This window comes from Perca fluviatilis, chromosome 7, assembly GCF_010015445.1.
Source record: "Perca fluviatilis chromosome 7, GENO_Pfluv_1.0, whole genome shotgun sequence".
Lineage (NCBI taxonomy): Eukaryota > Metazoa > Chordata > Actinopteri > Perciformes > Percidae > Perca > Perca fluviatilis.
The window spans coordinates 26,778,351-26,922,529 of record NC_053118.1 but is presented as its reverse complement, the minus strand read 5'-3'; the positions used below and the strand labels follow the sequence as shown (position 1 = coordinate 26,922,529).

Genomic DNA, 144,179 nt, shown 5'->3' with positions numbered 1-144,179 from the left:
CATGAACTTTTATACAGATATTCAGGATCCCTAAAAGATCAATCCTAACGACTTTGGTGATCCACTGACTTTTCATTTAGCTGCACCAGCAAGGCAAGGTTTGCAATTCCAGCGAAATATTTTGATTTCTACAAGATGGGCACCAAATGTTGTACAGACATTCATGATTCCCAGTAATCCTCTGACTTTGGGAATCCCCCTAAACATTTTCTCTGTGCCACCATTGACATTTTTGGTTTTGAAGCTTGAGTGCGTACATCTTTTAAATGAATGATGATCCATTTCATTGAAGCCAAATGAGTTGATACAAAGCTAATTAAGACTTTATATCAGCTCCACACAACTCTCTCTGTATTTCTCAGCATGACTGTGTTTAGAAAATGGTGTAGTCTGGCGACTTTCACGCGCAAAAACTTGAGTGATGAGAATGACCTTTTCTCATGAGTCCATCATGTTTTGTTTAATTCTGTGTCCTCTTTGGTTACAAGCAACTGCATGGAGGACAGGGGTGGGGGTGGTGCGTGATCACGGAAGGCTTGTATCATGTGGATGCAACTACAGTGTTGTTATCATTACTTAGAATTCCTCATGGGGGAGACAAAAACTACGCACTATAGCTTTAAGTGAAATATCTCAACAACTATTGCCATGTAAGAAATTACATTACCTTCAGCCTCAGCTGTACTTGGTGTTTAGTGCCTATTTTCAAATGTTATCATGCTAACATGCTAAACTAAGTTTGTGATAATGGTAAATAGTATACCTGCTAAACATCTAATCTTATACATATTTTATTTTGATATATATACTATGTATGTAGGTTGTCAATTTTATTCTACACTTGTATCCACATGTGCATTCTTTTCATTCCTCTAAGTATTTTTTTCAGTAGGTGTTCTTGTATTTTGATCTTTTGTTATCTGATTTTATCTAATTTTTAAATTCTTCTTATTTAACTTATTTATTATTTCTAGTATATTTCTTGTATTTTCTGTATGTGTTTGAGTGAGTGTGTATGCCCTTGTAACTGCTGCAGTTTGGGATTAATAAAGTCTATCTATCTATCTATCTATCTATCTATCTATCTATCTATCTATCTATCTATCTATCTATCTATATATCTATCTATCTATCTATCTATCTATCTATTATTCAACATATGCTGTGATGTTAGCATTTAGCTTAAAGCACCCATGTGTCTAAATACAGCCTCAGAGCTGTTAGCGTGGCTGTAGACTCATAGGCCAATTCACGGTTGCCACAAGGTTCCGAAGTCGGTATGCACGCCGTGCACACAAGCTGTGCATGCACTATAAAGGCAAAATGGACGCCTGTTTTATGTACTGTATATATGTACTTTATTCTCCATTCCTTGGTCCTATTTGTGTTAAGCGGTCGCACATACCTTTTTTCTTTTTACGAATTTTTCTTGTTCAGCCGAATACCAAAAACAAAGGAGCCCTTCTTTTTGCTCTCGTGAGCTTGCCATCTCGATCTCTTGTGCACATGTTTGGAACGTGTACACAGACCCCCAATAGCGCGTCCATGTCTGCTGTCCACATGCAAGTCTGTAGCTGTCAGCTTCCAAATTGAAAGTTTGGTTAAAGCTTTGGTCTTTTTTCAGTATGACTTACAGACATGGCACCCAACTACACCCTTATTTCCTCACATAGAAAATATCAATTTAATAATTTTTCATGACAAAGCATCTACATGAAAAAAAAATGCAACCTTTATAATGTCCTTGTACTGTATGTCCAGCCTCTAGATCCTATGAAAAAGGTTTTGGGCAGAAGGAAAAAGTATAATATTTCTTCATTTCTGAACTCAGCTGTTAATCATAGGAAACACTTCCCATATTCACGCTTTGTTGGTAATGTAGTGATAAGGAATGAATAACAGTGATGTGGAAACGGCCCTGTTAATGGAGCAAAGCTCTTTGCACTTGAGGGATGCTGTGATTCTTTTCTCAGATACGGGTTATAAACCTAAATGTGGGTAAAATGGCTCTTCTATTGTGGGGTAATGTCTATTCCTTTGTTTTCTGTGCCCACTGATCATCACTGATATCATGCTGATATGTTTAAACATGGAAAATAAATAGCATGTGCCATTCCAGCATAGTTCAGTTTCAGATTTTTTTGAGTGGGTTTAAAATCAGTAGCATTTTGGAGTCCTGTTTTGTTGAGCCAAACTTCAAAAAATGTTTCTCAAAATTACACAGTTAAATGTGTTTATTCCAAATAGTACAACTGTCTGTTAAAGCAGAACAGCACTCTTTATACACCATGGAATTATTACAAATATAACCCCCCTCCCCCACTCTATGCATTTTGTATGAACATAATGCAGTAAGTATACTGTCACTCTGTGTTAAAATATTTTCTTCCTGTGGTGAGACTACACATTTTAGGACCTCCAATATGCAATAAAATGTCTTTTAAAGTACTTTTATTTTATCTCAGTTTGCAATCAGAGTGAAAATGTGTTTATTATTCTATGCCTGAGATGGCGATCACATCTTTGAACATGTCTGAAGGACTATGCAATTTACCTGCCGGTTGCATATACTTGACAACTTGTTAGGATTGGAAAGGCCATTAAAAACACACTCCAAAATAAACACATTTTTGTAAGTTAAGTCCTTTTTCTTGGTTGAGCCAGGAACAGATGTCCAATCTGGCTGATGAATCGGAACCATCTGAAACAACTCTTTTAGCCTTAGTTCAATAAATATACCTTTCAACACATTCACAGGAGAAACATGTGGAGTCACAATACAGGCTTTGCTTTTGTGGTAGCCTGTACCTGCAACCTGCAGAGTTATTATGGAGTACATTTTCCAGTTAGTAAAAATTGTGTATATTGTCTTTTTCAAATGTTTACCAAGCTCTAAAGAAACTGTTTATCTGTTCATAATAGTGAAAAAACATTTATGAAGATCTCAAATGACACCATTACAGAAAACATGCTTGTAATAGCCCGTTTACAGGGTTTTCTCGCCAACTGTTAAACAAGAACAGATTTCCAAGAGTGGTAGTAGTGTCTCCTCCGGCAATGGAAGGAGAAGAGTGTTCTTTTTCTGTTTTTTATTTGACATGGCTCTCCCTCTTTGCTGTTGACTCGTGCCTTTGCTTTGTTGGACAGGTGTCAGACAAGTCAAACAGACATTTGTGTTCACAGTGTATATTCTGCATCTGTAAAGACAGTGTTTTGAGAGCCAGTGCCATCAGACCAGACACTTAACATCTACAGCTTCTCTGTACATTCAAAGAAGAATAACTGCATGTTTAGAGCTTGACTAATGACTGAGTAAGGTCATTTCATTTTTTAATACCAGTATACTGTATAAGAAGCAGATGGGTCCAGTGCTTCAGGTGGCAGCATGATTTGTTTTATTTTAAAAGCAACTATTACTAGTTGTACATTTCAAAGTGTTAGTGTGTGGCTGCGTGCATGCATGTGTGTTTTGGGAAAACAAAATCATCCATATGCTGCAGAGTCATTCTTTGAACATGCATGTGTGTCTCCCACTCAAAAGATGTTTGGTAGCAGAAGACAGTAATGGGACTTGTTTCCCATCTGTACAAGTAAAACATAAGAGGAGCTGCGTGCTGGACATCTGAATGTGCTAGTGATTTAGTATGTCATCCTGCAGTAAACACCATGATTCAAAACCCCATATGACCCCCTACTGCTAAGAAATCAGGACTGATCACACATCTACTGCCGACATATGCACCCCCAATGGCCCAAATAAACACGCCACATTTGTCCTAACAACTCCTAATTGACCTGCAAAGAATGACTTTGATTTGATTTGTATGTGAGTTTGTAAGTACGAGGAAGGAAAAGAAAAGAGGCAAACCTCGGACAGGATTCGGTTTCCCCCAAAGGGCTTGAGAGTCAGTTAAACTGTCTATAAATTGCTCACAGCCCAATAATTGAGCTCAAGTGTTGCAGTAGGAGATAGACCCTATGGAGGATCAAATAACTGATTACTTAGGAAAAGAAAGTGTGGGTGCCAGTGAAGATTTGTTGAGGAACCAAAAGATCAGTTGTATAACAAAAGATATGGCACAGACTGGAAATTCCTTCAATCAAATCTTGTGTGTTTGAGATGAAAGTTTGGGAGAGGTACGCAGAAAGGATGCCATCGCTGTGGCTGCAAATTCAGTTGCACAACTTCTGTAGAATGCTTTAGAGTACAGATCGGTTTTTGCTTCCTTAGACAAATACCTTATTGTCAGCTTTCGCTCAAACTTCTGACAACCTCAGTAAGTGGTTAACATCAGAATAGTGTCCACAGATTGAACATGATGTACAGATTATATGTAGTGGTTACAGAATGCAATGATTTTATATCAAATAATGACTAAAAGTATTTCTGAAAAAGCAGCAAGCACAGATTTATTTTGGCGAGAAGTAAGTAGTAAGAATTACGAAATAAGAAGTAAGAATTCTCAATAGGGCACTTTTTGTTTTGCAGCTATGACTGAACTGATACAATCAATACAGATACTGAGCAAAACACAAAGAGACTGGGACATCAATGGAACCCCAGATTTGCACACAAAAAAACAACAAAAAATAGGATCTCGGTTTCTTCAAAATTCATCCCAGCTGTCTCAAATGAAACCCCTATTTTATTGCTAAAGACAACATTCAATATCCTGTATCGTGGGCTTGATAGACTGCAAAAGCATCTTATATGTCACGTATGCAGACGTTTGACCCTGTGCTTCCTTTAGCATACATGTGGACTGATGTTATCTGTTGGGTGGTCAGCATTATGGACTTTACTACTTTATACTTTGGTCACTAAAGTCTCCTTTTTGAAGAAAAAAAAACAGTATTGGAAAGCTGTTATGTACTTTTTAAATAGTTGGGTATTTATGAAAAAAAATAAACTTGAAATGGCTGTGCTTGGTTGGGGAATTAAGGAATGAGGTGGAATGGACATTCTCTTTTTTGCTTCTTTACCTCAAATCTAATCTTTGTCATAATCAGGATCCTTAAATAAATACAGAGAAACACTAAAGGATAGTAGATGTGTGATTTTGACATTACTCAGCTTGCCATATTTACATTTTCCATCGTATGACTCTATAATATAATATAATACAAAATTCAGTGTAAAGAAAAAAAAACCATATTTCCCCTGATATAATCAAAGGATTTCTTTGAAGAATTGCAAAGAAAGTGCCATTGTTTTTATATGTTGCTGCTATATGTTGCGCTAGTTAGCTTAAGACACAGATAAACCTAAAGCTTTTAAATAATGGGTGGCACTGGCATGTTCATCCCAAAAATCTGTGTTTATATTTTATTGGATAGGATTTCAACATAAACTTGACGCTTCACACATGGAAAGAAGGGAAGCTGTGGTAAAAGGTATTTTTGATTTTATGGCCCTTTTAAAAAAGATGTAACATCGTAACTGCGTATTAGAACAAAACCATAAAGGAGCACGAGGAGTGGAGAGAGAGGAAACAAGGGATGCATGTTCCACAGATCCTCCAGTTTCACATTCCTGCAGTGCAAGGAGGTGTAGTTCACACATCCTATCTGCTCGCTCAATTTAAATATTTTGCTCTGTTTTAAGTGCTTCTTAATTTTTCACGGTCTCCAGCCCTTCCAGCTGATCCCTTCCAGATGTGGTTAAAGTGGGAAGGGGAGTGAGGAAGCAGGGGCAAAGACACTCCTCCCTATACACACATATAAGCACGCGCACACACACACACACACACACACACACACACACGCTCATATAAAACAGCTTCACCCCTTTATTAATCTCTCCATTTTAGGTCAGCAAAGATATATTAAACACACACAAGAACACACACGCAAAGGCCAGGGTATGGGAGGGGAGTCATGCCCAATGTTTTCCTCAAATTCTGTGAGAATCACAGATAAACTTTAAAAATAAATCACAAAAATGGGGGGAAAATGATCCCTGCAGCAATCCACTAACCACTAACTCTGCCGCATTGGCCAGTCACTGTCATGATGAATGCAGACATGCCATATCTTGATCAATTACAGAAAACATCCAGGCTTATTCACTGCAGGGTTAAAAAACATTCTGTTTCAAAAGGTCTGGGAACAAATGAATGGTAGGATGATCAACTCCAAAATGTTGCAGAGGATCTATTGGTCACAAACATGAGAGAATGTCCTCGCTCACAAGAAAATGTTTTTCCTGCCATTTAGTTTGAATTGACAATCATAACCATTTTCTTCTGATATTAGTAAGGTTTAATATATTTTTGAGTTCTACTACAAGAGAAAAATGTGATTAGCTGTCATACTTTGATAAATTCACACAATTTTTTGATACATTTTTTTATTAAGAAAGGCACAATATTAACAACATTACACATCACAGATTTAGCCCTTTCTTTCTTTTCTTTTGTTCCCTGCCCCCCCCCATCCCTTAACACACATACAATGTAAAACATTCCAAAACTAAAACCAAACAGTGTATACCTCCCCCAAAAAATTAAGTGACAAATCATAATGTTCTCTGTGATTTATTACCAATATCAAGTTTATTTTCACATTGTACTGACTGTACTGAATTAAAACCAGAGCCTGAAAGAAAGATCTTTTGGCTTTTTAGAATTAGGTGTTCGTCATTTGTTAGAATGGGCTTAAATAAACCAACACTATGGTCATTTAAATCCCCTTAGGTGTTGTAATCATAATTCTAAAACCCCACAGTTTGCGCATAAAAACAATTTAACCAGTAATCAACTGTATAATGTTACATCATGACGTCTGACTTTGAGTTTTAGTATTTCCTTATGTCAAATGATGGTACAATTTTTGGGCAATCTGTATATCCTAAATTGCATGAGAAAGCCTGACGTATAGTTTGGCGGCTTCAGTGTTTGACACAGCACATCAGAAATTAGTTAGTACAAATTTGTTAATGTATTGTTTTAACATTTTAGGTTTTAAAGCCTCTTTTAAGCTTGTAAAGCTGGTGTACTACTATGGGTAGAGTATGGAATATGTGTATGACTGAAAGGCCTTACTTTTCCTAAAAACGGCATCATCTTTGTCCTGGTATTCCCCCTGTCTCGCTCTGCCAGACCCTCCTCCAAAGCACCCTGAAGGAGGGTCTGGCTACTCCACACAGCATTCGGGGATGGGAGGAAAATGTGCTCTGGTTTAATGGCATTTCTTTAAACCAATCAGAATCACCAACCAATCATGGGCGGTGCTAAACTCTGCACAGAGCCGCTGCAAAATAGTCGTGCAAGAGAAAACTCAGATTGAACAGATAGTCTAGCTAGCTGTCTCAATTTACCATGGCGAGATCTGAGGAGCAGTCAACAATATTCCTCATAAATACACCGGATTTAAAATTCCAACACAAAGAAAGTGGAAGGCAACGGAATACATGCATCCGACGGAATTTCCTGCAGCACCAGAGTAATCCCGGAAGTGGAACGCGAAGGATATAGACCAAGGGGGTAAGCGAGCATCCAGAAAGCGTACCTCCAATGGGGAGATTCTAAGGGGCCATCCACACGGAAACGTTTTTTTGTGCAAACGCACATGTTTTGCATCGTTTGGGCCGACCGTCCAGACGAATCCTGCAAACGCACTGCCTGAAAACGCACTTTTTTGAAACCTGGTCTCAGGGCGAAAAAATCCGAAAACGGCTCTCGTTTGGCTTCGTATGGATGGTGAATACGGATCCGTATCGATGATGTCATCGCCACACCCCTCTTTTACACCCTCTACCCCGGCCGCTGACGCACACAACTGCGTTGAAGCTAAGCGAGCACATCCCATCTCCATGGTCAAACCAGCTCGCTTCATCTAAATACTGTGTCTCTGTTCCCTGACCCTTCCCTCTGGATTCTACACAAGATATATTGCTAACGTTATGTAGCCAACGTTAAACATCGCTAAAGTAGCTGACCGCTCCAGCAGCGAAGTAACGTTAACGTTAGCTGCTATGGCTATCTGTTTATAAAGTGGAAGTAGACAATTTATCAACTAGCTAGCTAATCTGTCTGCTTATAAACTCCTTGAACGGATTATAGTAACTTTTACCACGGCTTATCGTAGAAAGGCTACTGCAAGAAAAACGTATAGATTATTAAAAAGACATCATTCATGGATCATTGATGTTTGTTTGACTGCCAATGTTAGAGCTAGCTAACGTTAGCGCGCTAACGTTAGCTCGCTACTAGCGCGCTGCAATCATGCAAAATAAAAAGCAATCCAACAGCATATTATACAATGTAAACAAAGACACGTTTTCTTGCGGCAGCCTTTATAAAATGAGCAGTGGTGAAAGGTATTATAGTCCACGGATGTATTAAGAGAACGTTATAATCTAGTCATGTTATGATGGGAAGTGGAAGTGACTATGCTCTTCTTCTCCGTTTTTGGTGAATTTCTGTAGTAGAAACAGCGCCGCCTATAGGCCTGGAATATGAAGTAGCGTGTTGAGTCATTTACAAGTGGATTCGTTTGGACGCAACTTTTCTTGAAACGAATCCAGGGAAGACGGGTAAAAAAAAGATCGTTTTGGTACGTGTGGACGGGGCCTAAGGCTAACAAGCCATCACCTGCCGTTAGCATTCCATTGACTCCCATTCATTTTGGTGTCACTTTGATAGTGAATAACTTTACATCTGAAGTATTTAAAGACTCTATTTGTCCATTGTTTATTTCTAAAGAAACACAACAATGTATAAAAGGCTCCATTACCTTGTATCTCACGTTATGGCCCCGTAGCAGCTGTTTTTGTAAAAATAGGCTAACGATTGTGTCATATCCACACGACTTTCTGTCACACAGTAAACAAATTACCGTATAGTCAGGAGAAGCTCGCAGGCAATGGGGGGGGGGGATGTAGAGGCAGGGAGAAGCCCATAGAGAGTCCATGAAAGCATCGGAACCAAATATTTCAGCAACATTTTGATGGATTGGAAATACTTCGGTATGTGGCAAGTGAATTCAGCCTAGCCTACATAACCTAATGTGAAATAAAGAAAAACGTTCTGTTCAAGTGTCTCCGTCGAAGTGTATGGCGTCGCTGGGTCCATTTCTTTCACTTTCTATGATATAGACTAGTATTCCCCCAACATGTACTATAAACGCAGTAGATGGACACCTATATTGACCAGATACTAGTCTTTAAACGTTTTTTATTTACTTATTTATCTTAAGTTTTTTGTTGATCTTATGTTCTGTACATATTGTATGACCACATGAAGAAATGCAGTCACAAACGTGTCAAAATTGCATCCAAGATTCGGAGACTGGAAAGAGTGATCTAAGGAATCTTACATCCGTCTACACCAAACTTAATGGTGCACAAATGATGGAATGTTTTTAAAAGTAGGTGAGGCATGAAAATGGCCCATAAATAGGCTACCAGGCCCAGGATTTGGGAGAGGTTCAATGCAACATTACCCCAGTGCAAAACAACACAGGAGCGAGCTGAGTGTCTTCATCTCTCCTCATCCTCCAGACAGACAGAGTGAGGGGAAAGGCAGATCGACCTCAGTAAAACCAAAACTTAACGCAAAATTTATGGGACCCTGCACAGCGAGATAGTCACTGTAATGCCAAAGCCGCCGTTTTTGCCTGCCCAGTTAGAAAATACCATTAGACTCTTCAGTCAATTCATCAAAAAACAGGGGATTTGGGGGAGCTTGTCTAATTTACAGGTCCTCAGGCCCACCGTGGAGAGAGTGTTGTGGTTGGCTGGGGATCCCTCAGCGCCAAAACTGCAGCCAATGGCAAATTGTTCCTTTCTCTTTAGGTTCAGGAAGGGCAATGCAGTAAAAGAACTTAGGTCAAAAGTGTTCTTGAGAAATATGGCACTAACAAGCATCTGCAGGCCAACGTCATGGAAACAGGTTTTTTATTTTTTTTATTTTACATCCTACCGACACATCAAACCAACACTACACAAGCTGACTCATGTAGTTAGTGGACATGAATCTTTTAAGAGCAGAACCTAATTTTCTCAGCTCAGTGGACCCAGGGAGTAGAGTCAGACACAAAGACGAGTGCTGAGAGGGAAAAGGGGGGGTTAGAGGGCATAAGGACTACATGGGAACTAATAATCCCCTCACAATAGTCTGCACGTCTGGGTTCTGATCTGCACCACAGAAACTCTCTATGGTCTGGAACATTCCTTCAGACTCAGGTTTAGTTCCTCCTGGAGACAGACGCAGGTTGGCTCTTTATTCTAACTCTCCTGTCGAAGCCAATATTTCAAATCTCATATAGCTCATGGCAGGGGGCCGGCAGTCTAATTGCTTATCATTTGCAGAACAATTTTAGACCACTGTTATAAGGAGTTCAATAAGGTGACTAAATCAGTTCATTCAAATTCAACTGAAGTTTTTTCGCCATATGTAAGGCAATAATTAAGCTTTCCCCCCTCCCTTAGGACCTTCTCTTAAAATACTGTCTTGCTAATCTGTCTGGGTGCCAAATATTCTTTCTGGCCTCAGGTATGGAGGCCTTGGCTGCATAAATCATTGTTTTTGCATATTTGTGGACAATACTCTGAGTTCCAGCCAAGCATGCCAAGAAAGTGTTTATGATGTTTGAGATTGCATGTCATTCCTGGCTTATTCTGTGAAATTCTGGTCTCTGAAGTCTGGATTGAAAAATATACTCAAGCAAGCCCTGCAGCCCTAGTGCCACTTAACACTCATACATTCAGATTCCACTGCAGCAAAGTGTACATTTTTATTTACAACAATGAATCTTTTGACTGCATTCAGTCCTGGTCGACTTTCAGAAAGCAGTGCACTCAGTTATCTCTCTACTCAGAAAGCCTAGTCAGCATGTCCTTACCCAGCATGCAATGCCATGAATTGTTGATTTTTCCAAAAGGCAAACTCATTTGTCTTTTTCTTTGGAACAACTTCACTGTATGCATAGAAGACACTGCTTATTTACAGGCCTCATGGTGTTTTTTATCTTTTAGATTTTTTATTCAGTCTTAATTTGGTCTTCTATTTGTAATCCAACCTCCCATAAAGTGGTACGTGCTCAGCAGACATCTAGCCAAGCAGACCAAGAGGAGGTCAAATAGTACTGAGTACTTCTTGGGTGCTGGAAGAGAAATAAATCACTCTCTTCCTAATTAATCTTTATTTATTTAATCAGCCAAAAGAAGAGCCACTAGAGAGAGGGTCACCTCTGTAAGATCACAAAAAACAAGAATAGGCACTTCTCACAAACATGGTGCAGGTTGAGTGGATTAGCCTTTGTTTGTTATGATCACCTTTGAAGCCATAACAACGGCATCATGGTTAGCAGGACCAAGACAGCTCTTTGGTAAACATGTCTGAGAGCTATGCAAAAGAGGGCCAATAATGATGCTCATTCTAAGTTGATGTGTCCTTTAAAGGTAACATTTGAACCATAGTGACACTGTCTTGTTTGCCAAGGATAAATGGTTGGGAAATTATCACATCTAGTATTAACGTGGGGACACAGATAAAACCTTAGCTGGTGGAAACAAACACCCCTCTGTTTCCATTCGTAACTCGTGAGGATATTAAGCATTTACTTCCGCTGGTGTTCAATAACACAAACTGTCTACCATAGAATCATGGATGAACGCAATGGAAACAGAAAAAAAAGAAAACCATTAGGTCTGATAAATCTCACTTTTAGAGTTTGTGTAGACAAGTGTGTAACATTTATAGATTTTTGAACTCGCCACTACTCTTTTAGTGTCTTTGCTCAGAAAATGCTGCGCACAATTGTACTGCATGGTATGCATAGCAACAGACCAAGATAGCATCAAACCACGTTATTCAATCAATGTATTGTTTAACAGTTTGGTATGGCCTTAATAAAGCACACACAATGGATATATCACTGCCATATGTACAAAATATTGCCTGTATGCGTGCAGAATCAATTTGCTTGTAGACATATTTTCAGACCACGAGGAACACTTTGTGTATCCCATTCCTTTTTATTCCAATGTGCAACATGTATGTACAGAGTTCTCAGCCATTCGCACAGTTCCAACGCTGCGATTCAGCACTAAATGTATCCTGTCTTTTCTCTTGCATTGAGTACACATTTGGGTATGTTTGTCATAGAGTAGAAAGAGGGGTAATGTGTTCGCCAAACCACATTACTGGCCCATAGATAGGAATTTAGGGGCTAAATGGTCCAATATTTTACTTACTCTTGTTACTTCCCTCTGTGACTATTTTTCCACATTTCTTCACTTAAACAGCTTTTAATGCACTTAGATGAAATTACTTTTACTGTTGAGTGCATAGATATTGAAAATTACAATATTATTCTTTCTGAAATACGACTAAATTGTATGTAAATTTGTAATATTGTTATATGTGCAAGGATTATGTACTAAAATGTGTTGCTTAATGTGGGAAATTTTAAAAAGAAATGAAATATGAGTATAAAGCGTGAAATATAATTTGTAATATTATAATTATTAGATTAGACATTTGTGAGCTTTGCAACATTGTTTTGATATGTGGTTGCAGTTTCTCTGTCTTTCTTGTGCCATTTCTGTGCCTGGTCCTAACTCATTTATCCAGCTTTCATGGGGGTCCAGGAAGACCTACCAGGATGTTAAGGCCACAGAGACCAATTGTTTAACTATGGCGACCCACCACCTTTTAGTCCTACTCTACTTAGACTGTACCAAAGTAAAGCCAAGGATATATTACATTTGAACGTGACACTAAATGCTAAGGAAAAAATCACATTGGAAGCAAAGGAGGTTCCTCAGTCAAAGAGCCTGTGTTCTCACGAAGATCAGGATGGGAATGAGAGGCACAGAGCTTCTGCGCCTTTTCCCATAGCCTCTCATCCCTCTACAGACCAAGTCTACTGCCAAGAGACGTTCCAGGTGGTCTCCAGGCTGCCTTTGATCCTCACCAACCAGGGTCCCTTGGACAGATCAGTCAGTGTAATCACTTGTGTTTTAGAGTGCTCAGGGGAAACAGTACTGCTCCATTTTCCTTTCATGGCATGACCTCAGCAGTGGCAACCATAGCCTTGAGGTGACACAGACCTCTGTCCAAATAGGCTTCTCTGTTGTCCCTATCTAATTGAAAGGGCAGCAGATAAACGTTAGAGACAAGCTGCCTTGGTGGGGCACAGAAAAACAAGCAGAGAGAGGAGACAGGGGTGGTGGTGGTGCCCACCTCCGGTGAACACTATTTCGATTCAAGTTGAGAAGATTGTTGGCGAGAAGCACTATGGCACACAGCCCACCTGAAACTTGCCATGCAACACTTATTTTTAGCTGACCCTTCAAGTTTACATCATAGCCAAACAGGGCTGGACTGGGACAAAAAATTGGCCCTGGCATTTTTTGACCCAGGCGGCCCACACCCACCGTGATTGGTCAGACACAGCCCCTGCAGACAGTCCTCTCAAAATATCCGTGCATTCTATGATATGAGTTGCCTAGTGTTCAGCGTTCATGTGATCGTTTTGGATCCTTCAAGAGGGGTCTCAAGACTTATCTGTTGATCTTATACTTAAATTTATTCATTCTTAGAGTTATGATTTGTATATTTATGGTATTTTTATTTTTTATTATTGATATTTGATGTATTGCCATTATTATTATTATTATTATTTTGCAAAATATTGGTTTAGCAACTTTAAAAACAGTTTACTGTTAATTTCAACTATTGTAAGATTCATATTTTGTCACTTTCGACACAAGTGTCTGCTAAATACAATAACCATAACTATAATCCTTCCCAAAAGCTACAATAAAGCTGAGAGTAGTACAGTATATGCCCTGCAAAAGAGCACCAATACAAGAGAAGCTAATTAAGCCATTCAAGGAACACAGATTGTATAGATCACACAGACTTTTCAGCTACCCAACAGGCTAACCGCTAGCATTTTCAATGTAAGCTTAAACAGATATGTTACCTGACAGCCACTAACTTTAATTTTACAGCCAAACTGCTTCTTGTTGTTATGACGTGACAAACGCACACGCACACATGCGTACACACACACACACACACACACACACACACACACACACACACACACACACACACACACACACACACACACACACACACACACACACACACACACACACACACACACTCTCTCTCCATTCCTTCCTTCCTGAGAGTCCCTGTTAATTTGCCTACTCCTTACCACGTCATCATCTACTCCCTCTTCCATCTTTTCCTCACTCGCTCCCATGGCCCTGTTGTGGTCACTCCCCTCCTCGTCGGCTTCTTCCCTGTCATGACGTACCTCTCCTCCTTCCTCTACTTCAGGTAATGCTGATGTTGAAGCAGCTACTACAGCCCCAAAGATGTCAGAAATGTTGGCACATTTTGAGGAATCGGCCTGTTGATTCTTAAACTTTTTCTCCTATAATTTCTCTGCACCTCCCATGCACTTTGGTGGTCGTTTGTCCATTTTAACATGAATGCTAAACTTCCAGCAAACTATTACAGCTCGTGTCTCAGGGCCGGGAGGCGTGGCCATAGTGGGATTTGTACATTTTCGGCACTGAGTGTTGAAGGGGGTTCCTGGATTTGATTGGTTCAAGCCAGTGCCAATAAAGAAAATTAACCAATGGGCCGCTGTAAGTTCTAAAAAAAAAAAGAAGGCCTGTTTATATCGGCGATTCGGCCCAAAAGTGCGTCGGCCCACCGGGAAAATGCCCGGTATGCCAGATGGCCAGTCCAGCCCTGTAGCCAAACCACGGTCTAGTTACTGACACTTAAAGTGTAGTAGAGGTCCAAACCGTGTTTGCACGAACACCCTGCGTTGGAAAGGTGAAGCTGGTGCTGCGGACCAGATGCACAGTGGGGCCTGAGCAAGTGCTCAAGCAGCAACCAAACGGGTTTGGTATACATTAAGATTGCGGGCAGGGGAGCATTCTTGCATTTCACTTAAGATTAGTATTATGTTTTTGAGAAATGCTTGACACACATATTTCTTATCAGAGGATAATTGTTTGATTGTTCCATCAAACACAATGGGATAACTTGTATTCTTGCCTTTCTTAGTGCATTTTATTTGACATTTCAGGCCACAAGATTGTTTTAACTTCACTGGTCTCTGTCTTTAAACATGTGGGAGAACTCTTCGTTGATGCTCTGTTGCTATGGAAACTGTAAGACACAAGCCTGTCTCTGGTAAGTCAGTCGTGTGTTTACTGTTATAGAGGCCCTTAACGTTGTTCCATTAAAATCCCTTCAAATCGTGGTTATTTATACCTTTCAGGCCTATTTCCCTGTAATAGGTCCCACATGTTTCTCAAGAGATATCAATCTTATCAGACAAAATACTAACCAAAAGTGAAAAAAATGTTTCAGATAACCAAACAACTTCTTGTAAAACCCCATATTTCCATAAACCACATTATGTTATTACCTTCACCTGGAGGCCTGGCAGTTTGTTTTTTCACTAACATCAGAGGTGGCTCACAGTTGCGTGTCAATGATTATGAAGTCATTATGCATGGATTTCCACCATGTGAAAAATGTCCATGTTGTAAAAATGTAAATGTTTTCTGACTTTTTTCTATGTTGAGTTTCTAAGTGACAGTAAATATTTTCGCTTCACATTGATATTGCAACTCTAAACTCTGAATCTCTGAACTGAAGGTCACTGATTATACAAGTGGAAACTGACCTGTGAGCCAAGTTCAGTGAGTGTGCAGCCTGCACCGAACACACTTTAAAATAAATTTTCACATTATTGTGGCTTATCTCAACCCAAAATGGTGGTTTACATGCCACAGATTAGCACTCATAAACACCATTCATTAGAGGGCTCGGAGAACGCCTCCCAAAGGTCCTTGCCAACAGATTATACAGTGATTTATGTGGTGTGAAATTTGTGGCCAGGACAAGCCGTGAAATAAATAAGTGGAAGATTAAGGTTTGGTGAAAATAAACACGGTGGATATTGTGCATTAGTGAAACATATTCTGTTGAAAAACAACATATTCCATCATTTCATCTCCAGCTGGGTTTTTCCAGGAATGGTTTTCATTTGTTTCATGATTCGTGGTTCTCACTTCTCATCATTCCTTTTTTTGCCTCTATGTAATTTTAAATATGTCTAATCCCCTCTTGAAACAGGAAATAGTATCTCTATTATACAAACTATAAATGAGGTGTGGGTGCTATCTGAAGACAGGAGCTCCTGACAAGAGTGTGTTGCTCTGTTCAGTGCTTTGAGATGGGAGAATGTGGCATTACACATAGCCTAAACAAGATCCAATATTTGTTATATTTGTTATATATGTTATAATGAATTTAGTATTTCCAAAAGTCTTCAGAGCTTAAATTTAGAGACTTGCACGTTTAGTCTGGGATACCTTGACTATTACAAGATGCTGTTTGCCATGATTTCAGTTTTAGCCTCTAAAAGTCAGTCCACCACTTTGGTCCAGATTGAAATATCTAAACAACTTTTCAATGGCTTGCCCTGAAAAAAATCATGGTCTCTGGAAGAATCCTGACTTTGATGATTCCCTGACTTTTCTTGTAGTGCCACATTGAGGTAGACATTTTTGGGTTAGGCCTCTAGCGAGATGTCTTGATGACCACTGGATGGACTGCCATGACATTTTGTACAGACATCCCCCCTCAGGAAGAGTTGTGTATTTACAGCACAAGGTTTACAAGTTAATTCATATATTTGAGTTAAATTACTGAAAATATATAGCCTATTTACACAGTTATTATTTACATATCTACATGTTTAATTATTTACGTCAGCAGTTGTGATTACTCCAGAAACTACTTCTGTGGATTTTTTTCTCACATTTACGACAGTCTTAAGTTCTGCTAACGTCTGATTGGTAACTTCAGCTAGTGAGTGAGAAACCAGGAAGTGTTGTTGTTATGGCCATAGACAGTAGGTTATGGCGCTGACAAAGTGTTGAAAACAGTAAAGTGCTGCTAAAGAAAGCATCCGGCTGTTTCTTCTCATTAAGAGTGATCCAACCACCACATATCGAACCCTCTCGTTACAATTGTAATCACTTTGGTGATCCCTTACATCTTTCATCTAGCACCATCATCAGATCAAAATGTTTCGGTTTATGACTATGTTAGCATGCTAACACGCAACACTGAAATGGTGAACATTGTAAATATTATACTTGCTTAACAGCTGCGTGTTAGCACTGTCGTATTGAGCATGTTAACCTGCGGCTGTTAGCATTTAGCTCACATCACTGCTGTGCCTAATGACTGAGCCGCTAGCATGGCTGTAGTCTTCTTTCCGCCTAAAATAGAGCTCTAATGTGTTTCTGCATTGTCAAACCTTTGTTGCAGCAGTGACCCCTGTCTAAGTACAGGAGAACTTGTTGAAATAGCTCATGACACAAAAGTGATTATCAGCCTTCAGCACTTCAGTAGCCCATCAGTTAAGCCATGAGGTACTCTCAGCAGAAATGTAAGCTTTATATTGCAAACCCTCTCCACATTGGGGCACAAGGAAGAGGAACCTTCAGGCCTTTGTCAAATTTTCTCTTTTTGTTTAGTCAGGCCGGCTGCAGGCTGCGCTCTGTCATCTAGCTTGTGTTCCAGTTTTGATTCAAAGCAGAGACTCTGCAAATGAGCCAGGCTGAAATATTATGCTCACACACACAAATGTGCAAATTCACAAGTTAGGGGGAGCTTCAACACACTGCCACTGACTTGTGAAGCTGCATCCGTCAATATAACTCTATTTTACTTATTCCCATTTCACTGTGTATTGTAGATTTTAAAAAGAAATAGGTAAAAAACATGTGTACCTTTACCCACTGAAATCCTTTGCATCTGGTATTTCTCAGCAAGTGAATGGGGGACGTGGGGGTGGGCAAACGTTTTTTAAAGCAAATGTTTATAATTTCTGCCAAAGATTATTATAGCCTCGCTAAGCAACAGTGGGGAAGTAGCTTAATTGTATTGTTTATGATGAAACAGTGTACTTTTTCTGTGCTGTGGTTTTACAACACACAATAAATGTGTTACTGTTGTAAGCTTGTTAGATTGTCACTGTTTTCCATTCAAGAAATCCCTTTTTAACACAGTTTATTGTTTTTTTTCCCACATTCTTATGGAACTTTTTGCAAGATTTGTATTAGAGTAATTTAAAGTAATAGATATTCCTAGTATAAACGATCATTCAGTAAATCTAAAGAGTTCATTCCCTATTTTAAAGTCAAAACATATCCTCTCCTTTTGCTGCTTTTTATAGTATTAATCACTTTGAAAGAATGTCAGTCAGTTTTTCAAACAGTGGACACGTCATCAGTTATTTTATTTTTGGAAGAACCTCTTTAGCTAAATATGTAAAATCTGTAAGACACATGCTAGGACTAAAGTATCAATTATGCCAACTTCTATAATAACCTTATCAAACCCAGGTGTTCTAGTGCTAACTGTTGATGCCCCACTCCCTTCAACGCCCGAGCTGTCAGTCCCTCACAAATGGTGGAGATTGATTAGCTGAATAAATATTTGCCTGAAAGATGAATTTTGTGACTTCAAAGGTTGGCTCTTCGTACAGTTAGACAGAAACGAACAAGCTCTACCTGCCATGCTTCAGGGCTAGACCAAAGAGCAAAGGCAATGGTGGACAATTTCATCTGTCAAGTGTTCTCACTCCATCACTCTGATGGGATGCTAAAGAACATGGAGCTCCTCTGTTTTCAACCTTTTCTCTATTATATTGGATATTAATCTATAACAGAATTGTGTGTTGTGATACTAAACTTTTCCTTAAATATGCTATTTATTGTAATGGTTTAATTTAGAGCTGCTTACTACTTTTTACCTGTTTAAACTCAGCAGCCAGATTATTAACTAAGACTTGGAGGTTATGTCATCTCACTCCAATCTTAGCATCACTGCACTAGTTTCCCATGAAGTTTAGAATAAATAGAATAAAATTTAGAATAAAATGTTATTAATTACATAACAGGCCACCCATGGTCTGGCTCCAGATTACATGAAAGCGCTTTTAACCCCTTATAGCCCACCCGGCCTCTATGATCAGGTAATCAAAATTTTTTAGCTATTCCAGCAACCAGACTGAAAACTAAGGGTGACCTTGCGTTTTCGGTTATGGCCCCTCGGCTTTGGAACAGCCTTTCTCTCAGTGTGAGATGGGCTGACTCCACTGCAACCTTAGAGCTTATTTTTACAAGATGGCCTACACTTAACTGTGTCGTCTCTTCCATTCTCACAACACTGCATATTTCCTCTTTTTGCTACTTTTTATGGTTTATTTGAATTTTACTGTCATTATGTATTTAAATTATGCATGATTTAGTTGCATGTATCTGTTATAAGACATCCTATCTTGCACTTTCACTGTTTTATGAAGTGCTGCTTGTTCAAATGTTTGTGTGTCATGGGGGGTAGGGGGTTTTACAAGGGTTTCTGATTCCGAATTTATATCCTGTAAATCTTTTAATTAGAAAAGCACTTTGTGCTTAATGCTTGAAAAGTGTTACATAAATAAAATTATTTTTATTATTATGTATTTTTATGTCTCTGTGAGAAAGGAACAAAGACGATAACTGTTGATGCACTATAAATAAACCTGCTGGAGTGGTACAAAAGTAATATTTATCACATTGTTCAATGTTGTTTTCTACTTCCTGGCAAGCAAATTGGTCTTTTTATTTGAGCAACACATGTACCCTGTCATAAATTGCATTGGTTTAAAATTGCTTAAGGCTGGTGTTTTGGCTACAGCTGAAGGCATAAATCATAAATGGTGGTCACTCTGTCTTAGATGGTAGATGAATGGTCCATCCTTGCCTTGCTGCATTCCTGCATGCAAATTCTGATTAATGCTTGTCCAATTAATTTGTTTTCTTGGTGGTGGTAGCGCGTTGTGTAACTACACACTTTCATGCACATCAAGGTCACATTAAGTTCAGTCAACCTGTTGGTTCAGAAGCTGTAAAATGCACAATGGCTGAATACAGACGTGAGGTCAGACAAAATATATAAAAATAAATATATAGTACATTACATTCATTCTGATGACAGAATGACTGAGACTACATTCTGTAAACTGTCTTTATAGTGCTTCTTCTAATTGAAGAGGTAAACTGGCGCTGGCTTTTTATGAGGGGAAACTAAATTTCCTTAGGGTAACGAAAAAAAACTAATTTCAGTCTTTTTGTCCAAATAATTCAACCAGTGCTGAGGATTTCAAACAAGCTCTCATAACGATGTGTTGGATTTGAAAGCACTATGTGTAAGGATGTGGAAGAATTTATTGATTGCTAAATGCATTCAACGGGGTGCATCAGGTGCAATAAGACACAGAAATGCATACAAGCAGACATGGCTGTACATTTTAATACAACACTCCTCAAGGCACAGCAAGGGATCCTGCCACTTAAGTGCTGTGAATGGTTTTACCGAAACAGAAAGTTGTGTTTAGGCACAAGATTAAGAATGGTTACATTTCTTTAAGTTTGGCTGTTGAGAAACATACATATGTAGTTAAGAAGAAAGCTTCTGCAACATCTGTGACATGTTTTTTTGGGAATTTGTTAAAAGTGGTGATATTAGGCATTAGAAATGTGAAGTTACAGTGAAAATGACTAATCTATTGTGTGCTGTACTCTGTTCAATGTTTGTTATTCATATTTTATTTTATTTTATTTATGTATTTGTTTTATTTATTTATTTACTTAATTTTATTTTCATTGTAAATCTATGTATTTTTTTATTTTATGTTTAGCTATTTATTCATTTTCAAGTTATATGTATATTTTATTATTATAATTATTATTATTATACTGCCATATGTTCAATTTGGGGAAAGGTTCAGTTAGGTAGGTTATAATCTGTTAATTGTATAAAATCAATAAATATATGTTAAAAAAGATTACATTCAAAAGGTAAAGATGGGAAGGATTTGGAAGGGTCCACAACATATAGATATAAAACACAAGAAATTACATTTTATATCTATGGTTCACAATCTCTGTCCACAACTACAACCGTTACGTTCCGGTTTAAATGAAGTTGGCTTGAAATAAAAGGGACTTGGCAGTAGCCTATTTCTCCCTCTCTCTCTTTGTTTGATGGACTTTTCTATTGTAAATGTAGATTTTAAAATGGAATAAATGTTTAGATTGAATTTGTTTTGCTTTGCTTCAGCTTAAAGAGGGTTAAAAAAAATACTTTCTGATTTAAAAAATCATTTACTGCAGTGGATTGCTGATGCAGTCAGTTCCAATTTCATCTATGAAAATGAACAGAGAACATTCCTTGGTCTCCCTGCTGTATAAACTGAATACTGGATGGCGCCTCTCCAGACCAGAGTCTTTACGAACTTGCCTACCTTGGCTCGGAGCCACACTTGTGTAACATACCGTACACACTGTGAAGGCAGCAGCATCAAAAGCAGAAAAAAGTTGGCCTTTCGTACATTCTGGTGTCAAATAGGCCTGCATCACTTCTATGTTAATTAAAAATGGTAGTGTCCTGGGAGTCTTTTCTTTTGCAAATCACCTCCCAGCCAGGGTAAATATTTCAGTTCCTTTCAAATTAATATGGAGCAACAACATTAAACCATCTGTATCTGTTATATTAAATATTGGCAATGTGTATTTGTATCTTTGATTTGCATATTTTTGCATTTCATAAGCAGGGTCGTAGCCTTCATTGGACACTGAGTGGTTGTCATTGGTACTTTTAGGATAGCAAACGATAAAAGATTTAGTATTTTCCCATCAGAATGTTATTCCTAAGTGAGAGGAAGGCTTTGAATCGTAGGCCTACATCTTCATGTTAAGAAGAAATACATAAAACATATATACAGCTAATTAAACAAATACAGTATGATTTTGGTGGACAGGGGAAACTTGGACTCACATGACCTCAGTATATCTAAAATCCCTGCTACAGCCCTGATCATGAATTCTTTTTTCTTGCCTTATTTTAGCCAAACACATTTATTTAACCACCAGACCTCTTTAATGCAAAACACATTTTCCTTTCAAGTCTTATGCCTCATATGACCTTTATTATTTATATCAAATTGCAGACCGAGGCCACTCAGGTAGAGTCAGCACGGCAGACCATAGATATTCAGCAGGGCATGTTGGCATATAACAATACCCGAATATAGACTATATTGCACCCTCTTCTGGAATAAAAATAGTATAGCAATGCAACATTTAGATGACAAGAATAGCAGTAACTACGCTCTAGATTCTGTTGCGTTATTCTATTTCCCTCCAAGAGAGACAACATGACAGCTGGTCTATTTAATACATTTTCTATTAAACTAATTTTACACATCTAACTGTTTTATCAAAATAAACTATAGATAGTTATTTATATACATCCTAATATTTAGATGAAGCCATTTCACATACATTACTGTTAAGAATTTTACACAGGTATTTTATACAGAAAGCTATGTCTACAATAAAAAAAACATTCATTAATTTTTTACCCCAGCGTTTATTTAAAAAAGAAAATTTAAATGTACTCAACATAATGAAACAGAAATCTGGCTTTAAATAAATAATTAAAAATGAATAGATACAAAACTTTAAATGGGGATAAATAAACTGTTTATACGTTTATTTCTTCTTTAAGTACACATAAAAAGCAGTGAAATTATGGGGTAACTTTTGATATTTTGCATTTATGTAAGTAAAATTGACCAAATATTTACCAATAAGTTTGAATTCAATATGTTATATTTCTCAAAATAAAAATGTATATTTTTACACTCAATTCATGTCATTCGAATCCAAAAAGCAATTGAACGTATGCAATGATAAAATAAATGTGTTACAGATGTTGGTTCATCATTGCAAAACAAATACATCTGTTTCTAAGAATTTGGAGAAATAGGAACCTGGGAATGGATGACAGCCTGCTGAAAGCCATGAAAGCATGCATGAAAGCGGATTTGTCCTGTCGCTCCTTCGATGACGTCCTTCCGGCTTCCCCGTAACAACACGTGTACGGTGTACACTTTCGAGCTGAAGGGAATAACATCAACTAATCCTCAGCTTTCAGACACCTTCGTGTGTTCTCTTCCTTGTTTTCTCCGGTGAAGGCTCTGCCGACTAAGCGGTCAAAATGGTGAAGCCTCTGTTCAAGGGGAAAAGCTCGATAAACACCTCCTCGTCCAGCAGCAACCCTGGTGAGCTAAAATGTCTATGGTTTGTTTACAGCTAATGCTAATTGTTGCTAGCATGTTGATATTATGCTCTGCTAAATACATTTATAGGTTATTAACCTTTGTTAAATTAAACTAGTCAGTGACATTAAGTGTGCAATGTGTCAAAATAAAACTATTAAGTCGGAAAGACTTAACTAAAACATCAGCTAACGCTACTGCTAGTAACGTTAGGCCTTTTACATTTGACACTGAAGTAATGTTATTCAACTTTGAGGGAAGGGTTTGTGTCAAGTGGAAGTGTTTAGACTAATTGTTCTTAAAGTCTGGAAACGGTTGCTATTATTAATTGGGCGTAGGATGTCTACTGAAGTAACTGATGTTCCTTGAAAAGCAACGTGTGTTGAGCAAATTAATTGTTAAATGAACTGTATTTCACAGATCGAGCCAAGGGTGCTGGTGGGAACAACATGAGGGACCGAGCCACTATCAAGCGTCTGAATATGTACAGACAAAAGAAGAGATGGTAATTAATTATACAGATTTGCATTATCCTAATGAGATGCTGTTTGGCAGAGCAAAAGAACAATAGGTGCTATGTTCACACTGGCACTGATCTTCTGTTTCCAGTAATAACCGTGGTCAAGTCATCAGACCTCTACAGTTCCAGTCCACGGTGGCTCCAGGGACTGTAGCCAGAGTGGAACCAAACATCAAATGGTTTGGTAAGTGCTCTTCCTTACCTTTTGTATATGTTGGGTTTGGTATGTAACCGCAGTGATCGGCTGTAGGATGGATGAAATTCATCGCTGCCATCTGCGGCTATTAAGCAAGATGATACAATAGGTAATGGGCTATTCAAGTATAAAACAATACTATCATTACTATATCACCACTAGCAAGAGTTCTTTAGATTTATCAGCTTTGATGGTGGAACGAATGCAGAACAATCACTGCAGAATGCAGAACATCACTTGTTGAAAAGCACGTAATTCAAATACAATGCAGTCACATTTTACAAAGTCAGCAAACACCCTCAACTTAATCGATGATTTTTCCATCTGTGGCATCAAATCCAAAAATGCATACTACGTTACTTCTCAGATGGTTATTCAGCACTACTCACTAGTTGTCTCCATTTTGTGTTAGCAGCAACAATAGCTTAGTGTTCTGTTACGGCACTATAACATACACTGGGTTAGACAAACAGCATTTTAGGAACGTATACGGCGGAAATATATAGGTGCACTGTACATTTTTAATTCAAACAGGTCATGTGATATAAAAACCTGATAGTCTGGTTTAAAAATCAACTAGTTAACCTGTTGACATTCACTTGTTTGCATTAGTCGTCCATTGCCGTGATGGCAGATTTGGAAAGCTGTTGAATGTGGACTTTTAATTAACATGTTTTAATACCCCTTATATAACTGATCAGTAAGGGCGTTTTCACACATACCTCGTTTGGTCCGGACTTTCGGACTTTTTAGTTTGATCCGAACCAAAATTACAGGTGTGAAACCTCCCCCGGACCATGGTCCGGATCAAAAGACCAAATTTTGGTCCGACAAAAAGAGGTGGTCTCGGTCCGGACCAAACTGAACCATGATCCGGTTCGTTTATAGTGTGAAAGCATTTTTGGGATGGTTCGGACTTTCGGACCAAATACAGGAATCTCTGGCAGGCTCTCCTCGTGTTACAAGAACGGGGAAGCTCCTTTAAGGAATAGCTCGGTGCTTAGTGAGAGAGAGAGAGACTGTAAATGCGCTCAGAGCAGACAGCTGTCAGCTATCAGAGCAGATAATACATCAGCAGTTTATTTGTTAAGTGGTAGTAAATGTAGGCTACAGTGTATGTTTCCGTTTGTCTCTGAATAAATGCTCCAGAAAGAAAGTCCCGTGTCTTGCTTCTCTACATCACAACAAAACAAAAAGAGCCGCGGCAGTAGGGGAGAGCAGCGGTCAGTTGAATAGCCTAAACTCTGACCCAGAGAGAGGATCATACGAGAGGACGGGGAAGCCGTCAACAAACCAATCAGTTCTAAGTATCTGGAGACGCAGCTCACGGCAGGACATAGTTTTGTCACGTAGAGATCTTTAGTGCGCTTGCAAAACTGCAGTGTGAAACCAAAACTTACCGGATCAAATGTGTACAATGTAACAAAAACATGAACCTTGGTCCGGACCTTGGTTCGGACTTTCATGTGTGAAAACGCCCTAAGTGTGAGAAAATATTGGGTAACAAATAAGACAAGGGGTAGTAAATCTGATCGGAAATGTGAACTAAATAGGTCGTACTTTGCAATTTCATATTCTGTATTTCAGCAAATACCCGTGTGATTAAGCAGTCGTCCCTGCAGAAGTTCCAAGAAGAGATGGGAGCAATACAGAAAGATCCATATCGTGTGGTGATGAAACAAAGCAAACTCCCCATGTCTCTCTTGCATGATCGAGTCAAAGCCCATGTGAGTATAAAGGGCAGAAAGCTATTTTTTTTAATGTAAATTAAATACATTTTTCAGGGTTTTTTTGGCCAATATCGGCCAACAGATATATATCGGTCTAGCTCTACTAATTATTGATTGACAAGTTGCCATAAAACCACCAGTTATATTGCAATCACCGCATTATCATTCATTACATGCAAATTTTTTCTTTTTTCCCCATTAACATTCTAAATATATGTAGCAGCGTCTCAGAACAGTGTAGCGTTCATGCTCATGCAGAGCATTATTTTCCCTCTCTAAGTGAAGATACCAACGGGCTTATAGCAAATTCATGACCAGATTTTTTAGAAAATCTGGTCATTTTAGTTCAATTTTAGTAAAAACAAAAACAATGCTCTGTGATCTGGATGTTGGATTGTCCCAAAAGTCAGATAATCCAGAGTTTGTGGTTCGGTAGGGGAAATGCTTATTCAAAGAAACGGAGAGTCCTGTAGAAGATCTTGGCAGATCGTCAGGCAACCTGAAGCCTTAAGCATAATTGTTTCTGACAAACCCTGTAAACGGTTTGTCCCCCACCCCTCAGGGCAGTGTTGCAATAGAGGTATGACTTGTGATTAAAATCATTGGAACACTTAATCAGTCCTGGCACAGGCTTGGCGGTTTTATTGGCTTAGTTGTTGCATATTTTGGTGTTCTGTTTACTGTATGCATTTATTTTATGATTCTGTCTGAAACCCCTAGAAGGAGCGTACCACTTGGACTGTAAAAAGAATTGATTGTAACACCGACAAAAACCTTTACTCCTGTCTCAGTACAACGTTACTGTATTGTGTGTCATCAGTTAACGGAATAAAACTATTTGGACTGGTGTTCTCTCGTGGCTTGCTGTTAATGTAACAAAAACAGTCCAACCTGCAAGTCTAATCTTTTTGTTCTGTTTCTACACATGCAGAACTCCAAGGTGCACATTCTAGACACAGAGGGGTTTGAGACCACGTTTGGGCCCAAGGCTCAGAGGAAGAGGCCCAGTCTCATGGTGGGGGATATGAAGGACCTCGTGGAAAAGGCAGAGGCCTCAGTCCTGACCTACAGCGCAGACAAGGACAAAGACCTAGTGACCGAGGACACAGGGGTCCGGTAAGACCCTCAGAAGATATTATAATCAATCCACTCTACTGGCTACTCTTAACTGACCAGAAGCATAGTTGCTGAATTTTCCCTTATTTTTCTTAATTCTCATTTTGCAACAGGGAGGAAGTACGGGATGAAATCTTCAAAAAGGGTCAGTCCAAGAGGATCTGGGGAGAACTTTACAAGGTATTCTTTCCATCCACCTGTCAGCACTGTGCATTGTGTTAATGTAGAGGTGGTACGCTTAAGTGTTACGGGGCTACGTTCTACGTTCCTACGTGTTTTTTGTTTTTTTGTAATAGGTGATCGACTCATCTGACGTCGTCATCCAAGTGCTGGATGCCCGTGATCCCATGGGAACGCGCTCCAATAGCATTGAGGCATATATGAAGAAGGAGAAATCCTGGAAACATCTGATCTTTGTTCTAAACAAGTGTGACCTCGTCCCCACCTGGGTCACAGTAAGACATTTTACATTTGTAACCGGTTTATCTTTGGTTCCCATTTGGTTCCTCATTTATCTGTTTTTTCATAATATTAAATTGTGTGGGTGTCTCTTTGTCTCAACTCAATTTTGAACCAGAAACGGTGGGTCGCTGTTTTATCCCAAGAGTACCCTACTCTGGCTTTCCATGCCAGCCTCACCAACTCATTTGGTAAGGGTTCCCTCATCCAGCTGCTCAGGCAGTTTGGCAAGGTAAGCGCATTCCTCAAATTCAAAGTATCAAAGTATCTTTGATTTGTCATGAGCAGAAAATTATGTACTTATATTACTGCTGGTGTAATTTTATCTTCAACAGAAGAATTTATTTGCTGATAAATATAGTACCTTGGATATTCAACTAAGAGCAATACCTTTGATTTATGAGCACACTATAAATTTATAGATATACTTGTGAAAACAAGAACTACTAGCTATACTACTACTACTATATAGGATGTTAGTGCTTGGGCTTTAGTTCTCAATAGTCCTCAATATTTAGCCCATTCCAAAAGTATGCCATATAGTGTATAGATGGAAATGGTTTATACAGTATTATTCATTATTTAGATTTCACTATAATCACAATTCATTAATGCTCAATACCCTGTGAAAATTGCAAGATGAGGGAAATCACAGCTCCTCAGTAAAGGGCATGTTTATATCGAAGCTGCTTTTTTTTCTCTTTATGTATAAACATAAACAAGGATAGGGTTTGAGAATTATGTCATTATGTGAGATGATGGATATTTTTTTTACCTTAACATTAGAATTGCAATCATCATTAGGATAAATGCATCAATGTGATGGATGTATCTTGCTTTGTCACATGTTCAATGGAATGGTCAAAAGACATTCCTTTTTTAGATATTTTTTTCTAAAATGGTTAATTAATCAAATTTCCAAAACCATTGATGCATTATAATGTATATGGCTATCCTGACATAAGATTACTTTTACCATGATGAAAAGCTTTGTCTGTATCAGCTACACCCTAGACCTGAACATGCAATGTGACGTAGTGGCTGTGGAACGGAATGTGTTTGTGTAAACTTAAAAGATCCAAAAAATCAAAAAGGGGTTCTGTTCTTGGTGGATTTAATAATGGGCCTTAAAGAGGTTATTATGAGAAAGACTTTTTTTCGTGTTAAAGTTTATTTTATTTTTTTGTTCGACCATGTTCACTAAACTTTGGGATAAAAGGTGAAAAATCAGTTTCAAAACAGCCTTCATAGTTTACCACTAAAAATAAAAAGATAGCTATGTCTCCTATTTTAAAAGGTTTCGTGATTGTTTTGTTTACATAAAGTCTTTTTAAGAAATCCTTTGGTATGTGTTTTGAACAAACAACTTTGTAGTTCTGGAGCATTGACAAGTTCACTTGGTTTATTGCTAAAGAGCAACAGAGCCCCATCTAAAATTACCTCCGAGAACTGAAGACAGGCTCAGGTTGTTGTTTCGTGAAACACAACATTCTGACTTTATTTTCTGCTTCCCACAGCTCCACACAGACAAGAAACAGATAAGTGTGGGTTTCATTGGCTACCCTAATGTGGGAAAAAGCTCAGTCATCAACACACTGCGCTCTAAGAAGGTCTGCAATGTGGCACCCCTTGCCGGAGAAACAAAGGTAGGATTTGAGTGTCATCTCAACCATGCAAACTAAATTTAAATCTGTAATATGCAACAGAGCAAAGTGAACAGTGGACAATCTGTCTAGTAAGCACTGCCGTGGACGGTCCTATAAAAAGCACTACAGGAAAAACCATTTTGACAAGAAAATTATGAATCTAAAATCTGATGGTTTACACTGAAAATAATGTAAAGGCTTACAATATAAAAAATGAAAAGACCAATATGGACGAGTAGTACATAAACACTACTAATAAAAAAAAAAAAAATATTTAAAAAAAGGATAGGAGAAGGGAATGGTATTTTTGTGTATAGAGTGAAAAGTAGAGAAGCTTTGATTCCGTGGGGAGGTGAAAAGATGCATGTTCCTCTTAACTTGGTAATTGTTGTTAGCTGCAACAACAGAAGTAGTTGGCTCTGAGTTCTTACCTATATAACTGAAAATCTAAGTGGAGTCAGGGTCAAGAGAAAGAACAACAACCTTTTCTATCCTTAATTTCCTCTCTCTGGGGCTGCTTATCCTACTTGGAAACGAACAAGGGTCTGAAAACCCCAATGTCCACAGCAGGGTCAAGGGGAAAGAAAGGGAAAATATCTTTATTTCTACATGCTTGGCAAAGCTGTGAACTTGGACCACAAGAATAATTTTTTTTGCACATCCAGCCAATGAATCTGATGGGCCTGTGGCCAACACTCCTCTATTTCTCACCTCGTCTTTGATTCTCACCACATACTCTATGGGATGGGTGTTTATGTTTATATGAAAAGTTACTTTACAATTCCTTAGATGAAGCAGTTGTTGTACAATTCTTTGTTGCAGTAAGAGAAGAGAAAGATTTACCATCTCATGTGTAACTGAAACGATTTGATCATGCAGACAGCATTAATCTCCTCTCCTTTTTACATTTTTTTTTTATAGGTGTGGCAGTACATCACTTTGATGAGGCGCATCTTCCTCATTGACTGTCCTGGTGTTGTCTATCCTTCAGAAGACAGTGAATCTGATATTGTCTTGAAAGGAGTGGTAAGTCTCTCTTTCATTTTTTTTTCTTCTTTTGTCTAAGGCTTTGTGATATCTGCCTCGCATTCCTCTGCTACCACCCTGATACAATCAAGGTGAATTTCAGTTTTGCTTCTCGTAGCACCAAAAAAACAGTAGCATCTGAAAAACGGACACGCAATGTCCCAGTAACTGATAATGTGGCATATTTGAAAGCTTGAGTACCTGAAGTGTGATGAATAAAAATTGGAAGTGAATTCCTATTGCTAATGCCCAGCTGTTTTTATAAAAAAAAAAGCCTTAATCAGTTCAGATTCTAATCTGCCAGATCCTAGGTTTAACATCTAGGCCATCCAGTCCCCGTAACTGAAAGGTTGCAGGTTCATGTCTTAAATTGCACATATTTTTCTCTCTCGTCCTCACAAAGGTTCAAGTGGAGAAGATCAGGAACCCAGAGGAGCACATTGCGGCAGTACTGGAGCGGGCCAAGCCAGAATACATTCAGAAGACCTACCGCATCCCCACTTGGAGCTCTGCTGAAGACTTCCTTGAGAAGATGGCATTTCGCACTGGGAAACTTCTGAAGGTTCCGCTTTCATTTTCTTGCTTGCAGGACCTTAACAGGCTGTACAGATGGATACAGATAGCTTTATTTATCCCCAAAGGGCAGTTCAGTTTCTACATTCCACCGAGACACACATTCATACTGCCGGTCATCCTTGACAGAGGGAGCACAATAAAAAGGCAGTTGGGAAAGTGCAAGGTCCATTAATATGCAAACAATAAAATCTGCTTTTTTTCTGTTTTTGTTCTATTTATTTATTTCATACAATGTAACAGAGAATTTGGTTACCAAACAAAACCTTATCAGTTTGAAATAATTTCAGTTAAAACATTTGTGGGTATTCTACAAATGCTTTATATGCAATATGTAAAGCATTTTAATTGTCCATTTTAGTGCAACAGCAAATCCTTACATAATATCTGGTCTATTTTTAGTTAAGTAGCAAAGTGTATGTGAACCACTAGTTTTCAATCCTAAGCTTGTGCAATTTGTTCTTGGCATTGTGCAGGGCGGTGAGCCAGATCTCTCCACAGTCTCCAAAATGGTGTTGAATGATTGGCAGAGAGGACGTATCCCCTTCTTTGTGAAACCCCCTGGACCTGAGAGGGATCAAGATGTAAGGGTTTACAGATTTTTCCACCTGTAGCTTTTTCAGTGAATTACTTTTTCTCCCACAACAACCTGTGTTCTGTGTTGTCAACCTGCGTTTTGTTTCTGCAATTCTTCAAGGACAAGCTATTGCCAGTCGAAGGGCCCTCAGAGGAAGTGAATGTGCAGGAGGAGCCAGACAATCCGGATGCCATCTCGGAGGAACATGAGGAACAGCAGCAGCGGCTGCAGAGAAAGAAGGAGCAGGTCCAGAAGATTCTGTCTAATGTGCGACAGAACTTTGGCAAGATCAATGTGGCACCTGAGTTCACCGAGGAAGACTTGGTTCCTGTGGAGATGCCTGACCTGGAACTCTCGGACTTCTCTGGCTCTGATGGCGAGGAAGACAGTGAAGAAGAGGAGGGTGGAGAGGAAGACGGGACCAACGTTGAATCAGCCAATGGAGAGCCTGAGACCTCCGAGCCCTCAACGCGGCTCAGACTGGCAAAGCCGCCAGCAACAAGAGTTCACGCGAGGTGATTCGAGAGCTGGATGAGAAGATCTCGAAGTACAAGCATTTCCTGGACCGGGCCAAATCCAAACGCTTCTCTGCAATCCGGTCCGTCTTCTCTTACCCAAACCATACGTATTACTTTGTTTTGTGAAGTGCCCTAATTTCTTTTATTCAGTAAAGTCAACGTGAGGTTGTCAGGCAGAGAGATGCCATGCATCTGTGCTAACCAGCTTTTAAGCCCCTGGGGACTAGCAGTCTTCAGTTTTACTCTCTACTCTTTTGCATGTGATTGTGTTCTTTAATCTTCTGCCCACACACTGAAGACAAGTCAAATACCAGTTGTATAGATAATGTGAGCCTAATTTAATCACTGCTTATTTCAACTGATCCCAACCGGAGTAAACCGTTTGATTTACTTTTCTTCTTCTTTTGTTGGACAGGATACCTAAGGCACTTTCTGACAAAGCGTTCACAGACATCAAGACTAAACAAGCGGCGGCGGCAGCAGCAAAGCAAGCACAGCAGAAAGGTAGTCAGTCAACATGTTTGTCATGACTTTGTATGGTGCGGAATGTAGATATATTTTGGAAGGTGTATCAGATTTGGTTAGGGTCCAAAAGAGCTTTCACATTTCCTGAGAACAAAATAAAAGGCACACAAGCATGCCATCTTACTGGTATAATGATGTATTTTCCCATGTTTGACACAAAAATGCATAAATACTGGTTTGTACAGTATTTGCCTGTAGTCATACAAATTGGGTAGGTAACATTGAGATCCAGCCAGGCACTGACATCCGATTTGTCAATCTCAGATGCAAACCAGAGGAGCAATAAGAGGAAAGCTGAGGACGAGGAGTCCACCCAATCCGACAGACTGACGTCTAAACAGGTATGCAGTGTTTGTTCTCTCTGACATCAAACAGATCTCTCTGGGTAGACGCGTTAAGTGAATGTCCATTCCTCATACTGACGTAACAGGAATGGAGATGAAAAGCTCATTTTTTTTCTTTGTTCTCTTTATCCATCTGTACAGAGAAGAGCGATGGACCGTGCCAAAAAGGTGAAGAAAGTTGGCGTGCGCTATTACGAAACACACAATGTCAAGAACAAGAACAAGAACAGAAAGGCCCCAGCATCAGCCACAGAAGGCCGAAAGGCCAAAAGATCAAAGCACTAAACTGGAGTCGTGATAAAGTTTGTAATAAATCTTTATTTAAACTAGCCAAAAAGGACAGATTTTTATCGAAAATGCAGAGTTGAGAGGGTGGAATGCTAACTAAGTGTTAAATGGTCTTTTATCATGTGGCCACTTGATGCCTTATTTTGGCCCTGACTGTCCCTCAACCCAGAACTGGTTTTGAATGACATTTCATTCATCATTTAAAGGTGTAATGCTCTCTTGATGTTAAAGAGAAATGTACAGTTGTATGAACTGTACTTGTCATGCTGTAATAAAAATATGTGCTTATTACACTGTTAAGTTTACATTAATTAATATAATTTAGAAAGAGAAAAGACAAATTTAGTAACATTCTGTACTGGGAAATGGCAACTCAGATCTTGTTTGGCGAAGTTACTTCTTTGGTGTAATGATCCCTTCCAGTTGGGTCTAAATAGAAAGACAAATATTACGATATTAAGACATGCAACACAGATACTATTGGTGCTTAATCTAAAAAAAATAAAAATAAAATAAAATTCTTTGCTATGTAATCATGAAACCCCACCTTGAGCTGCTGGTTGGTTCTCTTCAAGAACTGAATCTCTTCAGTGTGCTTCTTTTCCTCCACCTGTCGCCTTTCATTTTCTCTCTTTTCAATGGCATCACATTTAGCTTTCTGTTCGTTCAGTTGCTTCATCAGGTCTTGTTTCTCATCCTCCTGATCAGAGATCTAGGTATGTAATAAGACAAAACTTGTAAGTTTGTTCCAGATGTGGGATCAATTATGTAAAGAGCACTACCACCATATTTTGTATTTTACAATAACTGAAGTGAAATACTGCTCTCTGCTGGATACCTTACTGAACAACAGCCTATAACTATTCCTATGGCTTTAGATAAGTGGAAAATTCAGCAATTCCATGAAATGTTGTAAAAATTTCAGATTTTGGGGTCTTTGTGCCCAGGATGTCATTGGTTGTTGTAAGTCAACATAAAACTAAATGTCCTTACTCTTTTCTCCATGTCAGTCTTGCCCTGCTCAGCCTGCAGTGCTTTCCTCATTCCAAAAGCCACGCTGCTTTCGTACAGTGTCTGGTAGGCAGCGATAGTCATTTGTATCTCATCTCTGACCCTCAACAGCAGCAGACCCCTCTCAGCACAGTTGATGGTCACCTGTCTGATCAGCTCGTCTTAAAGAAATAGAAAATTAAAGTAATAACAGTTGAGTTAATGTTGATGTGGGTGGAAATATGCCTTCATTGGAATATAGGAACATGGTCATCAGAAAAAAAAGCCAAATAAAGATAGAACTCCAGTTATTGATCACAAAACTAGCTATAATCCATGTCTTTTAGCTCGTCTGTGTATAAGGCAGTGTGTTAAGTCATCTTCGTAACCATAGTGACTTCAGTGATCACCAGCGTGTCAGCCTCCTTACCAAAGCACTGGGAATAGAGCTCCCTGCGGACCGGGCAGATCCCGGTTTCTCTGGCCTGCCTTTGCTGCAGCTTTATGTCCAGCTGTTCCTCTAGGTGAATAACATCCGTTCTTGTACAAGGTGCGCTGGACACTTGCTGCACCCACAGTTGGTTTCCCTCCATCCATTCCCTGCAATAGCAGAAGTTGAGATAAATGAGAGTGTGGTTTGAATTTGTTGAACAATATATTGTTGAAAGGAAGAGCTATACCGGGGTGGAAGGATGGAGTTCAAGATCTCCTCATTTTCCTGCTTGGTGGCATCAGTAGTGGCTGATTTGGGTTTAGGAGGTGGTGGAACAGGGTTAGAGTTAGCAGGCTGCTGAGGGCTCACCTTTAAAGGACGTCCCTGTAGTGACACATATTTTGTTACATTATATATTGAATGAACTTAACATGAACAATTTTGATTAAATCATGTTTTTTTTAAATGGCTATACTCTTTAATATACTGCCTTGTAACTCACTCATACATTAACAGACCTATTCCACACCCAAGCTGTGTCAAATAAGAAAGAACAGTATAAGTAATAACTGTAGTCCAGTCTTGCAGGTGTTGTCATGCTGACTTTGGTACACAGAGACAATGCAAGTAGCTACTACAATTTCAATGTTTGCATTTCCATCTGCAGGCAATAAGGGCCACCGTGTAAGTTTTGTTCTCCCTTATTTTATTTTTTTTGTATAGCTGCCATCATTGTCTTTTAAGTATTTGCATTGTTTTTGTGTAAGTATTTTTAAATGTATCACCTGATAAAACAATCAAATATAAACACAATTAAGCATGTTGCTGTAAAACGACGTTACATATTAGCCTTTAAAGGCTGACATGTATTTAATTTAATAAACCTCAATGACTGAGGTCATTGTGCTTTTTTTCAGGCACTTATTTAGACAAGTAGCTAAGTGTTAACTTACCTGTAGGGTACAGACACTTAACAGAGCATACTGTAGACATACATAATGTGTTTCAATAACACACACTTTTAGGATGAGGTGATATGATGTGAACTCTACTACAGAAAATAAGTCTTAAAATCAAATACATATTTTTAAAAACACGCAAAAAGCACCCAGCTAGCTATATTGGGAGGGAAAGATCTTCTTTATTTGCATAGTTGGCAGTGGCACACATCCGCATGTCTAAATACACCGGTTTGTAAATATTAGCTATATTCCATTCTGTATTGATGTCCTGTATTTATCTTTCCTGACTGGCACCAGATCCATCCAGCGTTACTTTGGCCAGGTAAGTTAACGTTAGCTAAAGTCAGGTGGCGTTACTTAGTAAAAACTCACCTTTGGTGATTTTCTGTCTGTGCTTTTGCTGATCAAAACTGGATTTTCGTATTTCAAGAGAGACTCGGCTGGCGGAATCATTGTGTTTGCTTCTTGGTTTGGGCTTCAGTTACAGAAATATCGGTGGTGTTGCTGACAAAAAGTTCGTTCTCACTGTTTGCGTTGTCATGGCAACAGCGTCCCGGCGTTCCTTTTTGGTGGCATCAGCGGTTTGGTTCATAAATGTAGGCTGTTTTCACAGATAAATAATAAATAAATATATATATATTTTTTTTTAACTCTGTGGTTGTTGCACTGTTCATTTTTGGTGACCCTTAATCAGCGCAACAAAAGAAGACTGCTGAAGCGCTGCTGGATTTACTTGGTGTGATTTTAAATGTTACGTCACTTTTACGCCATACAATGCAAATATTTGTTGTGAAAAAGAATCCCGTCAATTTAAACAACAACGGCTTTATTCAAGATACCGAGACGCGGTCATGCGGAACTAAAGTGTAAAATTAATGTCATGCCGGAACACCGGCATAAATTCTCGGCGTACCGCCGGAAACGGAAGTTTGTTAGTTGAGCATAACAGTCGAAGTTTTTAATCGCTACATCTTTGTGTTTTCTTTTGTTTTGTAGCTACATGCTTTTGGGCGGACTTTGATGTTACATAACGGTTGGGTTAGTATATATACGTTAGAATGACCAAAGAAAAGCGACACAAGAGAAGGGAGTCTCCGGAACGGGAGCACAAAGTTAAGATAAAGCAGGAGCAGGTGAGCCCTGTTAGGCCACAGAGATCACGGCGCTCGAGGTCCAGATCCAGCGGCAACTCAAGTCCACAGAGGAGAAGAACGAGCAGGTATTAAAAAAACCATACCACTTCGCTTTTCCCATGTGTTTCTAGTTTTTTACCATGAGAGACACAACATACGCGTTGGCCAGTGAGTCCTTCAAAGCTGGGAAGTATTTGTCCGCTAGCCCAAATACAGCTAGCTAGCTAGCTACATCCCATATTTGCTGCATCTAAACGGCAATAATTTCACATTTTGCAAATGTCTTAAAATCGTTAAGGTCCTTTTGTGTGTTCTTCGTGTAGGTCACCTGCCAGGGCGAGGGACCGTTCACCAGCTAAAAGAGAGACGTCTCCGGCCAGACGAGGCAGCGGATCCCCCAGAAACAGGAGAAGTCGCACTCCTCCCCATCGTGGTGCTGATGTCAAAATAAAGCGGGTGATTATGTTCTAAATTATTAGTAAGATAACGATCGAATATTGGATATAGGGGTAATTCTACATTAGGAGCATTGAACAGCTTTTTACATAGAGCATCCGGGGAGCAACTTGGGGTTCAGTGTCTTGCTCAGGGACACTTTGACATTTGTCATTGGGATTGAACCGCCAATCTCGCGGTTATGGGGCGATCACTCCACCTCCGAGCCACAAGCCACCTTATGTTACCTAAAAATTGAGGCATCAGACGCCTCTTCCCACCAACACACTGATTCATTAAAAACTTTCGGTATCATAACATGCCAATTACGAAACGTTGTATAAATAAATACACCTAAAATACGGTTTAACAATTTAATGGTTTTGTCGTTTAAACTTGGTCTGAGTGTGATAGGCTCTGCTTGCTTTGTGTAAAGCCATTATTTTTGCTACAGTTGGCCAGATTCCATAGCGACAGTACCACAAAGGTATTGGTACATGACAACTGAGAAGTAAGTATCTGCAAGTATAATAGTCTAATGATTACCTGTTTTAAACAGTGTATTTCCATGGGATGTTGTAGCTATTATTGTAACTTACCATGTATGCCGGTAGAATACCACCGCCATAGTCATCAGTGTCATATGCTAGATACGACAGTGGCTTAACAAGGCCACTTTTCTATATTGTCAGTGATTGAGTGTAATACAATATACATTTTTTTTAATGGAAATTCCTGTTCAAAACTGTAACTGCACAAGTTTGTCCTGGACTACTAATCTCCTTTCTTTAACTGTCTTCTTACCAAAAATCTCACAGGAGCGGGAGGAGCATAGGGCTAGTGCTGATGAGCGGAGGAGAAGGAACGACCAGCCAGAGGAGAGGCGGAGCAGGTGGGAATCGGACAGACCGCGGGAGAGAGACCGTGGCAGAGACAGACACAGAGAGCAAGGTGCACTTGCTTCTCAACAAGCCGAGAGACAGCAGCACGATGAGCGGCGCAGAGAAAACCGCCAACGTCGTGAGGAAAACCAAGAACAGGACTTTGGACAGTCTGAAGGAGGGATTGACGATCCAAATGACCCACCTGTTGGGAAGGAGAAGCCCAACTTTGGGCTGTCGGGGGCTCTAACGGAAGATACAAACACATTCCGGGGCGTGGTGATCAAGTACAACGAGCCACCCGAGGCACGCATTCCTAAGCGCAGATGGCGACTGTACCCCTTCAAGAATGATGAGCCCCTTCCAGTCATGTACATTCACAGACAGAGTGCCTATTTGTTGGGGAGGCAGAGAAAAATTGCTGATATCCCGATTGACCATCCATCGTGCTCCAAGCAACATGCAGTATTTCAGTATAGGTAAGAATAACAATCATTAGCTAAGGTGTACACTTAGAAGTCAACTTCAACTTCTGTATGATTCAGACAAACTCTACTTCATGTTGCATTACATTTGGATGATTTTGCTGCTGTATGAGTGATACATGTCTGCCTTTCTGTCTGTTTATCTGTAGACTGATGGAGTTTACACGTGCAGACGGCACCAGTGGCCGCAGGGTAAGGCCTTACATCATTGACCTGGGTTCCGGCAACGGAACCTACCTGAACAACCAGCGCATTGAAGCCCAGCGCTATTACGAGCTCAAAGAAAAAGACGTTATCAAGTTTGGCTTCAGCAGCCGCGAGTATGTCCTCTTGCACGAGTTCTCAGACACAAGCGAGGTGGACGCCAGGGTGGAAGAGGAGGAAGACGATGAGGGCCTCGATGAGTAAATTGTTCCCATAAAGTGTATTGCCCGAGTTCATTCAGGTTAGATAATGTCGTCATCAATAATCATGGAGCAATGAACTGAACTGGTAAAACTTTATTACAATAATGGAACAAGGCTGGTTTGTATATTCTGTAAATACCAAACTTTTGCTTAAACCTGCCACAACTGTCTCAAAGAAGACTTCCTATTCTCAGGTTGTTTGTGAAATGTCTGTGTGATGCATGATTGATCTCACATCTGACAGTGTTCACAATACAAAGTGCTCAGTGCCAGATAGATATCTTGCTAAACGCAATAGTTAATTATATATTTTTGGAGTACAAAGTTTAGCAAAAGACTAATCTCTCGTCTTGTCTATATCCAGGCTGTATATGTCGATGTACAATACATGGAATGTGAACTCTTACATTTGTGTTTAAAAAGCAGCGCTTATTGTCAGAGTAAAACGTTACGGACATACAACTTGTAATGACATTGCCTTTTTTGCTTTTTAGTGCAGGGAAAAATAGTTGATGCTGTTGTTTTTCTTTGCACCAATGCTGTGTGTATTTAGACTCTTTATTTGTCTTGTTTTTTTTTGTCTGTTCTGAAGCCAAATGCATTTATAGTAAACTTTCATTTATGTACTGTAAATAAAGAATTTGGTTTGTCTCCAAAGGTTTAATGCTGCACACATTATCAGAGCTGTGTAGTTGCTTTTTTTTCCCTTTCTTTTTAAAGAAAAAATGTATTAATATTTAGATTAAGCAGCATTTGAGCATTGAAAGTAATCATTCACCAGATAGGCGTTTATATATCCTATTTTCTACATATCTAATTTCTGGTCGGTTTAGCGGAGTCTGGGCATGGAACTGGAATCCTATACTGCAAGGGACTAGGAAATATCACAAGAATGTTTCCTTAAATGTGTGTAGCCTCCAGGTTTTGATCCATGGTGAGCTAAATAACTTAAGTGCTCATCGACTGTACAGTATGCTGTCTTTTAAGTGTGGTCATTACATAAAAAAAATTGAGACATGCCAACAGGTGAAGCAAAGCAAGAGACAAAAATAGCCTGATTCCCTCACACCCTAGCCTGTCCACCTGTCTGTCTTTAGCTCGGACTTATTTTTGGAGAAACGGATACCACTAAGGCTTATTTATGAATTTTATGCTAAAAGGCAGATTATAAATGAATAAAATTAAGAAGTTGGCATGGACCTTTTTCACAGCAGACATGTTGACTTGTCATAGTAGGAAAAGCACAGCTGAAATTGATAACCTTAACGATGGCTCAATTCCATCAAGTGTCCCAGTAAGCTATTTCAGTGAGTCAGCATGCACAATACCTGGGCCTCTCCTAAGTGGAATGCAGCCATCATTAATGGTTTTGAATACACCTGTGCTTGAATACACCTGTGCTTTTCCTACTATGTAATGACAACATGTTCGCCGTGAAAAAAAAAAGGTCTATTAAGGTTGGGACACAAACGTCAACCGCGACGTCCGTTTTCAGAAATGTAATCTAGCTGAATACTAGTTTTTCACAGCAGAGGTCATGCGAGAGTCGAGGCTGTGTGGCGTACAGTTTCAGTCTCAAAATGTCAGCGCGCGGAGAGAAGAGGAGGGCGGGTCTAGGGGAGGGGAGAGGAGTACCGGGAATGATAGTGGATATATACGGGCAGGGAGCGGGGGCGGCGACAGCGACACACCTGGGAAATCACAAAAACAAGCAACCGTGCTGTTGCGTTTTTAATGGAAGTTGTCTCCACGAAGGACATGCATTAGGTTTCACCTGCGGAATAAGGCAGAAAATGTACACTTCGGAGCGCAGGCGAATGAGCCTGCGCGAGCACAAGAGGAAAGATCCAGTTTGGGTGTCCGCTGGAAGTTTGTGGCAGGACTCTTCGGCTATGGAGCTGAGCTCCAGCGGCTCGGGTAAACAGGTCGTTTCTCCACGGAGTCGGACCAGACCTGTATCCGTGGCATACATTGTTAACAAGGACGCAACAGTGCCGCAAACTGAGGAGAACTTATCCCTGAAATGTCTGAAGGAAGCCTGCGCCGACGCGCACGCCGTTTTCCAAACCATTTCATTCGAGAGAATATCCCAAGGCACCACGGACATTCTGGATAGTTTCTACAATGCAGGCAAGTGAGGGCATGCTGACTGTAGGGAAATTTGGATGACACATTTACGCAGAACTACGCCAATTACGCAAACTAACCCGCCCTACTAAATTTCCCACACAGATGTAGCAGTGGTCGAGATGAGTGAGTCTTTCTGCCAGCCTTCCCTTTTCTATCACCTTGGAGTGAGAGAAAGTTTCAGCTTGACCAATAACATAATCCTTTACTGTTACAAGCAAGATAATGATCTACAGGCTGTCAAGGTAACTTAAAATCAACACATACCCCTGTTTATTATAATATTTTATGGATAATTTAGGGCTGCAGCCATTGATTATAAGCTGCCTCAGGGCCCCAATAGTCAAGGAAACTGTGTAAAATAGTCCATGATAATTGGAATAATAAAAAATAATTGCAGAATATGCACCACTTAAATTTAATGAGAAATTACATTAACTAATCTGGGGCCTTTTAAAGAGGGGCCAACATTTAGTTTTGGGACATTCATTGTTTCACAGCAAACCTTGGACTCAGTTATTCCAGAATAGCAGTGCTGGTTGTTCTCTGGAGCTCTATGCAAAATACCGTTTAAGATGCACTGTATGTTCCACTGTGTAATGGGAGTAAGATGATGGAGTCAATAGGGGTCCACAGTTGATTTTTGCCCCAGGCCCCCCTAGCATGTTAACCCTTGTGTGGTCCTTCGGGTCCCAGTGACCCGAAGGACAACACAAGGATTATGTACTTCCCTTTACTTTGTTGAGAATTGCTCTCTAAACCCTGTTTCTTGTAAAGTAAGTAAGTAAAGTTTATTTCTAGAACACATTTAAACACAGTTTAAGCTGACCAAAATGCTGTACAAACAAGAACTAAGATGCTGTATTAACCCTTGTTTTGAGAGCAATTCTCAACAAAGTAAACGGAAGTACATAATCCTTGTGTTGTCCTTCGGGTCACTGGGACCCGAAGGACAACACAAGGGTTAATCTAACCAGGGCTGCAACTAATGGGTATTTTCATTATCGATGAATCTTCTGATTATTTTATTGACCATTAGATGACTGGTTTAAAAATAAGGAGCAAATCAGACAGTTTAAAATGAAATGAAACCTTAAGCATTAAAAGCAAAAATACAGACAACTGCCAAATGATACCTCGGCTCCCTTGTGGCTGTGCAAGGTCTCCCAATTTGTACTCTATTTGTTGTATGATGCGTGTATTATCTTCCTCCAGGAGCAGTGTGGAAGTTACACGTTCATCCCTTACGTAGTGTCCCCTCAGGGCAAAGTGTTTGCCTGTGATGCAACAATCATGACTGCGATCAAAGAGTTGATGCAGCCTAGTTTCCAGCTGGAGCCTCTGCTGACCCCGCTGGTGGAGACACTGGTGCATTTGCTGAACAATGTACAAATTCAGTCCAGGTCAGGCATCTGCAACTGCACGGCTTTCACCACCATTGTGTGCTTTGCCCAAAACGTTATAATCTCAGATTACACATGCATTTGTTTATGTCGTAACTCACAGCTTCCTTCATGGTGGCGGATGTATTTAAGCTTATAAAAGTGTCAAATGTTCTGACTTCTCTGCTCTTTGTGCTTACAGTGAGTACTTCCGAGAGTCAATCAGGCATGAGATTCGTATGGCACGGGAGAGGTTCAGCGGCCAAGCCCTGAGTGAGGAGTTGAGCAATATCCAGAAACGCCTGGACAGCGTAGAGCTGCTCACACCTGATATAGTCATGAGCTTGCTGTTGTCCTACAGGGACATTCAGGTGTGTGTTTATGTGTGCAGGGCGATATGAAGAAAATCAAATATCACAATATTTTTGACCAAATACATCAATGGCGATATTGTTGAGTTAACTATTAGTGATTTAAAAAAAAATATTTACATAACAAAAGTTTTGATAAATAATCATCAGTAATGTGGATACAATGACTAAGTGGGTAAAGGCAAATAATAAAACCGCTAGTTAGTGTGGTAAGTTCAGAAAATTGCATTACTGTAGTGTAGCCTTTAAAACCAGGAAGACAACACTTATTACGATATCCAAAATTCAAGACGATATCTATCCTTATGTATTGATGTCGACATGTAATATCAATATATTACCCCGCCCTACCTAGACATGGAGTGTCTAAAAGGTCATGGGCTACTACCAATGGTTATTTGTGTATTCATCTTTCAATTCTTTTTCAAATCAAGAAATTGATTGGTTGCAGAGCCCAACATGTCATTTTGTCATTTCTTATATTGTTGGAGCAAAATAATACATTTGCTTGATACATGAAAAAACATTTTGTTTCATTATGAAAGTATTACTGTTGACAACATTAAGCAAACAGATGTTGGAGCCTGCAAGAGTCACGATGAACCAAAACCCACGATGAGATGGCATATCAAGTGTTCCATATGGATGTAGATAGTAATAAAAATGACCATTGAGGTTTAAATCATTATTAGTAATCAATGTTGTAATGATTATAAATTATTAAAGCAAGCATGGTAAATAATTCATTGTAATTCTGCACCCTCTTTTCTCAGGACTACGATGCCATAATCAAACTGGTGGAAACTCTGAGCAACCTGCCCATGTGTCTGGTAGCAAAACATCAGAATATCAAGTTTAACTACATATTTGCTCTAAACAGGTACCCAGATGGCTCCTACTGCATTAATATGTTGTTTCACAAGTGAACACAATTAAAGCTTTAGTGCGTAACTTTCTGTTACATTCAAGCCATTGCCAAATAAGTTGATACAAAGCTAGTTAAGACTATCGGCTCCACACAACTCTCTGTATTTCTCAGTATGACTATGTTCAGAAGGTTGTGTTGTCCGGCGACTTTCGCGTGCAGAAACTGAAGTGAAGATAATTCCCTCTTCTGAAGACTCCATCTTATTTTTTTATCCTCAGTGTCCTCCTTGGCTACTAGCAACTGCGTGGAGGAAGGGTGGGGGCGCATGTGCGATCACAGATGGCTTGCATCACGAGGACACGCTGACAGTTTTCATGTCATTACTTAGAATTCCTCACGGGGGCAACAGAAACTACGCACTATAGCTTTAAACTATTGTTCTCTTGTCTGGTTTCAGCTTAGTGTTTTTGTGCCGTTCTCAGCCTGTGGCCTTTATTTTCCTTTCATGTATAAAAAATATAATGGGTTTGTTAAAGCTCATCACTGCTGAAATGATCAAATCTTCCCATACTAGGAGGAATCAGCCTGGAGATCGCGCTAAGGCTTTGGAAGCAATTCTGCCTATTGTGGAGTCGGGGGACAAAGTGGCGTCAGACGTCTATTGCCTGTGTGGACGGATCTACAAAGACATGTTCATGAGCTCTGGGTTCACCGATCAGCGCAGCAGAGAACAGTCCTGCTATTGGTACAACCACTTTGTGTTTGTGGGTCTGGTCTTACACACTGGTTCACACCTTATGAGAAAGGTGGCAATTTGTTTGCCCTTTGTACTTAGACTACAGTTTGTCACTACAGACCTAATCTATATCCACAACGTTCCACTTCCGGAATTAGTCCAGTGCCGCCGGAAATTCCGCCAGATGTCTTTAATTTCAGCCGGATGTCCGTCATCTTCCACTTTCTTTGTGTTGGCATTTTAAACTCCGGTGGATTCATGAGGACTATGGTTAACTGCTCCTCACATCTCTGCAGGGTAAATCCAGACAGCTAGCTAGACTATCTGTCCAATCTGAGATTTTTTTTTTCATTGTACGACTAAAACAACTTTTGAACGTACGCATGTTCCACCAAAACAAGTTCCTTCCCAAGGATATTCCGGGAATTTTCAAAGTTTGAAATTTTTCACGGGAATAAACAAAATATTTTTAATATTGCTTGTTATAATACTGTTAGTCTATAACAGGGAACTTAAATGTTGTTGGAAAAAAACAATCTTGCAGCATAGTCTTGGTTAAAACAACCTGATTTAATGCAACTTCAGTTGAATGTCCTCCCCTACAGTAAAGCATAGGCTACTACATACTTGCTAACATTTTAGTTTTTGAAATGTTTTTTTTTTTTTGGGGGGGGGGTAATACATAACCCATTGCTATTAACCTATGTGTGTTAATTGTATAGTCCACTTGTTATTGATAGGCTAGAAACAATAGACAGTGCTGATGGTTACCTTAGCACGCATATAGCCATAGTAAATCAAAGACAGCGTGCTAGCTACCTTCGTATGTTAAGCTAAAGGTCAATGGTTTGGGCTATTACTTAGCCTACTGCAAGGCTATTGAGGCCACATCCACTGCACAGATCATTTCTAAAATCCAACATTCTACAGCAGATTGAAGACAATACTGCATTTGAGTCCAAGGAATACATCCCATCCTAATTCCCATTAATTCCCATGAAAGTTTCCAAATTGGAATGTTTCCAAAATTCCACAGCTAAACTTTCCATGGAAAGGTTCCGGAAATTTACCGGAAAATAACGGAAATTATTTCCCGCCCCTTTGCAACCCTAGGTGCATAGCGCCGCCCAAGACGATTGTGATTGGTTTAAAGAAATGCCAATAAACGTTTTTCTCCCAACCTGGAATGCTGTGTGGACTTCCCAGACCCTCCACAGCGCTGTGGAGGAAGGTCTGGCAATGCAAGACTACACTTAATGAGAAAGGTGGCATTTGTCTTTTGTACTTGGACTACAGTTTGTCACTACAGACCCTACTTAATAGTTCTTTTTAAATGTTTGCTGCTGGTATGTGTATGCAGTTTATGTTGCATTATTGTTCTAATGTTACTGATGTGCCTTATCTGTCAATGTTCTAGTATAATCCATCAGTGCTCTTTTTTTTTTATTTATTCGTCGTCAGGGTATGGAAAAGCTTTTGAGCAGGAGCCAACTCTTCACTCCGGCATCAACAACGTGGTCCTCTTGATGGCAGCTGGCCATGAATTTGACACTTCAATTGAGCTGCGCAAGATAGGTGCTTAATGCATTCTGCTTTCTGTATCAGAGAGAATCAATGACAAATACCTTTTATGGTTTACAGATTCAGTGTGTCATAAAGTTTATTCTACTTATGCACTACACTTCTGTTGTTGGGGTATAAACCTTAGGCTTTGCTATGATACAACCCATAATTTAAATTTGTAAGGCCACAATTCTGGATAGATTTGAAATGTTTTTAAGACACAATGCAATATCCAGAAAACCAATTTTATTGTTCTGTCATAACTTAAAATAAACTCCACCCTGGGGGGATGACTGAGCTTATAGTTGTGCCCAGGGCCATTATCTGTGGATGCACATATGAGCCTATTAGTTTGGAAATGTATAACTGATTTGATATGCATTTGTTAATTCATTGTTTTGCTCTCTATTATCATGTTGGTGTTCAGGTGTGACTATTAGCACCCTGCTCGGTAGAAAGGGCAGTTTGGAGAAGATGAAGGACTACTGGGATGTTGGCTTTTACCTCGGAGCAAACATCCTCGCGAACGAACATAGGAAAGTCATCATGGCCTCTGATAAACTCTACAAGCTAAAGGCCCCTATCTGGTGAGGCTTAGCGCTTCTTGATTAGTAGAGTCATGCAGGTCAAGGTGTTTAATAATCATCAGGATTCAGTTTTTAGGTCTTATTTGTTTAATTTCATTGTTTTAATTAAAATAGAAACGTCTGTGGATTAGAACGCATTTAAATGGTTTCAGTCTTATTTCCAGACTCAATGTAGATTAATGAGTTTAATGTTTCTTTCAGGTATGTGGCATCCATTATGGAGACGTACATCCTATACCGTCAATTTGCCAAGCTACCTGAGGTGAAATCTCCTACGCAGGACACTGTGGACTTCTGGATGGAACTGCTTTTGCAGGCCTGTAGACCCACTGACTCCACAGGCCGCTGCCCAGTAAGACAGCACTGACAATCTTTGTACAGTACAGTAACCGTAACACTAAATACAAAACTTTAAACTTCTCTGGAAGTTATGATCTGTTAATTTGGACTCAACTCTGTCCATTTTAATCTTAAGGGTAACGCACACTGCTGTAATACGGAGGGATATGGGCATGAAATAATGGAGATAGCGTGGCGGTTTTGACCCCCCGTTACAGATAAATAAAAGTCATGTGGCTATTATCAAATATTGGTAATATAATTTAGAATTTTCTGCTTTTCAGGTGCTCATTGTGGAGCCCAGCAAAGTCCTCCAACCAGCTATTGTGTGCGTGAGCGAGGAGGATGAAAGTCGCACTGTCCAGTTGGAACACATCACACCCTTAAAGGTATGTAGACCCTTTGTCTCCCCCCACTCCCAGACTGCCCTTCTTATCCGAATACATGTTTACCTGCCATACATACAGAATGCAGAATAAATTGCATAATGACAGGAAGAACCAACTTTTCTCACACTGATTTATGGTTCAGTGAATGTTTAATCGGGTGAGTGTGTGGGTGTGTTCTTTGAGCGTCACGGTGTGTAAGACTTACTACATGCCTCAGGACGGTTTACTTGCTGCTAAGGCATGTGTTACGCACCATGTATTAAGAGTCAAACTGTCATTATCCCGTGTTTTAACTTTATCCTGATTCTACAGAAAGGCTTATACCAGTGGACTTTCCCAGCCTCTGCAATTCGGGGAGTGAGGTAAAGTGGAGTACAGCATGTGCTAACATCTCTTAAATATCTCTCAGTTCTGGGTGTGTTTTAAGCCTGCAGCAAAGCCAGAGGACCCAAAACATACTGGTTGTCTGGGAAACCTTGGCTGTTGATCATATTTTTGTTCTGTCAATATGGTTTCAGGCTTTTTTTCTTTTGTAGGCTTTTTGTTGATTCCTCTCTGGGTACTGCTCAGTTTGTACTTTGGCCTTGTCTTGTTTGCCAGTTTGCAACTTGGGGGCAATTTTCAGCAAATACCCAAAACGAGAAGAAAACAGTAAACAAACAACTTTTATCAGATTGTAATATGTTTGGGGAAAGACGAAAAATACCTTCTTTTTTTTTCTTTGGTGCAGGGCTTTGCTCATCTGAATTAGTCAATTTTCCTCCTGTTTGTTTACTGTAAGCTGATACCCTTTGCACTGCAAACATTAGCCGTTTTTTCCCTGGAAAAGAAAAGGGCTTGATAGGTTCAGTCTTATTTTAATCCCATGTTCAGCAGAAATGTATTTGTATACAGTTGTTGACACTATTGTGCATTTTCAAACCAAGAAATAAGGGATTATGACATTTTGTATAGTTATTGATTTGCTTTTTTCCCTCTGAAGTGCTTCAAAGATTGATGAGCGGAGCTGCTTCCTGTATGTCCACTACAACTCAGATGACTTCCAGCTCTGCTTCCCCTCTGAGCTCCACTGTAAAGGGTGAGTGACTAATAAACTGGCAAAGACACAGCAGGGCAGAGTTTGTGTGTGTGAAACCGTGTGAATGACCTGCTCATTAACCAATTGACTGGCTAGTGAGAGACAAGGAAGATAATCAGCGATCCGGAAAATAGGCAAACTAGCTTTGCAGATTTAGGGCCCTATCTTGCACCCAGCGCAATTGCCTTTGTACACCGACGCATGTATCATTCCTATTTTGCACCCGACGCACAGCGGACTTTTCCCTCCACAGACGCACGTCGGTAAATTAGGGAATGTATTTGCGCTCCCGGGGGCGGTTCAGCGAAAAGAGGAGGCGTGTTCAGGCGTAAACGTTCCCTGGTGCTATTTTGCGGTTTCAGAAAACAATTCCGCCACTGACCAAGAAAAACCTGGTTTAAAATTAGTAGTGCGTTATTCAGATGCTATTTTAGGGGCGCATGCTTGGCCATAATGTAGCGTGTGCACAACGTGCATACACTTTGCTTCTCTTATCTAAACGGACGCAGCAGTTCCATTTTTGCAAACCATACATGATTGTAAAGAAAAATATTACTGAAAATGCGCTTCAGGTGTTTGGATAGATCAGGACAGTCCTCAAAAAGTCCCAGCATTCTGTGTGGCTTGTTGTGTTTTACACAACATTTCCATGAATCATGGATGTGTTGATTACATAAATGAGGAAATATTAGAGGACTTAAGGAGACGTGATGTTGAACTACGGCGGCGCCAGGCAAATCCGCCGTCATAATAGCAATCCGCCATGGAACAAGCGCGCCTGCTCTTAAAGGGAATGTGAGATGATGCTCTGATTGGTTTATTGCACATTACGCCCAAACCACACTTGGCTACTTCAGACCAACCCATTTTAGATTTGCGTCGGGCGCAAGAGTCGTTTATCCCGCCGGTATAATGGCAACAGCGGCCGAGATCCGCCCACAAAGCTACTTGATTATCACGTTTGATACTTGCATTTCAGATCGTTAAAATAGGGCCCTTAGTCTAGACTGTGCCCTGAATAAATGGTTGTAATGTAACTACACTGTATGAGTCATGTTCTCGTTATTGTCCTCTAGGAAATCCCCCGAGGACATATTTTTTTCACTCTGACTTAAAGAGCCTGTTGACCCAAATCATAAAAAGATTACATTTCCTTCTAACCTCTTGCGGTCTCCACTGCAGATATATTCAGTTTTGAGAGACCCACTGCTGAAACCTTTGATGCCACCTTCAAATAATATAAGTATAACTCAGTTTTAATTATGGTGCTCAAAGCACTCTTAAATCATGATGCAATATCCTTGTTCCTCAGGACTGTAGACAGTTTTCTTTGGAACTTCCTATTCAAGAAATGAAAGTAAAACTGAAGTGATCTTCATGGCTACTACATCCTAAACGTGGAAAATATTGTTGGAAATGCTTTGGGTCAACTGGTCACAGGTTCCCGAAGGCTATGTTTTTAATTCAGTGTTTCAGAAAAGATTTTTTTTTTTTTCCTTTTTAGTTTCATGGACTTTCTTAATTCGTTCATTTAATTATGTATTTGAACTGATCAGATTGTAAATATATTTCAAGTCAGATTTCTATTATCTGTTAATGGAGAATGGTTGTCAATATTCTGACTGTGTTAAAAGAGAGCTGACAGGATGTCGAATTCCTACTGACCCGATTGTTTTGTTACTTAATGACAAGTGTAAATTACATCTGCTTGGGAGACAAAAGAGTTTGGTTAGCCGGCTCAACCGCGACCAAGAAAATGAAAGCTCAGCGCTGGCTCCCCCCACTCGCTTTGTATAAAACAGTGGTTGGCATATTTTCTGGACATAGTTATGCTTGAGCACTCTACAGCAAGGATTAACAAAGCCAAGTCATCGACTATAGACCTGTGGAAAGGTGCAGCGGCACAGGTATCAGTCCTAATGACCTCCGCATCACAAGAAGTAGAGGAGGGCGACTAGGCAAGGTGTGATTACTGGTTTTGTTTTTTTCTTTCTTTTCCTCTAGACCGTGGGGGGTGGGAGAGGGGGGTTGTTCTTGTTCAAGTGTTTGTCTTTTCTGTTGTTGTTGTTTTGAAATGAAAAAATAAATAAAAGAGCTGACATTACCTTGATGGCGATGGAAAGTTGCGCACAATTCAATGTGAAGCATAAATTCACCTGAGGAAGGTCTTTGTGACCGAAACGTTGTGAAATAACGTAATTGCATGCGTAATGGACAGTGTGCGGGACTTCTTCAACAAATGTTACTGGTAACGTTTACCTTTTCCGATGCACCTGCCCCAAAAAAAGAGGTGTGCAAAAGCGCTTTTTAATCGAAATTAAGCATTTCCCACCCCATAAAACATTTGCAATGCCAACTTGCAAAAAATATTCTTGCAAACAATTTTGCATTGTATACGTTCATGCTTTGTTGCCAGCAGTCTCCTTTTTCACTGCCATTGTCGACACAATGTTCGTTTGTGCATTACCCTCTGCAAAACAAAATGGGGATCCACCCGTAAAAACATTGCACCGAACATGAACATGAACTTGATTCTATCACGAAGGTGATGTATTCTTGCACGTACTGCTCGTTTGCCTTATATGGGTAAATTATTTGGCAAATGCCTGATGTTGGTATTCTCTTTAATGGAAATTCACTAAAAAATCATTTAACTACATGCTCTATTAAGAGCATATTCTCATCGGTGTTGGATCTATCTACATTGTCTCCTCACGCTGTTCTCTCACTAGTTTCTGCGAGCTGGTAAACTCTCTGCTTCAGGAGGCTGAACACCCCTCTCAGGACCTGAACCATGAAGCTGAGGGAGAACTAGAGGTCAGTCACAGTCCTCCATTCGTCTGATGCAGAGTGTGCTCTATTTTAGGTCTCCCTTGCTTCAACAAGTAGAAAACAACTGCAGTTGCTGAACAGAAACATTCTCATAACATAAGTGTCATATTTCCCTGTAATTTGGCATTGTATGCATTAGTATCTGTTTGTGTAAAGAAGTAAATGTATTCATATTCCCTTTTATATTCTTAGAATTCTGGACTTTGTTGACTCTGTTTTCATGTCAGAAGAGCCTTCAAAGTTCACGTTTCGCTCTCTCTCTATGAAGTTCCTCACAGTTTCTCTAATGCTCCTGCTTTCAGTCAGTGTTCTGATTTATGCTGTCTTCATTTCTTTCTACAGTACATCTGTGAGACCAATGAGAATGGCGACAAAGTGATTTTGGGTAAAGGGACGTACGGTGTGGTGTACGCTGGGAGGGACCTGAGCAACCAAGTTCGCATTGCCATCAAGGAAATCCCTGAGAGGGACAGCATGTATGAGAAACCAACACTAGCACTGTTTTCCCTTCAGAGTCAGCCCTTACTGGGACGCACTAAACTGCACGGTTTCTCATTAAAATGTTTTTCTTTTTTCATAATTCCCTTAATGGGAAGTGATTTGGCAGAGATACCACTCACTGGCATGCTCTGGATCCCCAGTGCTCTTTAGGAATCCTGGGGATGAGTGTTTCGACTTTTTAATTTCCTTGTTTGCTATTCTATAATCTGCACAAAGAGTTTAGGCCCACACTACAGTGTTGTGTGGAAATTAAAAATTCCATCAAAAGAAATTAGTAATTTAAATGGCTTTTTAAGCATTTGCCAAACCTTTTGTCCAAGACACGGCACAGTATTTATCTTTTTTATCAAACTGAAGATTTCTGAATGTTTTAAAACAACAAACTATCATATTTATTGCGTTGACAGTGTGAAATTAGGAAAACCTTGCAGTCATACATTCTTTCTTTCTTTCTTTCTTTCTTTCTTTCTTTCTTCCCCACCCCCCCCCAGGTACTCCCAACCCCTCCATGAGGAGATAGCTCTGCACAAGAGGCTAAAACACAGAAATATTGTCCAGTACCTGGGCTCAGTCAGTCAGGATGGTTTCATCAAGATCTTCATGGAGGAAGTACCTGGAGGTAGGAATCTTAAAATTCTGAAAATGCTAATACTTTTAGCTTCAAAGAGCAGTAGAGAGTAACTGTCCATTACTGGACACCCTTAGCCACACACACACACACACACACACACACACACACACACACACACACACACCTCTGTTCAGCATATCAAAGTAATGAACATCCTCTGATCTCACACAGGACCACTGAGATTAGGCAATGATGACACACTGGAAAAAACAAATCCGATATGTGCACAAACATCTTACTATGTGTGACATGTTTTCGCCTACAGCTCTATCACCTAATGTTCTGATCCTGACCTTTCCGGCCCACCCTTTTTATATTCATTCTAATATTCCTCCAGCCCAACTTATGAAGTCTAAACAGTTAACTTGTACCATGACAAAGTGAAGATGAGACAAAATGATTTATTTAGAATAAGGTATTAAAAACTCAATATTTTTCACAAATCAAAAATATGAAAATCAAAATCCCCTTGCAGTATGAAACTTAAAAACATTGTATTTGAAAACAGGAAACTGCCTAGAATTGCCTGAGGATGTCTAAAGTTAGTTGTTAGCTACACAATACAGTGTGATACTTTTCTTAAGTTCTGTTTTATTTATGCATTCACGTCTGCTCATCCAATTACTGATACCTTTTCACTTTAATTTTACACAGAGATTTTGGCTAATACATCCTTGTTGCACTGATTGGAATCTACAAACTAATACTTATGCATTGGCATATTAGTGTTAACAGACGTTCATGAAACTTTCACTGGAATGAAAATAGACTTACAAAAAAGTGCCAATATAAGGAAGTCATGCCCCTGATTTCAACTCTGCATTTTTCTAGTTACTGTGTGATGCCTTTATTAAGCATCAAGGAAGTGAGTGTCTGTCTTGTGTTCAGATTTGACTGTGGAAGTGTGGTTGTGCAACATACTGGAAGCCAGTTTCAAGAAAGTGGGTGGTTCCAACATCCTGCTCATTGAAGAAAAATCTCTGTTGACAATGGCGTTGTTGGAAAAACATCTGAAGCTATGCGAACAATTCCAATTCATAGCTTGGTTTAATATTGCCACATGTAGCTCAGAAATAACTTCAACAAAAACAGAAAATTATGTTTTCCAATGTGACACAAATGGTAGAGATTGTTTTGTTCTCATCCCTGCCTTCATGGACATGTGAGAAATTAGATTTTCACAGCAAGATTCTGTTCTTAAAAATGAGAATTTGAAATGAAAAATGAAATTGGCTTATATAATTTGACATGTACTGCTTGTAGGAAGTTTGTCATCTCTCCTGCGCTCCAAATGGGGTCCCCTGAAAGACAACGAAGCCACCATCATCTTCTACACCAAACAGATCCTCGAGGGGCTCAAATACCTTCATGACAATCAGATAGTCCACAGAGACATTAAGGTGAGCGGAGCACCCTGGGAATCTGTCGGCAAATGGCAAATATTGATTCTACTTTCTAGGATGATTTCATCCTAGCTTTATGGTTTGTAAGTTTGTCGTGTTTGTGAAACCTCTCAATGTGGATCATTTATCTTTGCTGCAGGGTGACAATGTATTGGTCAACACCTACAGTGGAGTGTTGAAGATCTCTGACTTTGGAACCTCCAAACGATTAGCAGGGATCAACCCCTGCACTGAGACCTTCACTGGTGCGGTCTATTTTAAAACCTTTATGACTCTGTCTTGTTTCACACACTTTGATACATGTACAGATTTAACTAAATTATAAGGATCTATTTTATATTAACTGATTTTACTCTTATGATTATTTTCGATAGGAACTCTTCAGTACATGGCCCCAGAGATTATCGACCAAGGGCCCCGGGGTTATGGGAAGCCAGCTGATATCTGGTCCCTCGGGTGCACTATTATAGAAATGGCAACAGGCAAGCCACCCTTCCATGAGCTGGGAAGTCCTCAGGCCGCCATGTTCAAGGTAAATAAGGGGAAGTTGTATTTTAGGTCGATGTTAATACATGCAGATTGTGGTGTTTTCATTAAAAAAAAGAAAAAAGGATAGTTCTACATTTTAGTTTGGCTTTGAGTAAAAATCATAAAAGTCACTCTTCATGGGTTTAGACTGAAATATCTTAAAGAGGCTGTACTCAGCAGCGAGGGGGAACCAGACTGGTAACTTTTCATGCCATCAAGTCCAAATTAGGAGTTGTCAAACAATTCTAAAGCAACACCTGTACTGTTTAGTGCTAATTGGCAAATGTAACCATGCTATCACGTGAAACTAAGAAGGTGGCCAAGTTAAACATTAGCACGTTGTCATCATTGTGACCATGTTATAGCATGGTGATGTTAGCTTTTAATTTAAAGCACTACAGTAGTGCTTTTGAGTTAAAAGCCTAAAACCACATCTGTGTCATACAAAAATGGATGGTAGCTTTCATAAACCTCGGAGTTCCCCAATCATAATTACAACTTGAATGTTCACGAGAGCGCTATGTCTGAAACAAATATATGAATAAATATAAGCAACTTCCATCTTTTCGCTTAACACACAATGTCAAAGTCAAGTTGTTTTAATGAACTAAATAATTTCCTTTTTAAACAATCCCATCAAGGTGGGCATGTTTAAGATCCACCCCAAGGTTCCTGAGTGCATGTCTAACGAGGCAAAGGGCTTCATCATGAACTGTTTTGTGCCGGACCCCGATGACAGAGCCACAGCCACAGAGCTGCTGAAGGCGAGCTTCCTCAGGTCGTCCCCCAAGAAGAAGGCCAGGGCTCCGCAGGAATCAGAACCTAAAGACATTTCTCCTGGTAAAGCTTCAGTACACTTCTAGTCACATACTGCTCTTCTTTCTCATAGCACGTTTCTGTTTCTCTCACATTTTTTTTTTTTTTTTGAACGGTTTGTTATTGCACGTGCTATGACGTGTGTGGTAAGTGTTTTTATGAAACCTTGCTAATGTCAGAGATTTTGAACAATCTCTTATATCGAACCACAATCTCGCCGGGTTTTGCAGCTGACTACCAACGCAGCCTGTCTGTACCCATCTCCATCCTTGTGGAGGACACTGATTTATACCCGGTTTCAATCGACCTGTCCTGTTCCTTGGACTTCAGGCAGCGAAAGTCCACCCTCATGGCAGATGAAATCTCTGAGAGCCCACCCAGCACCAACAGCCTCCTGTCGTGAGTTAGATTATTACTCAACAGAAGATAAAAAAACCTTTACAATGTCTGCTTCAGCCAGGGTTGTACAGGATCTTACATCAGTGGCAAACCACATTGAGGTTTTAGTCAGATAGTCTTGTGAGGCGACATCCTGTGTAGGTATAAAAAGGGTATAATCTGAATCAGAAAGGGCTTTATTGCCAAGTATGTTTTTTACACCTACAAGGAATTTGTCTTGGTGGTGTTGTTGCATGTCACAAATTCTCTAAATATAAGAAGGATAAGAAGAATATATATATATATATATATATATATATATATATATATATATATATATATACACAGTATGTATTAACAAAGATGTACAAATACAATATGAAATAAGTAAATGGAACTGTATCAAATGTCACGTTCTACAGTTAACTATGTATTACTTACATAACAAATTATTGATGTCCGTATCTCCATTTCTTTTTTTTTTTTTTTTTTTTCTCTTTATCTGTTGATCTGGTGTGATTGATTTTATTGCCCCCTACTGTCCAGAATACCAGAGGACTTTTCATCAGACATGAGCAGTCCATCCTCAACAGATGAGAATGTTGGTCTTTTCATGCTGAGAAAGGACAGTGAAAGGAGAGCCACACTGCACCGAGTCCTTACTGACTACATCAGCGATGTCGTCTCTAATATACAGGAGTCTGTGCCTCAGGTGGGTGAAGAACAATCACAGCAACACAGGTCAAAAAAATTATGAAATGTATTACCTGCATGGCTTCCTACATATACACTACATACATTTTTCTCTAAAATGTAGGGCATCTAACTAAAGCTATTTTGCGGCCCCTGTGTCTTGCTAGGCTTTTGAATTTAGGTAAAAACAATAAAATAAAAAAATTCCAGAGAAAGATTCAGAATACAAATAGCACAACAATTCTTGAATTAGACAACTATTGGTTCACCAATTGTTATTGGCCAGTTATTAGATTTCACAGATGTGGTTTATCAGTATCAGTAAAGTCTTAACTAATAAGACATCATGTTAAAATAACAATGTACACCCTCGTAGTTTGGTTTTACACGAATTGTCCAGAAGTGTTGTTGCATTGTAGGCACTGCCAAAACTTCCAAATATGAACCTCCGTATGATCCAACAGCCTCATGGCATTGGTGTCTGCTGTGAGTGCTAAGTTAATATTAAAGTTGGCTCATGTGTTAATAACCTTGAGCCTAAGGGCATTTCTGCCATCTTATTTTACACTGGGTTTGGCATTTGTTTCCCACTTAAAAGCTGTTATGTCTAATGGAGAGAGAGAGAGAGAGAGAGAGAGAGAGAGAGAGAGAGAGAGAGAGAGAGAGAGAGAAAAAAAAAAAAAAAAAAAAAAAAAAAAAAAAAAAAAAAAAAAAAAAAAAAAAAAAAAAAAAAAAAAAAAAAAAAAAAAAAAAAAAAAAAAAAAAAAAAAACCCAAAAAAAAAATTTTCCCCCAACTTCCCTTTTTAAAGCATGGCGAGGAATCCTCCATAACGGCAGACCACATCACCAAGTTCATTAGCTGCCTGCGAGACAACATCCGTTCCCCAGACCGAAGGCAGCTGACAAGGAGCTTGACGGAACTTCGAACCTCACTGCTCACTGCCGCAGTTTCACTGAACAGCCTGCAGGCGGTGCTGTTTAGCTTCCAAGATGCAGTAAGTTACTTCAGGGTCAACACAGAGTTTCAGCTAAAAGGCTTGGTAAGATTTCAATCATGAATCATGGTAAACTATATGCTCCGTCTGTAGGTAAAGAAGGTGTTGAGGCAACAGCAAGTGAAACCTCACTGGATGTTTGCTCTGGACAATCTGCTGAGACAGGCAGTACAGGATGCCATCACTGTGCTCCTACCAGGTACCGCCTCATTGTGTGTGTGTGTGTGTGTATATATATATATATATATATATATATATATATATATATATATATATATATATATATATATATATATATATATATATATTCTTTCAGTAGTTTAGGGTTGTTTATTTATTATAAAGTGTCCATGTTTCTTCCGTTCCTCCCGACCACTCTCCTCTCCTCAGCACTGAAACTCCAGCTGCAGTCCTCATTTGAGACTGAGGACAGCACCCCTGATGAGCAGTGTGCTGACGCAGACACTCCTGTAGTTATTGTCCCTGACCAGGTGTTTGCGTCAGCTGACACGGAGCAGACAGCATCCATATATGAGACCCCGCCAACAGCAAGCCCCAACTCCCCTACAGACCTCGTCCTCAACAGCAACTGTCCCCTCAGTGAGCAACTGAGAGACCTACGAGTAAAGACCAAAAGGTAGCATTTAGTTTTGTTTCTTTATCATTAAGCTTTTCTGTTCAAGATACACGGCGATACACGACCTTTTTAAAGGTCCCATGGCATGAAAATTTCACTTTGAGGTTTTTTAACATTAATATGCGTTCCCCCAGCCTGCTTATGGTCCCCCATTGGCTAGAAATGGCGATAGGTGTAAACCGAGCCCTGGGTATCCTGCTCTGCCTTTGAGAAAATGAAAGCTCAGATGGGCCGATCTGGAGTCTTCCTCCTTATGAGGTCATAAGGAGGAAGGTTACCTACCCTTTCTCTGCTTTGCCCGCCCAGAGAATTTGGCCCACCCATGAGAGAGAGACATCATGGCTTTCAAACAAGCAAAGTGGCAGTTGGTCAAGGCCACACCCCTACCCTCCACCTTTTGAGTTGCACTGCTTTCTGCTGAGTAATGATGGCTGTTTTTGTGTTTTAAGACTGCTGAGTCAGCTGAATGAGAAGGAGAGAGAGTATCAGGAGCTACTGATGAACTGTGTCCAGAGGAAACAGGAAGAGATTGATGCATTGAGGAAAGCGGCAGTCACTGAAGGTAATTTTTTATTTTTATTTTTAAACCACACAGTTTGCTATATATATATACAAGTATATACATATATCAAAGTGGAGGAAAAAAATTATATATTATATATAATTTTTTCCTCCACTTTGGTTCAGCAAGGAAACGCTGTCCAGGGAAACACAAATAGGGAATTGTGTACTAAAAAAAGACTGCAATTTTCTAATATACCCACGGAATATCTCCTATTGTATATTGTACCAGAATCAGCATATTGGCCAAGATATGTGTACACATAATGAATTTGACTTTTTGTTACGCTCAATTTTCTCACACAGTCCCAAGAACAATTTTCAGGAAGATAGATAGAAAACACGTGCAGCTAAAAACAGGGACAACAAAGCTGAACAAAGATTGGTAAACCTACGCATATAACTAATACGAACATACAAGTGAGAAAATCGATATATAAATATATTTTAAAAGCAACAATGAACATAACAATTTAGACTATAGTGCAAAGGGGCAGAGTGCTTGAATAATTACTGAATGTTTAACATAATAGGTTACTTTATGTACAATGGGTGATTATATACAGTATGCATGTATACATGTCTATGCATTATATGAAAATGATGCTGATATGTACATTGTGTATTTCAACTATAAAACATATAATTTACAATGTGTATAATGGGTATTAAAATAGGCTTAAAAATCTGATGACATCCTTTTAATGGTTGTCAATTAGTCTTTTCAAATAGTCTTTCTGCCAGTAGCTTTGACTTTAGTGATTCGTAAACCTACCCATCCAGTAATCCAAGCAGCTTCAAACAAACAATCAAGAATATTTGCATATTCTCATTGATCTGGGTAAGGCGTCGTCAAACCTTTAAATCCAGGTAAAGTAAGTCCGTTTGTTATGATTCCCCTTAATTGTACTATTTGGTTAAAGCCAAGGGGGTAAGTGAGCGTCTGGCAAGCGTAGCTCCTATAGCGCCATTTTGATGCTAACATGCACTCACTCCCACAGCTACCAGAAGACTTACAACTTTCAGACTTTCAGGTTGCTCACGTCACATCTACATCTTGAAGCTCAGTTGGAGGCTGCGCAGTAACGCTCAGCGCTCACCGGAAAAGTGCTTCTAATATCCTTCACTGGTCTCCGTCCAGAGCAAGGGGATCTGTTGGACCATTCTATATAGTTTCTGTCTCCCACATGTTGATAAGTTATTATCTAGGAGTTGGTAAGAGCTTAGCCTATTAGTCCGATGATTAACCGCACAAGCTGCAGCTCGACCAGTATTTCATCAAGAGACCAACGCCCATTTTGTATTGTCAATGCACTCAATACAGTGATTCTTGTTAGTTTCTTAACCCTTATACCTGTCAATCCCTACCACGCCTCAGCTTCAGGCTCTCCATTTCTGCCTGACTGGTTCCTGTCTGAGGCGTAGACCATCAAATCATCCACTAATGTGCTCAAACTTGACTGTGCAGTTTGCGTAATGATTATACAGTCTGCCTGCGGAAACGCGATACGCGTTTTTCTTGTGTGTAACATTTAACAACGCGAGATACAGTATGTGTGCAATTTGCCCCAGGCAGTCTGAGTGGTTGTAATCTGTGTACATTATAGATAATCCAGATGTGAAGGCTTTGGTGTGCTGGCTTGAGTCTGTCCCTGTAGACCAAGACACTATCAATAAGGTAAACTCAACTTAAGCTCAGCCTTTATCTTTTTTTTTTTGGTTTTACTGTTGAAGCTGCCTTGTATTACTCATATATCCGCTGTTAATCCAAACCTGTGTGATCCTGTTTTCTAGTTGCTCTCTCATGAGTTCACCTTGGACTGTCTCTTCTACATGGCCTCCAGGGATGACTTGATGTACTGTGGAATAAGGTGAGCTGCCTCCGCACATCACCTTCACGCCATCCGTCCATGCAGAAACGTGAAAAAGGGAAATCGCCCTCAGACGGTGGTGTCGAAAAGATGCAAATGACCTCGTTAGTTTGAGTTTCATCAAAAAGCCCCAGTGGCGTTTGAGATGGCTCGGTTGTAACACTGTATTTCAATCAGTCCAAAATTGCTGTTTCAGAGGTGGCATGCTGTGTCGAATCTGGGCAGCCATCACAGCTCGCAGGAAGACCCAGCTCAGCACACACAATGAGGACAGCGAGGACACTCTTCTTTAATGGCTGCTGATGTTGTACATCAAAGGACAGATTTATTGACGGGCTGGTCCTGTGTCATCTGGAGGAAGTGAGGCAGTGGTGAACATAACAGAATTGATGTAAATCAGGATTTGGTTACCTTGTTCTACTGTGAATGTATTTTCTTTAAAAGATACTTACCATTTCTTCCAGTTATAGTGCATGTTAAGTAGAATGCACAAATTTACCCTTAGAAGTCAGATCTTGCCCGCATTTTTTTTTACATGGTTTCATTTTCAAAAAACACCATATTTTTGTTGTACTGCACATTGCTGCAGCTCCTCTTTTCACTCTGTGTGTTGAGCTCTCTGTTTTAGCTGCAGAGTGAGGCATCACACTTTGTTGGGAGTCGCACATGCACAGTACCCAGGTAAGCACTGCTAGCTAATCAGGTGCAGAGTATGAGGGCGTGCCACGCTAGCAGCTAGGCGAGCAGAGTTTTTTTTATTGTTGCGGGCAAAAATCTTTGATTATGCGTCACGTTTTCTTAAAAAATGCGATTGAATATGCAAGATTTATGCAATGAAATTGCAGGAACTTGCAAAAACTGCGGTTTGATGAAAAAGAGGAAAAAACTGATTCCCAACACCCTGCTTTTCGATGATGTTTACGTTGCGTAATTTCATCACTTCATACCGTTCCCATGGCAACAGGAGAAAATGGCTGACGTAAACGCAACATTTTAACTTTCTGTTAAGATGTTACTTTTTTGCAACGAAAATGCGGGGATTATGAAATCATGCAAGCCCCTCATATTTTGCGCGGAAATCGGCAATTTATGCGGCGAAAGTGCGGCGTATTTGAAATAATTCGGCCCTGCATAAATATGTGGACTTTGGCTGATTATGCATTGAATTATGCGATCGCATAATCGCGTTTTTCTGGAGGGACTGATTATAATGTGTGTTACAAAGTGACGCACGTTCGTCACGGAAGTAAAGGCTGGACTAGAATAGAGCGGTTTGGAGCAGTTTGTGAACAGTATTTTCTCTGGAAGATGGTAAGTCCCTTTGGGGTGGACTTTGGGATTTTTCACTTTGTAAACCTATAACATGCACAAAATAATATATATCACAATAAAGGAAAGGGGTAAAAAACCTAATATGAGCACTTTAATACATTTTCTCAGGACTTTGGCCAGTGGGACTACAATTATGCACTCATTAAAAAATACTGCCTATTAGAGTATTAAGTTGTCTGCAAACAAGCATAATAACTAGAGCCTTCTGATGATAACCTGACTCCGCCAGATGGATCGCTTCGCATTTGCTCGGCATATCCATCTGGGAACTTTCCGTTTGAGAACTTTTGGGAAGGGGCGGAAATACTGGTTAGCTGATTGGATGAACCATCTGTCTATCACCTATGTTGGTGAATCAACCAATCAGATCCACGAAGCGAATGAAAATACAACCACAAGCCCGCCCCTGGTGCTGCAGGCAAAGCATAGCTCGTTAGCTCCTGCAAGCAAGCAAAATGTCAGTAAAGAATATTTGCCGTTTGTGTAACGAGAATTTAGGAATAAAAGGCACCATTTCAGGTTCCCGCTCCATATTCCAAAAGAAGGATCAAAGAGAAAAAAAGCATTAGCGAACAGAATTAGGGCTACCGCTGTCTGAAAATACTGGTTAGCTGATTGGATAAACGATCTGTCTATCACCACCTAACCCACCTCAAAACCAACGCTGATTGGCCCGGTCGTTTGGCTAACGGCTCCAAATTTTCTCTGTCTCAAGATGCCAGACTGATCTGCGAGTGGAAAACTGGAGCTCGCGAGATCAGGACGGTCTCACGAGGCTATTCTGATGATGCGGTTTTATTGTGTTTTACAGAAAACCTAACCTAAGTTATTAAACGCCTACTGTATTTAAGATGACTGTCTCTGCATTCTGGGTAAAAACACAGATCACTTGTACTGTATATCTTGTTAAAACTCATTCAGATAATAAACAGGAACCTTAAATCTTTTAGACTGGCTTGTTGTCTGCATGCAGCAATTTGTTACAGCGAGGGACGTTTCTTTTAAGGGAGAGGCGTAGGCTGGAAGAAGTGATGAGGTGGTGAACAGTGTTGAAATTCCGCACGTGTTTCCTCATCTGTTTTCACAATGTTGACATCTCCTTAGGAACGGGGACACAGGCTTTGCTTGAATGTCTGTCTGTGTCTATGGTATGTGTGTGTTTTATTGTTTAGCCATGCTTCTGTGTAAGTTTGCTGTTTGAGTTTTAGACTTCTTTTACTGTGATAAATTTGTCTCGTCCTCACTTTGTCATGGTACAAGTTAACTGTTTAGACTTCATAAGTTGGGCTGGAGTAATATTAGAATGAATATAAAAAGGGCGGGAAGGAAAGGTCAGGATCAGAACATTAGGTGATAGAGCTGTAGGCGAAAACATGTCACACATAGAAAGATGTTAGTGCACATATCTGATTTTTTTTTTTTTTCCTGTGTGTGTCAGTCAGTCAGTCAGAGACTGGGCTTGGCTCCTGATAGCCATGGCACCTACTAAAGATATTACTAATGCCTTATTCATAATTTTGTTCTGAACAACTGGCTGTAAAAGTAATTTAAAGGGTGTGTTTGTATTTCTTTTACATGGCCTAGTGTGCCTGAGTGATAATTTAAAGTATTTTATATATGTTCTATGTTCGATATTCCTAACCCTAGTAGCGGTCAAGAAAGTAATTAAAATCTGCTGCAGTGTGTTGCAGCCCGTATACACAACAGCAACTCATACTATAATTTAAAACTGTCATTTCTCTTCCCTGTCTTTATAGATTTATGACAATATTGATTCATTCAGCATCATAAGGTCCAAAAACAAACTCTCAATCCCTTTTGGTGAAAATACTAATACAGGCCTCTCGCAGTCAAGATGACAAGCTTTGATTTACCTCTGCAATAATCCAGAATGCTAGACAAATCTGAAGGCACAGGGTCAGTAAATCGGGCCGGGCATCTGTCTGCTTTGTCCTTGGATGGTGTCAGAAAGGAAATGAATACTATCAACTAAATTCAATTTGGCACCATCCTGTCACCTCATTCCACTCCCCTGCCTCCCTGTTATTTGTGTAATCAATTAATCTTTTCATAAATACTAAAAAGGTATTATTTTGATATGACATTACTTTTTTCACTGATATTACATGCTAATGATTAGCAAGGATAAATAATTATACAATACATTATAGATTATTAATTATCCTGAATTTGAAAGCCTCTAATTGGTGAACTAGAGGATAAAAATATGTATAAAAAGGTGTGTTTTCTGTCAAAACTACAGCAGATAATATTACTGATTAAAACTGCTATTTGCTAATAAGTAAGATTAATGGTTGTTCTTCAGCTGGAATTAAAATCTGTATCCACATGGCTCCCTTGGAGTTCTGGACAGTTTATAGATGAGGCGGATTTATTTGATACACACTGACATAAAGCAGTTGTTGAGATGTTCATGCTAATGCTAATGTGCTACGTTAACTGTGAGTTACACTGCCTTACAGCTACAAAGCAGGCAGCAGCTGTCACTTCAAACTCATTTCCTATTACAGATAATTGAATGTAATGTGAGTGCAACTCCCTGAGTCCCCCTTATTCTAATACGCTTTATACACACACAATAGCATTAGGGTTGTCCGGCTAATGGGATGCAAAATGTTATCTTTGATCAGACTTAATGGTGCATCGAGTCAGTGTCAACCGGCTCATGTAGGAAAATTGATCGGTTTACAATGAACAGGGTATACAGTCAAGCTTGGATGATTTACAATTAAAATAACTTGCTTTTAAGTAGCCATTAGCAAATGTGTAGGCTTTATGAACACTTTCCTTATGCTGACTTCCTTGCAAATGCGACAGAAGACATGTAATTCGTTAGGATAGCCAGTCTTTGTCATAACTAGGAAAATACAGATTAACATTCTGTCCTTGTCTTGTAATGTCATCCTCTTGGCTGTAAATGTTACGGAGTTTGTTTTTATACTATAATAAAGCACATAGCTATAAAGATGAACCAGTTAAGCAGTGCTAACACTGCATATGTACTGTAGCGTGTCAATTAGGGATGCACCGAATATTCGGCCACCGAAAATTTTCGGCCGAAAATGGCATTTTTGGTTTTTGGCCAAAATACTTTTATCACCGAAACAATACGGCCGAAATGTTGTGATGACGCAAACAGAAACCGCGACCTGCACGTGTGTCAGTACCCGTTCCACCTGCAAAGCGTCTCCTAAGCAAAGAGGTTGAGACGGACCACAGAGTGAAAACAATGAAAAGTACACTCTTAGTCTGTCAGCACACGTTTCAGTGAGATCTATTCGGATCCTCTGCACTTCATCGCGACTGTATTTGATCTGCGTTATAAAGACCATTACTTGGATGCGGAAATAAAGCAGGGCGCACGAGAAATGATCCAGGCCTGGATGCGGAGAACCCGCGTGGCGACGGAGCGCGCACGGAGCAGCGCCCAGCGCAGGAGGAGATCAGAGCGCAGAAAAAAAGACTTGTCTCTCTGCACCAGATGAGGGGCATGCACCCTCGTTGTCGGATATGTTCAGTGAAATCCTGCAAGAAAGTGCCTTTTTAAAAAAAAAAATAATAATAATTAATAATAATAATAATAATAATAGGTAAGCTATTCTGTTCTTAGGCTACTATATACTGTATGTGACTATCAGATTGTAGCCATATTTCTGCTAGATATTTTTTTAATTAAACTTAATATTAATTTATATAATTGCAATGCCTTGATTTTAGTAAAGTTAGTACACAGTCATAGCCATAAATGCAATGGTACTAATAATTGGCATAATGTGTTTCGGTTTTCAGTCTTGGTTTCCTCTTTTTCGGTTTTGGCCAAGAATTTTCATTTCGGTGCATCTCTAGTGTCAATCTAATATGTAATATGTGTCAACCTCTAGATAGAATACATTATATTCAGACCTTCTACATTGTACAACTTAGGCAATACCCTAGCATTGTGTATTATCAGACCAATAGCAACCACAAAAATTTGTAGTTAGCTGGATAATAATGTCATAATAGACCATATAGCTACATTACTGACCGACCGTTACCTGGGACAGCATCGTAGCTCTGCTCAGGTCCTGCAGGTCCCACAATGTTTAATTGTTCTACAGAGAGAAGACAATTATTACAGCTCCATTGAGTAAGGCCTAACTAAGCCTACATGATTCCCATGGCAAATTAGCTCAGTAAGGTAGCTACAGTAAGCCAAAGGCTAGCATTTGTTTTAGCAGTTAGCTAACGTTAAATGCTAACTTACACAGCTTTACTAGCTAGCTAGTAACTTCACGAAACAACAAACCTCTAGCTAGTAACCATGCTTGAAACGTAGATCACAGACAATATATATGATCAATACTTACACTTTTTTAATTTTGTAGGAATCCGCTGTTTAGAGTGGTTTTTGTGTCCTCCAAAGTCTGGTTAGCTGCACTGAAACGTCTATGGCCACGCCAAAAACCGCCCTTTCAATAGCATTCACACACTACTATTGGCCAGGTGTCTATGTACGGTCCTATCCCCTGACCAATCCCCTAACACTAACCTTAACACTCGAGGTCAAATGCCTAACCCCAACCAATCGAGCTGCCTCGTAGGGCGGGTCTTGGCGTGGCCATAGTGGGATTCGTAATTTTGCGGGCGGGCAGGCAGGCACTGAGCTGTCACTTTAAAATATTCCAAAAACTCATAAGCCAATGGGGACGCACCCCTGTAAGACCCGTCCACGCGAGAAACTATGGGTGTTTCTCAATCTCAAGAATGCAAAGAACGGACTTGTGTTTTTGGGGAGAACGTTCTTGCTGGTTGTTCTTGGCAGAATGTGTTCATATCTATGGGAAGAATGAACCCGCAAGTTCACAAGCACAGAAAACGTTAACAGTTTGAGACGATGCGTTCTTCCTGTTATTGCTCAACACTCCCACCACAGAGGCTACCTGCAGGGCTCCAAAATAACAGCTATAGAAATAAGAAAAAATTAGAAATAAAAAGCACATAACCACTTTGTATTAAAACAATCTCCCCTGAGAAGAAAACCTCATAATGCTACTATTGAAATAATATTGAAAAATAAAGCTAATTGGGCTTTAATTTTATTGTTTATGGTTTAGCTCAAACACCCCTTACTTATTTAAAAGAGTGGAACGCGCGATCCCTACTATTATTAGTGTATACGTTTAAGTCAGTTTAAATAAAAAAAAATAAGTAGGCATATGCACTAGTGTGTCCTATGTGTTCCTATTAGTGTTATGTGGGATTATCATTTCTATATTATTGTAGTGCTCTGTATATGCCCAGGGAGATAGAAATTAGCAATTCAAATTATAAATGTTGGTGTCTCCCCATTAGTCTACATAACATGTCATAGCATGTTACCACTTTATGTACAACTGTTAATTTATCATACAGACTGAAACTCAACTTTTGTCATTTCTCACCTAAAATGTTCTCAGAAGTGAATTTAGTGATGAATAAGATGGTGTTTTTTGTTTGATACTTGAGAAGTTTTGCTTGGAATTAAAGACAAAAAAATAATCCCATAAATTTGATCCTAAAACTCTCTTTTATCATCTTGTCCTTATCATGATAGATTTTTCCTTTCTGGTCAAATTCTCTAGTTTCCAACATTTCAGATGAACTGGGATATAAGGATTTTGTGTTTGTATTGTTTTAAGTATTTCTATGTTCTTCCTTCTCTACAGTAAATCCCTCTATCTCAGTTCTGTCTGGGGTGAGGCTAAGCCACTGATAGGCAAATAATGAGGACTGCTGTCAAGGGGATTTTGGCATGGCCATGGGGGGATTGAGGACGCCACACTGGGAGGCCCAGAACCTCGGGGATTACTGAGCTCACCCTCTTCCTTGCCAGCTCCCATAGGACAGGTCTCCCCACTGTCCTGGACTCAACTTGTGCAAACGTGCACGGGGAGAGCTAAATTCGACCATTTCTTACTTTGCTTGATTAAAAATGCAGCAGTGGGGTTGCAGCATGAATCAGACTTTTAGTTTTGTTCTGAAGAGTAAATCCTGCCATCGGTCCTGAGAGCACCACCACTTCAAGAGCTTGTTAATTACCAGTTTAACAACAGAGCTCACTAACAAGCTGGCTGCTGTGCTTCTATTACTGAGGTCTGTGTATAAAGTGTGCACTCACATGCTTACATGCCTGCAGGTGATCGCACACGTTTACTACGTTCACACACACATATCCAGTCAGGGCCACTCTCTGCATTATTTCCTTGGTAAATTGGTACACCTCTTTCCCCCACCATACAGTTGTTTTTTTTACAGTGTGCAACATGATCACATGGCAGCAGATAATGACCACATTCTATGCATTGCTGTCACTCCCCTGAATGTTGATACTGTGTTGGAATTTTTTTATGTATATAAATAGTATGATTTAGTCTTGGATTACCTCACAGAAACTTGAGACTTGTCAGTGTTGGTTTAGAATACAGTAAATGGCATTCACAGATTTGTTTTAGGAAATATTTTGCCACACATTGCGTGAAACTGTTAATTGCTGCTGCAGTATTTGCCTCCCTCAGAAGGACGGCGGAATCATAAAATCATAAAATAATCTTACAATCAACTGGAAGCCAATAGTGTCATGTTATTACTTCTGTTCCACTCAGGCCCGTTTTGGAAAAGAATAGTCTATAAGTAGCAGCTAGAATTAGAACAGGCCAAACCAGCACTGACACAATGGATGGACAGCATTGATGGTTACAGCTAGACCGAAATATTCCCTCACCAGTGCTGAGGCATATAGAATTAATCCTGGCTTTAACCCAGGGAGTTGAATTAAAACAACTAATCTTGTGTGTGTGTGTGTGTGTGTGTGTGTGTGTGAGTGTGAGTGTGAGACAAAGCTTCACTGGTGCTTGACCTCGAGACCTTTCACCCTTTGTTTATCTCTGTTGTGTTTGTGTCTCTCTGACGGCCACCCATCCATATGACAGTGAATCAATGATTTCTATCGCAGAGGACTGAACTTGTGACCTTTTAGTATTTATGAGACATTTCAAAGGTTAAAAGGAAATTAATGAATTTGCACCCATCTGTTTTGAAAGTAGAAAGTACTGCTTTACATAACTTTACTTCCTGTGGTTTGTCTTTGTCTCCTTAGCAGCTATAAACTGGGATGGCAATGTTGATCAGTTTGCAATTTGATCCAGATGAAACTATTTCAACAGCTATTGGATGGATTGCCATGAAAGTTTGAGCAGACATTCCTGGTCCCCAGAGGATTAAAATTGCAGACTTTGGTAAACCCCTGACTGCCACCATGAGGTAGACATTTCTGTTTTTTTAGTGAAATATCTCAACTATTGAATGAATTTCCAAGATATTATGAATAGATATCTATCATGGTGCCCAGATGATGACTCCTACTGACTATGGCAGTCCCCTGACTTTCCTTGAGCACAACGAGCAGGTCAAACTTTTCCCTTATCCAGTGAAATATCTGAACATATACTTAAGGGATTCGCTCAAAGTTTGATGCAGACATTCATGGTTCTCAGGTGATGTACTGTCCCCCTCAGGGTGAACTGGGATTTCGTTGGTGAGTAGGTTAAAATTTTAATTTGTTCAATTCTTTGGTTTATGAGAAAATAACTGCAAAATGAATGGCATCCCATCAGCTTCGGCTGAACTTTGTTTTTAGTGCTAATTATCAATTGTTAGCATGCTACCATGCTAAACTAACACAGTATAGTACATGAACAAAAATTATATCTGCTGAATATCAGCACGTTTGCATTTTTATTTTGAGCATGTTAGCACACTGACATTAGCATTTAGCTGCCTTAATACACCCTCACTCAGCTTTAGACCTTGTCTTGATGTTGTTTTCTTTTCTGTCTCTTTTTTTCTCTATTTACTTTATTCATTCTGGAAAGCACTTTGTAACTTCTATTTTGAAAAGCACTGCAAAATTAAGTTAACTTGCTTGCTCAAGAGGCACCTTGCATGTTGACTGAGCAGTACTGCTGCTCTCTTGATTGGCGAGTTTAACCCCACTGAAACGCAGGCTGTTGTAGTGTAAGTTTCCCTCCTTGCAAATGGAACCAGGGGTCAAGGAAAGGCACTCCCACCCTCTCATTCAAGTTTTTTTTTTCTGCCTCTGCTATTTTCCTCCGTCTCTCTCTCTCTCTCTCTCTCTCTCTCTCTCTCTCTCTCTCTCTCCTCATTGTGGGTTGTCATGGAAATGAAAGCACAGGGAGGGGGGACTTCTATTATTGAAGCAGTTGTGGGATTGGTAGTGGGCTGGGTATAGTGAACTGGAGCGATTCATGCACTCATAAACAGAGAGTGCGGTGGAGCAGAAGGGAGGTGGAAGGGCTGGGGGTGAGGGAGAGAGATGAGGAAAAGGAGAATAGAGAGGGGCCCCAGGGGTGAGCGGAGAGAGGAGCCATCTCCACGTGTTTTGGCCCTGCTTCTAACTGATAGCACGTTTTAGGCCATTACGTCATGGTCTGCCAGGCTCTCTGCTGTTTGAGACATACTGCTGCGGAATCACATTCCTCATGGAAGATGGCGAAATAAGCCCCTGGTAAAGCCACTTGTTGTTAGAGAGGCCAGGAAAAACTGTTCAAGGAAGATCAATGCAAGAGGCGTTTATGAGCAGTGGTGGGCTGTGTTAATTAACTTCTGTGTTAGTATGCCATATGGAGAACAGTTTAAAGTAGTTTACATTAAAAATAGACTTGACAAATCCACGAACAAAGACTGAGTTATGTTTTTCATTGGTTGACCTTGGACAAATGCTTGCTGCTGTTTAGTTGGCAGTTTTGGATTTGTGAGTTCCCTTAGAGAGAAGATTGTATGTCCTGTACCCGATGCCAGAATTTTAGGAAATTTCAGAAAAAATAAAAAATCAAAGGAGTGATTTAGAACACACCACTTTTTTTTTAATTGCACTAATTAAGAAAAAAACACTATTGACACTGGTGTTTCTTTCAAAGGGGAACTCCACCGTTTTTACACATAAGGGTCAGTGTACGTGTCACTGGTAGTACTACGAAAACAATTGTGTCTCCTCCTCCTCTGGTGGGAGCTCTTCAAAGTTTGAAAAGGAACCCTGATGATGTCATTATGGTTGCATTATGGAAAAACATAGGATCCAGTGTTTTTAGGGGGCTGGAGCATACTAAGGATTAAAAGTCAGGATATCCTAACAACTGCTGTTTCAGTTTTGACTATTATTTTTTTAATCTGTCTCTGCGTCAACCAGTATTTTGGCGGTGCAGTACAAAACTGCTGGAGTACCCCTTTTTTTTGACTGAAGTATTTTGATAGATCCAACAAGGAGAGATACTTTGTAAGATTCAAACCCAGGACTTCAAATAGAATTCTAGCTTAAAGTCTCTTTCCGACCAAGTAGTTACAGGAACGTAGTTATAGGAACAGCCCACTTCTAAACAGTTCTACTAACTACTCTCCCCCAAAACCGGTTTTCTCATTTGCATTCACACTGGCCAAGTGGCCATAGGAACTGACCTTTTGTTATTATAATCACAGCCATCTAACCACCACTATGCGGAAAAGGGAAAAGAGAAACGACCCTGCCCTGAAGTAGGAGCTGAAAGAGTTACAGGAACTGTGGCCAGAGGAACTTAATAATCTCCAAATTGGTCCAGTCAGAATAGGAGAAAAAAAGGGTTCTAGGAACTGCAAAAATCCTTCCGGTCGGAAAGCGGCTTTAGTTCGGCCTTGATACAATGAAGCTGCAAGTCTCAACATTCAGCGGTCTATCTACAATAGAACATGCAAATTACAAGGCTCTGAAATAAATCAAGACCTCCCAACTCAAGTCAAATTTCTAGTCCACAATGAGAGGCAACCTAAATTTGTATTATTCTGACTAAACAGTGCTGTTTTTTCTCCCAGCACCCCAGAGAGAAACACAAAGAAACAGGGAACACTCCCACACTATCTCTCCCTACCTTTCTGTCTGTGCTTACACACATTTTTTCCAGTATGACATGTCTGATTAAGTCACAGTACAGGAAACAAAAGACAACATGATCATAAATTATCTGAATCTACAGCCCCTGCAGGTGCAGGTGACCTTTGACCCTCCTGAGTCAAGACACTTTCTGAAGCCTTGACAGCAAACTGAACCAGCAACTGTAAACGTAACAGACGCCGTGACTGAAATGTTTTATGTGCAAAAACTGTCTTTGCTAAATATCTTAGCTAGAAAAGATTAAGCAAGTGCAAACAAACATATTTTAGCAGCAAACGCCTCATTGTTAGCCTCGTATCCACCCTTCCCTGATGCTACGCCACCCCTCCTGCTTCAGTGCTATCATTTGCTAAAGGCAGAGCTAGTGTATTCAGTAGTCTATAACATAGGCTGGGTCTATGTTCTCTGGGGACATTCTGAACATTCCTGCTATTGTTCTTTCATTACCAGGCTGAGGGTTACCCTTGCCATTCACAGTAGCTGACCTCTAGACTCACTAGCGGTGCTGGTGGTGACCATGTTCCTTGGAATGAAATGATAGGAGCTCGTTCTTATGCAAAAATGTTTTTGTAGGTGATGGGACAGCGATAACTCTTGGGTGCTTTTTTGAGTACTTTCTAAAATGAGCAAATATTTATGGAGCCCCTGAAGGGTCATGGTCAGATTTTTTTCCCGAAACTTCTACTTCCGTAAAAGCCAAGCTCCGACATTATATCGCTTTCTGGCTGTTGTGGGTGAAGCTGTGGCTGTGGATATAGTTAAACGTTACTACTCTTTACTGCTCCTATTAACATGAGCAAAGAACGCATTGTTAAGCCACGTAGGCCTTTCTCTATGGATTTGAGAAATGCAAAACTTAGAGAAGAATATCAGAAAAACAGTTCCACTGTGATTTTTCAGGGGCTCCGTAACTGCTTTCTTACAATACGTAGGCTTTTATTCTAACTATTGGATGGATTGTCATGGAATTTTGTCCAACCTTTGAGGTCCTCAGAGGATGGAGCCTACTGACTTCCCCTGACTTTCTGTTGTGCCGCCATGAGGTTGCCTTTTGGTATAGCCTTTCATGTGTTGCAATAACTTTAAACTAAACTAGGATGGTTAACATGACAGTCATTACCTCAGCATGTCAGCATTCTTATTGTGAGCATGTTAGCATTCAGTTGCAGGATATTGTAGTGCTCTTTCCAATCCTGGAAAACCTGGGCTTCACACAAACAGCACAGTATTCACAAGAGGTGCAAAGAAAGAGAGACTTCAGAATACTATCTTTACACAGATAAGCCTTCATCGGCAGCTCTCAGTTCTTTGCAGACAGTTGCTCCATAGAGTCTGTTACTGGATCTAAACTCCCTCTTCCTTTTCCTTTGAGATTTTTTTTTCCTTTGCTCTCTTATCTCTCTAGTTGGTTCCTCTTGTTTTCAGGATGTGTATTTACTGATGCAATCACATCCTCTTAGTAGCAATGATTTGTGTTAACTCTCTTATTCCCAGTGTTCTCTGTTAACTGCCTTTTTCAAGGCATGAACTGCTTACGGCGATCAGTGGCAGTTTAATAAGGAGCGTGTGTGTGTGTGTGTGTGTGTGTGTGTGTGTGTGTGTGTGTGTGTGTGTGTGTGTGTGTGTGTGTGTGTGTGTGTGTGTGTGTGTGTGTGTGTGTGTGTGTGTGTGTGTGTGTGTGTGTGTGTGTGTGTGTGTGGGGTGGTGTTTAAGTGAGGACTGCAGCTGCAGCCCCAAAAACAAGTCCTTTCTTGAGCACTGAGGGATAGATAGAGGAGGAGGGCTTCCTCCACTTCCTGTGTGCAGTGAGGTCACACAAGTAGTTCACAAATGGAGATGATACAGGTTCACAGGTTGCTTACTGAACTTGCCATTTATTCAAGGCAATACATGAAGAGAGGGCTATGAAAGTAGAAAGACCGATAAAGATGCTAGAATGCACTTATGTGTATGTTCATCATGTACCGTTTTGGTTTGCAGAACATTAAAAAGACATGCAACATTTCAGCACATCTAAAATGCAGATAAAGGGTAACTGCATTATTTTCCCCTATTTGCATCCACCTTCCTTTGAATGGCTCATTAGCACAGCACGGTACAGTGATGTGTGATAAATGGACACATGCCTCCTGACTTTGAGGTATGCTTTTATCCTGAGCCCTTTAATTTACCTATCAGACTGCTGGCTCAGGCACCTGGGCTACACTGTCTAGTGTGCAAGCTCGAATAGCAGTCGTTTATTTGGAACACTGTCACATCTCCAAAAAAGGCAAGGCTACCTTTTTCTCGTAAGATATAAAATATTAGGAAACTCAGAAACCCATTTTAATTATAGATGTAGTTTTTTTTTGTTGAAAATATGTTACGTTAGAAAATGTTGTCATATCCACTCTCAATTAATTTTAATATTAAAGTTTATAAATTAAAAGTTTATATCCCGTGGTAGATCAGTACGACTGCTCAGATATAAAATAAAGTCATCCAATTAGTTTATCTGTTTTTAAGAGCTTGTCGTACTCTTATTTCTCAAAAAAAGCTTAACACTTAGCATAATACTGAGTATGTCTTGAGTCGTTGCTGTAATAATATGAGACCACAATCTCCCTAACATTAATATGACATAATGCTGTTGATTCAAAATACTTTTTGTGTGCACAGGTGTTCGTGTGCATGTGTTGGCTCAAGCGCTGGGTATAGAGATGAGAATGAAAGGATGAAAGAATTGGAGGGTTTTCAATATGTTGGCTTAAGAGGCAGCCCAAAAGATCTAAAAACATGCATCTGCAGAGCACTTGAAAAGTAGAGTTAATGTCCATGACTTCTGATGCATTTAGTTTACTTTCACCAGCAATAAAATACCACAAAATATTTACTAATTTGTCCAAAATATTCCAATTTCTTCTCTTATGTCCCTTTTATGACAGGAATGGTTGAATTGTTGCATTAGCTGAGTTTGTAATATGACATGAAAGAGTTTTAATGAAGGTTCAATAATCGGTCTAAGCATGAGGCTTTGGGAAACTAAAGGCAAAGGTGGTGTAAGAAGTATGGCTTCTATTTCCTGTAAATAAACAAAACATTTGTGTATTCTTAAATTTTGGATGAGGTGTGAAGTCATTCATCTTAGCACAAAGACGCTTCCTGCTCTCTCCTCAAACTTTCCTTGACTTGAAAGGATTGGAAATTAACTCTTAATTGCTCTTTATTTTCAGTAAATGAAATGCCATACTTATCTGTGACTCAATTACAGATAGATCTAACAGACTATAATAACTTTAGAGGGACTGGGATCTTTGACAAAAGCATTTATTTGAGTCATGGTGTGAATTCATCAAGGACAATTAGGAAGAATGTGATGACCAGTACAAGTAGACTTTGAGACATTGACACATTAAACAGTCACTCATTCGGCTTTAATTCTGTAAAACCACAACACTCTACAGCATGCACACCCAACCCCCACCTCCTTCAACATCCCCCATTTTCCAGTTGCAGTGACAGGTGGCTCTTGGGGGTTTTGGGGAACACGACGAACAGCTGCACAAAAGAGCCCCACTGTGGTCCTTTTTGACGGGGTGTCCCCTCTTAAGTGTGCCGATCAGCCCCTGGCCCAGCCCCCACCTTAGCAGATGCTCCGTGAGATCCACAGGTGGTAGACAAGACTACTATATGGTTGAGTTTCCGTTGTAGACAGTGAAAAAGCTACCCTTACTTAATGTGAAAGCATGTTGACATACAGTACACCTTTGAAATGCAAGTATGCATGTAGTAGGGATGCCTTTAGTACATTCTTCTTTTCTTCTTCTTCTTCTTCTCTTGACACAATGCATCCAATTTGAAACTTTCAGATCATTTTTGTAGAAGCAGGAAAACCTTGGGTTTCTTAGAAAATGACCCAGAAGGGTGCTTATTAAAGTGTCTCCAAAGATTTGAGGGTGATTAATTTTTTTTTTTTTTCTGGTTTCTGTCATCTGTACTGAATATAACATGCACCCAAAGTTGTTGATGCAATACCTGCAACCTCATTCAGAATACTTTAAAGGTTGAACCATGTTGCAAAAATAAGTGTGTGGACTACCTCTCCCTTTCCTTTTTATGCTGTTTTTGTCCCGCACATGTGCTTAGAGTTGGATGTGCAGTTGGATGAGGCGGGGACATGGGACGCTCCAGGCTGCAGCCATACAGTCTTGAGTTGGATGAACATCAATATTACGGATTTAAAATTATAAAAAATGCAGAGGAGTTGTGCAATAAATTGTACAGTAAATGACATATTTTACTGTATTATTCCCCCAACAAAAATAAGTGAAATACTGGTATACTTAGGCTATGTATATTGTTGACTGCAGTGAAAGGTTACATCGTCTCATGTTATTTAAATACAATAGTTTGTCATATTGATAGATAGACCTACTAATCTGTACTCATACTGGAATTTAATCTGATGTTAAAGCGTGAAAGAGAGAAAACAAAGCAAGCATGCTGGTCAAAGCAAAGGCATGTTTGAGCGTGAACTATACTGACTCTGAGAGCATTGTAGTTTTGTGGATGGATAAACCCAATCAAAATAGAGGGGGGCAGCTATTTTCTATACATAAATACATTAGCTTAAATATCAATAAAGTCTGCCATATGATTATAATATAGGCATTTTAAGATGTATGCGTTCCTGTATCTGTCTTCCATTATGTTTAATCTAGCAAGCGTTAGGACACATAGGCTACTATAGGTATCTGTATCTGCCGCACCCCCCTCTTGGTAATGGTACAGTCCGATCGGAGAACGCGTGAGGGACAATACGCAAGAGCAGAACATCAGCTGTGGTGTGTCGGAGAGTGAGAAACTTCTCTCACTCCTCCTCCCCTGCTCTCTTTCTCCCAAATTCCCCGCGATACCTCTTTATGTAACTTCCCTGAGGAGAAGTCGCAGGCACCGGTGCCTCCATCGACAGGCAGGTACTGGCTGGTGTTTAGTGGGGTTTTTCGTTTGTTGCTCTGGTCTGTCCGGACGCTTTCAGGAGGGTTTCCTGCCCTTTTCGTTCAGGACATAGGGTGCAACTGGAGTGACTCCACCAAGTTTCCCCCCTTTATTCTGCCTGAGGAATGAGAGGACTGCCGGTGTGAGAGGAAGAGCCCAAACTCGCATGTTTGAATGAACAAAAGAACAGAAAGCGAGGGTATTGCCGCCGAAATGGAGGACAATACTCTGCCAGGAGCAACATGTAAGTCTTTATTCTGTAGTTAAGTCTAATTTAGAGTTGAATCTGTCTTGTTTAAAAAAAGTGTTTTGTCATTCATTTCCTTTGTCACGTTGTAACAAAATAATTTAAAACGCGGTCTTGCTAGTGTTAACTTTAGAGATGCCTTGCTCATTTATAGTGGTTGAGAAACACCGTTGCAGTTAAGGTAAAGCAATAGAGAGCGTGGTCGGGAAGGAATTTTTCTGATGAATAATGGATAATCCATTAAGAGGTGCGGATGCAGACAGTCCACAATTCATAAAGCTAACGCAACCTCGTTGTTGTCCGCAAGATTAACACCTAAACCCTCAAACCCGGTTTTAATCTGAAGGGACAGTAAAAGATGATTTACCAATTTGCAGACCCTTTTGATGATGAAAACAAAACACCGGTATGGCCACTAGCTGACTGCTGATGGATGTCTCATAAATGGTATGTTGCCATGGCTCTCTTAAAATAATATGTTGCCTTTTCTTTCGCACAGAGCTCAGCTATCAGGGTTATAACAACACAATTTGCGCTAGATGAGGTAATCTGACTAGTAGCCTACCACCCCATCCCCCTCCGTATGTTATGTTTAGCTCACTACTAACATGATGCAGTCATAAGCAGTCTGAGATCCCTTCCTATCTCATCTTTGCTGCTGCTCTACCAGAGGATGTTTTCCAAATGCAGTGAATAGTTGTTGTATGCACAGGTGCAGTTATGCTGCAGAGATGCATCACGAACTCCTGAAATCAAATCAACAATTTAAATGAGAGCCTCAGCCGGCCAAAGTGCAGGATAAATAGTTTCCCTCACACTCCAGCCATATCCAGCTTAGTTACTGCTTTTATACAGTGCAATTACAAATATGTGATCATGTGATCGTCCAGTTCAAGGCCAATCAGGTCATGACTTCTCCATTCAGTTATAAAAAAAGTCTTAGTTTGAGACAAAATTGAATACCCCATGTTGGAAACCTGCCAATCTTGACGTTGTTCTTGCAAGCTACCCAACATTGGTTCAAAGTTTGAATCTCCATGCCAAAGCATTGTGTGTTGACATGTTGCCTGCTTCTGGAAATAGAAGGGGACACACAATGTGACCTCCTCCTTCTGACAACAGAAAACTTCCTTCCTCCTGACAGGGGGCTTCATGGAGGGAGGTTGGCTTGTTTTGGCTCTGCATCAAGCAGGGGGAGAGATGCGCCTCACCCTGTTTGTGGGAATCTTGACCAGTAGACTGGAGTGTCTTTAAACAGCCATGTTCTCAATATCCTAATGTATGTATGACCATAGAGTTGGAAGGGGCTGTCATCATATGTGATATGAGTCATGGCAGAAGCCCTGACATCAGGCCTCTTGCTTCATGTGATGTGTACAGTATGTCAGCCAGACTGTTATGCTTCCCATGCTTACTGAGAATGATCAGCGGTCCGTGGTCATCAGAGCTCCAACACTCCTTGTGCATTACTCCAGCTCAAAGTGCGACATTTGCCTCCAGCTCACTCTGTGATCATGTGTTTTTCTTCAAGTTCTGAATCAATCTCATAATCTTGCTCTAAAGGAAGATGTTTACCTTTTATGATACCGCTCTCTCACAAAGAGGAAGGAAGAGTATGTTCATCAATTTAAAAAAAATTGATAAAAGACATGTTTTCTTGCCACATCGGCTCTCAAGAATGTGTTGTGCCCATGTAAAACAGCTGTGATCAAGATATGTAAACACCTGGAAGCAGTAGGACAATTGGAAAAGTCTTCTCCTTTTGTTGAAATACAGGCACTAAAGAAATCTCACTTGATTTGTCCCGCTTGACAACTAGCCCTTGGACTGGAGCTGTTGAAAGCCTGGCCCAGCATTGTGAAAATCTGCTGTCAGGATTTATGGAGAAGATCTTCTAATCCCTCTTTTCTTTATGCAGGCTTTCTTCTCTCTGTGCTCTCCGTTCTGCCACCCTTTGACAGTCTGCTCTTTTTGGTCGTCCTCTCTAATCACCGTACCTGAACAGCTAAGCTGTGACCAACTGAGATGAATTTAAACTTTTATTTTCCTTTTTTTTTTTTTTTTTTTTTTTTTTTTTTTTTTTAAAGATTTGCCTTTTCTAGCTTATTCACAGAAACACCTTAGGGTAATTACAATGCTCATTCTTCTAAACTTCTTACAGGAGGAGCAGGTTGTAGGTTGTATAGTGTAGAAGAGACTGAGGTGATACTTTAGTTATGAGTCATTATGCAAACTTTGTTTTAAGCAAAAACGACAAGCTGCTTCACCACAGCCATATTAAGGATAGATAGTATCAGCAGGCTGACAGGGAAACAGATCATAGTGTAGTCCTTGTCTATTGTGTAATATGGGACAATCCACCAGCTTTGGCTGTCAAGCTTGTACTGTAATGAACAGGATCAGTCAGCTACACATCTTCAGCCGCAGGAGATGTTATGTAATCGGGGGGATACGTGCGAGAGCCTCCCCATTTTTGGAGAGAGGGCTGCTTTAGTGTCTTTGTAAATTAACAGTGGGCAGCGTCCCATGTGCCCTTCTAGATTCACTGCCTAATAATGGAGCCTGATAACAGCACTAACCGACATTGTTTTTGCTCAGGATTAGTTGTGAGCAATGCAGTGGTGAGTGTGTGTTATAATGAGACGTTTTCACGTTTTGCTGGAGATATATTTGACTTGGACAGGTTAGCCACGTATGAAACCACTTACGTTTGAAATGTATCAACTAAAGATACATCTTTATTTGTGTAGAACTATACAAGTCATGATTGAATCTTTTGTGATTATGAGCAGAGTAATTTACATCTGTGTATTTTTGGGAGTGCAATAATGTTGCACACTACTGTAACTCTATAGTCTTACTGTATAGGTCAAGCAACATGCTGTTCTTTGGGCTAGGAAATTTGAAGCTGAAGTCATTTATGCACTGAATTTAAATATTGAATTTTTCTATTTCAGAGGGAGAAAGTAATGGCACCCATTACATTTATCCTGCTGTGTCTGCTGTTTTTAATCTCATTTATATTACTATTATTATGGCTGAAAGGATTGAAGTAGCAAACTGATTATCATAATTCTTTACCACACTCTTTTAACAAGATAGAACCTTTTTTTTAGGGGTGCATAGATTCATTGATTATTCCTCTGAAGTTACCTCAGGCAGTGTTGTTGGTGTAGGAGACTGGGGGCTTCCCATTTCTTACATGTTCAGATATGTTGACAGCCCACATTCTGCACATTTTATAGAAGGGACACAGCCCTGTCCCAATGAAGTTTGGAGAGAGAAGGGAAAAGAACAGAAACATCTGAGTCACAAAGAACCAACTGAAGTCATGCCAGTACTGTGGCATTGAGGTCTGCTTTTGAAACTAGAGTGCAGTTTTTAGACAGTGAGACATTTGCAGTTGTTTTGGCTCCATTGCACTCCAGCTTATTAGATTTAAAATGAAACACTTACTGGGGTTGAAGAGTTGAGTTGCAGCTTTAGGGTGCTTGAGGTGTTCACATCATATTAGTTTGAAGAGTGTTGGATTCATACTCTTTTTATTTTATTTTATTTATTTTTTTATAGATATAGTCCATGCATTTTGAACAGCACAGCATGACCGTGTTATGGCTGCCATTATATACTGGCCACCCAGTATGGATGCAAACCCTTTCAGTTTCAAGCTGGACGTTGGCACTTAAACTGCATAGTCACTGTTTCATTTAAAATAAGAAAATTGGATTACGGAGCCAAGAAATCTCATCACTTTCTTAAATACTCAAGGTGGCTCTTAATAGGCAATAATGCTCATATTACCCCTGTGCTAACAATGCCATTCTCTCTTAATGGATTATCCATGTATTTGCAAGCTTTTCGTATGTACATGTTTGTGTCTGTGTACAAAAATCATGGCAGAATCATACTTTCCAGTTAGTGCCAGGTAGTCCGGTCCCAAGAAATGAGAAAATCCAAATGAGAGAAGACTAAAGCTATAAAGTGAACACAAACGCACAAGGTGAGACATGCTGTAATGTGAAAAAGGTGAAAAAAAAAACTGATTGAACTGCTTTATCCTTATTTCAACTCCCCCACATAGAGGAGGCATCACGTCAGTGTCGGTCCACTCTGTAGCACCCAGATGGTGTAAATCACACCGCCCAGACACTGACCTCTCATGAGGTAATAGAGGTAGATCTTTAACCCAGCACTCTCAAAAGGCAACTGATGTAGAAAGCCTTCCCATTAACCAGCAGTGTGCAGACTCTTAGCCTCTGCAGTATTCTACCAGGAAATGGCTACTGAAAGCGGTCAGTATGTGCAGTTCATGTTTATTTTTGTGAATGTTGATGACAGACAAAACCTTTTGAAATAATGTGTGAGGACTTTTAATTGTGGACCTCCTATCCCCATCCTCTATTAGGAAACAACACAAATACGGTGGATTAAGGTAGGATTAGAGCTGAACTTGCCTACCCTTGAACCACCTTTAACCAACTAAAACGCAAGGTAGCTCAAATACAACAAAGAATGTTTGTATGGTCTTGCCCTGTGGGGTGCCCTGGAAGCTCACCTGGTTGAGTGTGCATCCCATATAAGGCTCAGTCCTTACCGCAGTGGCCTGGGTATGAAAAAAGCCCAAAAAATAATCTTGCCTTGTAAATAACATTACAAATGTTGATAATTGACTGCTACAAGCTCATCTTTTCTATGCCTTGTGCATTGTGATGATTATAGTCATTCACTCACTTTCCATAGCCCCATTATGCGCGTTATTAGTCACATTTTAATTGACTGGGGGCTACAGTTTTGATAGATGAGCCTCAAAAATGGACCAAAGACACTTCACATTTTGCCGCAAGAACGTGTCTGGCTTAATGAATTTATGATGTATGACCGGTCTTCAGCTCCTTTGGTCTTTACCTTGTAATGAGACCATTTGATATATAATACAGTTGATCATTCAAAGAGCTGTGACTTGTCAAGGACCACCTATGATTACTTTGAACCAAATGACTTAGAGCTGGAAGCAGAGCACAGAATTATTAGGCGACCTGTAGGTGTGTTAAAAGTAGTACAGGAGAATTGTTTGGTGCAAAACTTATTAACTACCCAGTTCAACTTGCATAAATGTGATTAAAAGAATAGTGGGATATTATATTATACTGATATAAAATACAAGGTGTTAGTGAGCTTTAGAGGTGCTGGTTGGCAGATTCCGTTACCTTTAGACAGAGCCAAGCTAGCTGTTACTGCCTGTTTCCACTCTTTATGCCAAGCTAAGCTATCTGGCTTCTCATCTAACTCAGCAAGCAAGCGAATGAGCATATTTCCCAATAATGAACAATGTAATAATTAAAATGGGCAGGTTGCTTCAAAGACGAACACAGACAGCATTTATGACCAACACATTGACTGCACCATAACAGAATGAAACCAGAAAGACAGAGATTTTTCAAATTATTGGACCATGGAAAGGCAAGGCAAGGCAAGACAAGCTTATTTAGCACACTCAATGCACAAAGACAATTGAATGTGCTTTACATAATGCATTAAAACCATGAAATATAAAAACAACAATACACAAAGAAACAGGCTAGAATCTAGGCCTAAGTTTGTTCCAAGATGTTGCACAGCTGCAGCAGCTGGGTAGTAAGAAAGTGATTGATTGAATGCCAAAGAAGCATCCCCTTCTCTTTAAAAGCATGAGAATCCCATGAAATCTACACATGTGCTATTTGGAAGGCATCTGCTCAATTGTGGCATACAGGAAGAAGGCCGATGATGCAGTGTTTTGGCCTTAAATGTATTATCAGTCAGCTGTACTGCCCTTCTCCCTGGGACACTAGAGGAAGGACAAGGGGAGGGAAGTCTTGATTTGGACTGTGTTGGTTATTCCTTCCACCTCCAACAAGTCTGAAAATATCCCAGACGGGCTGCTCTGTTCTCTCTGGTCGTCTGAGAGTTCCAGTCACCAGACCTATCAGCTAATATTAGACCAGCTAAAGGACATGCTCCTTGCACTGTAAGCACATCTTGATCTCCCTACACATTCCCTGGCCGTTGTATCACATGTATGTTGAAGCCATTGTTTGACCCGTTTTTCGTCAATTATTATTGTCTCTGCTTTCTAGGAAATGGTAAGGTCATTTTTCAAGTTTCATGGTTTTGTTGATGCATTTGAACCTCGCGGCGGAGAGTGTGGGAGTGAACATTTGGCATCATCATTGTTACTTGAGATTATGAAACCCACGATTGGACCTTGTTGCCAGCGAAAAAAAAAAAGTTTTGGGTTTTCGTGTGGGGAGACAAAAATCCAGTTAATGATAACTGTTGGGTGTAATTGTATGTTGAAGAGGCACAAGATTACTGCCTGGGCCTGATTTTTGCTTTAGGTAATGTTTATGAAAATAACCATATTGGAACAAAACGACAAACAACGGCTCTGTGAGCTACCTCAGACAGGGACACACACACAGGCACAGCTCTTTCAACATGTCACCAGTTAAATTACCTGTATCTACTGATTTATCCCAGGGATGCAGAGAAGGATCATTTAGGCATATTTTGAGGAGCAAACTAAATTGCAAAACATTTAACTTAAATGGTTTACTTATACATACATATTACATAGCCCTATTCATTAAAATTGGTCCTTGATGGTGACAGGGGGCCAGAAAACCCCGCCATTGAGAATTAGATCACTCTGTCAATTCCCAACCCCCAAAAGAGACATAGAGCTGGTTGCCAGGAGCGACTGGCTGGCATGCCGATACACTGCCTTCAGTTACGAATGGCAGCTTTTGCGGCCCGGCCAGACATCCCTCCTCATCCTCTGATGTCATTGAGAAAGGCTTGAGTTTGGCGGTTTTTGACACACTTTCCCCCACCACTGGTCAGACTGTCTAGGTTACTCATCCCTTGTATGTTGGAGCATGTTGGTGGCGGCAGCAGATGCAGGGTCCCCCAGGGAGCTGCTGCGAGGTCAAATAAGCGGAGCCTTTCATCAGCGCGGTGGCTTCGGCACATACGCCGGTGCAGGAGAGAGCAGCAGCAGCTAAATGCAAGGCATTGTTCTCAGCCTGGGCCAGGTGATGGGATGAAAGCTGGTGCAGTCACTGACAGAGACATCAGTATTCACTGGCCGATCGGCATGCAGTGAAGGAATGCAGTCTTTTTAAGTGTCTGTCTTAGTGTCCAACTCTGTTGGTTGGTATGCAGAACCACTTTTGACATAAGACAGACATCAGTTGTTGCCTGATGAGTGGGTTCATCAGTCTGACTCAGATATCAGAGACTCGGGTATCTTTGAAAGACAAAAAAGTCCAGGGTGCTCAGGAAGTTCAGTCAAATGTTTGAATGTGCTCTTTGGGGTGTGTGCAACCCTGCAGAAGGCTGTCTGTGCCGCTACGCGTGGTTTGCTCGTCCCTATGTCGTTTTAAATTTTCTATTATGAAATAGCCAGTAAAATAAAGGCCTTTTAATAATTTTAGTGCCTTGGTTTTTCCTTTTTTTTTCTACTCCGATATCTTTGACTGGTTTGAAAATACCATATTCAGCTCTGGAAAATTCCTGGCATTTTATAGGCTAAATAATTATTGATTAATTAAGTATGGTAAATAAGTAGACAGAAGAAAAAATAAAAAAATAGTTACTTGTTGCAGTCTATGTTTGATTCAGTTGTGTCACGACAATCAACCACATCAATCCAGGATTTTAATTGGCGCTTAAACATAAAAAGTTTAACGTTAAAGTTGTTAATCAGACAAAATACCAAAACTTATTTGGTCCCAGCCTCTCAAATGTGAGGATTTCCAGCCTTTTCCTTTTTCATATCATTGACATTTAGTTGAAAATGTTTTGACGCCAAAAGATTTAATTAAAATGTAATCCATTAGAATAATCAACAATCAAATGATCATTAATTGCAGCCCTAGTTAAAATAAGCCAGGTGGTATTCAACTGCAGTTTGTGTGCAGAATTTAGTTTAGTTTAGTTTATCTCACTTCCCCTTTAAAATTGTAGTCCTCAGTTGTAAGCACATCTAATGAAAACTTTGGTCTCTAAACGCACACAGGCAGGGCCTGGTTTGGCATGAAGTCAGTGCTTGTTGTTTACACTGCGCTTCCTGTGTGTCTGGGCCCCCTTGCCCTCTTACATCACCCTATTCGGTGCAGGAGGGACACAACAGGGTGAAGGGGCGACGGGTTAGGGGGGGTAAGCGATGAGGTAGTTCATTAGTCCCCTGGCCCATCCCAAATGAGATGCAGATCCATTCTCTGTGTGTTTCCCGAGTTCCTCTTTTTTTTTTTACGGGTTGCCGCCCTTTCCCTTTCCAGTCTTTTGATTTCACACTCTGGATCTCAGTCCTGCTTCCTCGCCTTTTGTTTGCCTCATTTCCATTTTTCATGACAATGTGCTGCACATCCACCTTGTCTACCAAGCTTCTTTTTTTTTGTAAGATTAGACTTATTTAGATTATGCAACGTTTCTGTATCGTTGTATTAAATACCTTTTATTTATCCCTGTTGGTGGTCTGAGTGCGTTCACCCTCTAGTCTCTTCTTGTTTGGCAGGAGACAGAGAAGGTTGCGCTCAAGAGTGAAGCTCTTAGCTTGATAAATATTCCATGTCTTGCCCTATATTCTTACTCTGCTCAGTATCTTGGCAAGACATTGGCAGTGCTCTGGAGGTTGCATTTGGAATAATCAGCAGCTGTGAGTTGTAGATGTATTCATTATGACTGATCACTATCATTTTAAAGCTTACTTCTTTGTATTTACTTTGCACTGGAAATGTCTGACTGTGGTTTTATCGAGCAGTTTCACAATGATATTGCTTTTTTACAGCTTGTCTCAACCGAACGTATCCTCCCTTAGCTGTTAATGAGCAAACACTGTCCTAAGAATGTGCTGACATATTTTGCTGATTCTGTCATACAGTGAGTCATGTGTTTTGCTGTGCTGTGGCAGAAACAAGCTTTTCTTTCCCTGATTCACAGGTCCCCTTGTAACGTTGATGAACAGGTTGAAAAATAGCATTGTGGTATATTGTCTGAACCCTGTGCTTACTGCTTAGTACAGATCCTATAGCCCTATAACTGTGTGGAGAAAAAAGGCTTCCGTTATAATGTGGGCACATGCTGTTCCAAGGACCTATCCTCTCGTGGCTCTGCTTTCTTATGTGTTGTCTTTAATGGAATTCCTATTGCCTGGACATAAATATTCATCCTCTGTTGTTATTAAAATAATTAAACTGGAAATGCTCTGGTGGCCGTCAGCTTCGGAGGTGACTAACTAAGTCTATTTAAGTGGCACTGGGGCAGCAGTGTGGGTATTTATAACCTGCTCTAACAAAATAATATGCTGTGAAATTGGATTTCTGCTAAATCACATTTTGTGTGGTAGAATTACCAGTTGTTGTCCCAGTTTTTAATGTGGCTCTTTACTCATGTCATCAGCCAAACTGTAAAGTACTAAATCCCTTTTGTGCTTGTACTTTGGGAGTGAAAGTACAATGAGCTTCGCAGAGCCTGTGCTGCATTTTTCTAAAATCAACATTTGAAATTGCTTCAAACTGGGAAATGGCACTGAATCTGTGCAAATTACCTGCTGCTTCTCAACCTGCCATTCTGCTCCCACACTGTGCTCGTGCATGCATGCATACGCCCACTTCGGCAGGGGTTCCTTCACCGTTTCTGCTGACTTTAACAGATATCTTATTCCATTGTATCACTTTTGCATGTAAATGGGCTCAGCTGTGTGCCTCAGGCTTTGTTTGACACCTGCAGCTAGAGAGGCCCCATAGGGAGACATTATGGGGTCAACTAAGCCGTGGTGCAAAGGGACGGTGTGGTGTTCAACCAATGGTCACACACAGCATGCTGAAGATTCCTGAACCACCTCTAACCCACTTTAGGGTCTCATAGCTGTTGAATACCTATCTGATATTCAGATATAGGAGAATAAAACAAAGCAACCATGCCATGATGACATCACTGCTTTTAGGTGTTCTAGAGATTGATTTACTTACTACCACAAGATTAGTACGAGATTATGCCCATTTACCTGAACCACAGCTGTTTACCTGAGTCACTGCTGCCCCACAACCTGGTGGTGCACATCAAAACCTTCAACATGCTGCACATGTTATCAAGCTTTTGAAACGCTGACCAAATGCTCGTCCTGAGGATTCCCCCCCCCCCCCTTTTCTTCCAACAATAAGCTCCACCAAAGTGTTTTTCCATGTTCAGGCTTGATGGAGACTCAAGCGTCTCATGGGACGTTGGTGTGCATTGATTTATGATTATGAATAATGTAAATAATGTCACAAGAGGGTGGTCTAATGGCTTTTGGCTGTAGTTGTCCAGAGAGTAAATATGGTAAGCAGGTGATACACAAGTGTTCCATTGATAGACCCCCTGTGTTGTATGGGTTGTATAAATATAGTAATAGAATTAGGCTCATGACTGTGACGACAGCCGAACAGAGTTCATGGATTGCTGAACAGATTTTGTCATTGCATTCAGTACATCTGTGCAAATATTACTTAAGCATTCTCTTTGATGCCCTGCATGATTATGTCCCAATCTTGTTTGCTGTAAGGGGTCACTGTGTAGATCATTTTTAAATACAGTTGTACCGACCACTATGTCAGCCCAGGACAGGCAAAAGTCCCTGATTTGGAGCCTTTACACTTAGCGGACTTCTTTGTTCTGTTATATAAAGTTGCAACGTTCTTGTAAACAAACAAAGTTATGTTTACGTTCAGTGTTCCTCACCAAAATGCATCACTTGCATCTTTGAGGCCTGCCAAATGTGTTTTTATGTATTTCTTTTCCCAAAAAACATTTTCAAAGCAGTTTTTTATATATGTACGTATGTCTATTGCAAACTGTGCTTTGTTTACGACAATGCTAATTTTCCAGTCTTCTTCACTGTCTTTTGTTGGCGCCTGTAGAAGCACTCCTCCATAGCGCCATTAGTGGTCAAAAACTCCACTGGGAATCTTTTTTTAAAATGAACTGCAGTTATAACTACTTCCAAAATTAGTACTAAGTCATTGATTATTTGATTGAAAAGAAAATTAAGCACCAACTTTTTTGATAATCAATTAACACTTGAGTCATTTATCAAGCAAAAATGCCAAATATTCAAAGGTTCCAGCATCTAAAAGGTGATAATTTTTTTTTTAAACATTATTTTTTGGGCTTTTCCGCCTTTTAATTTTGACAGGACAGCTAGGTGAGAAAGGGGAGAGAGAGGGGGAAGACATGTAGGAAATCGTCGGATTCAAACCCTTGACCTCTGCGTCGACGCATAAACCTCTCAGTATATGTGCGCCTGCTCTACGCACTGAGCCAACCCGGCCAAATCTTTCAGCTTTTTATATCGTAGTAGATTAGATTTCTTTAGGTGTTGGACTATATGTTGGATATACTATAAAGCAATTTGAAGAAGTCACTTTGGCGTTTTAACGTATAATGGTCATTTTACACTTTTTCAGTTTAAAGACTAAACCATGAACTGATCAAATAAACCTTCAGCAGATTATTCAATAATGAAAATAGTCGCAACAATAGTTGAAACCCCTGTCTTACATTCTACGATTCTTTCCCCCATTAACTTTCTGTCTTCTATCGTGCACTCTGTTCTCCAGTTCTGACAGCCAGAGTGCTGCATCAGTCAGCCCTTGTTTCAGTCCCTTGCTACGCAGCAGCAATCCTCTCCCTCAGCTCCCATCCCATTTTCCTCCAGAGAGCTTCAGGTTTCATTAGTATTCATTGTCAGTGCCACCAACATCATTGACAGTACAGATCACAGTGATTGTCTGACCAGCGGCCAACGTTGCTGTCAGCCAGCCAATTCTTTGTGGCTCCGGTTCTCAGGTGTATGAGGAACTTTCACAGGATGTGAGGCAACCTACAACACGATACCGGTCTGTCAGAACTGCACTTGCTCCAATCACCTTTGGTAGCCTAGTTGTCATATCTACCCTTAGGGAGGGGGTGGCATCTGTAAGATGATAAATTCAGAGACAAGGGTTGTATGATTCATCAAATGAGCAGTCGCAATGGTACACCTGTAGCATCAAAATGTTGTAGGGATGTGGTTGATAAATGCAGATATTAGATCACATATTTATTAACAGGATTTAGCCTCAATACAGTAACATGTTTGAATGGGGAAGGAAAGCCAAGAGCTGGCAGTTCAACTAGATTTAGTCAGGTTTGAATAAAGTTGGTCTCAAGCCGTGGGTGCTGTGTTTTGTTATATGGCATTGGATTTATTTTTTTTTCTATAGTAAATTATTTAAATTTAATATTTAATCCCTGAATACACGGTTTGGCTCCTGCTTTTTCCCCACAAAGTTGCATTTTGTTATAAAATTGCACCTCTTCTACTTTCATTTTATTTTACTACCATTCCCCCTCCTTCCTCTCCCCTTCCACTGTCATTGCAGTGTTTTGGCCGCCGTCCCGTTGCTATGAAGAGACCACAACAATGGCCCCTCTATGTCCGAGCACATCACTGCCCAAAGAATGCTTGTTTAATAGTGGCATGCTTAGGCAAGGGGAAACGCAATGTCTTATATCCCAGCTGAACTCGTTCATAGACTCATACTGCCGTTCTCTCTGGTCATCGGACTTCATCCAACTCAGGGTCATCAGTTACTGCCTCCATTTCCAAGGCTGATGACATGGCTTTTCCGTGTGCCGAGCTGAGCACAGACGATCTTTGCCATGAGGCCTGATATCTCACTGAATGCTACTAAGCATGGTTGTTGCAGAAGTGAGAAGTTATTTGGCCTCAGCTATTCATGCAGACCTTTGTCCAGCTTTGTGCCTCTTAGGTTTAATAATAATCAGAGTTTTACACACAAAGGAGCAGTATGTTTGAAAAAAGAAAAAAACGTTTTACAGCTTGTTTTCGAAGGAGATGTTTATGGCTTAAGAGGCACACTGTACAGTCGCATACTCTATAGAAAGCTATAATCATTTCTCTTTTAAGTCGCACGGCATTGGACTCATTGGTGCTCTTCTATGCAAACTGTTGAATAGCGCAGCATTTGTAGAGTAAATCTTCAGGGCATTTGCTGTGCCAGTGTGACAGCCCCCTACTGTCTGTGTTGTTTTTAGCCAAAGTCTGAATAATTTACAGCATGTTGCCCCAGTGTTTACCTTCAGAGACTATGCAGAAGGAACTGTGCTCCAACATGGTTCAACACGGAGCGCAGGGGTACAGTGCTGAGTGGACAAAGCCAAGAGTCCCTTCCATGAGGGTCTTTGTTTGGCTGTCAAAGCCTGGGCAAACTAATGTTTGAGTAGGAGATTCAAGTTCAGCAGCATGCCAAATGTGAGTCATCGTGCTGTGAGTAAAGCTGCTGTCCCAAAAAAATCGGCCCAGCTATTCTTTTATCAAAAAACCTTTAAAATCTCAGAGTACAGATGACTCATGGGCTTGACTATTATCGACTAGTTTTTATCAAAAAGAAGTTTGACTACTTCTTGGAAGATGATCACTCTTATTCTGTTTTTCCTAAGCAATTCATTTCACCTCAATAGAATTATCAGGATGCCAAAAAGCAATTACTGTGTTTTTGTTCTACCAGGTAGTCTGGCTGTTTGCTCAGGCTGTTCTGTTGATGAATCAGTTGGGCTGAGTCGAAAATGGTATTAGGCATCGAGTCCGAGGAGCAGACTTAAGACCTATTATCTTGTGCTTCTGAGCAAATGATGTAATCTCTGCAGCAGAAAATGTTGCTGAACAACTGAAAGAAACATTGTAGAGAAACAGAGGAGCTTAGATTGTTTTGTTGGAGGTGTTCTTTTTTCTTTATTATCTTGTTACAGTGTTGATATATGAGTTATCAAATTGAACAATCCCCCCCTCCCCCCCAGTAAAAAACAAAAACAAAACATGGACTCCACCCCTCACACTTGATACATGCAGCTCTTGAGGACTTTTGTAAACATCATCCACACTAAACTACTTCTTAGGCCCAGTAGTGAAAGGAATGAAGACCAACTGGTTGAGTTCCATCTCTGTACTTGCCCTACCTTACTTCACTCACTTGTTGTTTTACTGTGTCTTTTTCTTCGACCAGCTCCCCAATCAGCTGTGAACCAAAACCCTACGAGGCCTGACCCGGAGGGGGAGAGTAGCCCCCCGAAGACAGACCCCACCGAGAGAATGGAGTCTCCAGCTAAGAAAGAAACGGACCGTAGATTGACTACCCCTACAAAATCTGACATCATCCCTCGATCACCTGGCTCACCTGCATCACCTGTCCCCAGGTTGAAAAGTGGTAAAGGTAATTTAGACACTTCTCCTATAAAGTACTCATGTTACTCGTACAGAGTTCCATTGCTTAAAGGTTAAACTTACAGTGGAAGCTAAATTTGCCCAGACATGACGCAGTGCTCTTATAATTTACACCTGCAATCTTGTGGAGTTCGGTCAGCTCTGTTGAGGCAAGGTAATGCTTCAATATCTGAGCAATAGTGACCACATGCTTTCAGATGTGGTACTAAATCCAATAGAGCTGCTGCAGTTGTTGGAACAAGCATGGAACAGAAGCTGCTATGTGAGGACAGCTTAGTTTTGGGCTCAAAGATTTTGGGCAGAATTAAATTGGTAATGAAAAAGAATCGCAGTAAAGTATGGACAAATGAACTTTCTTGGTAAGTGGATGGCTAATGCCGATCACTGCCATGCACTGATCCATAATGAAAAATGGGCAAAGGGAACCGGAATAGGAATTCCATATCAGTGAGCGATGCCAAGAGGGCATTTACTTTGACCTGGCAGTTGCGCCATAGCCACTTCCACAATGCCACCACTTGAAGTCATTGCAGCCACTGGTTAACAGCACATGCAAACTTTAAGGAACATGTTTGATGGTTTTTGGAGTGTAAGCCTCTTTTCTCTCTCCCCTTTATTCTTTATCCATTAATCCATTCACTGTGGTCGTGGTCTTTATTGCCTTAGCGCGAGGTGATGGGGATAACCCCAAAAGCCTCAAACTGCTCCCAAAACTATAACAATACTTCCAGTTTGGATATTTCGTTATGATCTTAGCCATGTCCGTTATATCAAGACTTTTATGATATTCTGTGTTTATTTGCCAAGTCTGGTCTATTTTAGAGAAAGATGCATTTTAGTCCTTAGTCTGCTGATTCCAAAAATGAGCCACACTTCCCTTTTGTCCTTCCAAGTTCCTTTTCCGCTGGTTCTGTAAAGCTCATTACTTGTGAGGTTTTGCACCACCCAGAGGGGTATAAAGATGAAAAGCGCTCGGTGGCCCCTTTAATTAGTAAAATGAAATGGTGAGGCTTTTAGTTCAGTTGGGAGCTGCTGCTTCTGATAATGGTCTGCTCCAGTTGTATTTTGTCACACTGATTGAGTGTGTTGAGTCAGATTTTTTGCCTTAGCAAAAATTGAAAGAAATCTATCTGTAAACACCCTATTTGTTGTTTCTTAGGTGTCTGTTGAATTCGCACAATGAGGGTTGCATGTCACACTGTGCAGTATACCCTGCACTGCTCCTTTTGTACTCCAATTTAGAGGCGAACAGAATAACACAGAGCTGACATTCTGAGTGTGTGCACAGTCTGGAGCCCAAAACACAGCACCTCGCAGTATTTTCTGGGCCAGTCGGTCTCCAAAGCTTTGCCCATGTGACGTTATGATTAACATGGTGGTAAGTTGCAAACAGGAGCACATCACACCGACCGGCACCGTGCACATGGGCCATAGTCCTATAAATATCAAAGTAGGTCAGAGGCTGTTCTTAGGGGAGGCTGCATGGCAGATTGTTTTCGTGTTTGTGATTCATGCCTCCTCTTATTAGACATTGCTGAAGGATAAGTTCCTTTGTGTTTGATGTTGAACATCTGTCTGTGAAGGTCGAGAGGGATGATCAGACTCAAGAAAGATCTGCAGCCTGTGCCAGTGTTTCCCAGTGGTGGATGAGTTATTAGTGGTAGTACGCTACAAAACAACTTAGGGCCGATGATTTCCAGAATCGATTTGATTCCTATACACAAGGTCCTGATTCGATTTGATTAGAGTCTATATCGATTCGATATTTCAGTTACAATACAAATTTTGCTTGGCTATGAAAGAGTTACTCAGAGAACTAATGCTGTAAATTGTACAAGGAACCCTCTAACCCGGTGCATTAATACAAATAATGTTGTTGTTAAGAACTGACCCCAAAGCAGTTACAAAGAGACAGAACACATTGTGAAAGTGCTTTCTTTAGCGCAGAGGGTGTGATGCAGAGAAAGAGACCTAAAGCCATACATCTGTGAAAATGGCCATGGCAGTTTTTTTCTCTGGAGAATTATTGGAGCATTATTTAGCGTGACATGGATTCCTTAGATCGCGTAGTTTCATATGATACCCAATATCTTCACTCTAGCTTTAAAACGGAGCCTCTTAAAAGATCAATCCGAGGATTTTATGATTTGATAATGGATCATTCAAATGAAGAAAGTTTTGAATCAGAAAACAAATTTTGTTTTTTAAACCCAGCCCTACTACATAGAACATATGGTTTCACATGGTAGCTATTTTGATCAGTGCACATTTTAAGCTCATTTATTTTTGTGGGCTGCAGAAATAAGTTATAATAGGTTACAAGATATACGTATATGGGGAAACTGACGTGACACGCTGCAGGATTGCAGTCAGAATTTCAGGATTATTATTGTCCAGCTGCAATTTTGTGTTATGAAATAAATTATTACTCAGTAATGAGAAAATATGACTTAATTTGCTGTAATCTTTGTGTTGTAAGTAGGGCTGCAACTGAAGATTAGATTCATTATCAATGTATCCCATTGTTTTTTTTTATTAATGTATTGATTTGGTCTAGCCTAGAATGTTACTATTGAATTGCTGTAACCAATTATGGATGAATTGAATTAATTGATTATCAAAATCGTTGCAGATAATTTTTTTTTTTTACATTTATCAAATAATTGGTTTAGCTCTAGTAATACCATATATAAAAAGCATGCCTGCCGCCTGGGTAGCTCACCTGGTAGAGCACACGCCGATATATATATGGAGGTTCACTCCTTGACACAGCGGCCGTGAGTTCGACTCCGATCTGTGGCCCTTTGCTGCATGTCGTTCCCCCTCTCTCCCCTTTCATGTCTTCAGCTGTGCTGTAAAATTAAAGGCCTAAAATGCACAAAAAATAATCTTAAAAAAAAACAACTAAAACGTGCCTTTGGAAAGTCACAATGACAATATTTTAGAACCAGCTTCCATCACGAAAGGATGCAGTTTGAATTCTTAAAATGGCAGGAAGGAATGGTATGTGTGAGCACACATCAGCCATGTCACAGAGAGAAGATATATATGTAAGTGCCCCATGTAGTCATAACATATCAAAGTCAAACATACACCCACATCCACATAGCAGATTTACCGAGCCTGCCGCATGCTGCAGCTTTTATTTGGAGAAGATTTGCTTCCATGGAGATTTTTTTCTTGATCCAGAAAATATAGCACACATCAGCTTCAGCTTTTGTTGAGCATCAGAAGTGAAATGTTGACCTTGCCAGTTTCCTGTCACTGTCTTGTGGCGTGCATTTCCTTGTGGTGATATTTAAAAGTTAAAAGCCTCTGTCATGATGACTTTGCAGCAGCGAACAAAATATGTACTCATATATTTATGTTTATCAGAGGGCAGGTGCATCATTGTTGCCTCAGGTCAGTTTTTGGATGAGGGAGTTTGGGAAGTCAACTGCTATGGTCAATGCCACAAAACATTATTGTGTATGTATGTAGTGCTGTGGAAATTTACTGAATTATTTCTGCATAACACAAGCCGTCCTTAAGGAATGATTCCAATTAAGGTTAGGATGACTAACAAGCTTTAATTGCCAAAAAGTCTGAGATGTTAAATTTCTCTCAGGTTGTGTTGCAGATTCCATGATATTGTTTGTTTTGACCTGCAAGGAAACCTAAAGAAATATCAAGATTTATTAACTTTCTTAAATAAATGCTGTGTGAGTGAGATCTGATGGGTCTGAATGGATTGGACTTGATATAAGTTTACAATATGGCACCTCTCATTTACACATCCTCTCCCTATTTTCCTCCTTTCTCCCTTATTATCCCAGACATCATGAAGGCCGAGGAGAGGCAGAAGCTTGCCAAGGAGCGCAGAGAGGAAAAGGCCAAATATATTGGTAAGTGGAAACAAGGTGTGAGAGGACAAGCCCATTACATAGGAAGAGAGCTCCCCCTAGTGTTGGGGGGAAAGAGGTTGTTGTTTTACATTTGCAGTTGTGTTGCTGCTGGGATGGCTCCAGGCTGCACATGGCATGCACATGTAGCACAGAGAGGATAAAAGGGTAGTTTGGGCTTCTGCACCAAAGTGACTAAAATCAGCAAAAGCCGAGCCACCATTTTACCAAAGACGAGCCAGCTTTCATTTTCTACATGCATGCTGAAATGAGCTGTCAAAATGTTTGCTTATTGTATGTTTGTTTGACACATTAGCCCTTGGGCTCACCTCTGCACTAAAATGTATGTTAATACAATTTGAATGAGATAAAGATATTCATCACACTGACAAAAAAATATTTTTGGTAATTTTGCAACTTTTTGCAGTGTTATGAATATATCTTGACTTGCTGTTATTTAAAATCGGTTTGCAACAGTACTGTGTCATCAAAGCACGGACACCTTTTACATTTTATTCAAACTTGACTTAATGTAGTTTGATCAATTGGGGCAAAATGTCCTCGGTGCCTTTCACTTGGGTGTCATAACAATTGACATGGCAGTACTTATTTTGTGTCAGTTGATATTGCATCTCCTGGCCCGAGTCCTTATTTTCTGTTTAACACACGGCTGTCACTTTGTCACCTGGCTTACACGCTGGTCGTGCACTGCTTTGCATGACTGACAGTTGCCTCTGTCTTCTCTCTCACTCCTTCCCTCCTGCAGAAGAGCTCAGCATGTTACAAGGTAAGCCACTCACCTATGTGTATGTGGTGGTGGTGGTAACCTATTTCAATCATTCTCTCATTTGGATGTCTCAATTTAATGGAGTCCAGTAGCTTTAACTAGAGTTGGGCAATAAACCAAAAACGTACCAATATACAGACATTAGTAATCATAAACTAACCTTGCTAATGTTGATATTAGTTAAAGCTCTTCCCATTTGCCTCCAAGAATCATCCCATAAAAAAACACAAGTTACATGATTTGGCCCCCTCTCTACTTCATTCCATCTCTTATTCTATAACTATATAAGCATCAATGCTAATGCTTTAGTAGTTGTGCTTGAGTTTTTAGAAGAGATATGGCAGACTTGTCGTTATCAGAGAGCCCTTATGGAAGGAAAAATATTAAAAACAAATATTTTATCATTATAAAGGTAAAGACTACATGAAAAGAGTTACAATATTGAGTTTTGGTCGTATTGCCCAGCTCTACAGCGTTTTTCATTCATTTAATCCCCGTGGTTTTCCTTGTTTTAAAATCATGGTTTTATTTTTTCTTTATCATAGAAATTTCAACTAATTGCAACCTTTTCTGTCTCTGGACATCATCAATGTGTCTTTCACAAAAATCATGTAGGCATAGATTGATCAATAACAAATCATGTATCAGTAAATAAAAATGGTATTATTGATTGTGAAGCAATAGGGTTTTAATCTCAGTTCACATAAAGGAAGACGAAGCGTGCCCTGAGTTTGAACTTTGTTCATCCACACGTTCCATCTGCAGACACCGCAGAACTCCTTGGATTTTGTATTTAAAGATGACACGTTTGAACCACATGCCGCAAACCTACTATGATTACCATCTTACTGAAGAAATTGGAGGTTTTAGAGACACTTGCAGCCAGATTTATCTTGGCTGCAAATTTCCATCTAAACAACTTTATATTTCCAAACTCAAAATCACACACTTTAAAATGTTCTGAAATAGAAACATGTGTTAATTACTTGTTTAGATACAGAACGGAATAGTGATATATATTATTTTTTTTACAACTTTTGCTCAGTTATTCTCTTTTCTTTTTTAGCTATGGTAGTCTCACAGGGTGTGTTGTCAGCATGGTACTACTTAGTAATAGACAGAAATGTTTATTCAAAAGATAATCCTACAGTCTCAGTTCTTTATTACCTTTAGAGTTAAGGAAATTAGTAAAAACCTTGGTCTCGCTATCTTGGCCTCAGTTTTATTTAGGATTCTCAAAGCTACATAAATATTTTAGTAACTTAAGCATAAACATCATGTATATGCTCACATGACACAGATTCCTTTGAACTATCATACTCGTACATTCAGTAATGCCGTGTTGTCTAATCCAACTGTTTGTTCGATAGCAGTAAGATGAGTTTGGCACACTTCATAGCGTGTGGATCAGTCTAATTGGGTGATCCCCGGGCCATGCCAGATGGGGGACTGATCTAATACTCTCAGTCAGAACTGGATATAAGATGGGATCCTGCCAAAGCCTGTGTTTACAATATCGGCCTAAAAGAGATCCTGACCAAGAATGACTTGGCTAATCAACCATCCCCAGTAGTATGACTAGTTTAGTAGTAAAAGGGGCACAATAAGAACATCCTAGCCTGTATCTTATTTGTTCCTTGTTACATTTAAATGAAGCCTTGGAGGACTTGCATCATGGAATTGGCTGTGGCAGAAGCTAATCTCCTGCCTTGTCTGTCTTTGGTGGGATGGTATAAATACTTTATGTTCCAGGGTTAGAGCAGCACTCTGCTTATAATTATTTAATGGTCTTACTATAATAGTGCTATAGTGCTAGTCTTGTCAGTGCTAATCACTGTCAGGAAAGAGTTGAATAATGCATTTTAAAGCAATGTCAGCGTAAGATATTCAGAATTGGAGCTCTGTTTAGGACTAAACGCCCTGGTATAGATGCATCACAGATGATGAATGGCGCTCTGAGGGAATTGTGTAAATCATGAGCTGAAATCATTTAGACTAATTATCTAAAGCCCCCCAAACCCCAGCCAACTTCCAGCTCATTGTCCTTCCTGCAACCAGCACCTGTAGTCTGGAAAACCATTACCAAACGCTTTTAGTTTAATAAGTCAAATTCAAATATTCAATGAGTGAATGTTGCAAACTTGAGTTGCTTAGAGTGAAGAGTGGGTGCTGTCTTTTTACATTATGTATATGACTCTAAAGTTTCCCATGTGAGAAGAGAGGAAGTGTTGGAATATATCAACAACAGTCATCTATCTCAGCAAGCCTTTAAATTGCCAGGTTGAAGCCGTTTCCTCCTCCCTTTGTTCTCATCACAGCACAAGAAGTGAATAATGAAGCAGTTTCCACTGCACTTGACTTGCAGTACCATCTCTAAATATTTGTATCACTGGAAGGTTGCTGCGATGAGCTGAGATACGCATTGCAGCAGATATTTTCTTTGCCGCAAGGTACTGGCAAGCAGTGCCTCGGTATAACTCAGCTTTTTGTTCCCTTCTCAGATAAAAGCCGAACTGTGTGCCTCCCAATAAATTTTAACCCCTCTAGCCTCAGGCATCTCTGCAATGAGCCGTCGCCATAATCTGAAATCCACAACCAGTTGCTTTTGTTGCATCAAGTGCTTTAGAGAGCTCAGCCTCGCCTCTTTGCAGGGGCTGATTCTTCATGGAGGTTTTACTTTGTAGTTTAAAGAAATATGGTGAGTTGTGTACACAGAGAGGCAGCTGCAAAAGGCTTCTTTACGCTCTCTTTGAATGGCTCAGGGACAACAAGGCGATTTCCATATCAAAGCGTGTGGTTTATTGAAGCTGACGTGGAGGCTTGATGCGATTAGTGTGGCATAAAAGTGTCACTTCAGAAGTACTGTAGCTGTCTAACTCCGCTTTATGCAGTATTCTGTGGAAAAGTCATGTAATTGAATTTATTTTCCAAACACAAAGTGGGATTGAGGTGAAGGGCAACATATTTTTTTCAAAGACAGATTGAGATGAGAAGTAAACATCACAGACTTTACTTTTTGGATATTTTCTGAAAGCTTGAAACTGGATTGTTCTTGAAAACCTCCAACGTATCAAAATATGCTTTCAACAGATATCACACTACTCTTTTAAGTCCAAACTGATACAGACCTTTCAAAGGGAATGCGTAATGATATACCTACAGCGTTCTGAAAGGACAGGGAAGAGAGAGAGAGCTCCTCTGTCCAGCGCTCTTTTTAAGTAAAGCCTTACTCGGTTGACCACGTTTTCTGCCCCATCTTAGCTGCTAAAAAGACCCAGTGGCTGGAGAAGGAGGAGAAGGCACGACAGCTGAGGGAGCAGCAGCTGGAGGAGCGCCGCAGGAAGCTCGAGCAACAGCGGACCAAAGCGGAAAAACGGCGAGCCGCTCTGGAGGAGAGACAGAAACAGAAACTGGAGAAGAATAAAGTAAGTTTGGGCGAGAACAATAACTATGTTGAAAATAATCCATGAGCCTGGATAGCTCACCTTGTTAAGCATGCCCTACATGTACTAAGGCTCAGTCCGTGACGTAGCGGCCGCGGTATTGATTCCGACCTGCGGCCCTTTGCTGCATGTCATTCCCCGTCTCTCTCTCCCCTTTCACATCTTCAGCTGTCCTGTATAATAAAAGCCTAAAATGCCCAAAAAGAATCTTAAAAAAGACAAAAAAAATCTATTCAATATGTTTTTCTTTCATACTGCACTGATATGCAGGTAGTGACATTTTATGACTTCCCTCACTGGAATGAACAGTGTCAGCTGCAGATGTGGGGATTTAGGACCCCTAAGCCAGGCTAGGTGCTTGAATCCAAGCTTTACAGCTGAAGGACGCACCCAGTTCTGCATATTGCCTTTGATGCATTAGACATTCAAATAACTGATATCTGTTTATCCTTTCCAGGAGCGCTATGAGGCAGCCATTCACAGGTCAACCAAGAAGACGTGGGCAGAAATCCGCCAACAAAGATGGTCCTGGGCTGGTGCACTAAGCCAGAACTCCAGCCAGAAAGAAGGTAAGTACACTGATTCTAATCTGGATGCACATCCTCCTAAAATAATAACAGACGGACTTACTTGAATCACTAAAGAATAACGGACTCATATAACTAATATGAGGCAGTGCTTGGAAGCTATCTGGAATCAGTGCAACGTAAGACTTTGACTGGCTATAGATTCTCTCTGTTGAGGTTTTTTTCATCATTATTGGCTCTTGAGTTTTAGTGCCATTAACCTCTTTTGCCATTAAAGGAAGATTATTTTAGCATCACTCTGCAGCTCACTGTTTTCACTGAAGATCCTTATTTATGATAATATAACCTATATCTTTTTATTTATTTATACAAATCTATCTATATAATTATTTTAATAGACTTGCCTATGAAATCAAAAACAGACCTGACATCACCACTAATTTATCTTTTAAAGATAACTCTTATTTCAATTAATCATTTAGTCTTTAAAATGTTTTTTTTTTAAAGTCACAAAACTTTTCTCTCAATTTCCCAAAGCTCAAGGCGATGTCTTCAAATTACTTATGTTGTTCATCCAACAGACCACAAGCCCGCAATCTTTCATTTACAACCATAGAAAACTGAGAAAAGTAGACTATTCTCACATTATTTTTTTCAAATTCTTTTTTCACAACTGTACAATTTTTAGGTATGTCTAAAGCATAGCATCAAGAAATGATTACATTATCACCTTGTTCAGGTGAATTATATCAAAATGAATTGTTTTCTCTTTTTTTTTTAAACCCAACAGCAAAGAAGATGGCTTAGTTAGGTGTACTGTTTTTTATGCTCTCTTCTGGGGCTGGCAGGTGCACAGTCGGTCAGATCTGGACAGCACTGGAGGTTTTGTTATATTTGAATCTGATGTGCCTTTGCTGCATCTGTCACACTCCTCCACCCAGACACACTATTTCCTCTGATGTGTTGGCCACAACAGCTCTGTCCTAACAGGCTGGTTGCCTCTTAAACATTACTTCAGGGTCATTAGCCCTTAATCACGACCAGACTGTATTGATCACACAAAGTCAAAATGTATTCGGCTGCTTTTCAGTGGGCAGGGTTCTATTGACTAGCAGAACATTGAATATGTTGTCTAATAATGCAGTGACTGCAGAGGCTAGGTAATCCTGTAGAAATTATGTTTTAGCAGTGCAGCTCAATGGATGTTCCTTTCTGTCATCCTACCGACTTGAAGCTCTAAATCTTTAGTATCCCAAGTTATATCTTATGTCATGTAATCGCCTCTGCCATATGCCAGGGGAATTATTGACACTCTCCCATCCTGCCTCCCTCAGCAGCCTGCCGTCTGACAGATGACGGAAGTAAACAAGCCTAAACAGGCTGCAGTGGAATGGCTGAGACTGCAGGATGTTATTTAGTAAAACAATCCCAAAGAGCACACTGTCTCATTGTGTATTTAAATGGAAACTTTAGAACGCTTCAATACTGTACCTCCATTACCGTAGTGCTCTCTGAATCATGCCTGACGTCATTTGGGAAAAGAGCAGAGTGTTCATTTGATTGCAGTGTATTATAGGGATATAGAATTGGGATAGATGCAAGTATTACACATGGACGGTCTCAAGGATTCAATGTTTTGCCCTTTTCTGAAGTGCCAGTTCACATCATCAACCTTTTAGTACATGTTTCCCAGCAGCCTCTTTTCCATCACTTGTTTGGTTGTTATTATAGGGCTGGGTATTGTCAAAACACGTTGGCAGTGTACCGGTACTGATACCATGAATTCGATACAGGTTCCTGAACGTTTTTTGATACCAATTTTTATAAAATCCATTTTAACAAAAAGAAATTACAACATTATGGTACAAATCTTTATTTTGCAGCTCCTTTACACCTATGTGACGCACACTGCAGTCAAGCCTCTCAAAATATAACAACAAAAACACGTGAGCTCTGTCTCTGTGCATAAAGTAGAGTTTTTCCTGCATGCCTCTACGGCGTGTAGACAGCCAATCACCAGCATTATTAGATCTTAGTAGAAGCATGCTGCGTGCTTATTGGCTCACTGACACTGATGAGATTTACTCCTTAGGTATTTCAATTTGGTATTGAATGACGAGGCATTTTTCAATACTCAATATTATGGAGGCAATTCAGTCGGTGTCTTAAAAAGTAATGAAGTTTGGTACCCAGCCCTTGTTGCTAAGGTTATTTAGAGGTGTCTTTTCTTGTTCGTTGCTTGTGTTGGTAGCTTTTAAAATTTGGACATAAAAAGGCTACTCCTTAGTGTTTTGGAATTGTTGTTGCTATGAAGTAGGCATAAACTTCTGTTAACATTTTACATGGAATTTTGAGAAGAATCTTTAATTGTCATTTCACTCAAATTACAAAAAAGAAAAGTGATTTTCTCACCTCAATGGAGTTGAATGGAATGTAGTTTGGTCCGCTCACAACTGTAGCCTTTTGAGACATTCAGCAACAGCAAACATTTTTTTTTTTGCCAGAGATGCCTGCCTACACACCTAAAGGCAATCTGAAGTGAAGATATGGTGTACTGTGCGTGTGTATTTACTGTAAAGCAGTGGATGTTATATATACACGGTCAGCACACTGTAAAGAGGGTTGCTCACATTAAAAGTATGGTACTGTAGTTCCCGTTACAGCGTGTGGGTGTATGTTTGTAGAGGCATCATTGGAGCGCAACACATGACGCCACAGACGTTCGCCCTCTTCCTCTCAACTATGTGTGAACATCTGTATGGCGCTCTCTTGGCTTCTTAGGCAGATGCTCTGTGTCAACGGTCAACCTGCCCAAACACGTGGACTCTGTTATAAACAAGCGACTGTCCAAGTCCTCCGCCACGCTCTGGAACTCCCCCAGCAGAAGTAAGGCAACATCTGGAATGCCCCCACCCCCCTCCCGTGTAACTGTGTCCATCACTCTGCCACCGACAACACCTCCGAACCCGTCCATCATTGTCTATTTTTTTCAGTTCTTCCCCTTTCTGATTTCAGTCCCTGTCTTGTGCTTGGTGGTTGACAGCTGATCCATTTCCATCTTCCAAAACCACTGGGTTCTTTTTTTGTTACTCTCCCGAATTTGGGTTTTGGTTTTGTTCTGCATGCTCATATTTTAATATGGGTTATGTACAGTGTTCATATATAGTTTTGTTGTTATTTTTTATTTTTTTTTTACTATCCTTTGGTTGGTTCATTGGGTGGTAATGGTCATTTCATGTCTTTGCACAGTCAAATGGATCCTTTGTGCTCATTTTCAACATACTGGTTAAGGGATGTCTCTTTTTTTTTCAATGTCTTGATTGCTTTATTGATTGATGATATGGAGGTTGGTGATGTTTATGAATGACAAATATTTCTTTGAATCAACTTTAACCTTACTTCGTTCTTCGGGTGAGTGCAGCTCTTCTTTGTAGGTCTAAATTTAACCAGGTCACGGTGTACTCCTGCAAAGAAGGAGAAACTTCAGGGCTTGAAAAAAGTAAAGTTAGTGAGTGAGTGAGTCAGCATTTTTCAGGAGATAATGTATTCTGAAAACTCCCCGGAGCAGGTACTAATCCTCTGTGCTGCTAGGGAGAAAATAGATAGGCAAGTACTCTGTCCCTCTTGTCGCTCTCTTCTCTACCCAATCACAATTACACACCCTGTCTGTGAACATTCACTGCAACATCTCCCTCGTCCTACACTTTAATGCCAGAGTGTTTCTCCCCCAAATAAAGTCTCCACTCTTCTTCGTCTCTGCTTGTTTGCTCAAGGCTGTGGTTATAAGTAACTGACTCGCTGTCTAGACAAGCATTGGGTGGTACTACTGCAGCCTAAGGTTATAGTAGACAAATTTACTGAGGTCATTTCTCTTATAATCTCTTTGGGTGGCGCTGAGGTGTCTTAAAGTTTATTTATTTTTTGGGTATTTATTTTGTGGCTTGAAGACTTATTGCTACATGAGCTTTAACCTGAATAACTGTTTCTTTTCATTTCCCTTGGGTGACACATTTTAGGCTTTACTTTATCACTGTCTGGGCAATGACTCAGAACTGCAAATATTGATATCAAATGGTCCTAACTTCCTCTAATACTTCAGATATATCATGGTTTGGGGATGCTATACTTGCAGCAAAGTTTTGGTTCAACTGAGGACATAAAATAAAGGAATTATTTTTGTAGTTAATATAAAAAAAAAAATCTGTTTTCCCTGCCTGCAGCCCGTAGCCTTGCACTGAGTCCATGGGAGAGCAGTATAGTCGACCGTCTGATGACGCCAACGCTGTCTTTCCTCGCTAGGAGCCGCAGTGCTGCCAGCGTCCTCACCAATGGCAAAGATAGTAAGTTTCAAAAATAAAAAAAATAAAGGAATAACATTAGTTTAATATCTGTCTCATGGTAAATTAAATGATGCTGCTGTATGAATGTTAGCAAGCTTTAATTGTATGTCACTTCTCTCCACAGACTCTCCTCTCTGCCCCCGTTCTGCCTCAGCCAGTCCCCTCACCTTGTGCGCCCACCAGCCCCACCATCGCTGCTCCGACCGCTGGAGAGTGACGTCCAGCACACCCGATATCTCCCAGCGCCACAACAGACGGAGCTCCACACCCGTAAGTACGCCTGTTAAGAACCTAGAAATCAGAGAGTAACCATTGATGTAAAATAACTGAAGGAAGGATGGGAGTCGCTTGTTACTAAGTTATCAGTACAATTTGTTAATCATGCAAAGAAGAACCTAATTTGAGCCTACATACGATGTACCCTACATTTTACTCACGTATACCACAATGCAATGCGGTCGTGTTTTCCCGAGAAGCAGTAGAACTAATTTGGTCATTCCCTATATAGTTCACTATGTAATAAACACTACTGTATATTGGGAATAGTGAGGCGTCAATGAGGGAATGGTTTCAAACACAGCCACAGTCTTCAGAAAGTTACAACAGGGCTGGACTCCATCAAGATACTTGCAACGAATACGCCATTTTCCAGAATAAGAGCGTAGCTAAACAGCCATGACATTAATACGAGTGGGTTTACCATTCACCTGAACACGAGTGACATTTTTACGGTGAGATTGTTAGATTGTCGGTGAGAAACTATTTCCAAGAGAGCAATGAGAGCACATGTCCCCTGATCAGACTCTCTTCTTCTGTACTTTACGTATAACAACTTATAGCATATCTTGTCTTATTTTGCACATGAAAAGATTGAAATTTGTTAACCTTTTTTTATCCTTTTGACATACAGATGGATAAAAACAAGAAAGAAAAGAGAGACAAGGAACGGGAGAATGAGAAGGAGAAAAGTGCTCTCACTAAAGAGAGGGTTCTTAAGAAGAGACAGTCTCTCCCCAGCATGAAACACAGACCTGATCCAAGGTAAAAACCTATAATTTCAACATTTGTACTTCCAGATTTTACTCATTTTTGTTTTGCTATTATCTTTTTCCTCCTTGTACGTTATATTTCCCACCAACCTGGTTACTGATTTCATCTATCAGACAACAAATGGTCTGTGCACACGCTCAACAAAGCCTATAGTCCGTTATCACTGCTGATTTGATCCATTTATCCATTATGTTTGTCATTGAACATCTTTGAATTTTGGATTGTGGTTTGTACAAAATTTGGATTCTGGGAAATTATAATAGCATTAACGCTTAATTGTGAAAATAATGGGAAGATTATGAAAATAATTGTTAGTTACTGCCTTGAATTGTTAGTTGATGCCTTAAATCATAGAGGTCTAGGTTGAACATTAACAACTGAACACAGTGAATTTATGCGAGGCAAGTGTGAAACCTTGTATAAGCTCCAACTGAAAAGGGCACAATAGAAGGTATATTATTTAAAGCTACCAATTCCACTTTAAAAAAAAAGATAATTACTTACATTTCCAAAGAACCATTTGAATATCCAGACGCTTAATAATCATGATTGTGCTGTTTTTGATATTTACATAGACATGGTCACTAAAACCGTATCTTAAACAAGGTTAACCTCGCATCCCCTTGACCCACCGCTTGTCTGTGGTCAGCCAGAGAGACCATGTTTACGTCTGCATTATAATGACTGCATATTTCATGCACTGTTTGAGCAGACATTCAGTAAAAGATCCCAGGACGTCATTTCCTCTCGCATCCCCAGGCCACTGAAATAAATTACATCCATGACAGACGGGATTGAATAGGAGAAAGAAAGTTCTTTTGACTCGACAAAAAGGCAACAATCTTGGCAGGGCTGTCAGTCCCATCAGTGCCAGAGGCCTAGAGGGGAAAAAAACCTGTCTTCTTCAGCATAATGGATGTTTCCCCTCCAAGTGTTGCATTGCCTGAGTATAGCTGGGATGCTGACCGATAAGGCACTTTAAGGGTGATGATGCAATGTTTGAGTGTTTTGTCTGCTATGAACCTGTTTGCTGTAGTCAGGTTTCTTCAGAACACGTGTCTGGGTTGTAAAAAAGCATTTCAGCTTAGGTCCAAAAGAATAATTGTGTCGAACATGGTGTAAATTCATTAGAAGAGAATCCTTGTTAATCGATTTCCCATCAGTCATATATTTTTCCTCTGTATCTTCCTTTCCCACAGTCCCAGTCCTCTATCAAGACAACGGCCGTCATCCCCAGCCACGCCTAAGGGCAGAACTGCCTCCCCCAGCCCTGCTGCCTCCCCTAATCCTCCATCCACACGTGGAAGCCCGTCGACTCCTAAAGGTCGGCCCAAAAGAGCCAGGACCCCTGCCAGGATAGACCACCGCACCTCCTCCCCCATCCCCCTCGAAAGAGTGAAGGTGCCTCATAGGCCCGCAACTCCCGAACAGAGAAAGAGTGAGTACAAAAAAATGTTTTGATGGTGATTATTTACTGGACTGGATTGAAAAGCTCAACAGGCATCAGTCAAGGCTCGCTCTTCATACTCAGGAACTAAACCTGCGTTTTGACTAAATAATTTCCTGTACAATAGTTCCAGGTGTAAAAAAAAAAAGGTTGGCCCTTCTGAGGGCGTAGTACTTTTCCGATCAGTACTTAGTGAAGTGAAACAGTAAAAATGAAGTTCAATCTGTTCCCATTTGTTTGCACAGTGGCATAATTCATTATCAGCTTTTTTCATAGCAACAGTGACAATAATATTAATTTATATTATAATTTTTTTCTAGAGCATTATACAAATGAATGCTTGACCTTAGGAATAGTAGTTGGACAAAAAAATTCGCAAATCCGAGTTCCAGTAACTGTCTTTTTTCCGGAGCTTTCAACCGCATCTCCCAAGCTTCATCAGTAGATAGAGTTGTCTCAGTTGACATTGCGTGAACTTTGTTGGAATAGTTGCTAGTAAATGGACCTTGAGTATAGATTATTAGTATTATTATAACCGTATACTGTACAATGTGATTAACTGTCCTATTTGTGTTATGATACAGTACATCTGGATTGGGGTAGCTTCCCTCCATGGCTGAGTCATACCGTGTTTTGATTATCTTTTTTGTTAAATAGTGCTTCACTGTCTGGCTTAGTCCCTTCCTGTTACTGGCCAGAAGAATGGATCTAATGGATGAAGTAAACAAGCCTCTGGATAATTTGTATTTCTCTGAAGAAGCAATAGGCAAAGATTACCATCAGGCTTATTAGCCATGAAAACAAAAGGAATGTACTGAGTGAGCCACACACAGCTCCATGGTCTGTGTCTTCTCACACACAGCATTAAGAGGCTGCACTAATCAGCCTTAATTATGTAATTACCAAGTTCCTAGGCGGAAGCTACGGCTGATTACAATTTCCAGTTGCTGGGGACAGAATGTTTCACAGTGCATGTGAAGAGAAAAGGCTGCGGCTAAAAGTGTTATTAATAATGATCAATAGGCACCACGTTAAAAGTCATTACTTGTAGTGAAGCATAAATAATCGCATCAAGATTTTTGTTAAGTTACACAGCTCAAGATCTGTGTGTTATTGTCACTAGGTTCCCCTGTGGTTTCTTCCATCGTAGTAGCCTCAGCTGCTGCCTCACCTCATGCGTCGAGCACGGCAGTTACAACCACTGCAGCCTCCTCGTCTCCTGAGCCGGTCCCTTCGGCTCCTTCTGTTCCTGCGTCATCACCGTCACCCTCTCCATCAGCCAGGCCTATGGCAGGCACCAACGACCAAGGGGAGGCGGTTCGCATCCTGGCAGAGAAACGGCGGCAGGCCCGAGAGCAGAGGGAGAGGGACGAGCAGGAGCGCCGCGAACAGCAGGAGAAGGAGAGGTCAGAGGCGTTTTGATATACAAACGGTCGCCACAGTGTTGACCTTGCATGAACTAATGCTGAAGTATAGTACACAGTTTGTGCTTTTTCAAAAGTGTGATTTATTTTGATTTTAAAACGATTTATTGGTGTAGAATATGCTGCTGTAGCTGCTTTTATCCTGCAAAACAAACCCAAACCTCACTGAGGACATTTAGCTATATCCGATAAAAAACAAAACAAATCCTGGGTAGTCCGAGTGTTGCGTGATATGAATTATTTCAACTAGAATTTTTGGATCTGAATTTGACCAAACAAATTTGATTAACCTGAATCTATTTTTAATTCTTAAAAATTCTGAATTCTGAAATTTCTGGATATGAATTTGTGACCATTGAAAAAATATATTCAAATTCAGCTTTTGAAATTGCAAATAAAAAATATATATATATTTTAATTTCAAAGATGTGAATTCAGAACAAATACAGATTCAAAGTTAATTATTTCAATATTAAGAATTCAGTGGCTGTTCAAATTCAAATACTCTTGTCTCTTATTTGCTTTCATAGACATCAGTAAAACTAAACAGGAAGGCTCCATGCACTAGCACAGCACACATGCATGTCTGAATGAGACTTCACTCAACGCTGGCTGTGATGTGTGGAAGCATTGAGAATTTGATAGCCTGTTGGCTGATTCTAACCACAGCAAGTCACTATTTACAGCTTTGGAATTGATGTGATCTCCTGTTGGCACTCATACTTCCAATTGTTTCCATCTCCTTAAATAGTTTCCTGTTGCTTGTGCTTCAATGTCAAATCAGCAGAGATGGTGTGAACTAAAGAGGAAATGTCCCGTCAATGGAATCGTTTAAAAATTTCATATTTCAAATTGTTTAATGCACTCAAAGTGTTTGGCACGTGAGTTTGTGGAAAATACTTACCCTCAGCCATATGCTCAAACTCTTTAGGATCCTGAGAGAAGAGCGAATAGTGAAGGAGGCAGAGGAGAGGCGCCTTAGGGAGGAGGAGGCCCGCGCCATGGCCGAGGAGCAGCGGAGGAGGGACGAAGATCAGCGCCTGCAGGACGAGAAGGAGGCTCAGGAGAGAGCCAAAGCCGAGCAGGAGGAAAACCTACGCCTGCAAAAACAGGTATAATGACTGAAAACAGCCAGCATGCATAGAAAGCTGGAATGGAAGTTGTTAGTGAGGTTGGGTGTTAGGGGTGGAATGGTACCTGTATTCGTATTGAACCGAAACTGTACAGACGATTCGGTTCGGTACATGAATTTACACGGAGAATACACGGTATAAAAATAAATAAAACTTAATTAATGTAATGCGGAACTACTGTTAGATACGCGTTTCTTTAGGGACACCTAATCTGTATCTGTCCAACTTCTCCTCCATACAGTGCTTAACCAGCCTTGAGATACAAATACAAATAGGGGCCAAAAAAATCACTGAAGCAATCGGAATTTACATGTCCTCTTCAACGCGCCCGTATTCACTCGTAGAAGAACGTGGCTTCAAGTATTTGCTGTATGTACTCGAACCTCGTTACAACATGCCATCCCGTCCACACGAGGCAAACTGTCCCTTCAATATACAACCAAACACGGACGTTGATGGAGCACGACTGATGGTTGGACTTCGCGTGCTACGGAAAGCTATCTCACGGTGACTGCTCATTTTACTGACTGAGTGGGAAATTAAAGCGTCATGTATGAGCAGCTCACAAGCACTCACCTAGCTGAGAAGCTACAGGAGGAAGTGGCAGAGTGGAAACTAGAAAGGTGTGCCTGTCGCACTTAATAGCAAGAATACTTTCTTTTATCTTTTTGTGGGAGAAGGTCTCGCCTAAGTAGAATTTTTTTTGTTTTGTTTTTCTATGTAATTTGCACTTTCATAAATAAGAGATGCTGTGTTTTCAGTTTTATAGCTGATTATCTTATTTTCTTTACAAGTTACAGATGGAGTCTGGAGATGATGTGGGGTACTCATTGTTTACTGTTTACATCTTACTTTACATACTTCAGGCTGAAGGGGAGAGACTGTATGGCACTAGGTGGTAGAGCCTAAGACATGCACAGTAAAAAAAATTGTACCGAACCGTGATGTCTGAACCGAGGTATGAACCCGAACCATGACGTCTGTGTACCGTTCCACCCCTATTTGGTGTCGTTTCAATTCAATTTTATTTATAGTATCAAATCATAACAAGAGTTACCTCAAGACACTTTACAGATAAAGTAGGCCTAGACCACACTCTATAATATACAAAGACCCAACAATTCCAGTAATTCCCCCAAGAGCAATGCGGTACAGTGTACAGGTCTGGTTAGTCAGATAACCAGATAGAGCCCCTAGTAGTGACAAGGACCATTAAGCACGACTGTGACAGTGATTATTACCTTTCGAGTAAAGGTCAAGACATGCACTCCTCACATCATTCCCAGGCACTTTGCCCATCACCATAAACGTATACCCTCTCCTATCTTTGGCAAACAAAGTTTGTGACGTTTTTTTCCAATGTTGTTGTGTCAGCTCAGCTGCTCTCCTCACTTGACCTTTTTTGATAACAGGCTCGTCCAAAAGCACAATCCAGTATTTTCTCAGAGGGATGTTGTTGTCTTTTTAAAAGGCAAATATTATCCAAACTGGGGAGCCGGTAGCTACAATGAATGCACCCTTTTTACTTTTCAGTTTGTCAAATAACCATTAAGAGCCATATTGATTCTTTTTGTGTTTGTGGATGTTGCCGGGGAGAAGCAGAAGGGAAGGATGCTTGATTAGTAGAAACAGATTTCCAATGGCGCAGGAAATGTGGCTATTCATTACAGTATTTGTTTATCCCTTAGACCTGTAACATGATCCGCACTGGCACTGTCTTATCTCTCAATGTGGTATCCAGCACTTACACTTTGCCACCCCCTTGTGGTCTTTCACAGAAGTAGCATTGTGGTTAAACGTGATTCAATATACTGTAATTATGCAACGGGTTAAGTATTGTATTTCGCTTTGAATGGTCCTCACGAGGCTGTGAATGTTGAAAATAGATCTTTTTGGCTCAAAGGTAGAGGAAAATATCCCTTTTGTGGTTGTAAACAATAATTCCAGGGAGCAACCACGCCCTTGTTACGTAAAAGGCATGCCATTTTGGCAGAGTTTTTTCCCCCCACTTCTACAGGAATTAAAACTGTGGTTGGAATTTTCGCCTGTGTGTGTTTCAGAAAGAAGAGGCTGAGGCTAAAGCCCGGGAGGAGGCGGAGAAGCAGCGTTTGGAGAGGGAGAAACACTTCCAGAAGGAGGAGCAGGAGAGGCTGGAGAGGAAAAGGGTAGGGCAATACATCTGTCCTCCCATCATTTGTTCTTTTCAGCACATTTCCTAAATAATAAACAAAGACATTTTCCAAAAATCCTTACCTACATTTTTTGTGGACAAAATTATATTAAGAGATTCAGTTTAAAAGTCCCAACTCTGCTCTCAACTGCATACATCTCAGAGTAACGCAACATTAATTCTGTAGTCAATTTACAACAAGCTCTCCTCCCTCAGTGGAGGTATTATATTCCGGGGTACGTTCACTCCATTGACTGTCTTTTGACATTACAAAAGCAGGCTTGAAAGTTGAGTCCCTGAAACTAAGACGAATGATGTTTTTGGCTTATCCTGGATTGGTTGTCTGCATGCCATGATTTAACAGGGCTTAGACTGTGTGTCGAGCATGAAGCTATATATAAACACTATTAATGGAGACCTTGCTGTGCCAGTCGTGTGTGTGTGTGCGTAGATATGTGCAGATCTTTGCACATGTGTGCTGATATGTGTGTGTGTGTGTGTGTGTGTGTGTGTGTGTGTGTGACCATATAGTCAAAAATGCCACCCACATATCCAGTAAGCTCACGCCTCTGTATGCGGGCTAAGCCTTTCTCTCCCTCTCCATGTGAGAAAGGCTCTTATCTAGGCATGCCAGGCCTGGCTCAGCCAGCCCAAGCCTGGCTCTGTCCTGCAATAAGCCCGCAAGAACAGCATGTCCTCTGCCCCAAAGACTCACTGCTTAGTCACACTGTAAAACACACTGTTACTGACTGACTTCTACCAAAACTGACTGCTCTTGTTATCGCCTCAACAAAGAGGAGTTTGATCAGCGAGCAAAGGTGGTTTAAAGTATCCTGAGGGGCAACACAGCAACATATTGGAGAAATAACAATCTGTAGTTTTGCAGCCAAACTAAAAGCCAAACCATGAGTGTGTGAGCTGTCCAATAAAGAATCTTGGATCCTAAAAATGCTTCACTTTTAAGAGTGACAGCTGCAGTCATGGTCTTGCTGTCCCAGGCTGGCTGTGCCCTCAGATCAAAGTTGCATCTTGCATCAACCTTCTGTGCATATAAATTAGCCACACAGTGGTTTGTATTTTAGCACAGTATAGACTTATCCTCTATCCTGCTGTTTACTGTCCGACCTTCCTACGCTGTTGTTCCAGCTGAATACACAAGTGCTGCCTCATCACTATTGACACAGCCCTCCACCTGGAGACATAGGAGCCTCATTTTGACTCGGTGCATTCCCTTCAAGCATAATGGCCTAGATACAAGAGACAGGAAAATCCTTATTAACGTTTAAGAGAAGGAATGAACAGCGGAAACAGGTGAAACCTCTTTCTTTAGCAAAAACAGTCTGACAACAAGGTGTGTGGGCTCAGTCTAGCCGACTAAACCTAACCAAATGTTTAACGATCTCAAATCTTGATTTATTATAAGCACATCTGCCCTGATCCCTTGGTGTCCTCCAGCACGAAATGCATAGACAATCTACAAATAAACCACAAAAAAGGGTTATGATATCTGTTATTTTGTTCTGTGGCATTTTCCCTTGGTCATATTCCTTCCTTTTATTTTCTCAGCGTCTGGACGAGATCATGAAGAGGACGCGCAAGACAGATGGAGGTGACAAGGTACATTTGCTGTTCAGTTTTAACCAAAACAACAAGCCAAGACTAGCCTTTCCAATATAAATGACATGAAATGATTTCCCATCTTTACAGAAAGAGACAAAGTCTTCCCCTCTCACAAACGTCAATGACAAAGAGGCAGAGAGCAGCAAAGGTAAGCAGAACATCAGTCTGCACCTGTCTGCCTTTTACAAAAAACCTCCTCAAGCACGGAGGAAAATCATTACCACATTACCAATCGTTATTACAAGCCTTTAATCTGCAGGGTTTGTTTAGGGTAATTGTCTTAACTGATCTCCCATTAATGTGTTATCTGTGAATGGATTTAAAACAAAGTGGACGCTTTGTGGCCAGAATCCACTTAGCAGTGGATTTCCTTCTATTCAATGCTTCAATTAGCAAATCCACATCAACTACAATAGTAAGATTGAAACAGTGTCTGACTCATGCTATTGTAGATGAACTCAGTTTACTTATCCTCCCTTTAGGCTGATATTTGATGACACATAATTACACCATCTCTCCTCTGCGTCTTTTACCTCTTCCATATGTTAGAATAAACAAAGGCACAGGTATTTGTTGCACTTTGTAATACTTTTACTGCATGTAAATCAGCCCCACATCGGAGCTCTTTGTATAAACGGGTTATTAGATTATATCTCTGAATCATATCCTGCACAGCTGCAGTTTGAGTTATTCCTCTCTGTACAATAGGACCCATGTGTGTTTGCTTGTTGTCCAAGCCGTGGGACTGAGGGAGTTAGAAGGGAAGAGTGGGCTCATGTCAACAGCCTGCAGCAGTTATCAGACATTTACTTCTGACACAAGTAATAATATAAAGACACATGATGTTACATAGGCCTTACCATATCCACTCTTCCTACAACTTCTAATTATGGAGAGAAGAAAAATCTTAACACATTAAGAGGCATATAACTTGCACACCCTCCTTGTCTGAGCTTCCACGTCCCATACAGCACAGATGAGTAAGATGAAGGGAAATCAATGTGGTTTGGGAGATATGCTGTTTATGGCAAAGTTCCGCAATGCAGGAAGACATTAGCCAGCCACTGATGTGGTTGGAGGCCTGGCAGGCGTGCCGCCATTCTAGTCAGGGGTGTGGAAATCTGTCTCAACCACAGCCATGTTCTCAGTTGGGGGATCTGGCCTACAAAGGAAGGATGCACCAGGAACATTAAGCATCCTTTCCTGCCTTTTTAACGCCTGACACAGTGTATGGACGATCATTAATAGTGTTTGTCACCCAGTCATGCAGGGTAGGGTTGGATGCTGAATGTGTGTGATCATGTTGGTGTGCGTGGTTTACGCTGCATAAATGGCTGTTTTACTTTGTTTCCTCTAGCATCTGCTGAATATCAGCCAAAGCCAGAGGTCAACCTGCCCAACAACAAGACAGAAAATGGACAGACCAACGTCAAAGAAAGGTACAACTATTGCTCCTTTTTCTTTTTTTTTGTGGATTTGAAAAAAGGTTCTTTGTGCTCATGCTGATGCAAGACCACCGTGCACAGTATAAAACTTGTGTGCCAGAAAAAACAACAATCAAGCCTACAGGATGTTTTCACTGTAGTAAACTTCAACAGAAAACACAAGGAGCCACACAGTTCAGGCCCGAAGATATTAACAATTACTGGGAGAGATTTGGTTTCTTGAAATGTTTACTCTTTGTATTTGACTGTGCTTCTTGGGGAAGATTTTAAATGACTCCTGTAATTGGACGGCGGTAGAATGACTCATTTGTTGTATGACTCACTCTGACCCATCATAACTAAAACCATATTCTGCTTCGTGTCTCCCCTCTACAGCAGCCCCTCAGCCCAATTGGTCAATGGGGTCCAGCCTACAAGACATGAAAACGGTCTATCCACTAAAGGAGACACTGCCCACTTTGGAGATATCATCCATCTCGCGAATCACGGCAACACCACCAACGGAGCACGGGACAAGTCTGAGACCAGCATGGCCACCGAGCCGATCCTTGCGTTTGACAGTGACGAGTCATTCATGAAAAAGGCAGGCCCCATGAAGCCTCAGCATGTTGCAGGTAAAGAGTTACAAACTGCTTTACAACACACAAGAGAGGTCACAATACAAACCAAAGACGTTAGACCTTAAAGGAACAATTAATCAATTAAAATTAACAATGACAATATAAAGGGAGTAGAAGAAAGGAAGGATGAACTATAAAAAGCAATCACACTATAGCTTGGCTACTCTGAGGTGTTAGGTTCCACAACTCGTGCTCACTACTTGTATCAATGTCTGACAGGAGTCAACGCTCATGTCTGTACAGTAACGTGAAGCTATGGTTAGCAGGTTATTAGCCTAGCTTAGCATAAAGACTGGAAGCAGGGGAAAACGGCTAGACAACCACTTACAAAGCTCACTTATTGATACTTTAATTTTTTGTGGTTTAATACATACCACAACAGAAGTGTGAAAATGACAAGTTCTGGATGCTAAGCTAAGTGCGTGCTGGCTGTAGCTTAATATTTAAGAATGGTATCGATCTTCTGACCTTACTTTCAGCAAAAAGGCTAATTTTCCAAAATGACAAAGTACTTGGGGAAAAAAACTGCTATTATCTCAAATTTGAGTCTAAAACTCTGAAGTGCAGAGAGGCAACAATAGATGTAATATGCCTTTGTCTCTTGTTATTATTTGTTAAAATCCTAGCAGCAGTGTTTTACATGAACTAGAGGAACATAAAGGGAATAAAGGCATTACTTTTTCAAGGTTGGTATAGCTTAGGAAGGGCCTAATTTTTGCTATAGTCCAAGGTTTAAGAAAACATGAATAGGCTTTATTGATCCACAGAGGGGGGAATCCACAAAACCGATTCAAATCAAAGATTCCCACAAAGATCCAATTATAGACAGAATCCTAAATATGAATAGCCCATACAGCCACATTTCGACTTGATGGATTAGGTTAAGCCAAGAGCGCCAATGTACTCGTTCGATTTGTTTTCTCGTCTTTCCCTAATAAAAAAGAAGCAGCAGGCAGAGCCACGGTTCAATTGCAACAAGCTTGTGTGCCTATTTGCTGAGCCGATTTTACACTTGGCCAGGTTCACATAACCCAAAAAAGACTGCGGTGCTAGGCACCATAGTTAGTGTTGTCCTTGGCACGAAGCGACCACGAACCTGAACTTGTACTTCATCTAATGTGCAGGTCATCTCCCCAGTGAGAGTGAGTACCCCCAGAGGAGAGGATGGTGTGGCACGAAGACTCCATTTACACTCACAAAGGGGTGGAGATGAGATATGGAAGAAATAGCGTAGGGAAGGGTGAAGAGAAACGGGGTATCTTTATACTGATGACAGCTTTTACTCAGCAGCCCCACTAACTTGGGCCTGCACCCAGTGAGGAATTCCTAGAAGCTGAGGCGATGAGGAGACCCTATCCACAAGTGCCTCACTGCTAGGGGTTAGAAACAGGACACCGAAGCAATTTAGCAGCATATCACGCCTCAACTCAACCCCCCTCCCAGCGGCAACGTCAGCAGCACCCTACTCTTCCCTCCCTGCTAGATCCTAACCTTCACCTGTTAGCCTGAAGACAAGCCAGCGGTCATAAATGCTACGTAAAGCAAACGGAGGATGATTCCCATTGCAAGCTCTCTGACTTCTTTCCTGAAATCACATGAATACTTCCTCCATCTTACTATGTATCATGCCTTTAACTCAGACATTCTCTCTTCTCATTTTCACGCTTGTAAATCTGGATACTTGAGACGCCTTTGACCTGGCAGGACATTTATGATGAGGGTTTATTGATATGCGAAACTGATTGAATGTCATTTCATAGGTCGTTAATTTATTTTGAGGCATGCTTCCGGGGTTAATTTGAATGTTGGTACTTGTTGAATAGTATGGCCCTTCTTGGCCTCACATGTGGTGTTGTCAGTCAAATAATTCAATGTTACAGAATGGCTGCAATCGGCTATAAAGTGACTTTCACTTGAAGCCTTTCCATTACCCCCATATAAACAAGACCGTAAATGTTATTGGGTTCATGCCTCCTGCAACATGTTAAACATCCTTTTGCATTTAATATTGTCACCAGGTCAGAGGTTTACACGCCGTGTCATTACTCATATCCAAGAGAGTCACTGTTTTGTCCGTTAGCATGAGTTGATGTATCCTCGACGGCTGCTGACCCTTTGCTCTCTGCCCTTCCCTCACAGAGGTCCTGTGACGTGTTTCCAGTGTTGAAGTCCTCGTCGCCTTAGGCCACTGACCTTTCCTCCGCCCTGCCAACGCTCGCGTGGGGAGCCCTGTGCCCTGTGCCAACCTTTTTTTCTAAGCCCCTAAAGGCAAACTACCTAAACGCATACTTCTTTCTGAAGAGGAAGCGGGCCACAGAAGATGACGACCAAGCATCAGGACGCAAAAGACAAAACGGGATGAAAGGTGTTGCTGCGTGCAACACAGGTGCCATCAGTGTTAACATTTGTTAAAGATCTTTGCGGCACCGATTCCACGCACAGTACAGCTGAGTAATTATTACAATAAGCTGAAGTGTTTGTTGTTTTGTTCTTTAGTTATTTAACTGAAAGAGAACTATAAGACCGGGTACATTATTGTGAATAATGTAAATTAACTTTGTGCGATGGACAAAGGAGGGATGGGTCTATGGATTAACGTTGTATAAAAGGAAGTCGTTTTATGCTACTCTGCTCCGAGTAGACCCTCTTAAGTGAAACCCAGGTATTATACATCCTGGTCTGTATAAAGCTACCTGTAACAGTTTTTTGTAAAGTTAAATTGAGAAATCTGGGAAGAGATTTGAAATGCAAGTTCACACGCAACAGCGTGTTACTGTGTGTAATACTGTGCGTAATACTGTCTGTTCAAAACTTCAGCTATGATTGATTGTATGCAGAACTGGATGTAAAAATGAGTGTGCAACCTCTACGATCTAAAAAAACAGAAATCATTTATGGTCAAATCCCTACTTACTGGGATTTACTCCACTGTTAAACAGTTAAAGCTGTTGTTTTTCTCATGTGCAAGCATGACAAAGTTTTCCCTCATTTGCATTGAGATTCCATGGACTCGTATGTATCTAAAATGCTGGTGTGTGTATCTTGCTATAATTATTTTGATGTGCGTAACAAGGTCAGTGGGAGCATCTTAAGTCTTATTAAAGACCAGCTGTCCAGTCTGCAGTCTTTTCATCTATTTGTCGTGAATAATGGTGCACAGATGTCTTGAGGGATTTTATTGTGGGTAGATAATGATACAGATGTTCTGACTTCAGTGTTGAATCTTAATGTTAAACAGGTTCATTCATTCATTTAAAACATGGGATTTTGATCATCATGTGTCATAAATCTCACAGTGTTGAAGTGTTTTGTACAATAGTGCGACTTGTTTACTCCTGAGGCACGTTCGAGTGGAAATACCCGCTCCCGCTGAATGTCGCGAAGGACCGAGTTCACACTAAACACAGGAAATCAGATTTAGAGATGGTACCAGAGCGCCTTACAGTTGATGGGCAAGGCATCTGAGTTGGCTCAGCTGTCCATTTCAGTCTGGGTCTCCTTTTACAAAATCCCTACAGGGGGTACATACCACTCTATCTGCTGCCGCCTTTCACAATACACTGGTGGACAGCAGTATACCTGGCACACTGTTTCAAGCCTTCTAGGCAGCTGAAGTGCATTACAAACATGATTCATGTCATGCCACACTGATCATCATGTAGAATTTATGTGATTTAAATGACTTCTAGCCGCTTGTGAAATGTAATAGTAGCAGAGCCCAGTTGAACGAGGGACCACAGTTTGTCAACTTGTACCTTGTAGACGGCCTCTTAACTCCCAGTGGGCTACATACGATTTGATCACCATGCAGTGGAGCTCTAAGCAATGCCTGCAAGCTATTTGAACAACTTTGAACAAATTATCTTTTAGAGGGAAATGTTTTCACCAAAATGAAGCAAAAACCAAAGGACTGAAAACCAAGGAAAAGGCTTCATCATCAGATTCATCATTGAGGAGACTCAACACGCATGAGGAATATTTAAAGTAAGTGAAAACTGTGTTTTTAACATAATGAAAAATGGCAGTTTTCCTTTCAAACAGCGTTATTCTTACAATGCTATGATGCCTACAAATGATCCCTCAATCAGCCAAATGCTGGCAAACTCTAGCTTTTACTGAAGCACCAAACATTTTTAGATTGTCCACTTACGACTGCATCGCTGCTTTTTTCCCCCTTTTAACGTGAAATAATGGGGCACTATTATGACCAAAATATTTACAAAGACATCACCTCAATTAGCTCACAGTTTGAATCTGCAACAGCCAGTTGGCTTCTCAAACTTCCTTGCAAAAGATGTAAACCCCTGCTGACACACAATTGCAAGTTTCAACATGTTCTCACTGGTTCACTACTTTGCTATTACAGTTGTCCTGATGCTGTTAAAAGCTGTATTCATTAACCCCACCAGAGGGTGCAGCACTGCAGCATGGAGGTGATAGACCACTTTTGACATTTCTCTGGATTCATGCCTACTCTTAAGTTTGATACAACAGTGTGCCAACATGGAAATTGCTCACATGCAATTCTAAATGCTTACATAATAAAACTGCAAACGTTTATTAAACATTCATAATCTCTCAGTAGTTTTGGTCGCAGTCGATCTGCTAGTCAAGCCATGTGTAGTACTTCTCAGAGGGGACTTGGGGATTAGTGGGCACTATTTTTAGGGAGGTGTCAGCGAGGCAGTGCACAGTTACAGGCTGAGTAGTTCCAAGTCTCTAAAGTACAAATACTTTGTTACTGTACTCAAGTAGATTTTTCAGATAGGTTACTTTACTATTTATTTTTGTGCCGATTTTTTACTTTAACTCCTTACATTTTTAACACGAATATCGGTACTTTCTACGCCTTACATTTTACAAAATTGGCTAATTTCAGTGGAGTTACTGTTATTTTTCGTGTCATCAATAACGAATTCAATCTAATTGGATGGGAATATATGTTGCACTTGACACACCACTACAAGACCACTCGACAGATTTGGCATTCATTTGAAGCAAATCATTGCGGCTTGATGGCGGTAACGTTAGCACATGGTAGTATGGACGCCGACATGATTGAGAGAGATTCGGCAGACAAGCAGGAAGACATTCCCAATCATCCTTGGCCTTATCTGAGAGAGATGTTTGAGATCCTGGCGAATGTGCTGCGTAACTCTAAAAGTATGGGGAACTTCTTAATGTCTGTTTAGTAAATCATATTTTATCCTTTATTTTCTTTCCATAAGCCATATTTGAGCACACAAACATACATGTAGATTCATTTTAATGTTAAGGAGAAGATTAAAAAAGAGAAACTGGATCTGTGAATTCTCGCAGAATCACAACTGAATTCATATCTTGCTACTCAGTCAGAATCTTATTAACCTCTAGTCCCAGTCTCTGTCACAATAACAAACGGTAACACTTTAAGACAAATTTAATGTCAAGTTGTCATGACCAAGACAACTTCTGGTAATATCACTTTGATTAATGTCAAGTTGTCATAATCAAGACAAGCCCAACAATGTCAACTTGTCATGACAAAAACCGAATGACACTTAATGACAGAAGTCATAAACGTTTATGACTTGTTTATCATATCATAGTTATGACAGTGTCATGTCATGGTTATGTCGGTACTGTCAAGTAAAGTGTTACCCAATAACAATATATATGTGATGTTTTAGGCCTATTGGCAGACATCCATTTAAAACGTAGGCAACATATTTAGACCCTTTTTATTTGTGTGGTCCAGGTAGCTTTGCATAAAAAATGGTTGTCATTCACAAGGCTATTTTTACTTTTATACTTTAAGTACATTTCCAAGCCTATGCTTTTTTACTTTTACTTGAGTAAATAAGTTAAATAAGTACTCAACTTCTTCAGTACTCACACAGAATGAGGATTGGAAAAAAATGGTTTACAATTTGTGGATGGTAAGGGTCATCCAAAAACCACTTCTGGTCAGTGAATAACATGGCTTTCTGCCAGTTAAGGTTAGTGTCGGTGAGTAGTATAGTCCAGGAGTAGTCTGGCTAGCTGGCATGGCAGTGCCCTCTCCTCATGCCACTTTAATTGATGGATCTATTCTCTCTTCAGCCTGCAAGTGTGCTGATGGGTGCATTGGAGGTATCACTATCAATCACTGCTCTATTCTTACTCTCCTCCTAAATAATGAATAACTTCTTGTTAAGGGTCATATAAAAACAATTGTCAAACCTGTGTGTTGTTATGAATGTAATGTAATAAGTGTGCAGCCTGCCTACTTATGGACACAAGCTCAATGTTGTTTCAGACGTAAATCTCTGCACTTGAGGACTGTGAGGAATCTCGCAAATGTTTTAGAATGGCAAGTGTGCCTGCTCCGTCTCCGTTTTTAAGATATGGGGGTCAGCAGTGGGTCACACCTCAGAGTCCCACTCCAGATAAGACCACCACTGCTACAGTTATGCATACACTACAACCATCAAAGCCCATGGACCAACCTCTGTTCAGTGTTTATGCTCACCCCCCCCAATCACATTGACCTGGCATTATCTGCTCAGCAACAGGCTCCTTTAACACAGCTGCTCTCAAACAGATGGCAGAACATTAATGAAAGGCCGGCACCCACAGCAAGTTTCGTTATTGGCGCTGTCAGAGCAGGGCAACCTCTCAGCTATTTTGACGGGAGATGGCAAGATTTACAGTATGAGCGACCCCCATCAGACAACCTTAGAGGTTGCAACAGAGAACCAAAGGCCTCATATCCTATGAGGGTGGTCGCTGGGGACAGGGAGCAGCTGAGTCTAAACAGGCAGCTGTTGGCTCATTGTCACTAGCAGTTGAATATGGACACTCTTTGATGAGGTCCTTCCTGAGTGTATGATGTTCCTCCAACCCGCAAGTATTTAACGAGTCTGACCTTAGTGGTGCACTCTGCATTTACATTATTGTGAGCTAAAGGCATGAAATGTTTGCTTTGAGTACATGTGAATAAAAGCATGCTCAAAGGAAGTGGGAACACATTTATTGGACAAGTAGGCATTTGCTTTATGAGTGCATCTGCTTGGCGGTTGATTGGTACTGAGATTTGTTTGTTAACAGCTATAAAATGTAGGCCTGAATGTTGGATCTGTACCACAACATATACAGTACGTGTTTGGGGGTAGCCAAGTAGTGTATTAAATGTAAGCTATTGAAAGTAAAAGTCTTGAAAAGGACAACAGATGATTAAAATATAATGGTATAGGTTGCAACGTCCCTGTGAACACAAATCAATAAATTAAATAACGTGACCTTTTCACAAACTGCCGTGAGACTGGGTTGAAATATAATAATAAATGTTTATCAAAGAAGTCATAGTATAGTATGCCATTAAAAAGTCATACAAAATGTCAAACCATAATATGGTATTAAAATATCATAAAAATGTCCTAGTAAAGTATGTCATAAAATGTATAAAAACGTCATAGTATAGTATGTCATAAAAAATCATTAAAACCTCATAGTATAGTATGTTGAAAAAAAATCATAAAAAATGTCATAGTATATAGTATGTCATAAAAGACAAAAAAATATCATAGTATAGTATATCATGAAAAAATATAATAAAAACGTCATAGTATAGTAGGTCGACAAAAATCATAAAAATGTCATAGTATAGTATGTCAAAAAAAATATTACAAATGTATAGTATATTAAGTTATAAAAATATCATAAAAATGTCATATTATAATATGTCAGAAAAAAATCATAACAGATGTCATAGTATGTCATGAAAAATTATCATAAAGATGTCATAGTATATAATATGTGGAATTTTTTTTTAATGCCATAGTATAGTGTCATAAAAAATATAAAAAGTCATAGTATAGTATGTCACGAAAATATAAAAACGTTGAAAGGTTGAAAAAATATAAAAAATGTATAGTATTTCGAAAAATATATTTAAAATGTCATTGTAAAGTATGTTCAAAAAATATAAACGTTATATTATAATAGGTTAATAAAAATGGTAAAAATGTCATAGTATAGTATGTCGAAAAAAATTTATTAAAATGCCACAGTATAGTGTCATAAAAAATATAAAAAGTCATAGTATAGTATGTCATAAAAAAAAAACATAAAAAATGTCATGTATACTATTTCAGAAAAAAATCATAAATAATGTCATATTATAGATTGTCATGAAATAATATCTAAAAAATTCATAGTTTAGTGTGTTATAAAAATATTAAAAAGTCATAGTATAGTATGTCGAAAAAAACTAAGGAATGTCATAGTATAGCGTGTCATAAAAAAAATCATTAAAACGTATAGTATAGTAGGTCGAAAAAATAAATAAAAAAATGCCATAGTGTATGACATTGTCATAAACATATCATAAAAAGTCATAGTATAATATGTCATAAAAATGTCATAATATAGTATGCCATAAAAAATATCATAAGTCATAGTATAGTATGTAAAAAAAAAAAAAAAAACAAAACATGCTAGTGGCTCAATGAGGCTGTCCCTAAGCACAACAATGCTTTGAGCAAAATGTCATCATCAATATGCTAACAAGCTTACAATGATAATGCTAATATGCTATAGTGTTTGGTAGGTATAATGCATGTTTATCATCTTAGTTTAGCATGTCAACATGCTAACATTTGCCAATTAGCACCAAACACTAAGTACAGCTGAGGCTGATGAGAATGTCATTAGTTTTGCAGGTGTTAAGTTAACTCATAAACCAAATTATTGGAAAAAATTGGAAATTTAAGGTGAGGATGGTGATAAAGGAATTGTTAAGGGATCATCAAAGTTATTAGAATTCATCCTAAGGGGACATGTTTGCATATTTCACTGGATAATTAAAAATGTATCTGCTGGTGGCGCTTGAAATCAGGGAGTCACCAAAGTAAATAGGATTCATCTTCTGAACAAAATTCCATGGCAATCCATCCAATAGGGAAAAACAAATAAACATTTTCATCCCTTGCATCCCTTGCATGTCTGTACAAAACGTCAGGACAATCAATCCAATAGTCATGAGGATTGATTCATGACCAACAGACCGACCAACATTGCTGTCCCCTGAGCCGAGCCGCTCACTGTGGCTAGTGGCTAAAAGCTGAATAACAAACTATACCCCAGAGGTTTCACATTTAGACCACGACACAGTTTTAATTTCAAAGATCTTTTGTCCCTTCATCTTGGAGCTGACAGTTTTACAGAGTTACCGCCAATCAGCACACAGAGGAGAAGCGGCTTCAATTTTGCCAGCTTGCAGGCTCGGTTATTTTCAGTTCATGGGAAGACTAAGAATTAATCCCCAATGGCACACTTGCTGCCAGATACAGGAGTAGCCTTTGGATTGCTCAGTTTTCTTTTTGTTCCATTTGGAAAACGGGGGGCACATAAGGAGTAACAGAAGTAGCCAAATATGTGAAAAGTAGAAAGGGAATCCTCAGGTGTTGGTTTGTGTTAGTATTGGCTTAGTACAGATGATTTGTCTCATTGTTGGATTGGCACCACATGTAGTGTCTAGTGTCTCTGTGAAGCGTATCTCCACTCCACTAATATGTTGTGTCTTGGTTGCTGGGACACTGTGGAACATCATAACCACAGGAGTAATCAGATGAAGTAGCACTGACTCATTTCTTTTCTCCCCCATAGGGAATTTCTGTCTGTCTGATTTAATGTTGGGAGAATTTCTCAAATTTAAAGTAGCTTTGGAATAACACATTTTTCTATGTTTTTTTTTCACATTTTCTGCTTTACAAAAGTTATGACCCCCATAAGAAGAACATAAAATATCGTTTGAAAAATAATGACTCAACCTTTCAGTCAATTTAGTTAATGTTGCCAAGGCACCAAATCTTGTTCTTTATTTAATCTTGCTAGGAGAAAAACTACATGGGAGGGATTGCCATTTTAAGATGGCATTCATTTGTTGTCAAAGTGTTATTGAGGTGTTGTATGCGGGTGTCTGGATGTCTATCTGTGTGGTTGTATGTGTGTCTGTGTGTGTGTGTGTGTGTGTGTGTGTGTGTGTGTTGTATGTGGAAGACAAACATGCACAGAGAATGTGTGCGAGTTTGTGTTTGCATTCCCACAATTCTGTTTGCATGTGGATTTATGTGTACGTGCACATACTGAATGTGTGTGTGTGTGTGTGTGTGTGTGTGTGTGTGTGTGTGTGTGTGTGTGTGTGTGTGTGTGTGTGTGTGTGTGTGAAAGAGGTAGCAGGCATGTGTGTTTGCATGACACATGACAGCAGCTGTTTGGGACCCTGGAGAGCAGAGGGAGCACAGAAAAGGGGGGCTGAAACTACTGTCCGCCTGGCCCTGACGCTGTCAGAGTGAAAGCATTCAGGTAGTGGAAGGAAAGACAAAAAAAAACAGTGACACATTTCTGTTTTCACACCACACTGGTTTAAAGATCAGCCTCACACACAAAGTGATGGGAGCCTTAGTGAAAAAGAGACTGAGAATTAGAGACATTTACATAAAGTGCCATAAAACACTAGGTGAACATGATGTTGAGGGACAAAAACACACCTGCGTTTGACTTTGGTATTCATTAGAATAAAGCACTGTTTAATGAGTCACTATAACCAAAGTCTTTTTTTGCATTTTAATTTCTTTTTGATACTAAAAAGATTTCAATAACAGTTAGTACTATTGTATTGTTCTTTTGATCTAAAAGTCACTTCTTAGATTTGCTTTAATAATAATATTAATAAACTTGAATTTTATAACACAATTCATGCATAAAAATGAAACCCAAAGTGCTTTATGAACTCTACTGGGCAGAAAAATAAGCACCTTAGAGGAATAAAGAAGGTTATTGATATTTTCCTTTATTCTTCACACTAAGCTGTCTGCAAAACACAGGAAATAGATACCAGCTGTGTGTCTGAGACTAATAGAAAAAATGATATATGTACCTGTGTGTAAAATTCATCTGCAGCCATTGAGTGGTAACATGATAAGTTTGATCCAATTAATATGCACACTTTTCTAACAACACTAAATATTTTAATTGTGTGTTATAGCACTAGAAAAATATTAAGTCTTTCTATTCCACCACTGTGTAAAAAAGACAATCCTTGTTCTGATTTACTGAACATTTTCTCTCCGTTTTCCCTGCTGAGACGTCAGGCACAGCTGGTTCTCACTCTGAACAGTGGAAAGTCCCCTTTTGCGCATCATTGTGCCCATCCCTTTTTTCAGTTTCTTGCTCTTTCCTTCTCGAGAGGAAGCAAGCTCGACAGCAGTATCAGCTGTCTGGGTCTTTGGTCCGATGCTGCTGGGTGTGACGTGGCTGAGCCTTTTTTTTTTTTTTTACTGCCAACCAGTTTCTGGAGGTGTCTGCCATTGACCCACAAGTTAAAAGCCGTGTATAAATCAGTGACTGGCTTATTAAACAGAATTATCTTATATTCTGTACTGTACTATATTATTTCAATGTTATACTGTTTTATTACATTATATACTATATTATATTATATTTGGGATTTCATTTCACTGGAATTGTAACTTATACAATTTCATGTGACAAAGAAAAATGTATTGATATTTCTATATTGATACAGAAAAACAAAGTATCATTACTAAATCATAAATTAGTCTGTTCTATGCTGTTTACATACACTTAAGTAGGACTGCAGTTGAAATCTAAGTTAAAACAGATGCACTATGCATTCCCCTTACACTGTGTGCCCTCACTCTGCAAGTCCCCTAACAGCATGTTTTTGGGTTTAGGAATGGAAATAAAGGAGGAAATCTCGATAAGATACGCCGTTTGAAGCCTAAACGAAAGAAAACCTTTGAACTGAGAAACAACAGTAATATTAAAACTCTGCTGTGAGCATACGGGACAGATGAACACAATAGATAAAGTTATCATAACCACGTGGTGCTGATCAGAGTGACATGCTTGAAACATATAGGTTGCAATGTTGTCTCCCGTGTATTCTTCACTATCCCAGCTGCATGTACTTCTCACTTAGACCACAAGTGTAGAAATTTAAAACAAGGGTCTACAGTCATGCTACTTCATGACAATCCATCCAATTATTGTTGAGACATTTTACTTTAATTGTAGTGACTTGTGATGTTGGGCTATATAAATGATAAAACCACAAATGTGAACCCCACAGTGGCGCTAAAGAAAAAGTCAGGATATCAAAGTCAGCAGGGTTCATCATCTGGGAACCATGAATGACTGTACAATATTTCATGGCAACATATCTGATAGTTGTTGAGATATTCCAGTCTGGACTAAAGTGGTGGGCCAATTGGCAGACAATTGCCATCCCTAGCATAGCTAAAAAATGCTTCAGAAAAGGAGAGTTAGAGCTCTTCAGTTCAGACAAAGCTCCTTCTCAGTGAAATCTGAGGTATTTCTTTCTCCTCCATGTTTTCAGCCCAGCACTAATTAAAAACAAACAGAAGCTGCCTGCAGGACGCCCACAAGGCCCAGGGGTCTTGGGGCCACAAGATCAGTTTCTACCATCATGAAGGAAACAAAATGCCTGCATCTTCATTATGTATTTCAAAGTAGGCTAGTAGAAGACTGCATTTTCATAGAAACATCACAAAAAGCCCCACAGCAGGGCTCTGACCAGAAGTCATCTATTAGCCCAGCTCAGATTTTCATTTTGGTGTTTGTTCATCAGTATGGCAGCTGACCCAAAGTCAACAGAAGTCTACCTCTCCTGCTCCACCATGTTTAGGCCATCATAGTCCATTTTGCGTAGTAAAGTAGTGTCTGGTTGCATACTATCTAATCATTTCCAGTGACTCCAGACTGCTTTGGTTTAAGGAGTCCTGCAGAAGTTTTTGTCCAGCCGCTGATATTACCAAACAAGGAAATAGTTGTGATGGCTGGCATCAATAAAGCTGCAGGGTTGGCATAGAGGAGAGTAAGCTGGCCATGGTTACTTTGAAATTGCTTTGGACTTGATTTAATTCATGAACTTGCATAACTCAACTCCAAAAACAATTGGTGCTGCCAAGACAGGCTGCACACACACACACACACACACACACACACACACACACACACACACACACACACACACACACACACACACACACACACACACACACACACACACACACACACACACACACACACACACACACACACACACACAATAGATGTTCTAATGAAGTTTTTGACAGTTGCAAGAGACTTGTCAGAATATCAGGCTTTGCGTTAAGGATTTTGTTTTGCTTCTTTAAAAACTGAAGAGAGCAACCTGCTTTGCAAAATAATCTACAAAATTTTTTATGTTGATGATGCACATTGCAGTTGTATGCGAGGAGGAGCACAGCGTGTTCCCATGTGAATCTGCTTCTCCTTACAACAACAACAAACGAAATGCAAGAAGAAGCTGATTATAGGTTATGCGAGCTTCAAGCATTTTCTTACATTGGGTTTGGAGAAGAGATAAAAAAATATGTGCAGATATAGAGATTATATTTATTTAGAGCTGCTAACTATTACCAACACACTCACATGGCGTCATACATCAAAGTCAGAAGCACTTCTTTAAGTACATGACGCAGGCTTTTTATTTGGCACCCTGTTGCGTTTCTTAGGAAGCAGTCCAAATAACTTTATAGATGTCTATTTATTCCCCTTTCAAAATGAATGATGAAATTATTGCATCCTTTTGCAAAAAAGACAATTGTTAGTTTTTTCCCCTTTTCCCATTAAAAAAAGCCATGGAAAGAGGAACACCAGAACCAAAAGTCATCTACATGTGTTCTTCATCTGGTGTGAAAAAGGCACTAAATCAACTTTCTGTAAAAAAGACAATCTCAGCAGGCTGTGGGAGTTGTGGGAGGGTTAAAAAACCTTGATGAGAACAGTTTAATGGGTCCAGTGCCAGGCTTATTATGCAAAGCCAAGCATCTTTGCACACAAAGATCATAAAAAGCCATTTCCCAAAGACTAGTCATAATGCTTGTACGGGGACGCAGAGAAGATGTCCAACTTCTGCAACATCTTGGGTTTCATTGGGATTGAGGGAAATACAAGATTCAGAACTGGAGGAAGACCAGAATCATGTTGATGTGTACATTTTTCAGAGATAGGTTAATGGCCAAGTTGCATAAAGCAGATGACCATTGCATGTTTTGGCTCCTGTTGGCCAAATGTGAATTCACACACTGTTGCATAATATAAGACTGCATGACTTTTGCTATAGAACTACAAATGCTTTGCTGATGGTGCCTATGAAAAGTTGAGCAACAGTTGACTGAACTTATGTGTTGCTTTGAGGTCCTAGAATAAAGTACTTAATAGGTGCAGGGGTGAGACCATTTAAGTCTGTGCCCTTTCAATAAATTAGATATGATTTCATTATTTAAAGCTTTAGGTTGTTTATAAGAGGAACAATTTCAGAATGCCTTGCGAGATTACAAAGGTGTAGTATGTCGCCATTGCTATTCCTGAAAGCCAAAAGCTTTCTGTGCTCCACAGCTTGGATGTAATGCTGACAGACAGCTTGCTCTCGCTCTCCCTCTGCCCCTAAACAGTCACTCCTCTGAGCAGAGAGGAAACTGTGAATGTCCCTGTTGTGTAAAATGTGTTTGTGAGCTTGAAGATGTTGAGTGTGTCAACATTAAGGAGAGAGTGATGGAACATGTGTGACAAACGTGGCTGCTTTTTGCATTATGCGTAAAAGTGAGTGTACATACAGACTGTGCATGTGTCTGCAGCACAGATCAGACGGAGAAGGGGAAAAGGGGGAAATACAGCTTAACCGAATCTTGGAGTGGAACCAAAAGCCACAAAAAGAGGTCTGGATCCAACATCCCTGAGCACTGTAGAGACGTCTAGCAGAACAGAACAGAGCAGAACAGTGGGTCTATTCAAACCGAACCATTTTCCCCTGGCACCAGTTTAAATGGGTATAAAATGAGATCACTCTTTTTTGCCATCAAAAAAAATTTTATAAACAGAAAATAAAGCATTTTTTTTCCACCTTCCTCAAACAGCAGTGTCTTGTAGTTGAATACAGTCAAATTGTATCATATAGCTATGAATGTGCAAGACAAGAAACTAGAATTAGTTTGGGTTGAAACTGATGGAGCCTCATTTTTTCCTGGTGGCATTGTTTCTTTTCAGAAGTGGAGTAGACTGGAAATATTTCCCTCACCAGAGTGAGAGCGAAAGAACAAATTCACAGTATGATTCCACTTTGACCCTCTTCTGTCATTCCTGTTTTTCAAATTTCTTTCCGACTATGAACTGTCAGGTAAAATTCCGGACTCTCTGAGAAAATTAGCTTGAACTCAAACATACGCTTCAGGGACAAAGAAATCAACCACCGGGGAAGCCTAACGAGCACATTTTCCTGATTAAATGTCCAAACATCTCCATGAGAGAAAACAGTTGTTCTGGCTCATCGCGGTCACGGAAGGCTTGTATCATGTCGACGCACTGACAGTTTTGTTGTCATTACTTAGAATTCCTCATGGGGGTGGCAGAAACTACAGACTATAGCTTTAAGTTAATGAGTACAACCTAAATAAAGTTCTTGACAAAATCCATAGCAGGGCGCCAAGAATTCTGTGTCTCTATTTCAGTAGTTGAACTTTTTATCCTTATCCTTTTTGTCATAAAAATCATTACTTAAATGTTTTTAATGTTTTACCATTAAGAACATTTAAGGCTGCTCTAACTGCAAAAACTTCATAATTTGAATTTCTTCATAATAACAATAATTTCTTCTTTTTGTTATTATGAAGAAATGGTTGGGGTATCCATGAAGCCAAAGAATATCCCAAAAACTTTGGAATGTCAGTAATGAGGAATGGGCTTACCACAATTAAACAAATACAACAGAATATCATCAGCATAATGAGAGTATTGTATAGTTCAAGTGTGAAAAATAGTCGCAAGCAACAAAGACAAAAGCTGCATTTAGCGAGGACCACACAGAGATCCAAATGGGAAAAAGAATCGGTCACACATAATCTGCAACCCTTAATCAAAACAGCATGATGAGCCCAAACTGTCATAACAGGCTACAGGATTGCCGAAATAGGACCAGTTAAAGGTGACTGAATGAACTACCTGCAAGGCCGTGGGAAATTTCTGATCTTCAGATAACCAAAACAATATGCAACAAAGGCTCAGAAAACAAGCATGCCAACAATACTGGTCTAATACCGAAACTCAGAGTCTTTTCAGCACCAAAATTATTTAATTGCTCAAACATGCTCATGGAAGAACATCTGTATGTCCTCTTTTGTTTAAAACATATCTCTAATTGTCTACTTTCAAGTTCTGGAAAAGTTAAGAAATTCTCAGTAAGCATGTGAGGCACAACATTAGCTTTCATTCAATAATGCCATTTGCTTTTGAGAGAGAGAGAGAGAGAGAGAGAGAGAGAGAGAGAGAGAGAGAGAGAGAGAGAGAGAAGGAAAATGTGATTACTTGGGAATTCAAGTAAAAGTTGGTAGGCAGCTGTCTGTTAATCAATACATTTTACCCTGAATTAAGCCCATAAGGTAATGTTCACACTATTATACTGCTCGCAACAAACTCCATAAACAAAATGGTTAGTTTGAGGTTATTGTGAGTGATGGTACAGAATGGGTAAGAAAGGGATTTCTCCTTGGAATTACTTTCATATAGTTTGAAAAATCTATTTTATTAAATTATACTCAAATATTTGTCAATGTTTTGCTGCTTAGTAGGGCTGTGTAATTAATCGAAATTTTAATCGCGATTATGACTTTGGCTCTTAATGATCACAAAAGCTTATTAATAAGCTTATTATTTTGCACATTATGTTTTGCAAGTGAACTCTTGTCTTCTACATGAAAAAAAAGTTCAAACAGTAAAAGTATAAAGAGAAATTTTACAGTTCAAAGTGTTTTTACTGTTGATTCGTTTGACTGTTTCACTGTTTTTTAAGTTCAATAATTGCAACATCTTTCCAAAAGACAATGAGTAATAGTGTTAAATCATCTTGATTTTAATATTGAACAAAAATAATTGTGATTATGAATCTTTTTCATAATCTAACAGCCTTACTGCTCAGTACCAAGGCAACTTGTCAGTTTTACAATGCCTTATGCATTCAGTATTTACTTTGATTTTGTAGCCCTGTCCAAGTTAAATCTGATTATTTTGAGCAGTGAGTCTCTCTCCTCCTAACTTCTCTTTTACATCTTCCCTTAACCCTTGTGTTGTTTTTGACACCTTTTTTCACAGTTTGTTTTTGCTTTTTCCAACGTTTTAAATTGTTAAATTTTTCTTCTACACATTTTCAGTGCTTATTTCTACGTCCAATATTTTCTGATATAAAACAAAAATTGAAAACGGGTCAACGAAGTCAACACAAGGGTTAAGAGATTTTCCATTAAGGTAAAAAGTTACTTTTCAATATAATGGTTGAATTGAATGAAGTCTGTTTGACTGCACCATAAATTCAGGAAATACCTCAAATTACCATTATTTAAGTTAGCCAACTCATGTGGAACAAACTGACCCTTAGGCTCCACACAAGGTCTGTGTCCAACCTGAAATTAAAAAACAATAATTAAACAGCTGAATCTCTTCTTCCTTCTCTCTCAGGTAGCAAACAACAAACTGTGTAATACAGCCGCCACAGACATTTCTAATATATGTTTTTTTCTCATATGTAGCTATTTTCCATGCCCTGTAAGTTGACAGATTTCTGAAACCAAGCAAACCCTGCAGTGAGACACATTTAAACATCCAAATTGGCCTAAAATTTGATTGTGAGTTGGTAGGAAACATACTTAACAACTTGACTGCAAGAAGGATTATTTAATGTTCCATCATTAGCTGCCAAATTAGGTGTTAATTAGTTTAAAAACATTCAGCAATATTAAATAGGAATTTAGTAATTACTCTACATCTGATGCAAATTACAAATTCTTTTATTGGTCATTTGTATTAACTTTAGGTGAAGGCTATAGTTATCTGGGAAACAATTATTTTCAGTTAAGTAACACAGTGTGAGAGCGAATCAAACCCAGATGGGATACTGGCACATGACAGTGGATGGGAGCACCGCCAGGAAAAGAATTGATCACAAAACTGTTTTTGTGAACAATTTTTGGTTCTTCTGTACATCTGTCAGATACCCTGCCTGCTCTCACAAATGCAGTTTATTAAGTTATGAAGGACTTCTTTGATTGGCATGACCACTAGGGGTGTGAACATGTAAAGACTGGAAACAAACTGAGCTTCTGTTACTAACTTGTTCATCTATGCTGCTTTTCAATGCTGTTTTATCCTATTAATTTCAAGCAGTCATAGATATTTAAAGAACGGTTCTTGACATTTAGAAGGATGTTTCCATTTCATCATGTGAAAAGAATTTTGGCCCAGAACTTTAAAGCACACAGTAATCTTTTAAAAATACACTTCTGAAATATATATTTCATATATTTTGATCCACTGGGATTTGTTAACTGTCTGGATATTCAACTATTTAAGTGAAATCACACCAGCCCAACAAAAGCATGGATCTCTGTCACACTTATTTATTAGAAAGCCACCAATAAAAGTATGTCTAGGTAATTAAGGTCATATAGGGGTTGAAAGCTTTATAATGACAAAAAGACTGTTCAGAACACGCCATCCAAACTTAATTTACATATACACATATTGATGAAAACAACATTTTCCTTAAATAAGTGAGGCTTAAAGTGGCGATAAATGCTTTAAAACAAGCAGAAACAAACTATATCGTGATCATTTTGGGGAACAATAAGCACTTTTTGAAACATCTACGTGTCTACGATGCAACCAAAAGCACTTCTTAGTCCTGCCACATTTACCTGTAGTTCGTGTTTGTGTTAGTGTGTTAGTGTGTGTGTGTGTGTGTGTGTGTGTGTGTGTGTGTGTGTGTGTGTGTGTGTGTGTGTGTGTGTATGTATGGGACAGTGTGACACATTTGCACATATGATGATTTCCCCACAGACCTCACTCATTAATTGTTAGTCCTGAGCACTGTGGTGCTTCTCCCCTGGTGCTAAACACACTGAAAAACAATTACAAGTCTGGTGATCTTATTTTGGTAACACGTCTGGTACTGAGAAACTCCCCTCAGCTGATGTTTGTGAACAAGTAAATTATTTCATCTCTTTCTTGTAACTGTCCCCACAACTATTATTGTAATGTATGAACTACATGTTTTTTGATGATGTACAACATAACCACAACTACTATAGGGTTTTGTGCCTTTGAAGCTCTACAACCAACAAATACTGTTCCTTAGAGAGTATGTGCATGGGCCTCATCATAATCTTAAATCATCTAGAAGAACATAGCCATTCAGCCATAGATGCACATTGCCAGATCTTCCACCATAACACTCAGCCATGTGATTTTAATTAAAGTTACTGCTTTCCTTCTATCCCGACAAACCACACTTAGTGCCTTGTTAGTAATTTCTGTCATCAGCAGCCGACAAAAGGTCATATGAGGCTGAGAGGCGTTAGAGTGCAACTTTACTCTCGGAAACAAATAAATATACAGTACTGTACAACCAAATATCAACTTGAATATCAGCCCATTGACAAAAAAGCCTACTTATTATCAACACAGGAGTTTTCCCATTCTTAATAGGAGCTGAAGTATCTCTTCCAAGGGGATTATTCTTACCAGATTTTGTTTTCCTAGCTGAATGAATGGGTTCTTTGTAGCTCTTTGGGTTTTGTTTACAAGTGTCAATCTCTCCATCTACAGTTAGTTGCTATGCTGTAGGTCATGGAGGCACTCGTACAATAGTTACTTTAGTACTACAACATCCAGTATTACAATCCACTCAAAACTGTAGTTATTATTTGAGATGACTTAGTGAAAAATACATTATTCTTCCAGTAAATCATTGAGGGCCATTTGTACAACATTATGTAGCTTTATAGGGACACAGATGAATGTTCTGTCTGTTCTAACAGTGTACTTAAAAGTAGCCTGAGGGTAACAGTCAACAAATTCAGTCAGCTGGATCTAACGTCTCCGTGGTTGCACTTGCAGGTCGTACTCTGGCATATCCTTGCAAATCACTCAGCCTCTCATTTGTTTGAGTTTGAGAAGTGGGCTTGTAACCAGCTGGTTATTGGTTTTACTGTCTGCGATCATTTGGCGAGACATGTAAATAAGTAAAATGTTCCGCTTCTTCACCAGCTACTGTTGACTTGTCATTAAGAAATGAGCTGTTGTTGGACAGTCCCTGAATATGACTCTGTATATTCAAGGGAGGATATGACTTAAAAAGGACATTTGTGCAGAGCAAACTCACATGAACAGATGTAACATATAGTGTAAAATGTCCTTCATACAGTAGCAATAGAAGGGGACAAACTTAAGTTGACTTTGTGGCACAGACATCTTTACAATATGCTAGATACAGGCTAAGTTGGCAAATACCTTCCTATTCATTCCACTTTATTTTGGTTTTGAAATAGCTGCTGTATACACTGGTGAAACAAACCTCACTTCTGTCTTCAGATCACACTTTGGCCTTACCGAGAAGCCACATAAAACATCCACATAGCCAAAGTAAATGGAACAGCAACACCAAAGCCTATTAATGAGAGCAGAAAAAGTCCAATCAAGTTTGAGCTGAAATGCATGTTCTAATGCACACACTGTGCAGAAAGAGCAACTTCCTAGATAGGATTGGTGATGTTAAAGTTGAATAAAAGGGTTGGTTCACCCAAATTACAAAAATAATGCATATTTTCTCCGTTAGCCATGCAGATCGTTTTGGATTGATCCGCCTAGATTCTGAGATATACAGATATACTTTCCTGATCACTCTGGATAATCCAAAGAACATAATGTAAACAGAATTTTTACAAAAAAAGGAAAGCTATTTGAAAACCATGTGTTTTATAGGTTAAAAAAACACTTTGACATTGAGTGTGCAGGGACTCTGTAATTAGCTTTTATTTTTTTATTTTATTTATTAGGGACCATGTACAATTTTAAACATAAATGTTACCATTTGATGCATTATACCAGAGTTAGCCTCAGGCTAATTTACATCTGTAATCCCCTGGCAGGGCACAATAAAAACATACAAACAAGAAGAAGAAGAAATTGCTGTTGAAACTGTTGCATCAAAAGTATTTACAGCGATGCAAATTTAAGGCAGTTCCTGCAGTTATTTCAATAAGGTTTTGCACCAAAAAAAGAGACGATACCGAGACAGTTTAAATATTTGGTCAATCTTGGAGATGCAAGTCCCACATTTGGAATAAGACACTGTAATATTAAAAAGGTGCACAGTGTTACTCACCAATACGCATCCTGTGTATCCTTGAGGCCTGACAAGAGTATTGAAAGCATTTCCTTATTAGTACTAGTTACGAGCCTTTTTAAAACTTTTTAAATTCATCAGTTCAATTCATTCGTTCAATGTTTGTGAGCTTGCAAAATGGGGATCCACTCTTTAAACGATAAATAGCTAAATAGCGCAACTAGTGGTTAAAAAACTCCACAGGGTACCTTTAACTTGTGCCATAGCACAAGGAAGAGAACCACTGTCAGAAGCCCATTTAGCCTTAGCCTGCTTAGATGAAACCAGTCTACAGTCATAAAATCCTGAGGCTAAGGAAAACCAAACAGTTGTTTGAATGTTTAATCATGTCAGTAGTTTAATTACCGCCTGTCACAGGCTGTAGGCTTAATGCCAGCACATGTGCACATGTATGGCATTGTTAGCATTTATTTATAAGAGCATGGGTTCTAATTTGACTGGGAATCCATTATGGTTGGTACAGTACATTGCCACGTAGTCGTTGCCATATGCGATGTTGCTTGTTACATTTAGCCCTGTGTGTATTATTTCATAGTGATAACATTTTAAATGATGTGAATTAATTGCCCTAAACATGGCGCTCTAAACGGGGATGTAATAAGAACACAGGAATTAGAAGGATAATAATAATAATATAATAATAATTTTTTTAATGCAATATTTCAATGCTACAAAGGACACTAACAAAGTTCCATTCACTTTCATAGTATTGGTGTGGCAGCAGAAATCTCAGAGATGATATATCAAAGCTTAAGCAAATAAAAATCAATCTAATATGCTATCTGCATGTCTAGATAGCACTAGAGGTAAGTAAAACAATATGTTTTTTTGTAATTTGGTTGCACATCCCCTATAAGCGCACAGTCTCCTACGTAGCTGTTGACGGATTAACAAAGTACCTGCTAGCTGAGTAATGTAAAGACTTCCTGAAGCGAGACCTGGCTTAACTGAAGCTGACACAATCATAAATGAGTTGAGGCTTTCAGTCTGACCTTATTTCATCCACCCATGTTGAGTGGGAAAAATGTAGCCCCCGTCAGCAATTGAAGGCTTTAAAGGCCGTACAGTTTACCACTCTTAGCCGCCGGGCCACTGAGAGGCATGCTGTTTCCAGACAGTGGAGGCGAAACACAGCATGCCTTGTCAGCCAAAGCTTTCAAAAAGTCATCGTGTTCTAGCCACAAGTATTATGACCATTTCTGCCGCAAGCTAAATAGATCCACGTAGCTCGACAATAGCAGCTCAGGGCAACGGCCAGTGGGTGAGAGTCTCTCTGGTGTCGTCATGCCAAATATTTAGTGCCTTTAGGTGCACATGGTGAAATGTTAACTTGTATACAAAAGTTACAACTTTTTTAGCATGTGCCAGTAAAGGAGATTTATTCCATACTTTTCAGACATTTTTCTGTCTCTTCACAAGTGGTATTGGCAGGGTGTTTTTCTTTTAACCAAAAGTGACTCACTGTGGTCTTTCAAAAGCATTCCTCTGTTGCCCTCCATTTCCTGAATGCCTTTTTTTGGAGTCAGTTAAATGCTGATTACGTGGAATTTATTGGTTTTCTTTTTAATCGTTTCTTGTTTAATGTCCACTGGTAGTGCGCACTTGATGCACATTGATATGAAACCCTCCAGTAGGCATCTGTCTTCACTTAATGAACCAAACACTCAATTGAATTAATTCCAAGAGGGAGTGTTATATTCAAATTGAACAGAGGGTGTAAGGTACTTCAGCGTTGAATGCTGTGATCAGCTAACTAACAAGCATAGTAGATGCATTACTTCATAAATTGAACAAAACAAGGTACTGGGGACTGTAATTACTTTTGCTCCACCACTTTGATCCATAAAGTCCATTGATTATGCAATCAAATGAAGCAGTGCTTGAGAATTTCATTTTTTCACAAGTTAAGTCCATGTGGGCTGTTCGGTGTGTTTGCCTCTGGACATGTGGAGGGCAGTAGTTCAAGCAAGCGGTGATACAGCGCTATGAATTTGAACTGTGGTGTCAAACTCACTATGTTACTAAGTTGATCTCAGGGGTTTGGCGATATGCCCTTTAGGAAATAATATATGCCATCCATTTATTGCTATGATTAAGTTACAGCGAAGGAGATGACCTTTGAAAAAAAAATGCAGGCCCATAAATGTCAGCAGGAAAAGATCAACAAATAAATATAATTTATATGAAGTCAACTACGCCATATATATTTCACAGTTGTAAAAACAATATTCCTAGCGCTAGAAATGCCCTTAAGTGAAAATGAACAACCATTCTGAATTAACATATGCTTATTTGCATTTATTTAAACTCTATGATTGCATAACCCCTTCCCTAACTTTTCAATGCCATCCATGGTTTTATTATATGCATGTGTTTTTGCAGCAGAAGTAAATTAAACATGCTGTATAACTCTCAGGGCACCAGAGGGTGAAAATAAGATAAAAGAAAGAACCTGTGGAGTCTCTCAGTTGTCAGGACTCTATGTGCAAATTTTATGATGGAACCTGTAGCCTCTTTCTCTGTTGCCTGTCTCCCGATTATGTTCTCAGGTTACCAGTGATCCATTGGAACGCTAACTGTAAGTGAAACCGATGACAGCCTGTAACATTGAGTGACAGCTCAGAAAGATGGGGCACCAAAGGTTGGGTGGATTTGCACAGGCACTGCATTTATCCATGGAAGACCACAGATCGAAGGTACGCAGCACGAGAGTGCACCTGTGTTAGCATCTTTGTAATCAAAAAAGTGGGTGTGTGCATGAGTGTGAAAGCAGGCCAGTGTCCTCTCACCTTACGCAGCCCTGTTGACTGCAGTTGGTGAGAAGGGAGCTTGTAATGTTTTTTATTGATGTAGCAGATCCCAAACTGCCCTCCAAGGGACTGAGCCGAGCCTTGGATGGCTCAGTGGAGAGTGGCAGCCTCAGCTGCTCTCTTTTATAAAGACCATCCTCCGGGCATCTAGCTGCCTTTGGGGACGCCTCCTTTGGGTTTGAGAAAGGGCAGCTGTGATGGAAGCTAAAGTGTTTTCCTCATGATGAACCCCCATGTGCATTTCATACTAACAAACAAATGCATGTGGTGTAGGGTGTAGAGGGTTGCATGCACATATACACACACACTGTACACTGATACTGCCAGCTGAAGAACTCTGCAGTTATAGTTCAAGTTGTTATAATTCACAAATCTTTGCCTTGAATCGTGCCAGAGGTAAAAGAAGTAACTGAACGATAAGGCTGATGCAGAAACCGTTTACCACGTGGTAGAGGACACTTCCTATTTTAATCTGATCACTTGTATCAGTGTTTAATTAAGATCAACTTGAACTGTTTGCAAAGTGTGATGCACTGCTGAAAGTCTTTTGTCAGCACAGCGCAGATGGGAATTTCCTGTGTCAGCTGCTACAAGGGCTGAATATCACCACAACATCTGTTTTATAGTATCTCTGTGGCAAAATGTTCTCAGACTTGCCAACATGTTGCCATAGTCACCTACTCCACCTAGAGCATAATAAGCACCTCAATCCCAGACAGCCAGGCTCACTGCACTAACCCTCAGTAGGCTGATACAATATCCAATTGCTCAAGAGGTGTCGTGTGGCCTTAGACCCTGACTTAGTTCACTTTCTTGTCATTTAAAAGCCACCATTAGCTGTTTGTACGGCCTGACCACCTGCTGTCCCTTCCTCCTGAGTTGAAGCCATCATATATCTAATCGGATTAGAGAAAAAATTTGCGCTAGCATAACTCCACTTGCTCTAAGACTGCTTGGCAGATCATACTGGTCATGTATTTGGTTTACACTTTAAGCACAACCTTTTTCTCTGTCCCCCAGGTACTGATTCATCAAAACCTCATACATGGAAACCCTAAGACCGTTCTTAACTGTAACTCCAACTGACCCAGCTGCTGGGCTGCGTGTGTGAGCAACATACACAGGGAGAGTTCCTCTTTTATGAGACTGCTGTGCTGCATCATATGGGTAAGCCTATTTAGATCTAGGCTGCTGGCATGGACTCTAAGAAGGGGCTTAAGAACCAAATTTAGTTGAAAGAAGAAGCACTGCTGGGTAATCTGATCACTAGAGAAAGTGGTATGGGCAGTCCATTCGCCTTTTGGTGTTTTTTACTCCGTATTGAGACAGTGGGAGTGTAGGGAGGAGAGTGAAGACACAGGAGACAAGGTTCTGGTAGGATCTGATCCAGGCCAGAAGGGTTTCGGTTTCAGAAACCAAAGCAACTATCTCTTGAAACAAAGAGAAAAGAAATTACTGAGCTCCATGCTGTATTTTTAAGTTACTGGAACTGACATTTAGACATGCATGCAGAAATTGTCTTAGCTTGTGGTTTTCGATACTATGATGGGTAGCTGGGAGAAACCTATGAGTGACTCACGACTGGAAAAGTGGAGCAACTCCCAACTTCTTTCAGCTAATTTCTGGTTGATATAGTAATTACATATATCTAATAATTTATACAATGCCAGTCATGATGCTTGAGTTACATACAGTATGTACTTTAGTCTGAAGAAGAAGAAAAAAAAGTGCATAATAAATCCCAGTGAGAATAGCTGGAGTTCTGTGCCTGACATGTGCTTTCAATGCTAAAAGGTATCTTTGAAACACGATGGACTCTTTGTTCCCAAAACATGTTTTCATGCTGTGGTATTTTTAAGAAGAGATCTAGTAGGTTGATCCTGTAATATAAAACAGAAACAGAATTGGTAACAAGAGATGGTTTTTAATCTAGATTAATAACATTAAATGTTACTGTATTTTGTCAATGCTTCTTCACTTTAGAGCTCAATAATAATAATAAACGATATAAGAAATAAAAGATATAAAAGGACAATATGTGAAACTGAAAAAAGGTTTACAAGTTTAAAGGAGGGATGGAAAAATTCTGACGTCTAAAAAAGGAAAGCAATCCTGTGAGGATAAATAATGAACTATTACTTTCAAAGTCTACATTATTCTGTAGCAAGATGCCACACTAATAAATTTCATGTTAGTTTAACTTGGAAATGCAAGTTCCCTTGCTGCCTTGAAAATCGAAGTTCACTCAACTTGAAGACTGCCTTTGTTTCAACTTAGAAATTAAAGTTAATGAGGTTGATGTAACTACAGTGTTCTAGTTTTGTTAAAGTTGTTCTTTTAGTTGATTTAACTTTGTATTACTTGCTTTAACTTCATACTTTAAGTTAAAACAAATCATTTATTTTCTTTAATAATGCCAGAAACCTTCCTTGCCTAGTATAACAGACATACCTTTCTGCTTTATTTCAACTCACACTTTCAAGTTAAAACAACATAACCACATTTATAGCAGAGATACCGTGGGTGCTTGGGTGGGGCCACCCCAGGGCCCCGTGCAAAATAGCGGCCTCTCTGCTGATCTTGTGTCACTTGACATAAAATGGCCGCTAGTGAAGTGACACGCCGCAGATTAATGGCTGAAGGTAGCCTATTACTGCTCAATGTCTAACACCGTAATACTCCACCTCTTATCAAACGTAACAGTCACTTAACTCATGGTTACAAATGTAAACCAGCACAACAATGACAATTACCAGGCAACAAAACACTACATTCTAAACACACGTTTAATAAACAGAATTCATAAAGTTACATTTGTATTTCGAACAAACTGCAAACTTTTCAGCAAATTTTAACAAAACTCTATTTACCGCCTTGCATCATGGGAATTGGCCAGCCAATGAACCAGTTGCAGTCTTGACTGCAATTGGTTGATAACTTAACTTACATACCTAAGTTCAATCAACACATACATTTTTTTAAATAGTCAACCCAACGAATAAATGCAAGTTTAACTTTCAAAAACTCATAAAGTTGAGTTCAAAATCGACAACTTGTATAAGCTCGTTCAGTTAAAAATAAGAACTAAGTGGACATAACTAAATGGGTCTGTAATATTTTACAGTGCAGAATATTGTAGAGAGGGTAGAGTATAGGGTAGATACAATGAAAAAAAATAAAAAAAAAAAACCTTTGTTGTCATGTTTGGTTTTTGTTAGAAAGAGGTGATGATTTATATTTCTAGTAAATATATCCTATTGTAAGTTGTGCCTAATATTTTGCCCCTCAACTATAACTATATATAACTATAACTAAGACTAAAAAGATGTTATTTCTATTTACTCTTTTTGTGTCCACACCCTTTTATAAAACAGTTACTGAAGCAAATACTGTAGGTTCATTAGTAGCCTGAATGAGTTCATAAACTCTGGATATTCTATGTCTATCTTTTTTTAAAGATATGTTGGTCACAGACAGTTGCATCTTCTTGGTGAACAAAGAGAAAACTAACTCATCATGTTACATTTAGTCTCGCTTTGCCAGACCTTCCTCCACGGCGCTGCCGAGGAGGGCCTGACCAGTCCACACACCATTCCGGGATGGAAGAAAAACGTGCCCTGGTTTATTGGCATTTCTTTAAACCCATCGCAATTGTCTTGGGCGGCGCTAAGCATTGGGCTGAGCCACGGTGCCGCTGCAAAATAGCCTCAGGAAGAAACTTGTTTTGGTGGAACGTGTACGTTCAAAAGTTGTTTTAGTCGTGCAACAGAAAACTCAGATTGGACAGATAGTCTAGCTAGCTGTCTGGATTTACCCTGCAGAGATCTGAGGATCAGTTTAAAATTGCAACACAAAGAAAGCGGAAGGTAATGGACATCCGGCCAAAAAGAGTGAAATCCGGCGGAATTTCCGGTGGCAACGGAGCAATCCCGGAAGCGGATTAGAGACACCGAATATCAGGGACAGATACAATGTTTTTGATATTGTTTCAAACAACTGCACACTTGTAAAGCTGTGCGCCATTTTTATGACTTTTTGGCTCCCATTATTTGTCTATAATCACATTGAGCAGTTGCTCATAATCAGAGCTTCTATTAAACCCACTGAGCGAGCAGCTCCATCTTGGGTTCCCACCTTTCTTTCCTATTTGCTGACACGGTATCTGATTGGTTAGGGTGGGATTCAAGCCCTGCAGAAACAGCTAGAGGTGATAATAGGTTCTGGACAGGGGTCATGGAACCCTCTGGAGGCACAGGCAGCTGTCTCGCTTACGTGTTCGTCTTATCGGACCCAGTTGGGTCAGCTGCGTTGACAACAAAGAGGACTAGAGGGACATCCATGTTGTGCTGGAGAAGTATCAGATAACCAGACGTCTATAGTGACGTTAAAAGGGCAGCGCAGATGGGGGTCGGATAGCGAGTGTCATTTCACTTTCCGGCCAAATATGATCATTTATAGGGTGGGAAAGCTGAATGTGAATGGAGGTACTGAAACGAAATGGAGATTAAAGACCAAAATACAAATGATCGTAAACACTAGGTGTCTTCGACAGCGATACAAGTGTTGAAGGATTTACAACTGTGGAATTTTTTTGATTGATGTTGTTTGAAGTTGCATCATATTAACACAACAGATTGCCAATGGAATATCTGCTTTGTCTGAAAACAGTGGTGCGATGTAACTGCTGCAGGAGTACAGTACATGTATTATACTGTATATATAGTATATAGTATTTCCGTTATGTTTCTTTGTATTCTGCTCCACTATTTTTCAAAAGGAAAATAGACGTTTTTACTCCATGACAATAATGTTACAGCTTTATACTAGTTACATTTTAGATTAAGATTTTACATAAGAAAACATATAATGAGCACATATATACTGTACAATGCACTGATATAGATCAAACCATCGAACAACAGCATATAGTTATAATTAGCTCCAGCATGACCCGCTGCAAGCTTAAAATGGGTCTTTTGATTCATTAGTAACAGATCTTATGATGTAATATATATAACAATATATCAATCACAGGGGCCATTTATCTGAAGAATGAGTATTTCTACTTTTGTCACTTTAATTACATTTTGCTGATAATACTTCTGTACTTTTATTCAAGTAGGACTTTTACTTGTAACGAAGCATTTATTGTTTTATTTGGCACTTTTACTAAAGCAACAGATCTGAATACTTCCCCCACCACTGTCTAATCTGAGCTTTTGATTGCCAGAAAATAAGTAAATAAATAAATCCTTACATTCAAAGCAGGCATTTCTAACTTTCATTTTTTAAGTTCACCTTTGGATCTGAGTGGTCTGTGGAAAAGCTGTAAAAAACAACCAGCAATGAAATATCAGTGCCAGGGATGTGGATCGTACAAAGTGAGTCGACATAGAACTTGGAACTAATGCGGGACTTGACACAGACTCATTCTGTTGAGTCATACTGAATCTAGCCTTAGTACTTTCAGTAACAGCATGGGGTGGAAATGATTTGGTTATTTGAATATGGCTATTGTGAAAGAGTTTTCATCTTTAGAACAATAGAAGCTCTATTTTGAAACAATTAATTGCTGAAATTGTCACCATAGTGCATAAATTACACAATAATTCAGCCAACAACAGCATTATTATTATAAAGAGTTACTTTACAAGAGGTAACC

The 144,179-nt window shown here is 39.8% G+C and overlaps 5 protein-coding genes across 14 annotated transcripts; 4 read left to right on the top strand and 1 right to left on the bottom strand.

The window, feature by feature from the left end:
* The first annotated feature begins 22,943 nt into the window (after positions 1-22,943).
* gnl2 (guanine nucleotide binding protein-like 2 (nucleolar)) lies at positions 22,944-33,217 on the top strand. Its single transcript, XM_039805830.1, is given in 17 exon segments — positions 22,944-23,169; positions 23,587-23,671; positions 23,776-23,870; positions 25,470-25,609; positions 26,544-26,728; positions 26,842-26,908; positions 27,025-27,183; positions 27,306-27,419; positions 28,705-28,833; positions 29,755-29,859; positions 30,263-30,421; positions 30,909-31,016; positions 31,130-31,466; positions 31,469-31,607; positions 31,943-32,031; positions 32,317-32,393; positions 32,538-33,217. Coding segments are annotated over 17 exon segments (2,196 nt in total). The 5' UTR covers positions 22,944-23,105; the 3' UTR covers positions 32,682-33,217.
* Positions 32,695-35,962, bottom strand: dnali1 (dynein, axonemal, light intermediate chain 1). The gene is made up of 6 exons (XM_039805832.1): positions 35,442-35,962; positions 34,355-34,491; positions 34,105-34,274; positions 33,678-33,856; positions 33,232-33,396; positions 32,695-33,113 (listed from the first exon to the last, which is right to left on the bottom strand). Exons 1-6 carry the CDS (start codon positions 35,520-35,522, stop codon positions 33,078-33,080), a joined length of 768 nt encoding a protein of 255 aa, XP_039661766.1. The 5' UTR covers positions 35,523-35,962; the 3' UTR covers positions 32,695-33,077.
* Positions 35,963-35,998: 36 nt separating this feature from the next.
* snip1 (Smad nuclear interacting protein) lies at positions 35,999-39,088 on the top strand. The gene is made up of 4 exons (XM_039805831.1): positions 35,999-36,288; positions 36,526-36,658; positions 37,456-37,997; positions 38,153-39,088. Exons 1-4 carry the CDS (start codon positions 36,128-36,130, stop codon positions 38,409-38,411), a joined length of 1,095 nt encoding a protein of 364 aa, XP_039661765.1. The 5' UTR covers positions 35,999-36,127; the 3' UTR covers positions 38,412-39,088.
* A 986-nt stretch (positions 39,089-40,074) lies between these two features.
* On the top strand, positions 40,075-60,318 carry si:ch211-1i11.3 (mitogen-activated protein kinase kinase kinase 5). Its single transcript, XM_039806396.1, has 28 exons — positions 40,075-40,540; positions 40,643-40,782; positions 41,753-41,940; positions 42,122-42,290; positions 43,064-43,170; positions 43,733-43,903; positions 45,357-45,469; positions 45,885-46,044; positions 46,246-46,396; positions 46,668-46,772; positions 47,085-47,134; positions 47,755-47,850; positions 50,583-50,667; positions 51,025-51,158; positions 51,675-51,802; positions 53,078-53,214; positions 53,357-53,462; positions 53,592-53,749; positions 54,387-54,585; positions 54,792-54,960; positions 55,486-55,651; positions 56,443-56,628; positions 56,722-56,827; positions 57,019-57,265; positions 57,715-57,827; positions 59,434-59,504; positions 59,621-59,697; positions 59,894-60,318. Exons 1-28 carry the CDS (start codon positions 40,204-40,206, stop codon positions 59,988-59,990), a joined length of 3,966 nt encoding a protein of 1,321 aa, XP_039662330.1. The 5' UTR covers positions 40,075-40,203; the 3' UTR covers positions 59,991-60,318.
* An 8,252-nt stretch (positions 60,319-68,570) lies between these two features.
* On the top strand, positions 68,571-117,546 carry map7d1a (MAP7 domain containing 1a). 10 transcript variants are annotated; one of them, XM_039807084.1, is made up of 19 exons: positions 68,571-68,605; positions 90,323-90,529; positions 94,356-94,424; positions 95,188-95,208; positions 98,470-98,633; positions 99,109-99,220; positions 101,960-102,064; positions 103,399-103,518; positions 103,643-103,788; positions 104,429-104,559; positions 105,768-106,006; positions 107,139-107,421; positions 108,371-108,551; positions 110,633-110,737; positions 112,309-112,359; positions 112,450-112,510; positions 113,720-113,801; positions 114,183-114,421; positions 116,567-117,546. In XM_039807084.1, exons 2-19 carry the CDS (start codon positions 90,409-90,411, stop codon positions 116,575-116,577), a joined length of 2,241 nt encoding a protein of 746 aa, XP_039663018.1. In that variant the 5' UTR covers positions 68,571-68,605; positions 90,323-90,408; the 3' UTR covers positions 116,578-117,546. The 10 variants fall into 10 exon arrangements, with proteins under 10 accessions (XP_039663018.1, XP_039663010.1, XP_039663016.1 ...); XM_039807076.1 differs by lacking the exon at positions 68,571-68,605 and adding an exon at positions 75,820-76,232; XM_039807079.1 differs by lacking the exon at positions 68,571-68,605 and adding an exon at positions 84,831-84,933 and having other exon boundaries at positions 107,166-107,421.
* The last annotated feature ends 26,633 nt before the right edge of the window (positions 117,547-144,179 follow it).

What these genes read in the sequence shown, in the direction of transcription:
- map7d1a (XM_039807074.1), top strand. Translation starts at nt 84,846, where the DNA reads ATGTCTTGCCCTATATTCTTACTCTGCTCAGTATCTTGGCAAGACATT. An exon ending in CAGGTTGAAAAGTGGTAAAG is followed by an intron (nt 90,530 to 94,355) that starts GTAATTTAGACA and finishes TTATTATCCCAG; the next exon opens with ACATCATGAAGGCCGAGGAG. An exon ending in GGAAAAGGCCAAATATATTG is followed by an intron (nt 94,425 to 95,187) that starts GTAAGTGGAAAC and finishes TCCCTCCTGCAG; the next exon opens with AAGAGCTCAGCATGTTACAA.
- si:ch211-1i11.3 (XM_039806396.1), top strand. Translation starts at nt 40,204, where the DNA reads ATGTACACTTCGGAGCGCAGGCGAATGAGCCTGCGCGAGCACAAGAGG. An exon ending in CTCAGGCCGCCATGTTCAAG is followed by an intron (nt 53,750 to 54,386) that starts GTAAATAAGGGG and finishes AATCCCATCAAG; the next exon opens with GTGGGCATGTTTAAGATCCA. An exon ending in GAAAGCGGCAGTCACTGAAG is followed by an intron (nt 57,828 to 59,433) that starts GTAATTTTTTAT and finishes TGTACATTATAG; the next exon opens with ATAATCCAGATGTGAAGGCT.
- snip1 (XM_039805831.1), top strand. Translation starts at nt 36,128, where the DNA reads ATGACCAAAGAAAAGCGACACAAGAGAAGGGAGTCTCCGGAACGGGAG. An exon ending in CAGAGGAGAAGAACGAGCAG is followed by an intron (nt 36,289 to 36,525) that starts GTATTAAAAAAA and finishes TTCTTCGTGTAG; the next exon opens with GTCACCTGCCAGGGCGAGGG. An exon ending in CTGATGTCAAAATAAAGCGG is followed by an intron (nt 36,659 to 37,455) that starts GTGATTATGTTC and finishes AAAATCTCACAG; the next exon opens with GAGCGGGAGGAGCATAGGGC.
- dnali1 (XM_039805832.1), bottom strand. Translation starts at nt 35,522, where the DNA reads ATGATTCCGCCAGCCGAGTCTCTCTTGAAATACGAAAATCCAGTTTTG. An exon ending in AACTCCATCCTTCCACCCCG is followed by an intron (nt 34,275 to 34,354) that starts GTATAGCTCTTC and finishes CTGCTATTGCAG; the next exon opens with GGAATGGATGGAGGGAAACC. An exon ending in GAACCAACCAGCAGCTCAAG is followed by an intron (nt 33,114 to 33,231) that starts GTGGGGTTTCAT and finishes CTTTCTATTTAG; the next exon opens with ACCCAACTGGAAGGGATCAT.